This window comes from Physella acuta, unplaced genomic scaffold (assembly GCF_028476545.2).
Source record: "Physella acuta isolate Inbredline_101_S28 unplaced genomic scaffold, ASM2847654v3 ptg001061l, whole genome shotgun sequence".
NCBI lineage: Eukaryota > Metazoa > Mollusca > Gastropoda > Physidae > Physella > Physella acuta.
In genome coordinates this window covers 144,180-279,970 of record NW_026732578.1, presented here as the reverse complement: position 1 = coordinate 279,970, position 135,791 = coordinate 144,180, and the positions used below count along the sequence as shown (strand labels likewise).

The 135,791-nt window shown below is 37.3% G+C and overlaps 3 protein-coding genes and 1 long non-coding RNA gene across 5 annotated transcripts; 2 read left to right on the top strand and 2 right to left on the bottom strand.

Annotated features, from left to right (window-relative positions):
• Positions 1 to 6,625: 6,625 nt before the first annotated feature.
• LOC131955265 (synaptotagmin-5) lies at positions 6,626 to 12,318 on the top strand (the record flags this gene model as incomplete). The annotated part of the gene is given in 5 exon segments (XM_059319306.1): positions 6,626 to 6,758; positions 7,217 to 7,392; positions 9,172 to 9,323; positions 10,341 to 10,447; positions 10,870 to 12,318. Coding segments are annotated over 5 exon segments (876 nt in total), but the record flags the coding sequence as incomplete, so codon positions are not given.
• A 4,109-nt stretch (positions 12,319 to 16,427) lies between these two features.
• Positions 16,428 to 27,393, bottom strand: LOC131955273 (uncharacterized). 2 transcript variants are annotated; one of them, XM_059319315.1, is made up of 3 exons: positions 26,944 to 27,393; positions 18,727 to 18,878; positions 16,428 to 17,346 (listed from the first exon to the last, which is right to left on the bottom strand). In XM_059319315.1, the coding sequence occupies exons 2-3, from the start codon at positions 18,845 to 18,847 to the stop codon at positions 16,493 to 16,495; spliced, it is 975 nt and encodes a 324-aa protein (XP_059175298.1). In that variant the 5' UTR covers positions 18,848 to 18,878; positions 26,944 to 27,393; the 3' UTR covers positions 16,428 to 16,492. The 2 variants fall into 2 exon arrangements, with proteins under 2 accessions (XP_059175298.1, XP_059175297.1); XM_059319314.1 differs by lacking the exon at positions 26,944 to 27,393 and adding an exon at positions 23,672 to 23,825.
• Positions 27,394 to 38,548: 11,155 nt separating this feature from the next.
• LOC131955271 (tyrosine-protein phosphatase 10D) lies at positions 38,549 to 90,845 on the top strand. Its single transcript, XM_059319312.1, has 37 exons — positions 38,549 to 38,642; positions 41,990 to 42,286; positions 58,689 to 58,977; positions 59,400 to 59,500; positions 59,701 to 59,866; positions 60,402 to 60,487; positions 61,062 to 61,239; positions 61,660 to 61,941; positions 62,356 to 62,475; positions 63,702 to 63,857; positions 63,962 to 64,091; positions 64,831 to 64,952; positions 65,609 to 65,748; positions 66,905 to 67,031; positions 68,781 to 68,897; positions 72,937 to 73,037; positions 73,575 to 73,731; positions 73,912 to 74,175; positions 75,388 to 75,657; positions 75,878 to 76,162; positions 76,726 to 77,016; positions 77,764 to 77,906; positions 78,127 to 78,201; positions 78,739 to 78,802; positions 80,097 to 80,232; positions 80,426 to 80,545; positions 81,105 to 81,331; positions 82,351 to 82,531; positions 82,727 to 82,811; positions 83,037 to 83,204; positions 83,448 to 83,582; positions 83,765 to 83,887; positions 84,314 to 84,462; positions 85,093 to 85,228; positions 86,524 to 86,626; positions 88,362 to 88,397; positions 89,912 to 90,845. Exons 2-37 carry the CDS (start codon positions 42,215 to 42,217, stop codon positions 89,941 to 89,943), a joined length of 5,367 nt encoding a protein of 1,788 aa, XP_059175295.1. The 5' UTR covers positions 38,549 to 38,642; positions 41,990 to 42,214; the 3' UTR covers positions 89,944 to 90,845.
• Positions 90,846 to 95,082: 4,237 nt separating this feature from the next.
• Positions 95,083 to 97,295, bottom strand: LOC131955264 (uncharacterized). Its single transcript, XR_009388827.1, has 3 exons — positions 97,115 to 97,295; positions 96,481 to 96,662; positions 95,083 to 96,358 (listed from the first exon to the last, which is right to left on the bottom strand). It is a non-coding gene; the product is annotated as an uncharacterized LOC131955264 (long non-coding RNA).
• Between the last annotated feature and the right edge of the window lie 38,496 nt (positions 97,296 to 135,791).

The following is a 135,791-nucleotide window of genomic DNA, read 5'->3' as shown; positions in this document are numbered from 1 at the left end:
TCGATTAGAGGTAGGCTTACTGGACTCAAGTCTGGCGAATTATTCAAGAAGTGTGGTGTGTTGACAACACAATCTTTTACTAACGAAGGTTATTGAAATAGATAAATTCTACTCCATGTGTCCCAATGGGTCATGTGATTAGAAAGAGATTTTGTTTTAAAAAATCAATGCATTTTTTTTCTTTAAAGTGTGCCGTGCTTTGCTGGAATTTAAATAAAATTGTTCAATCAACATGAAACAGATCTGCACATGGTAAATTAGTTTTGTTGTACTCAGTAAAGGCAGGTCAATTTGAAGTAAACAAATGTGTATGATGTCTGCTTATACGAAGCCGAACCTAATACCTATGTCAACGTACTGTTTGCAGACTGAAAGTTTCATTGGTTCCCTCCATTTGTATGTAGGTATGTTTTATTACATATCTAACCTACTGAAGCAACTGGGATCTCTCTCTTTCCTCTTAAGCAGTGTTTCTTCAAGACTTTTTTTCTCCGGGGGGGGGGGGGGCACTTGAAATTTTCGGGGGGTTTGCGATAGACTTTCTTCGGTGGGAGGGGGGGGGCGGACACTGTTAAAAGTATATATTTTCTATATAAATTTTATTTCATTGGGGGGGGGGGCGGTAGAGATGCCTGGAAGAAACTCTGCTCTTAAGATATGCCTAACATCTGAGAAATATCTGTAAAAAAAAGTCAATTCAAAGTTTTTGACTATCAGTTTTTTTTTTTAATTTTATAATCGATTAAAATCACCATAATACTATACATATTTTACCGTGAGATCTGTATTCTGAGATATTATGTCTGCGATCATTTGTCCATATCAATATCATTTGTCCTGATATATTTTGTCGTGATATATTTTTTTCCATGAGATCTGTTGATCGTGTGATATTTTGTCTGAGATCATTTGCATTTATCCTGTGATCATTTGTCATAAAACTACTTTAAATTATTTAGCACATAACAAACTATTCTTAATGTAAGCCTAACTATAGCGTTTGGAATTATCGTTTGTTTTGTTTTAATTAATCATCACAATATGTTTTCTAAAACTTGATTACTTGGAACATTATTTAACGTGTAAATAACTTCTATTGTATGTCTGAGCAGTTGGCTGCAGCTAAATATCGTGTTCGCTGAAATAATCGATGAAATTATTCTTTAACTGAACACGTATCACTGATTAGCACCAACATCAACACATTAACACACATAAAGTGTGTGACCTCGTACAAATGATCAGACTTTGCCCCCCCCCCTTCTCTCTCTCTCTGTCTTGTTTGTGTTAAACAATGTTGATCAATTTACCTTTCTGGTGCACTAAACTAAAGTCTTTATTTACCTTTCTACTCAGTCAATTAGTCCACTGACGTAATCATCCGTGCCCATCGCTTCGTTCATGTCATATCTGAGGATCATTAGCCTTAACCCCACCTCTACGGGTGGAAAGACTACGCCTTTGGTGCTTAGAGTGGCTAGCTCCCACCATAAAATACACTAGCTGATTACTGTTCGCATCTGGTTCGTGTTATATATCACGGGGACTTAGCTTGAACGCTATATTTATATCCCATTGTGTTAGGGCTCAGACACAGGCGTACTTTTGGTTGGGGGGGGGGATGGTAACCTACTCTGACAATGGCCGTTAAAACAGTTCGAATCTCCAAGAAAACACTACGAGCGTCGTAAAATTGTTTCACACGGATAATCGTTCAATATTTCGTCACTGGTGACCCATGGAGAAACTTACAATATTTTATCACTCATTGTTGACACAATAGAGTATCATTGGTGACACACTAGAGTATCATTGGTGACACAATAGAGTATCATTGGTGACACAATAGAGTATCATTGGTGACACATTAGAGTATCATTGGTGACACAATAGAGTATCAATGGTGACACAATAGAGTATCATTGGTGACACAATAGAGTATCATTGGTGACACAATAGAGTATCAATGGTGATACAATAGAGTATCAATGGTGATACAATAGAGTATCATTGCTGACACCGGGACAAAATTTATTAATCAATGGTGAATACTGGACAAATTATGTTTATCAATGGTGACACAATAGAGTATCAATTGTGACAATACATTTATAACTGGTGACATGAAAAAATAAAATACGTTTATAACTAGTGACATGAAAAATACTTTTATGAATGGCGACATGAAAAAATACGTTTATAGCTAGTGACATGAAAAAATACGTTTATAAATGGTGACATGAAAAAATACGTTTATAACTGGTGACATGAAAAAATACGTTTATAACTAGTGACATGAAAAAATACGTTTATAAATGGTGACATGAAAAAATACGTTTATAACTGGTGACATGAAAAAATACGTTTATAGCTAGTGACATGAAAAAATACGTTTATAAATGGTGACATGAAAAAATATGTTTATAACTGGTGACACTGACAAGGTTTATAACTGGTGACATGAACAAAAATACGTTTATAACTGGTGACACTGTGACAAAATACTTGAACCAAGATTGCCCAATCGACAGTAAAAATCCCCAAAACTTGTCGACAGCAACAGTAGCAACATCCTCGCTTCTACCCCGTCACCGTGTGCTCTAATTTTTTTAGCAGACGTTGAGCAAGATCGTCTGCTTGAGATGGATGAGGATTAAACACGTTAATGTGTTTGCACGTCTGAAACATCCATAGATTAATCCAGAGGGGGAACAAATTTTGAGGTTTAGTTTTATTCTTGACGGTAATGTTTTGGATCAAACCATCCAGCAGACGGGAAGGATTGTGTACCGAAATTCTGCTGACGTCATACGCTGAAGGCTGATGCTAAAAATAGTTCGGTTCTGTGGTTAGCTATTTAAATGATAAAACTGATAATGTGGTGAACTTTGAGGGATATTTTTTTTCAATCCTAAAAAATGTTCTGATTGGTTTGTGAGCCTAGATTATAAAAGTGTTGAATATTTAAGATAAGGTTTGATTAATTTTTTTAGTTTGTTTTTCAGGATGCTTTTGTTTTGAAGGTGCTGCACTTAAAAAGTGTTATCTAAATGACGTTGTGTATAAAATTCGATGTGCCTTAATTCACGGAGTTCTATTTTTTCCCTTATGCATTTAGATTTGTTCATTTCTGGTAATTGTAGTGGGGTTTTTTTCTAATAAAGTCATCAATTCAATAAACGATGTGTGTAAATGTAAAGATACTCAACCATCGTGTAACATTAAGTCATCACACAGTGAAATTTAGCTGTTTCACTATATACTTACGCATGTTATTAGGGTAGTCATAAGTCGGCTGTACTACGGGAATTCAAATAATCTACCATTCAAACGTGTAATATGTAATGAACATGCTCTATTTTTACTTTCTCGTATATACGTAGTATAGAGAAAGTATTGTAATCGTGCAAAAAAAAAATCGAGATTTTTACAAATCTCGACGTTTTACACCTCACTGATACGGAAAAACATAATTTTGCAATCTTGTCCGTATGTCTGTGTGTGTGTGTGTGTCTGTGTGTCTGTGTGTGTGTCCGTGTGTAAACACGATAACTTGAGTACCGTTACTGCTAGGTTGATGAAATTTCATATATAAGTATTTTATCAAAATCGTAGATCCGTATCAACTTTTGAGCGATTTCCGATAACCGGAAGTGGTACTTTTTCTACTTTGAATTTTTCAAAAGCCTATAACTTGAGTACTATTTCAGATAGATAAATGAAATTTCACATGTAAGTAAAAGATCTAATTCTCTACCTTCTGTTAAATTTTGAGTAATTTCCGTTGACCGGAAGTAGTAATTTACGCTACTTCCGAGTTCTCAAAAAACTAATGTAAATTTTAAAAGTACTAATAATATTGCGCACTATTATGCGCTTTTTTATTTCGCGTTCACTTGGTGTGCAATTAATTTGTCTACGAGATTTTATTCTATTTTTAAAACTTTAAGTATTTAAAATGGATTAAAAATCATGTCTATAGCCCGAGTTCCCATCCCCTGTTATTTTATATAAAAATATTCGAGAAAGTTTAGGGGAGATCACTCCCGGTTTATTATTGTTATATTGAAAATATAGAAGACTAAGGAAACACTAAATTATTTTTGCACGACATGTTAAATTGTATTTAGGCCTAAACAGATAGATAAATAGAGAGAGAGAGAGAGAGAGAGAGAGAGATAATCAATATGATGCTAAATTAAGCTTGATATTCTTTTTCTACATGTTCATTGCTCTCAATAAGACATTTGAAGTTCAAAACTTTAAAAGTCCACATCGTTAACGAAATTAATAATTTTTTTAAAATAATTGCAGTTCAACAACATTTATTTATAAATTTGATATATTTCAAACTTATAAATTAAAATGATAATTACATAATAGTTCTTGACCAAGCTATGTTATAAGTTCTTGCCAAAGCTAATTAATATATTTACTAAGCTAAGCTATCTATGTACTTTACCAAGCTATATAAACTTTTGTGCTTGATCATACTTTACTTAAGTAATGTATGTAATTTCCCAATGCTCAGTAATATCTTTACTAGGACAAGTTAGGTAATCTATGTACACCATCTAATTACAAATCTCTTGTCCTCAAAGCACTTCACTTAATTAATTCCACCTCTAAAATCTTTGTGCTTGACCACGCATTATCTAAGTAATGCATGTAATATCCCAATCCTAAGTAATATCTGTCCTTAGACAAGTTAGGTAATCTATGTACACCATCAAATAACAAATCTCTTGTCCTCAAAGCACTTCACTTAATTAATCCCACCCCTAATGAGAGCATTCACAGGACCCCTTGTGTCAGTCTTTGCTTTAAGTAATTCTCCTTACAATTGAATCACAGCCCATATAATGTGTTACACAAACCACGAATGCAATATTGTGTTTGGTGGTACCGCAGATGTTTGTTTTTAATTAACGCCCTCCATCTCCCCCCCCCCCTCCCCCCTTGTTCTCGGCGTGGAGTATCATAACTGGGAGATAAATCTGAGTGGGATGGATAATATTGTTGCTACCGACAAGTATAACACCGGGTGATTGATTGGCTGGTTCAACAACCGAAGCAGTGAGTCGCTTTATTCTAGGTAACGAAACATTTCTTCTAGGATATTGTGGAGTTGTGGTCGCTTGATTCTAGGTAACGAAACATTTCTTGTAGGATATTGTGGAGCCGGGGTCGCTTGACTCTAGGTAACGAAACATTTCTTGTAGGATATTGTGGAGTTGTGGTCGCTTGACTCTAGGTAACGAAACATTTCTTGTAGGATATTGTGGAGTTGTGGTCGCTTGACTCTAGGTAACGAAACATTTCTTGTAGGATATTGTGGAGCCGGGGTCGCTTGACTCTAGGTAACGAAACATTTCTTGTAGGATATTGTGAAGCCGTGGTCGCTTGACTCTAGGTAACGAAACATTTCTTGTAGGATATTGTGGGGTTGTGGTCCCTTGACTCTAGGTAACTAAACATTGCTTTTAGGATATTGTGGAGCCGTAGTCTCTTTATTCTAGGTAACGAAACATTTCTTGTAGGATATTGTGGAGCTGGGGTTTGTTGTGAAGGATTCGCGTCTGAATAGTTGTGATTCTGTGAAGTTGCAATGGCATTGTAGGCCTACTATTGAGATATTTGTAGTTTGGAGGTTTTGTGGTATGGACTATTAAGATATTCATTGTGTGAAGATTCTTGTGGTATGGACTATTGAGATATTCCTTGTGTGAATATTTGTGTGTTATGGGCGATTAAGATATTCGTAGTGTAGAGGTACTTATGGTATGGGCTATTAAGATACAGGTAGTTTGGAGGTTCTTGTAGTACTGATTTTTTTTGACCAGACAATGACATGGTAGTACGGTGATAAATATAGTGCGCAATTCCTTGTACCCACGGGATTTGGTCCATCGAGTGTTCTAATGGCTAAAACAAGTAGGTATATGTGTACATCTAATGTGTCACTTTTCACAATGTCAAAAATAAGTTATATATGTTACACGTATACATATAAAAATATGTAGTTTTATATATATATATATATATATATATATATATATATATATATATATATATATATATATATATATACAGCATTGGAGTTTGATATGGGTTATTAGTTTACATACAGTATTCTGCCTGTCATATTTAAGCGGTTCATCATAATGTGCTTGATACTGTATTTGATAAATCACTAAACTAAACATAACTTAATCTTCACCTAATATAATTGTGCCTGATCTTTCTTTTTTTTCACACTTTCCCGACTTTTCCAAACAGGTAGTTAAAATAAACCTGTTCAAGAAGGTTTAATTTTTTCTCCCATTCCAGAGTGTTTCGGAATTGAGTTATATAAGTGTCATTTAATAGCTCTGATGCACATTCAGTTACAACTTTTTCGATGTGTATCTTTTGCACGAACTGTTAAACCCGCTAAACCGGTTATATAAAGTGATATTTCCATAAGGTGACATATCAATTGAATAATATCTATAAGGTGATATATCTATTAAGCGATATAATTATAAAGATATATAACTATAAGGTAATATCTATGCGGCGATATATCTATAAAGTGATATATTTATAAGTTGATTAATTGACATTGTTGTATTTTCCAGGTGCGATCCGTCCCGACCTTTACCCCAGGAAGGATATTGTACTTCAACAATCCTCTTTAGACGGGGGTCAAGGCCGACTTCACACACGACTCAAATACGACTTCAGAACCTGTGATTTAGTAGTTCATTTAATAGAAGGTAACTGGCAGTAACATCTACCTGTAACTTAATCCTTCATTGATCACATCGATATAGTGCCGTTGGCCATTTAATAGACACTTGCATAATTATATTTTCTGCTAACCTAATTTATTTTTAAATGTGTCTGCTAATTTAATTTTCATGTCATTCAGAAAATCAATTTTCATCTAATGATTTTAATACACTATCGATTTTTAAAAAAATAAATGTAATTTTGCATTGAAGCTTTTAGTTTTATATATATATATATATATATATATATATATATATATATATATATATATATATATATATATATATATATATATATATCACGTACTCTAAATTACATTACAACGAATTAAAACTATAAACTTGATAATTTTATATTTAACTTGTTATTTTAACTATGTATACAAGAAATGTATATGACATAAAAAATACACTTTCTATAAACCCCTTTCATCTACTTTTAGCACAAGACCTTCCCGCCCCCGACCCCGTGTCCGGGAATTTCAGCGACCCCTACATCCGGATCTCCCTGGTCCCGTGTGTGGATGAAAGAGTCCGACAGTCGTCCGTCAAGAGGCGAACGTTGAATCCATACTTCAATGAATATTTCAAGTTTCCCCTTGATTTTGATGACTTGAAGGTACGTGGGTTTTCATCACTGGCGTTATGAATGATGGTGAGAGGGGTGCGGCTCGCCCAGGTCTAACACCCCCCATAGCTACGCCACCGGTATTTGTGCTTTATGATGAATATTTTTAATTGCTTCACATCTGCCGCCTCAGATTTAATTATATTTTTTTGCATTTTAATTACTTTTTTAAACAATACATATAGATTTGTTAACATTATATTTTTTCGTATTGAACATAATTAAACTAAAACTCCGCACTAAGTATGTAGTTAACGCTATGAGCTATTTATAAGGTGTGGAAAATCAAGAGTTCACCCTGACCCGGCACAGTATTTGGACTTGAGTATTTATTGATTCTAACCCGTTTTTTTTAAACATACGGTACATACAAAAAGTTGACATATTTATGATGAATGGCTAGGATAAAGTTGAATTATACGCATTACCTATTGATATAGCGTTACTCTAAGAATGAGAAGGCTAACTCGCACACCTTAAGTTTTCATAGTGCGAGATGATGGCAGGTGAAGTAGAGGAGTGCTGGGAATGGAGAAAGTATAGCTTGCCATCGGGCCGTTAAGGTAACCTTAAGGTAGCGATGGCGGCTGCTGGGTTGACTTTTAAAAATGGTCTTAACATTTTTTAAACGATATGTTACCTACAGGCAGAGCTTCTTCCTGGCACCTCTTCGCACCCCTCCCCCCTCGAACGAAATAGAAAATATATACTTTTATCAGTGTCCGCCCCCCTCCCGAATATTTCAAGTGCGCTTTCTTTCCTCTTGTATTTAATGTTTTAAAAATCAGAAATCTAATAAATGTAAAAGAGAATATCGTGAGAGTCTTTTAAAAATGTCGCACCTAAAATTTATATCATTTTCATTTTGCGTTTTTATAAATCCGTCTCTCTCCATATAGAACAGAAATAACTTAAAAAACCTTTACTCATTTTTTTTTAAAAATCCGCCAGCCATGATCAAATCTAGCATCCAAACAATCATAGATCAAATTTATTTTAAAAACTAATTAACCCATTTATTTTAATATCCGAAGTCCGTTTTTAATTTTATTTCGAAAACAAGATATGATTTTAAATAAAACTTTGGTTTAATCAATGAATGACACATGACACTAAGGCAGTGTGTGCAGTGGCGTAGGCAGGGGTGGGTCATAACCCCCCCATAGACCCCTCGGTATATATATAAAAAGTATGAGGGGGGTGCAAATCGAAAGTTTGAGGGGGGGGGGTGCAAATCGAAAGTTTGAGGGGGGTGCAAATCGAAAGTTTGAGGGGGGTGCAAATCGAAAGTTTGAGGGGGGGGGGGGGGGTGCAAATCGAAAGTTTGAGGGGGGGGGGTGCAAATCGAAAGTTTGTCCCCGGGTAAAAATTGGACCCCCCCCCCCCTTGAGACGATCCTGACTGAGTGTGTGTGGGGGGGGAGAAGAGACAGCAGAGCCCAGGTATATTTAAAATAAGGGGAGTGAAGCGTCATGGAATTTTTATTTTTAGTCTATTTTTAAATAATCTAACTCTTCCAGTAGGGGTAGAAGGCCCCCTCGCATCCCCTACTCGTCCCACCTGCCCCCCCCCCCCAAACCCCCCCCCCCCTACCCCCCACACACACATACACAATAGGCTAACTGAAACCAATCCATGTTAACACCATGATTTTTTTTTCTATTATAGATTTCCTTTAGTAAACATCTGTTCCATTCTCTTAAGTATTCATTCAGACTCCGACCAAGCGAACTACCAACCTCGTCTACATTTCTCTCTCTCCTTCCTCAGGAGAAAACGCTGGTGTTTCATCTTTATGATTACGATAAATTCTCCCGCCACACTTCATTGGGTGAGGTCGAGATCAGCATGGCCAACGTGGACGTCAGCAACAGTGTGGAGATGTGGTGTGACGTCCAGAAACAACACAAGGCAAGTCGTGTGTCTGTTTGTGTGTGGACGACTGTCCTGCTTGTTTGATTTCAATTTTAAATAGGTCAGGTGACTATTTTTAGAAGCCAATCGATATGTATTTACGGTGAGCTGGTTTGATTTTATCTTCACCGGTAGCCTGCTCACTACTCATGTTATGATTGTTTTGTGTTTCTTGTTATCGTTTTGTTGTTGGGTTTGACAGGCAAATAGTTAGATCTACATTTTATTCCTACAAATGTAGTGTTTTATTTAACTGAATTAATTCGACTGTAGAATACATTGATCTGTAATGCCCTCAAGAAATTGGCATTTGTGCCATGTACTGGCAAATATTTGACATGGCTCCAATCATTGACTATTATCTGCCATGTTCCCCACATAGATCTATTACCTACCATTGTTCCCAACATATACCTACCTTGTTCCTAACCTAGTACCTACCATGTTCCCCACTTATACCTACCATTGTTCCCAACATATACCTACCTTGTTCCACACCTAGTATCTACCATGTTCCCCACTTATATCTACCATGTTCCTAACCTAGTACCTACCATGTTCCTCACCTAGTTCCTACCATGTTCCCTACTTATACCTACATTGTTCCACAACTAGTACCTACCATGTTCCCCACTTATACCTATCATGTTCCCCACTTATATCTATCATGTTCCCCACTTATACATATCATGTTCCCCACTTATACCTATTGTGTTCCTCACCTAGTACCTACCATGTTCCCCACTTATACCTACCATGTTCCCCACTTATACCTACCCTGTTCCCCACCTATACCTACCATGTTCCCTAACTAGTACCTGCCATGTTCCCCACTTATACCTACCATGTTCCCCAACTTGTGCTGGGTTGTTATAAGTAATGAATTATAATGTAAGTCGTTTTTCAATATTTTGATTTTATAATAAAAACAACATATGAATACAATAGCTAAAAATATTTGATAATGCTAGAACTCCCTTCCTCAATGATCATGAATCTATCTATCTTCAGGTAGCTGGGGAGAGTGGAGAGATACTTATCTCACTGAGTTACCTCCCTACAGCTGAAAGACTTACAGTGGTCATCATGAAGGCTAAAGAGCTCAAACTCTCCACTGCTGCCCCTTCTGCTGGTACCCTGTTTTTTTATTTATGGTTTAGTTAACTCACCCTTGCCTAAATTCAATTAGAATATATTATCAGCCTTACCAATGTGAGTTGTTTTCTAATAGTTTTTAATTAAACTGTACCAAATAAAGGGAAGTAACAATGATGTAGACAGATTGAATTATTTTCGTTGTCTTTTCTTCCTAATTTTATTACATTAAACCTCTTTATGTTTTACCTACTTAACAGATCTGCAGTTTCTAAATTTTTTGCTGCATTCCTCGGTTTAATCAACGACCAACTCCTTTCTCCTTTACACCATCTCTCATAGCATATACGTTTTTTTTTTAACCAAACTTTTCTAGTATTTCATACAATCCTGAATATTCCATAGGCTAGAATATTTTTTTAAATAAGAAAACAAATATGTATTTATTTTATTTTTCAGATCCTTTTGTCCGAGTATCTCTGATGGTGGATGGTAAAAAAGTCAAGAGAAAGAAAACATCAGTCAGACGAGGCTCCATCAATCCCGTGTGGAACGAGGCTCTCGCTTTTAACGTTCCTGCTGAAGTTTTGCCTAAAGTTAGCCTAGAAGTCAGTGTCCTTGACCATGACCTCATAGGTCACGGCGAGCTGCTGGGTCGCTGTCTGTTGGGTGGGACGGACAAGCCGGGTGAGGAGCAGGGACATTGGAAAGATATGCTGACAAACCAGAGGAAGTCCGTGGCCATGTGGCACATTCTACGGAAGTAAATTCTCAAGTCTTACCCTTCTGCTCCTTCCTTTTTTTTTTCTTGCTCATTTTCTACATAAGCAATTTCTATCTGGAATAACTTGTGAGAAGATTCTAAAACCAGCATTATGAATATCGTGAAGATTTTACTGTAAAAATTCTGTTTCTTTCAGAAATGGATAATAAATATAAAAAAATAAATGTTTTTTAATTGCATAAAGACAGCATCATAAATGGATTAAAAAGACAATTCTGTTACTTCTAAATGAAAATTGTATTAAAAGAACACAATTAGAGCATTTATGTTTGAGGCTGGCATTTGACAAAATATATAGAAACCAAATTTTTTATACAAAATTATTTTTTTTTTAAAGTTACATGTTTATAAATATAATTTAAAAATGTGTCTTTTATGTTCAGAAAGAATTTCAGAAGACAGACAAGCTATTTATGGCTGCTTAATACAATAACAAACATACTTGTTTCAAAGTTATTTATTTATTGTGATTTTGAATGTTTCTGCTGCTTATTGTGCAATCAATTCTCTGTGTATGAGTAAATTGTTGTGCATTAAAAACTGATTTAAGGGAACAATGACAGCCTTAAAGTTTAAAACTGTTGTGATGTTTGTGTTAGATTTGTTTTGTTTTTGGTATCTAGATATACTTTGTACTTTTATAGGTTTATACGTAACCAATGGAAACAATATTTCCCATTCCCTGCAGGGTAGCAATGAGTCTCAGTAGCTTCACTCTGCTTGTATTTTCAAGATTGTTAGGGAATATTTTGTGTAATTTTTTTTTTATCGTTGACGTTACGTTTTTTATTTTACCTCTTTTTGTTATGTAATGTGAGATGGAACCTGCATGTAAAATTTTACTTTTGTTATTGTTATATAACAATTACAAATGTTGTAATGATCTTGTATAATAGTTTCTTTGTATTGGAATTGTAAATAAAATGAATTATTTTTAAAAAATATAACTATTTTATATATTCTGTGCAATAACTTTCTTCATTCCTGAATTGAATAACTTTGTTTTATATATCAGTTATAATTTTTTTCAGCCAACTTAAATATTATTAAGCTGATTAAATTTTAAAGACAACTAAGAATTGCTGATTTCTGTTCTGACTTTATAAGTGCTAAATTTTTTTCATGAATAGATTGCTTACTTGTGTGTACACTATGTTTCTACAGGACTGTTTTAAAAAAAACAACTGATTCATTCAAATTAGTTAATATATCTAAAACAAATTGTGTCTGATAGTTTATAGATCCATAGTTAGAAATAATTCCAGTTCAGAAATCCATGTCATTTTGAAAGAGTCAACTTGGAAATAAATATGGTGATTACATTCCAGACAAAGTCAATACGACTATGAGAATAGCACTCACATATGAAATTGTTAGTTGAAAATTCCAACATTAAACAACATCCTTGACACTTTAAAATGAATTAGGCATTGAATTGCAACAACCTCGTATTTAAGCCATACCTATTAGATACATTTAGATAAAGCTTATTTTTTTAATTTATAAATAAATTATATTAATACATTTCCATTCATACTAAAATAAAAATAAAAGGAATCTGCATTGTGTGTTTCACATACTTCAAACTAATAAGTATTTCAAAGTTAATAAGAAAATGGGTTTAATATTTTTTAAAATCTCCTCTTTACTAATTTACACAATGACCTACTAATATACACTTTTAGTTTCAAATAGGTTTGGTGCCTATTTTTTAGTTTGTCCTGGGTAAACCTTCAGTTAGTCAGTTAGTGATCTATAAGTGTACAGTGCACAGAGATGTGTCAACAGAAATAATTACGTCCTATTATATGTGTAGTAAAGCCTAATGTAACCAAAATTTGATTGCTGTAGGTGCTTATGGTAACAAGTTTATCATCTTTATATATAGCTCCGCAGTTGATGTTGTTAAAACTAAAAGAAGTCTGAACAGATATCAGTATTCAACTGAAACTATTGGAAAAAGTCTTTGAAAATTAACAAAAAGTAAATATTTAATGATGTCTGCAATTAATTTTTAATGTTTCTTAAAACACTTACATGTTTTTGTTTTATCTATTGGATACTATACTTACAGATAGTATATTTAAGGTGGCTGGTTTACAACTTATCTTGATTGAACAAAACAACTTTTATTGTTAATTTTTTTTTCTAACTTTTAACATTTTACAAAAAAAATAATTGCTCATGAGATTGAATGTATTTTAATTTTAAAACTTACTAAATTACTTACAATCAGTTTGATAATTGAAACTATTTTTTAAACCTTCTCAATTATTTACAGTAAATACCTGAAACTTAATCTCTTGTACCAAGTAATCTCTTAAGTTTTATGTACAATCAGTTTAAAAACTGAAACTAAATTTCCTTACAATCATTTTAAAAACTGAAACAAAATTTCCTTACAATCAGTTTGAAAATTGAAAAAAAATTTCATTACAATCAGTTTAATAACTGAAACAAAATTTCCTTACAATCAGTTTGATAATTGAAATAAAATGTCCTTATTTTAAACCATGTTCTTGTTAAAGCATTGTTCTGTATTGATTTTCTGTGTCTTTCTGTGATAATCACCATATGGAATTAATATTCAACCCCTGACATAAAGCTACATATTATGTCACTCTATACATTCATCATATGACTATATTCATATACAAAGTTATTGTCTTAGTCTACCCGTGCCCTCTGTTGTGAAGTATATTTTATGGAAATGTTCACATATACATTTTATATTCAAATTTATGTGATAAGTGTCTATATTAAAATGTTAATGGTTTACTGATTAAAATATGAAAAGAGGAGCTGCTTCGAGGTATTTGAAAGTAATATGCATAAAATAAAAAGCATTTTTTAAATAAATTAAAATGGCAACCAAATAATTAGAAGTTGCCTACATATTTGAATGACATATTTTGGTCTGATATGAAATTTTGAATGAGTATGAATCTTTTGTTTTATTTTTAAGTTATTAAATACAATTATTGTTTATAAAGTATTTGTATGCATGGTTTTTTTTTTGTTTTACAATTATTAAATATGTATCCATATTTATATCTAAGTAAAAATTCAATTGAATGTGTTATGACTGACTTTTTGAATTTTAATTTTGAACTTAGATTTACAAATAGTTTTTAAAATATCTCTTTATATAAAAAAAAATAATATGTATTACTTTCATTAAAATTTATTTTTGAAATAAAAGACTTATTTTTTAATTATAAAAATCTTATTTTTTAAAGTTTTATCCCTAAACATAAAAATGCAAAAAAAATTATTGTAAAATTTCCATGTATTTAAAAATCATGTAATGAAGTAATAGGAAGTCCACTTAGAAACTTACACATTTTCAGCATACACTGTTATGTGTATTAGAAATTAAATATAAAATATTTTAATTATAGAGTCTATATAGAGTATAAAAATAAATATTTATTTGTTTTACCTATTAAAGATAAGCTGTTTTTTTTTTAAACAAGCTAAGTTTAACTAATTTAGTGACCCCATAGTATGATTTTTAAAATTGCTTTAATTAGTAATTTACACAATTTTATTTTTAAAAGAAAATATGTATTATGTATCATAATATTTTTTGAAAGCATGTTACAAATTCTATATAATATTTTAAAATTAACCCTTTCATGGCAAGACAACCAAGCCTGTGAAAGGAAGTTGTAAATAGATCTTTAATTGTTCCTTGAGAACAACTTTAATTGTGGAAAAAAAAAGGTCAGAAAGACTTGTTCCTTGTTGTTTCTGTTCTTGTGAATTGCTGTATCATTTGCTGACAATAAAGTGCTCTTTATAACTATTCATCTTATTATTGTGTCAACTTAGATTTCAAAAATTTCAGTTTGTCAGAACAAAAATCAGCATTTTAAAATGATCTCCTACAATATTCCAGCCTTCCCCTATGCCATATATGTACTAGAAAGCCACTCTGTTGTTTTGTTTCGATAATTGTGTTGTAGTTGCTGTATGCCTAGTGAGGTCATTGAACTTGGGCGCAGCACTCTGATTTATTGGGATAAGGGATTCTCAGATAATTGGGATCAGGGATTCTCACGGACATTTCCAGGGAAGGGGGGGGGGGGGGGGGGGTTGGCACATGAAACTTTGGGGGAGCTGGCGCACTTTAAATTCCAAGAGGTGGGGAATTGGACGTGCTTGAGGGGGACAGGCCCACTTGAAAGAAATTCACCTAAAACTACAGGAAATCGTATTGTAACGTATATTACAAACTCTGTAGGCTGTACTAGTTAAACTCGGCATATAGGTCTTAATCGTATATTCATCGAATGTGCGATCGTCTTCTTTGGCGACACCCGTAATGATGGTGTCATCTTATTATACCCCACCCCCGCCAACATACACCCCCCCCCTCCCTCCCCGCTACAGTACTTGGATGGGAAAGCATATCTCTTCGTATTAAGGAAGTTACATTTTCGAAAATGACAGATGATGTAGAGTAAACCAGCTTCTGTGAACTCGGCATATGAAGAGACAAGGTGGTCAAGCGCTATGCCCTTACTTTCCGTAAGGTGAGTTGGGTACTCATCAGAACTGGGTAGACTAGGTGACGTCCTAGGAATTCGGAGCTCGGGATTCGAACTCGAGACTTCCCGGTTAGCCGTCGTACGTTCTATGTTCTAACTGCCATTCTTGTATTCGTATTTTTATAACGCGCTCTGTGTAAAATATAGAAGGACTCTTAATCTGCTTTCCGTTTATTTTCCACTTCAGGGCGTCCGTTCCTTAAGTGCTACCCAGAAAAGGTCAGTGTTTCTTCCAGACTTATTTTTTCGCCGGGGGGGGGGGGTGGCGCCTAGCCCCCCCCCCCCCCCCCCCCCCCGAAGAGATGCCTGGAAGAAACTCTGGATAAGGTTAAATTGCAGCATATACTTTGTATTGTTATGAAATCATTAGGCCTTTTATAGCTTAGGCTATGTCTTGAGGTTGTTCAAATAATTTCTATGGGCTTACTTGGTTAATACGTATAACAATTAACATCGCATAAGTATCTTTCTATCGGAGCATTGAATCGTTGATTATTTCAAAACAAAAATCTTGTTTCCAAATTTAAATGAAGTACGGTATGAGTTTATTTAAATAAAAATAAAAATAATAGTTATAAAAATTTAGGTTTTTAACAAACAAAATACAATATGATTTATTTAAATACAAGGAAATAGCAACAGTTATAACAGTTCAAATTTAAAAACAGAATTCACATTAGCAGCTTTTACAAAGTCACGTGGTCACTCACTGCAACACCGGGATACTCTCAATCTTTAAAACGTTTTAACTTTTATATTCGGTCAAAGACCGTATAAAATCCTTGACCTTGCTCTCCAGTCTCTTACCGTCCTCTCGGTTGACCTCCATCAACTTCCTCAGCGTGCCGGAGTACCTGTCCTCCTCCGTCTTGAAGCTCGCCTGATGCGCCATCTCCAGAAGCTGCCGTCTTGTTTTCGTGGGCGGCCGCACGGTGGGGTGAGAGAAGAGGCCTTGCGAAGGGGCGGGTGAGGGGTTCCTTCCAGATTTTCTCGACCCCCTGGAGTCCAGGCTCCTGCTGTTGGAAGTGTGGGGTCGGCCTGGTCTTTCACTGGAAGCGGATTTCCTGGAGAAAGAACTCGAGGGCGTCCGTTTGACGATGACGTCAGTCGCAGGCACCACGGTGGTGTACCAGTGGATGGGGTACTCGACAAATTTCGCGCGCTTTTTTTTCAACACCGTTGGAGGTCTGCTCCCCGTAGCAGCGTGCGCGGCGGGCGCGACAGCAGTCGACATGACGTCATCGCGCTCGCTGTCCATCAGGCTTGAATACACACTCGTGGTTTCCGATTCGTCGTCGATATTCGGTATCGATACCGTCATTAATTTCTTTTCGTTCAATTGTTTATCGTTCATATCCGATTGAACTTTTTTAATCGTCAGCTCGCTGAAAGACTGAGCCGGGTTGAATTCCGATTCATGTTTTGTCGCCGTCATTTGGCGCCGGGTTTGCAGATGTGACGTGTACCCTGCGCTCATGCTTCGCTGGATGTCGGGTCGGACGTTCCTTTGTTGTGTCTGGAGGCCGCACAATAACTTGAGTTCTTTGATCTCTTCCTGCCGCACCAGAAACTGACGGTACTGGTTTCTCTGGAGGGAGTCTGGGTGTAAGGGGGTGGGAGAAAAACATTCAGATGGTCATGGTATCAAAGGATGATTAAGAATAAAATACATTCTTTTTAAACGAATCGATATTTTACAAGGCCAAGACTAGTAAGGTTTGGGGACGGATTTAGCTGATACAGGGAAAAAACTCTTCACTCGTACATCATACTTGTTTTACTAGCACATTAGTATGGAACGGAGTGGTCTAGCGGTAGAGAGCTTTACTGCTAACTCGTAAGTCTCGAGTTCGAACCCGGGTCCAAGTTAGTAGACCGTCCCTAACTCACGTTAGGCTGGGCATAATGCTGACCACGCTATCTCTTCATATGCCGAGGTCACAGAAACAAGTGAACTCTACTTCACTTGCCCCATAGACCGTCAGGTTTGAAAAAGAAACTTTAGCACATTAGTCGTTAGTGAAATTAGAAGGAGGTCGGCGTAGTCGGGTCTCGGTTAACTATCGTTGCTGAAACGAAAAGTCCCGAGTTCGAATCCCCGGGCAGATGAGCTTGATAGCTGGGCACATCTAGGAGAGACAACTCCAAAATTAAACAACTGCTGCCAAGTAGTTGTTCTTGGTTGCGAAATCCAAACAAAAAAAGCAGGCAAAATCGGAGTCAACGGCCAACCGCATAACATGTTGACACGAAGAAAAAGAAGGACGCGGCCTAGACCGCGCGCTTGCTAACCTGCAAATAACGTGTTCGGATCTTAACATACTGGAATACTAGTAGCAAAAAACTTTCAGGACCCCCACGTGACTAGCAGCAAATAATATGGGTGTGCGAAATGCTCTATTGTTATTCCTGTTGTAGCCTGTTAGGCTTATGAGCAATAGCTTGAGCCAATAAAGATTTAGCCTGTCTGGCTTATGGGCAATAGCTTGAGTTGGTGCTGACCCAGTGTATCTTCCAGACTTTTTTCTCCGGGGGGGGGGGGGGGCACTTGAAATTTTTGCTTAACATTTAAAACGTTTTGAATATTTGTATTTGAAGGAAGGGTGGGAGGGGTGGTTATAACTTTGTGACGCCGTGTTTGTTGTAGGCAGGAGTGTGGAGTTTTGTGATGACGTGTTTGTTGTAGGCAGGAGTGTGGAGTTTTGTGATGACGTGTTTGTTGTAGGCAGGAGTGTGGAGTTTTGTGATGACGTGTTTGTTGTAGGCAGGAGTGTGGAGTTTTGTGATGACGTGTGACGAGAGACGATAGGGCCTGGAGTTTTCACGCTGTCGTGTATGGACGACCCCCCCCCCCCCCGACCCCCGCCACACACACACACACACACACACACACACACACACACACACACACATACACACACACACACTACCAGAACAAATCTTAAAAAACATAAGGCTGGCCTCAAACAGGAAACTTACTGATGTCATAGGAAAGGTCAGCGTCCAAGCGATCGTTCTCGAAGTACACTTGGCTGTGGTCAAAACGTATCAGCTTGGGGTGACCACGCTGACGTAGCAGGCTGGTCATCGTTGTAGCCATGTTGACCGTCTAGGGTTGGTGGGGAAACAAGCTGAAAATAAAGCGATGAACACTCAGAATTGTCATTAAACAAAGCATGTCTGTGGGTTTGTTTTCCAAGAAATTTCGCTCAATGTAGCTTCGTCGGGGTGCCCCTACAGCTAAGATGGTAGTGTAATGGCTACCATGCGGGTGGTATGGGTTCGAGACACATCACGAAAAAAAAAATTTTAAAGGGACGGAGTGGTCTAGCGGTAGAGAGCTGGACTGCTAACTCGTAAGTCTCGAGTTCGAATCCGGGTTCAAGTCAGTAGACCGTCCCTGAGTTCACCCAACTCTGATGGGTACCTAACTCATATTACGGAAAGTAAAGGCGGCTGGGCATAGCGCTGACCACATTATCCTTTCATATGCCGAGTTCACAGAAACAAGTGAACTCTACTTCACTTGCCGCATAGACCTTCAGGTCTGAAAAGGAAACTTTACTTTACTGTAACTTCGTCGGATTACTAAATTTCTATATCGTTCGGGGGAATAGAACAGGTAGACATGCTCTTAAGCATCAGCGATGCCGGAAATAAACAGTTACGTGCCTGTCGGTCAGGTAATTTAGTGCATATAATAAATCAGGCTAGCACGAAATTAAGTGGTAAACCAAAATACATCATCTGTCATTGAGTCTGTCAGAATTAACGATTAAAGTCTGTGGAAAAATTTTACTGTAACAAAATGTATGCGTCTGACATTGACGACACCGTAGAAAACAAAGATAACAATTTTGCTAAAAATATCCGTGCACGGATTTAGAGGATTAAGGGTTTTGTAAAGAGATAAGTCTATCTATAAAACAAACAAAAAATTTTTAGCAACCCTGATTATTGGAATAAATTTGGATATTGATTTACATTTTTTCTTATTTCTTACATGTATTCATCTCTGGGTCGAACCCCTGGGGCAGATGATGTTTGATAGCCAGGGCCGGCGCTACCTATAAGTCGAACTAGGCGGTCGGCTTGTGCGCCATCCATAGGGGTGGGGCGCAAAAAGGTTAAATCGCTGTTATCAAAAAGTATCTAATAATTAATAACTTTTATAAAGGAGTAGCGATCTATTTCGGGGCCAAGGACGAACTATCAATTTTGCACCCCCACCGCTAAATTAGGTCTATATAGGCCTATATTTATTCGCGAAGGTGAAAATGCAACCCCACCTCACTAATTTGGAAAGGTCGGGGCGATTTTTACCAGTCACTTTGCCTTTGTATTTTTGTGTCACATAATTGATGTAGAAAACGATTAAATAAGTTCGTAACTTAAATTTCGAACATTACAAACGGTTATCTAATTTTAAGAGGGCTTGTGAGTCTCGTTTTCTCTGAAATGTGTCCAGGTGTACAGAGTTTTGTAATGACGGGGTGTTCAAAGTATTGTACTTGTTTGGTACGTTTTGATGAATCGTTTGATTTAGGGAGTAACGGCGGAAGGCTGTTGCTGATATAGTTACGTAGGTATAAAGTATCAAAGTGTTAAAGTGTCATAATTTTTATTCGGTGTTTTGTAGTTGAAGGTCTAGAAAAGTCTGATAGGTAATAGAGAAATGAGAATGCATGTGATGAAGTATCGTAGTTCTGGAGTTTGGGAGTATCGATTCTTGTGGTATTAAGGTATCGAATTATATTGGCTGTAAAATTGTAGTAGTAGGTCCAGTGAAATCGTTGTTGATTAGGAGCTTGTTTGTTTGTAGAGCTTGGTGAAGTTCAACGAGGTAGTGATGTAGTTCTAGATCTTCAACTTCCCTTCAAGTCTAGTTATGTTTAGGTATCGAAGTTTGATATGTGTTGTGAATGTAGTAGAGTATATTGAGTAGTCGAGTTTATCGTTAGTTAGATGATTTCAATTCAGTACTGAAAGATTGGCGTTCTTTAGTTGAAAAATCTTTATTTTTTAGGAATTTATATTACCACTATTAATGTATTAATATATAATATTAAACAGGATGTAATTTATAACTAACCGTAAACTTTGTTTTTTTCAAATTATAATTTTTTTAATATTTAATCCATAATTCTAGCAATGGCAATGTATAGTTTTTTTTTTTTTTTCCCGCCTCAGACACGTAATTTATAGCGACAGTTTTGTGTTCGCTTTAGTATTACAGTTTTCATCATCGGCTTGTGAGGACTGATACTGATTTACAATAGTAATATTTCTTTCTTACTTTTAGCCTGCTTTCATTTATTTAAGATGGTTTACTTATTCATAGAACTAATACAAAACGTCTAAATATAAAGACAAAAAAATGTCAATGCCTAGAACTTACAATTAGACGATGTTATCGATAACACAATACTTTGAATTGCATGTCATCAAACTTGAATAAAAATATGTTATAATAAAGCTATCGTTTTTAAACTTTCAAACAGAACCTACAGTTAAGTATTCAATAAGTAAAATATATTGTTTTCACAAGTCTACATAGCTATTATAAAATAGTTGTTATAATTATTACGTAATGCAATTTAGAGCGTTTTATTGTGTTTTCTGAGCATGTCTTAGTTACACTTGGTTAATTTAGCTATTCTTTTGTAAGTTATTTCCCTTGAATAAAATTTTAATATTTAGATATTCAAATGGGAGATAAATCGTTGCTTAACTTTACATTCATTTCAAATTCCTGCACTTTAGGTTGACACCTTACATATAAATACAACTTTAAGTTTTTACTTTCTATTGTATTATTATTGAGCAGAAGTTCTAAACAAAATAGTTTGGTAGTTTTTTTTTAGTATTATCAAGTTGAAAAACAAATACATCAGCAGCCGTTGTAGATTGCAATATTAAACTTTTTTTAAAAGTTCAAATAAACTAAAATCATCGTACACACTTTTAAAATTTTGCTGTCAGATATTTTATCTGATATAGATTCTAGTTTGTCTGAGATCATTTGTCCATGGTATCATTTGTACTGATATGTTTTGTCCTGGTATCTTTTGTCCGTGAGATAATTTGTCCTTGACATCATTTGTCCTGAGATCATTTGTCCTGAGATCATTTGTCCTGAGATCATTTGTCATGGAACCGTTTGGACATAGTTATGTCTGTTTTGTTATCTCAGGATGGTTATTAATTGAGAAAAAGTTTAATTTCAAATTTAATGATGCTATATATATATATATATATATATATATATATATATATATATATATATATATATATATATATATATATATATATATATATATATGGGGGGGGGGCTAAAAATTATTTTTGCGGGGGAGCCGTTTTTTTCTAGTTCCGCCACTGGAAGGAGGCAAGTAAAATTTGATTTTGATGTCTACTTATAACGTGTATGCAATCTATATATCTATATATATAATTCTCTTCTGGGAGCCGTTAGAAAACAAGCTGCAAGCGCCTCCTTACAGTCCCCTCTCTTTCTCTCTATCACTATCACTGCCACCCCCACCCCACCCCCACATGGTCTGGTGAGTTGTGGTCACGCTAAATTAAATGTTTACAAATCGTAGAGACGGGTTTAGTGACGGCTATTAGGGGCAGATAATTTAGTTTGAAACGATTTTAAACTTACAGGAGGTAACTAAGAGGAGGATGCTTTCACGGGGGGGGGGGGGGGGGGGGGTAGAGTCGGGGTTAGGGGAAAAGGGGGGGGGGTAGTGTTTTAAAGCAAATATTTTCAGTGGCAGCATTGGTACTGTCGAATTCACAAATTATGAATTACTGAAAAGTAGAAAATAAAACAACTAAATAGCGGCGTATGATACGCCGCAAGTCGGCTCGTATACATATAATTCTCTTCTGGGAGACGTTAGAAAACAAGCTGCAAGCGCGCCTTGCAGTCCCCTCTCTTCCTCTCTATCGCTACCACCCCCACCCCTTCACATGGTCTGGTGAGCTGTGGTTCACGCTAAATGTTTACATTTTACAATTTAGTTTGAAACGATTTTAAACTTAGAGGAGATAACTAAGAGGAGGTTGCTTTCACGGGGGGAGGGGGAGGAGGGGGGGGTTTAGTGTTTTAAAGCAAATATTTTCAGTGGCAGCATTGGTACTGTCGAATTCACAAATTATGAATTACTGAAAAGTAGAAAAAACAACATCTAAATAGCGGCGTACGATACACCGGGGGTCGGCTCGTTGATAATAAATTAATATGTCACTTTTAATTAATTGTTTTCTTATACCTACGTATATTTTATTAATCTATGGAAAAGGCGGCGTTTTAATAAGTTTTGCCTAGGGTGCTAAATAACCTGGCGACGGCACGGTTAATAGCTGGGGACAGCAACTCATCTAGAGAGAAACTCAAGAAGCAAACAACTGATGCTAACACGGCACCACTGGGCGTATGGCCTCCCAGGCAGCAAGAGTTCCAAGACAAACTTTAACAGCCAAGTTTTCGTGACCAAGGTGAGCCACCTAGATTGGTCAGGCATGGCTAGGGGTAGGGGTCGCTTAGCCCTCAACTACCCGAATAAGGGTTATGGGCGTATTTATTCTATTATTTATTATTATAATAATATCTAACCTCAGGTATTTTTGATAAATTTTACAATTGTATTTTGTTGTTTAATGACGACCTAATGAAGAATGTCATTTTGCTTTAGACCAACCCTACATATTTTGATGAATGATAAGTTTGTATAAATTACATTTACTCAAGTTTAAAGTAGTATAACTTTTTTTTACGTGGAAAGACAATCCATACAAATTAATATCAAATTAAAAACACATGTCGGATATTGATAATTAATTACTATTCAATGTTTAGTCTAATTAAGTCGTGTCCTGTAGATTACAACTCACGTTAACTATAAAATATACTTACTTCCATTTTTAAAGCAACTCCCCAAAACGTGCTTCACAAAGAAATACTTTATTAAAAGCAAAACTGTCTTAAAAAAGCAAAGTATATTTGATTGACTAGAACTGCTGCGCTGCTCTCTACTTCTATCCTGCTCTACAACATCTACCACTGCTCCAATAACGTCCTGCTCTATGTCCCCGTGTGATTGTGTGGCTGTATTTTAGGTCCACACAACTGTCCTGCTCCTACTGAGGTCCTGCTCTATGTCCCCGTGTGGTTGTGTGACTGTACTTAATGTCCACACAACTGTCCTGCTCCTTTGGAGGTCCTGCTCTATGTCCCCGTGTGGTTGTGTGGCTGTATTTTATGTCCACGCCAACAATACAAGAATGTACTCGCTGCACCCTCTGCACAATTAGTGAGCGGAATATCATTCCCATTCGTTTCGCCTTCTCAAAGAGACAGATAAAGACGGACCATTTTCTCCACACCGCTGGAGAAAGTGAAATCAAGCAGCGTTTACTTTATTGCGGTGAATCCCGGTAGCTAGCGTTTAGTTAAGTTCGCATAAACGCAATATCGCCAAAATACACTATTTTTTTAAAATCGCCGCCAGTGTTAAATTTCATTTTCTCTAAAAAAATTTCTCTGTGAAGTCGAAAAAGTAATATAAAGCGAGTAGAGCAGCTGGTCTGTACGCTATCAAGCGGTCGATTTCCATCCTTGCTAAATTGCATGAGTGGTGACAACATACTGAAGCTATTTCCGAAATTGGAGACTGGCTTATAATCACTTGATTTGATTTCTGAGAGTGCTTCCGGTTCAACCGTTAATTTTAACGGGATCTCATTGACACCTCCTACAACTCACAAGCCACACCCAAATAGGTCACATGACCCAACCTTCATTCATACGACATCTCGCATTTCCTACACCACACCCCCACCTCCCACTTCGTACACCCAACCTCAAACTTCCTACATCTAACATCTCTTCCAACCTCACCATGATACCTCACATTCCACTTACACCTTTCCTACTCCACCATACCAACTTCACTTTTCTACACCCTATTGCACCCCTTACACCCCACCTCAAATTTCTACACCCTATTGCATCCCTTACTCCCCCACCTCAAATGTATACTCCCCATTGCACCTCCCTTACTCCCTAGCCCCTAATTTCTACTCCCCATCAGTGTTTCTATCAGACAATTTTCTCCGGGGCACTCTTGAAACTTTCGGGTGGGGTTTGGGGGGGGGGGGGGGCGGACACTGGTTAAAGCATATATTGTTTATATAAAATATATCCCGTTCAAAGTGGGCTGGGGTGGTGTATGTGCTTCGGAGGGTGAGGGGGGGGGGGTCTCCAAAGAGATACCAGATGGAAACTCCGACACATTGTACCTCCCTTACTTCTCACCACATTTTTCATTCCCCATTCCACTTTCCTCAGTCCTCGAATCGAACTGCTACCTATTGCCCCTTCTCTTCCGATACCTGTAATATTGCAGTTAATATTACGTACCTCCCATCCCACTTGTCCCTATATCTTAATAAACGAACTCTCCTATAAACGAGCCAGCGTTTGCTTAGTTCCCTGTCCATACGAAACATAAACTTCTCAATTATGTTTCCAATCCCGCGAGTTAACAAACTAGTGGGACACCGGCTTTACGGTGAATCGGACTACAAGTGGGACACGTTTTTATATCCTATTCAGAACCAAACGACTTTGACGTAATGACAACATAGCGACTCCCGGCTTCTGGGCCAAACTTTGAAATTGTTACCAAAAAGATTATTGATCTGTTACAAGTCACGAATCAATCAGGTGCAAGCCCGTATGAACGCGTGTACACCCGGCTTAGGATTTCTGTTTGAATAGATAGGAACACTGGTGTGTCTATTTACCGAAAACTTTACGAATCCTTTTGTTTTGACCGGCGTGCAGTTTAAGCCACCGAGTCAAAAGATTCTATAGAACACGGTTTTGCTACGCTCCGCGAAGGTATGCGGTTATTGAATTATGGCGTATGGTTTTTAAAACAAGAAGACAAATATGTATTGAGGAGATTTTGTTGCAGACGGCTAAGCAAATAAACATTGTAAGAGTTACTATTTACTGGGATTTCTTTGGAGACCACACCGGAAACAGTAATGGACACACGTGGATATTGGGTGTCGTACGATACGTGACGTAATAGCGGTAGTTGGATCCTGAGATTACAATGAGATTTGCTAAACCATCATAAGGGCACACAGGAAAATAGATGGAGAATGAGGACAAAATAAAAATTCAGATGACTAGTATAGATCCACAAACATTAGAAATAAGAACATACTAATGGGAAAAACCAAGAGATCCCCCAAAATAACAACAAGTCAACCATTTCAATTAACAGCAAAAAATGAATGCAAAAAAAAAACTGTTTGAAATCAAGGTGCCTTCCACCCCACCCCCCTTCCACCCACAGAAGGGGGAAGGTAATTTGAACTTTCGGGGACACGATGGATATAAAGGTCTTCAGCTGAATTTTTTTTTTAAATATTCTGTTTCACCCACCGCTGTGCCTCAATGAAAAGTGTTTGAAATAATAAAAGACAATGAATTGTCAATTGTTTTAGAATAGTTTGTAGCGTTTCGTTATGTCTAAATGTAAAATGGCAGTTTTTGCTTGGAAAAAAATACTAAAGTTATCACTATTAAAATAAAATGTAATTGGCCGTAGTGGGGGAGGGGGGGGGGGAGTCATTTGGCTTATATCATTGAGTCAGTTTGTTTCCTAGTAGGTTGTAAAATACCATACGATAAATACAAAAATAAGAATAAGAGAAACGCAACAAAGAAAATTCATGATCACATTTCTTAACGTTTTGAGGCAGGTAATACATTTCAAGTCGTTGCTCTTATGAAAGTCAACATATTTTAACGCATAACTATTTCAAACAATATTTCATCCGAGCTTAATATAATTCAAATGTTTAACTTTTCTATGTTAAACATTTGAATTATATCAGAATTATATATTAACCTAATTTATTCTAGTTTCCTTAGAAATCAAAAGAACGCATATTAACTCGTGAGCGTATGAAAATTAGGGTGACGTGTTTTTTCTACACTTTAATTCAAGGTTATATAAAGGTTATATATATAGGCCTATATATATATACATACATATATATGTATATACATATATATATATATATATATATATATATATATATATATATATATATATATATATATATATATATATATGTATATACGCTCAGTTAAATGCAAAAACTCACCTATCTAGAGCCTCAAAACTGTGACAGGCTTTACATCCGTGCGTTCGAAAACTTCATACGAAATATATTATCGTGAATCTTTCCTGATTCCATCCCACGGCAGTGGCTATTAGAGGAACTCTTTCTGATTGTGCCATCGACTGCAAAATGACGTCTAGGTTTTTGTGTCGGATGAACTAGGCCTGGTCTGATTAAATCTTCGACGCTGATTAAAAAATGATTGATTTTCATAAACAATGGCGAACCCTGCGTTGTATACGATTTAGGCTAAAAATAATCTATACTTATTATAAACTGCTTGCAATGTTGCTTTTTGATAGTTCTTTATTTTGTAATTTATCATTTTCAACACAATAAAAAGACTACACACAATATTACAATGACACCTGCAAAGTGATCGGTTACTTTTTACTGCATTGGAGATTGTCCCACACTGAGATTAAAGTCTCAGGGACATTTTGTAATTACCAACAACATTGCCTGGTGCTACGGTTGAATGGTTGTAACTCCTGGTGGAGTAGTCCCCCTTGATAAAACAACAGCTGTCTATCAGATCATTTAATCTAGCCGGTTTAGCCTGGGCATTGATCGAGATTAGCGTCTTGTTGTATAGGGGCAGACGCCTGGGGTAAGCTTATCTGTTCTGCCTTTTGATAAACTAACAATACTAGAGGGGGGGGTTGGTTTGGCGTTACATATTATGTTTCCCATAAGTACCGCATGAACAGTGTTGCTAAAATAGACAGAACACATCTACACAATGGCGAGGCCTGTATTCGATGTAAAGTCAATGAATTTCGACTTTAAAGGTAGAGTCTAGTAGTTCACTGAGCCAGCTAGGCTAGTAGTAGTTACATAAGTACTGTTAATTATTTATCTAGCTACACAAATAGATATGCTTTATGGGAACTAATGTAATCTCTCTATATATGCTCTGTATGGGAGCAAGGCATCCCCCCCCTGTCACTTACCCCTTCCGGCCAACCCCCCTACAGCCCCCCCCCCCCACCTACATTACGCCCAGCTCTACTACCCCTGTCAGGTAACACCCACCCACCACTTGAAAACTAATCCCGCCTCATAAAACTACAGTAGGACATTACCCCCTATCGATGACTATAGTAATGGTTATGGATAAGGTTAGGACGCCCTCAATACTGAAGCGCTGGGTCACCTTGATGAGCTTGACTTGAGACAACGGCCCAAATTGTCCTCACCCCCACCCCCCACACCCTTTCCACGCCAGCTCTACGTGTTACCATATACAAACATATGTGTGATTGTATGCCAAGAATGACGACAGACAGAGGAAGACAAAGAACGTGTAGGTTATGTGTAAGCTTCATGTTATACTGGTTGGTGTGTTTGCGATGTAGGGAGGGATGGGGGACGGGATGGGTGTGATGGTGTTGTTGAAGTATGGGTGGTAGAGGTGACGAGGTGTGGGTGGTCAAGGTGAAGTTTTGGGTGTGGGGAAGGTGGTGTGGTAGAGTTAGCGGGGTGTGTGGTAGAGTGGAAAAGGGTGGGTGGTTTAACGTGTGTGTGTTATAGGAGACGGGATGGGTGAGTATAGTTACATGTATCTAAGTGTTAGCTCATGAAATATTCGCCTAATGCCTAGAAAAGACGAATTCAATGCTCATCAGCTTCGTTTTTTTCTCTCCTCGTAATGGCCAGATAATTCATAGCTTGAACATCGAATAATAATCATTAAAAAAGTTTTAAAAAACCCACGTTTTCTGATTGAACTAAAAAGTAGAAAATAAATGCTATAGGCCCTACATCACAATAATGCAAGCGATCACTCTACTATAAGCGATGAAAAACGTGGGGCGCCGAAGTAAAAGTTATATTACTATTGATTAGATAATACTATTGACTTTTATTAGGGAGCTTGTAGAGAGTCAACAGTATTAGAAACTGTAAGAAAATCACGGCGCCCCACGTTTTTGCTCGCTTATAGTAGAGTGATCGCTTGCATTATTGTGATGTAGGGCCTATAGCATTTATTTTCTACTTTTTAGTTCAATCAGAAAACGTGGGTTTTTTAAAACTTTTTTAATGATTATTATTTTCTACTTTTTAGTCTTTGTCTGTTTGTTTGCATTAAAATCTTGCTATCGATTTTATCTTTTCACTTTTTTTTGGGTAAACGAAGACAACTCGTAAAAAAGACAACTCGTAAAAAGACAACTCGTAAAAAGACAACTCGTAAAAAGACAACTCGTAAAAAGACAACTCGTAAAAAGACAACTCGTAAAAAACACGTTGTTTGAATACGTTACTGACTAGAACACATAGATTTGAACCCGTGTCGAGTGGGATAGCAATCGTGTGCCCAACCACTCGACCATATCGTCTCCCCCAAACTGGCCTACCTCCTGTAAGTTTAATCTCGGTTCAAGCTAAATTCTCTGCCCCTAAGCCTGTGGCGACATGTGATCGTTCGCTTCACTGCGCGCGAGGTACGCGTCGCTGGTTTTTTTTCTAATGGCTAGCAGAGGAGAATTATATATATAGATTATATAGCGGTCTAAAATGCTCAATAAAATGTTTCCATTGATCAATTTAGTAATAATAACAATTGAATATTCAATGGTCATCCAAACGAAAGCTTCCCTGAAAATTTCAGCGCGCTAGCTAACTGGGAAGTGCCAGAAATTTCGATCGCAAGATTTGATTGGAAAGACAAACAAATAAACACACAGAGAAAGCAAGTTAAAGAAAACGTGGGAAAAAAAAAAAAAAAAAAAAAATAACGGAAGCTGACATTTTTTTTTAAAATGTTAACTTCAAAGAAGCCAAACGGAAACGGTGTTGAATGGACGAGAGCAGAGAATGGCTAGCAGCTTTCATGTTGATTAGAGACAGTTGATTAGAGCTAGATGTTATCAGGACCGGCGCTACCTATAAGGCGAACTAGGCGGTCGCCTAGGGCGCTGTCCGTAGGGGCGCCAAAATGGGTTGAAAAACCAAATTGAAAGTTTGAGGGGGGGGGGGGGTGCAAATCGAAAGTTTGTCTCCGGGCGCTTCTGATAATACGGGGGTACGAAAATAAATTGCGGCGGGGGGGGGGGGGGGGGCGATTTTAATAAGTTTTGCCTAGGGCGCTAAATAACCTGGCGTCGGCACTGTATGGCATTAACACAGCGACATGCGACTGGGGGATATGCCCAAGAAATGTACAATTATCTTATTTAATGGATCAACATTCATCGAACAGATATAGAAGTTATCGCCTTTACTGGTGCAACAGTCTACTTACACTGAATGGTTTTTAATACATCGCAAGTTGGTCAGTTAATGAGGCAATGCTTAGTCAACATTTGGTTAAGTTCTGAATAACTACATATAATCTGTAAATTAAGTAGGCTAATTAAAGTAAACCCGACCGGTATGAAGGAAATATGTGTATTTCTTCTTCTTCGTTCTTAATTATTGTAATGTTTGGGAAGGATTTCCTCCAATACAATTAAGTATTACGTGTCAACTTTTTATACGCCATATAGGCCGTTGACTCCGATTGTGTTGATTTGCTTACATAGCATTTGTCCATCTAAAAATAAACTCATCTGCCCGGGAAATCGAACTCGATTCTTTCCGGTATAGCAACCATTAGCTTTACCACCGTTTTCACAGATAATACATTATAATTGGTGACACAAACAGGTTAGTGTCAAATGAATGCAGCTGTTGAGCATGAAAATTGGAACCTATGTCAAACAAAATCATACAGAAACGGCTGCCATCGACAATACCCTGTGATTGCTTCATTCATCATATTTTCCCTTTCGTGCCCAAGACATATGGGCCCACGACTCTTTCATTAGTGGCTTGAAATAAATTGTATCCTTAACCCAATCACGTGACAGCAACCTTTACCCTAACAATCACAATACAGGGGTAGTCGGAAAGCAGACATCGCTAACAACAACAAAGTAATACGTTTCACACTTGAAAGCTATAGGCCTACTAACGAATGATAGACAATCGTATTGAGCCGTCACCTTGATATCCCCCCCCTCCCCCACGTGGTTACAGCCAATGAACAAACATCAAAATACTGGCCAATTACAAGATACGATCAAAGAGAAATGATCGTTCAGATACCCCCCCCCCCCCCATACACCCACACGACGTGATCTGAGATAAACAAACACAAAACAGCACATAATCAAAGATACATAATCACACAAATACACCTCTATATGCATAAAGAAACACCCCTCTCAAAACATCACATGATCATAGAGAAACAATCACTCAAAAACGCCAATCAAAACACGAACATAACTTTAAAACAGCACCTAATCAATGATACATAATAACTCAAATACACCTCTATATGCGCAAACACACCTCTCGAAACACCACACGATCATAGAACACCAATCATTAAAATACACCACTAACTAAAACACAACCCGCTAAAAACACGACACGCCCCATTGCACAATTCTAGACAAAAATCAAATCTTGCGCTAAAAACTTCGTAACTGCAGAAAAACTAAAATAAATGTGACATAAACATATATGGTCATTTATTGGTCATACATGTATTTTTTTAAATTGTGACCTTTGAAAAAAAATGTAGCGACCTTTAGCGTGCACTGTCGTTAGTCTCACGTTGCCTTCGACTACCTGCCTACTGTAATCCACACCGCAGGTAGGTAATGAAGTGACGTATCGAGATTAAAGGATTAGCTAGAGATGTTTCGAGATAATCTCCTTCATCATCACACGGCCGACCTTACTGATGACAAGATTGGTTTCAGATTGCTCTCTAACCACAACCAAATAGAAATAATGTATTTATCTTTTCAATTAGTGGAATAAAAATTAAACCAATTTAATTGTAAATTACAATTCTTCAGCAAAAACATATATACAGTTTAATACATGACTTTTAAATCAAACTGTAAACAGAGTTTTTTACTTTCTCGTATATACGTAGTATAGAGAAAGTATTGTAATCGTGCAAAAAAAAAAAATCGAGATTTTTACAAATCTCGACGTTTTACACCTCACTGATACGGAAAAACATAATTTTGCAATCTTGTCCGTATGTCTGTGTGTGTGTGTGTCTGTGTGTCTGTCCGTGTGTAAACACGATAACTTGAGTACCGTTACAGCTAGGTTGATGAAATTTCATATATAAGTATTTTATCAAAATCGTAGATCCGTATCAACTTTTGAGCGATTTCCGATAACCGGAAGTGGTACTTTTCCTACTTTGAATTTTTTAAAAGCCTATAACTTGAGTACTATTTCAGATAGATAAATGAAATTTCACATGTAAGTAAAAGATCTAATTCTCTACCTTCTGTTAAATTTTGAGTCATTTCCGTTGACTGGAAGTAGTAATTTACGCTACTTCCGATTTCTCAAAAAACTAATGTAAATTTTTAAAGTACTAATAATATTGCGCACTATTATACGCGATTTTATTCGGCGTTTGCTTGGTGCGCAATGTTTTTTTAATGAGATTCTATTCTATTTTTAAAAGTTTAAGTATTTAAAATGGATTAAAAATCATAACTATATCCCCAGTTACCATCCCCTGTTGTTTTATATAAGAATATTCGAGAAAGTTTAGGGGAGATCACTACCGGTTTATTCTATTATGGCTCAATTTTCATTAATTCTGTATTTACAGGCAATCAGTGCTAGTATAGTTAGTACATGGCACAGGGTTAATGTGATATTGTGATTGTCGCTACAAGTAAAGGGACATAATCATTTTGTTCTTAGTAATTAAAAAAATGAGTGGGATTACCTCCCATATGTTTATGTAAAAAATACATTGGTCTAAAAACAGTAGGAAAACGCCAGAAATTTGATGTTTTTTGTTGTTTTAAATGTAAATTAGAGTTTTTATCCTGCTTTATTATTTAGTTTGTGTGTCACCAGTAATATTTTTAGATTGGTTTCTCTGGATATGTCAAGTACTACTTAAAATCAAATCGAAACATGGAAACTACTCTTGAAAATTAACAGTCCTTAACTAATTTAGCGCATTATTTATACATCTACTAACCTGCAATTACTACAGACTTTTAAACCTTAGAAAAATACAAAAACTACAAGACTATAGGGCGAGTTGAAGATACCTTCATCATTAATTTTTCACGATTCAAGTCCTTACACTTTACCCCACTCATTCATCGCTGTATTATTCTCTTTCAGTGTTTCTTCCAGACTTTTTTCTCCGGGGTGGGGGGGGGGGGGGCACTTGATATTTTCCTGGGGGGGGGGGGTGGACACTGGTAAATATATGTTTTTCTATATAAATTCCATTTCGTACGGGGGGAGGGGGGGCTTTTTCGGGGAGGGGGGGGGCGGAGCTCCCCCCCCCCCCCCCCCCCCGAAGAGATGCCTGAAAGAAACACTGTTCTCTCTTTGCGGCAATATGGACATGCGGGACGGGAGAAGGGGGGGGGGGTCTAAAATATAGTAATAAAGGGGGGGGGTGCAGAGTTTCTCTCTATTGCTCGCCATTCGAGCATGCTGAAATATCCCTCGTGCGTTGTTGTTTTATTTTATTTTTAATTTTTTGAGAAATCAAGTTATTAATAACACATATGCATTGTTTGAATAGAACTAGACTAATTGTGTTTTTCCTTTTTGGGAAATTAATAGATAGTAGTATGTAGTTTTTGTGATAGCAATTAGCGAGTTTCTTTGTACAGCTATAGAGTTTCACTTTAGAAAATGTAAAAAGGATCTTTGTATTTTTCTAAGAAAATCCAATCTGCCCACTTTCAGATGGTTGAAGGTTGTAAGAGTAAAGGGATATTTGGCTCAGTCTTGGGGTTTTACAACTCAATTCAAGACGTGACAATATAAGAGCTTAACGCACACTCCCTAAAAAAAGATATTTAAATATGCAATTATAAGTATTTTGTAAGGGAGGGAGGGAGGGTACCAAGTCTGTGAGTGCGTCCTGAGATCTGCGTCATAGATTTATGCCTCCCTGGAGTTTATTCTGTATTAGGGTATTATGACTAATGTTGCTAATGGTATTTTTAAAAATAAACTGTACGAATATTTTAAAAGCTTACATAAAATTTGTAGATAACAAGACTAGTGAGCAAAAGGATTGTTAATTTTTCTTAGTCGTAGGTCGTAGCCTACACATTTTGTTTTTCACAATCGTTCTGGGTTGACCCCTCGACATACCATAGAGGCGAGTTATTGTCAGAGCTGTCGGCGTGAGTGATCAGTTTCGTGTAATAGTCAGATACACATTTTCTTATAAGGGTCGGTCTATAACCAGACAGAAGTTTTGTTATTTTATCTATAGCAAGATTAAGTTTTGTTTTATTGTAAATCTCCATCTCTAGCCAGATTACGTTTTGTTTTATTACAAGTGTCGGACTATAGCAAGATTAAGTTTTGTTTTATTATAAGTGTCGATCTATAATTAGATTAAGTTTTGTTTTATTGTAAATCTCGATCTATAGCAAGATTAAGTTTTGTTTTATTATATATGTCGATCTATAACAGATTAAGTTTTGTTTTATTTTAAATGTTTTATAGCCAGATTAAGTTTTGATATTATGTTGTAAGACTTGATGTGTATTATAAGGGTCTGTGTAATCAGCAAATGAAGTCTTGTTATATAATTAAAGGCGAACTCTAATCTTACTTATTAGAATATACGAGCTGGGGATTGAATGAACGCGCAGTCCCGTGTGTTACCCACAGTGTGGTCGGTGAAGTGGATGAGGAAGTCAGGCAAAGAGAGTCACTAGGCCGCCAAATCCTCATACCACCCCGCTGCACTGGGTGAACATTTCTTTAGCTTACACCGCCGTGGATACATTGGTTGGTTGGTTACTTTCAACGGTAAGGTTGATACATTACTTGGTCACTCTAAACGGTAAGGTTGTAGATGTTCGTAGTGTGCATGTGTTACTGTATCCGTGGATACATTACTTGGTTGGTTACTTTCAACGGTAAGGTTGTGGCTGTTCATGGTGTGTGTGTTACTGTATCCGTGGATACATTACTTGGTTGGTTACTTTCAACGGTAAGGTTGTGGATGTTCGTGGTGTGTGTTACTGTATCCGTGGATACATTACTTGGTTGGTTACTCTCAACGGTAAGGTTATGGTGCATGTGTTACTACATCCGTGGATACACTACTTGGTTGGTCACTCTCAACGGTAAGGTTGTGGATGCTAGTGGTGTGTGTGTGTGTTACTGTATCCGTGGATACATTACTTGGTTACTCTCAACGGTAAGGTTTTGGCTGTTCGTGGTCTGTATTTGTTACTGCATTGTTTACAATGTACCTCAGTAGTTTCGTTGGTTTTAGTTTCTAAAAATAAGCCCTAACTAAACAAACAAAAAAAATTCGTAAAAATGTAGATGCATAAATAACAACTTAAGGCAATCGTTCTTAAAACATTCGGCTATTGTGTCATGTAATCTTCAACATTTTATGAATGTAGTTGTAAAAATAGTCTCACAATTTGAATCTGAATCAATAATATTATGACTAAGATTATTATGGCAAAGTAGTTCAAGTTTGGTGTGGGCGGGGGGTGAAAGGATGACGTAGATTATATACGGATGTAAATACAGGCAGAAAAAGAAGACGCATATTTGTACTCTGATCAAAACATTAAACAAGTAATCTTGAATTTGAGTATCAAAGTTGTAGAAATAATTTAATTTGCATTACGTAGCCAACACGATAGATTAAAAACTTGCAACCCCTTTCTACAATGTATATTGTTCCCGTAAGATTACTTACAAATAATTATTTCATTGGCGTAATATTACACCAATAAATGGGAGCAAGCACTGGTACGCACGTCTCATTAGTCAAGTCCACAGGATTTGATAGGAGATCAATCATCGATCACGCTCTCTAGGCCGTAGGGTGTCCTAACATTTCCAACTAGACAGGTTTGCTGTTCCGTTCAGGGATTTGTAAAGTGATTTGGCTTAAAAAAACATGTTTTAAAGTAGGTCTACTACAAGGTAAGACAGAAGATGCTACTTTACATTTTTATCAGAAGGCCTACAATAAATTATGATATTTTTTACCTCTCCTTTACGTATTATACAATACGAAAGGTGTAGATGATTTTGTTATTTTGTATTATATTTAGTAAACAGGACGAGACTAATTAGTTGTTTTAAATGAAGTAAAATGTGTTCTACAAAAAATGTGATTTTCCTTTAACTAAGATAAATTGATTTTAAATAATTGCGTCATCGGTTGAGGGGTGGTTTCTAGACAAGTTTTGACGGCCCGTTGTCTAAGGAGATGATGTAGTTCCCATTACTCAATATGGGATAAGGCTAGAGATGCTATATTATATTAAGTAATTGGACGGCGGGGGTGGGGTGGTAGAGCATATGTTTGCTAACCCCAGAAGTCCCGAGTTCGGATCCCCGTGCAGATTTGACTCGTTAGTTGGGGGCAGCAACCCACGTAGGAGAGACAACTATAAAACGGCCGTCTTGCAATTTGTTTCTTTGGTAGACAGAGGCTATGGAGGAACGAAAAGAAGGCTGAAGTCGAAATCAACGCAGTACTTACATGTTTTAGCTTTAGAGGAAAAAGAATTAGTTGCACACTCTTTTTATACAAAGCTTTTTTTGGCTGGTGTTTTTTTTTTTCGAAAAGGCCCATTTCTACGCCTATATTATATTATAATAAAAGATGTTTTATTCAATTGATAGCTTATATGTACCGTGTTGATGGTTTATATGTAGGCCTACTGTGTTGATATCTTATATGTACCGTGTTGATAACTTATATGTACCGTGTTAATAGCTTATATGTACCGTGTTGATATCTTATACGTACCGTGTTGATAACTTATATGTACCGTGTTGATGGCTTGTATGTACTGTGTTGATGGCCTGTATGTACTGTGTTGATGGCTTGTATGTACTGTGTTGATGGCTTGTATGTACTGTAAGACCACTTAAAACCTCACCGTCTTCAAAGTTGATCACTTGCCACCATTAGAGTGTGTTTCTTAAGTGGAGCGTGTAGACACTTTAATTTTCTTCACTTTTAAGAAAATAATATTAACTATAACCTGCTGTTTAAAAAAATCTAGGTTAAATAGACCTAATAATGATAATAATAATAATAATAGATAGCATATAGAAGCGCTACATAATCTATCAGCCTTCATTAACAGTTTATTTTTAGGGTACTATAGGCCTACAACCTAACGTTAAATTAAATAACATTAAATTACGTATTGGGCTATGCAGCGCTTCGTTCTACGTGAAAACAAAGGATTTTTAAAAAAATCTTAGCCCTAAGTAATTTCGATGGTGTGTTCACTCACCTCTCCCCCCCCCCCCACTCCTAACCTTATAGACTATCTAAATCATTATCTGTTCCCGTTTGCGCACAAGTCACATCTGTTTTAGGGGTCATCCATAAATGACGTCACGCTTTTTTGGACGATTTTTACCTCCCCCCTCCCCTCCGTCACACGTCGTTACAAAAAGCCAGACCCCCCCCCCTAAAATGACGTCACATCTCAACCTACAACCCCCCCCCCCCTCAAAACTGCAGTTGAATCTTTTTAAAATATCGATATTTTTCCAAAATCTTGTCTAAACTATTACAATTTATTAAAACAGTTATATAAAACGCGAAATAACGTCTAAAATTCATTTTCTAACATTGCTTTTTTATAATGCAAAAATGTGACGTCGCAACATCTGAACCCCCCCCCCCCCCCTCCCCCTCATCACACATCGTCACAAAATTACGGACCCCCCCCCCCCCTCCCCCCTACGAGTGTGACGTCATTATGGATGACCCCTTATTGTCCTTGGCATATAGGAGTCACAATGTGGATATTCGCCTTATGTTAGGTACCCACCAGAGCTACTGATTTGAACCTGGAATCGAACTCAAGACTTTCGGGTTAGCAGTCTAGCTCTCCAATGCTAAGATCTAAAAAGTGCAGATAAATGTTTTTCTGTCCGATGAAATATCCGCCACTACTGTTAACTGTTTTATACATCATAAAAACCGGTAAGGGGCAGTAACTAGTATAAAGCAAACAAAACCTTTCCAAAAAGCGGGTTGGGTGTGCTTTTTTTTTGCGTGGGCCTATAACGCGTTTATTTATTAACTAGGCCTATATAGAAATGGGATTTGGGCGCAAAATAAATAGTTCGCACCGGGCTTTGGAATGAGTTGCAACGCCTCATAACATAAACAGTTGCTAATCCTGAATCTAGAGAAAGCCCTTTATTGATTTAGTTAGGGCAATCATATAATGATGTGTAAGGTTTTCATTATTAAATTGGTGTGTGCTAGAATTATGTAGTACTTAGCAGTAAAAAAAAACAGATTCGATGTCAAACTCGTTACTACCCAATAATTACCATCTACAACTACTTGTAAAGTATGCAACTTTAATAGTATTAATTGCCAAAGTAGTGAAAATACCATTTAATCTTCCTTTTTAAAATAAACGAGAACGTTTTCCTTGAAAATTAATAGACTGATAAAATTTCAAAAAGACAGATCTAGAAATAGAATCTAAATATATATTTTTTTAAAAGCGTAATCGCCCATACTGAACTGGGAATTGCGGAAGATGTAGTCAGTTCTAGGTGGAGGCTGGAAAGTCTATTGTTTACCCTCGGTCGCTTGGAAGTAAGTTGCTGCCAATTCATTGTCATGAATGAAAAGATAAGAATAAGTGAGTAGATTTAAAGAATTTTTACGTGAAGTTTGTGTTTTAAAATGTATTTAAAAATCTAGTAACTTTTAGACCAAATAAAAGTCTTTTTAACTAGATCTAGAGATCTAGATCTAGGCCTAATCGCTTAAAGATGAAGAAAGTTTTTTTTACACTTCAGTCCGCTACAGTACACTCAGTACACAGTACTCAGTACACAGTTAAAGTAGATCTAGTACTAGATCTAGATTTCTAGTACACACACAATCATCACAAGTCACAATGAGTTCGGTCAGTGACCTGAGCGTCCGGTGTTGGTAAATTTTACTTAAAATTAGTAATTTCATTAATTTGCGACAGAGTAGAATCACAAGCGTCAGCGAAGAAGAATGAATAGTATTGAAATTGAATAGTGTTGAATAGATTTTTTAATGCCCTTAATTTAAGGCTAATTAAAAGAGCTCTACTAACTATTTTTACTAGATCTAGATTTAGAAATTTAGAGAGATAGGGCCTATAGAAATCTACATCTTCTAGACTAGAAACTAGAGATGTAGATCTAGAGACTATAGATCTAGATTCTAGATTTAGATATGAGTGTTGAAGTGTTTTAGTTTTAAAGACAGACTGCCTGACTGGTACTACACTTTTACAGCTACTTTTACTTTTAGGCCAATTCTAGCCAGAAAAAGATATGCATGCGTACTGGAGAGAAACTACGACTTTCCTTTGCAGCGATGTTTTTGATGGTACTGTGCATGCATGTGTTTACAACCTGCAGAACTCTAACCCCAACCCTACCCATAACCCTAGCTCAGCTATTAAGGTCACTGCGCATGCGTAGAACTATCTTTTGCCGACCAAGTGGAAACGCTGGGTCGAAAAATCTTTTTCTGAGTAGTCACTTCGTTACTTTTAATAGGCCTACTTAGGTTCAATAATAATTAATATGGCCTAGCCTATATATAATATATAGGCCTAGGTCTACAGGCTACATACCTAGATCTAGCTAGAATCTAGATATTCTTATTCTTCTAAATACTGACTTAACTTAACTTTCATATTAAAGGCCCTAAAGGCTAATCAAGGCTATTTGATAATTATTAAAGTTACAGTAGGTCAGTAGGGCCTAATTTTTTGGTAAGGTATTAGTACAAATGACTGAGAGCCAAAATGCTAATGTGTATCAGTGTGTGTTGTGATCTAGAATCTAGACTAGATGGGGCCTATAGATATATTATTCTAGTCCTATTATTAGGGTTAAGGGGTTGTCTAACATCACAGTCCTTGGTGGAGGGGGGGGGGGGGGCTGACCAAAAATGTGACCACCAGCCTATCATTCTGTAAAAAGCTGTATTTGTAAACTGTAATAAAAATTACTTAAGGTTGACAGAGCTAAAAAAATATTTTGTTTAAAAAGGGGGGTTGTAGGGTTAGATGTCATTTTAGAGTTGGGGTCTGATTTAGTGCGATGATTGTGAGGGTGGGGGTAAAATGCTTAAAAAAAAGCATGATTGTGTTAATTATAAATAACTCAGATAACCCTAAAATCTATTATTATTAATAGTCTAGTAAGTTAAGTTCAGTAGCATAATGTACTAGATCTAGATTCTAGATCTATGTAGGCCTACTTTACTCAAAACTGATTCTAGCATAACTGGACTGCAGACTAGATCTATAACAGATCCTAGATCTACTTCTGCTAATAGCCCTTAGGAAATCATTTGAAAAATATTAAAAGTCTGTACCCTACCAAATAGGCAACATAGACTGTCATAGATCATCTAGTTGCATAAAGTATTAAAAATTAATCTTCCTAGTTCGTACCTAGTTCAATTCACCTGAAAATATCTTTTTATTGTTTCTGTAACATAGCTAGTGGGGATTTCAGTAGAGGCCCTTGGCCTAAATTGTATTAATTAGTATTATACTAATAGGTCTAGTCCGTCTAGTGTATGCTACTCTATGTAGAGTAAACTGTTCCCAGACTGAACTGTTGTAGGTCTACGAGCAGATGTACACCTATTAGTCCTACTTATGCATGAATTTCTACAGGCTATACCAAGGGACTGCAGACTTTAGTTTAGCTAACATCCTAAACCAGCAAACATATTGTCTTTAGTTTCCCTGAACTGTGCTGCAGTTAAGTTAATGGCATCCACATATTTCATAAAAGCCATTTTCATTTCTAATTTTTATGTTATACTAGGCTACCTGATATCCTTGGATAACTGTGGGTTTTGAGGGTCATCCATAAAGAACTTCACATTTATTTGATGATTTTTATCTTTCCCCTCCCCTCCCTACTGTCACACATCATCACAAAAATCCAGACCCCCCACATTCAAACAGGCGCCACACCTCAGACATGTTTTGGTCTTTTAAAAACACCAATTTTGACTGAGCATGGGTCTGACCACACTATCCCTTTATATGCAGAGGTCACAGAAATAGTTGAGCTCTACTTCACCTGCCCAGTGTCCCGTCGAGCCACAGACTACGTGTTTTTGTCTTTTAAAACACCAATTTCAGCTGAGCATAGGTCTGACCACAATATCCCTTCATATCCTGAGGTCACAGGTGAACTCTACTTCACCTGCCAAACTCTACTTCATGTGCCCCATGTCCCACTAAATCCTGATAGTCAACTTTATTCACATCTAAAAAGAAGTCACACCTCAGCTTAAATGTTTTTGTCTTTTTAAAAAAAAATCGATTTATTTCTGTCATTGTTTTACAATGACCAATTACCAACACTGAAGCACTATGGTACCACTACCATACTGGCAAAAGTAATAGTCATACACCATAGGAAATATCAACCACATATTGTTGACTATATCATTGTGGTTACTCCCCTGCTTCATTAAAATGGAGGATTTTCTATTTCCAACAAAATTAATGCTAGTCAAGTTAACTTAGTAAATAATTTGAATTTGATAATCATCACAAGAAGGATTTTTACTCGGTTAATTTACTAATATTCATTGTAACCTATGTCATCTATTAAAAATGCTTAACACTATGAATTCATAGGCTATTAGTCATTCATTAATGCTATCAAGTTCTTTTTTTGCCAATGCACCCACCCCACTATTGCCAACAGAATGTAAGATTTATTTACTAAACACATAAAGTACTTTAAACCAGAAACAGAAATGACTATGAATTTGCAATAGCAATATCACCAACAAAACCTTAAAACTAAAGCTAGACCTCACCATAAAACTAATCCTAATTCCCATTATCATAGAAAATTTATTCTTTGCTGTTTTGGACTAAGCAGTAAGGAATATTATTTATTATAGGCATACTACTTTATTTCTTTATTTCATGTACTTAAACAGAGATCATTACTTTGTTTTCAGATCTTGTCATCAAGGATACTAACATTCAAAGGACAATATTTAGTCATCTTCCCTCTCTAAAGTATTCAGCCATGTTTCATTGAAAGCATGAGTCACTGTATTACTATCACAATCTGTGACAGAACCAGTTCAGACCTCTTGTGACATTCTCAGGCGGAGTAGGATGTACCCAAACACATTTATTTGCTGTTAAAGTGAGAACCATTCCATTCAACTTTGGACACAATGAGTTTCCACATTTCAACATTCCACAGGCAGCACTCACAAGTGATATTTTATCTTTTCTTTATTGTATTGGTAAGTTGTTTTTATTTACATATAATTAATTAATTAGAATATTAGTTATGAGGGTCTAAAAATTAGATCCTAACGTGATCATTAATTTATATTTTCAATTATAATATTCTTTATTTTTTTCTATCTGTTGTTATTTGATTTAATCTTCAAATCATTAATTCATTTATAAGTTGACCTGAGGTTTAACAATTTTGCTGTTCGAAGCTTATTATTCTAAAAATCCATACCTATACCTTTTTGGTGCCCTATGACAGAGGTTTTTAAAAAACCCATCAAGATTAGACTTAACTATAACTGCTTTATTGCATTACACAATTGCTTAAAAATATTAATATACATTTTAAAAATTATAGACATATATCCTAGCTATACATTTTTCATAAAATCCTGTTAAAAAATTACTGGTTAAAACAAATATTGAGACCATTGGTTTTGAGCAGTGGTTCTTAACTTGGGTTTAATCAAACCCCTGGGTGTTACATTCTCAGTGGTTTTGCAAGTCAAGATACACGCCCGACTCATAAGATACACAAGCATATTTTGTCTATGTGGATGATAGAGCTATTAACAAGGGTTTGGTGAATGCGCTTATGAAATTAGTGGGGTTTGGTACCTCGAAAAAGGTTAAGAACCACTGGTTTAGCGATAGGGCTATGTTAGCACAACAAGACCTGCCCTCCGCTTGTTATTCTGTAGACCACTCTTTGAACTAGATCCTGTTGATAGGTGGCTAATAGTACAATATCATTGTAACTAAAGTAAGTTCCCTTTCAAACCTGACGGTCTATGGGGCAAGTAAAGTATACGAGTTTCCTCACTTCTAGCCCAACTTTGCTGTATAGTTTCACTAAAAATATTAATTACGTGAGATCCTGTTTCTATGTAACTTACAAACAGACTTGCTCATACTTCAACGATGTACTAACTATAGCTTGTTAAAACCTCTCTTTTATTTTCATGTTGAAATGGAGTGTATTCCTTGTTAAGCTAAAAAGAGTATTGATATGTCGAATTATGGTTTGTGTAGTTTTAATTATTAGGTATCATTATTATTGGTGGTTCTGTATTTGATAATTACAAAATAGTTGTTTGTGTCTTGCTTTTAAGAGGAAAGTTCCAGAAAGTGTGTTGAAGGTTATCAAAGTTGTAGAGGAAAGTTCCAGAAAGTGTTTTGAAGTTTATCAAAGTTGTAGAGGAAAGTTCCAGAAAGTGTTTTGAAGTTTATCAAAGTTGAAGAGGAAAGTTCCAGAAAGTGTTTTGAAGTTTATCAAAGTTGTAGAGGAAAGTTCCAGAAAGTGTTTTGAAGTTTATCAAAGTTGTAGAGGAAAGTTCCAGAAAATGTTTTCATGATTATATCATTCCTGAAAACCCTTCACAATACATTACCAACTGTGCTACATTTAATTCATGTTTATATGCATCATATTTATTTAACTCCTTAAAATAGCAGGCACCAGATATTAAGCTTGTAATGAATAATTAACTCTCCCGAATATAATTGCATTTGTTTTTAATGTAGAGAATTCAAAAATCTATAAAAGTAAGAATTGTTGCTTGCACTAGTAAAACCATTGACATTGTTTTGTCAGGTACTGTATGGTACAGAAACATTTTGTTTTCCCCTTGTTTTGATCAACTAAATCAGGTCCAGTTAGACTTTTTACCTACTTTACTTACTAAGTCACATGAAAGGTGTAAACAAAAACTTTAGCCTACTTGCCGCTGTGGTCTACGGTATGTTTTTGTAACAAAAAAAAAACTGGGATGTTTTATCTTAATCCTATTAGGGCTCTTACTGAAAACTAGCCAGGCGTTTAAAAAAGAATGTCTATTGTACTTGAACGTATATCATTGCTTATAAAATCATGCATCTAGTATAACATCATCGATGGCGTATTTCTGTCTAAACTTGTAATTCTTTAATTAGAATGTTTACACGTACAGCCAATTAAGGATTTTATCACTGTTCGTGATCCTCGTATGTGCCCTGTAATTAAGGCGATACGACCGTAGCTAGAACGCCCATGTTATCGTGTTGTGGGTCCGCGAGGATCAATAGCTGGGTGTACATGTTTTGTCGTCCCATGAAACATTTCGTTTCGTTTGCCGAACCATTAGCTAAACAATCAGAGAGCACGAAACACACTGAAACATGCAATAGCATCACAGTTTTGGTGGGTGATACATTTTATGGAGGGTGACATCGCTGTTTGCGTATCCTGTGATATCTCAGATTAGTTTGGCTTGATGGAGATAGCATATAAATAATATGTGATTAGAAATGTAAATTACCACTATCAGTGATGTAACATGTGGGGGGGGGGGGGGGGCAGATGCTGGATGCTCATCATACAGGCGACACCAAAAAAGGAAAAAAAATTAGGCAAGGCAAACCTATCTCTGTGAGTAATGTAGTGGCACTCGTAAGCAGACCCATCCAACACAACCGAGTGCCGTAGGATGCATTTTTGATTCATGATCTAAAGTCTAAAGTACGACTGCTTTCAGTCAGTGGTTCATAAATTATTACCAATCATTACATAAGCTTTAGTTTTTTTATGTGAATAGTTTGGCCGTAAGACTTTAAATGGTTACTGCACTTTTCCAACACGTTAAATAAATAATTTGGCTGTAAGACTTTAAATGGTTACTGTACTTTGCTAACACGTTAAATAAATAGTTTTGTGTAAGACTTAAAATGGGTACTGCACTTTGCAAAGAGGGCACATTGAGATGAAGTTCAACTTGTCGCTTCATTAGTACGGATCTCATACTCTGCCGTACGCACTGGCAAGGGCTTCGCTCAAGCTAAACTCGCCCCTGGCATATAGTTGTGATGGTCGCATCTTTATGCCTACATGTCAGTGTACACAAGTCGACTTGATAGATTTGACAAGAACGCTACTTGTCTCCTACTTCCTAATGATTGCTAACTACTATTGACAACAAACGGCTGGAGGAAGTAGATTCCGATGCTCCTATGATTCACTTGTTGTTCCTGAGTGATTAGTCATAGAGTTTTAAAACATGTTTATTTTATCGGGGCTATGCGTAAACATCACGCCGCTGACATTGACACACCTGTCTTGTCCACGTCTCACCATAACAGTACGGCGACATTACGTTATTGACACCCCTGTCATGTCTACGTCTTACCATAACAGTACGGCGACATTACGTTATTGACACCCCTGTCTTGTCCACGTCTATTACACCATAACAGTACGGTGAAATTACGTTATTACACTGGGATCTAGAGATGGTTCACTTTATATAGTTACATTTTGTAATTAGGCCTGGGGAGGCATACACAGTTTAAACCATAAATATTTGAATGCAATCTGAATGATAAAACAGCCTCTCTAAAACTGGCTACAGGACATTACCCCCCACCCCCCGAAATTTCCCCTTGTCCTCCCCCCCTCAAGTTAGAATCCTAACTCTAATTAGAATTCTATACCTATATACTACTTTATTCCTAACCTTTAGAAAAAGACCAAAACCTAAGCATCCAACTTAGCATAAAACTTAACACAAAACCAAAACTAACGCTAGAAATTGGTTTAAGCCTAACCCTAAATCTAGCCCTAGCCCTAGACCCAACCCCAGGCCTAAACCTAACCCAAACCCTAGTCCTAGCCCTAAACCTAACCCTAACTCTAACTTTGTCCGGGGGGTGGGAGTAATGTCCTACTGTGCGGGGGGTAATTACTCCGGGGGGTAATGTCGGGGGGGGGGAGGATTACCCGGGGGGGGGGGGGAATGTCCTGTTCCCATAAAACTAGAATCTACTGATTTATAACATTCTTTTGTTTTAACTTGAAACTACTAGGCGAGCTTCAATCTGATATAGTACAATGTTTTTCACCTATTTAGACCTACATACTTTGATAGAAAATACAAGCAGTTAGTCGAAGGCGATACGGGGGTCGGCGTGGTCGAGTCGGTAAAGCTCATGGTTGCTAAACCGAAAAGTTTCGAGTTCGAACCCTCGGGCAGATGAGGCTCGTTAGCTGGGGACAGCCACTCTTCTAGGAGAGACAACTCCAAAATTAAACAACTGCTGCCTTGTAGTTTGTTCTTGGTTGGACAAAGGCTATGGAAGCAAATCCAAAAAGAAAAGCAGGCTGAAATCGGAGTCAATGGCCTCAATGGCGCATAAACAGTTGACACGTAACGCTTAATTGTGTTGAAGGCGTGGTCGAGTCGGCAAAAAGCTCATGGTTGATAAATTCGAACAAAGTCTCGAGTTCAAACCCACTGGCAGATAAATCTCGATCCCCTTCAACACTAATAATTAAGAACGAAGAAGAAGAAGAAGGCGATACTTTCTTGGTCTAACGCCCACAAACCTGAGCAGTTGTGATGTAAACTTGATAGGGACTTACAATCTACAATATACAGTAACGTCAGAAAATTATTCAATGCGTGTGTTGAATTAAGCTTAACTAACAAAATACTTAATGTAAAATCTATATATATAATTCTCTTCTTCGAGCCGTTAGAAAACAAGCTGCAAACGCTCTCCCTACCTCCCCACCCCTACATGGTTTTAGTGAGCTGTGTTCACTCTAAATGTTTACAAGCAGAGCCAACTATTTTAAACGTAGGGGGGGAGGGGGGGGGGGGAGGAAGGGGGGGTTATGGTCCTTAACGAGCTACTTATAGTGTTTTAAAGAAATATTTTCAGTGTCAGCGTTGGTACTGTCGAATTCACAAATTATGAATTATTGAAAATTAGAAACAACTAAATAGCGGCGTATGTTATGCCGCGGGCCGGCTCGTAACTTATAAAATATATTTTATGCAGTTTAATAGGCAATTAAAATATGTTCTACTGTATTTTTATACACAAGTGAACTCTACTTCACTTGCCCCATAGACCGTCAGGTTTGAAAGGGAAACTTTACCTTTTACTGTATTTTGATACCTTACATCGGTCCTACGTTAAAAGTTTTTTGTAGAGGGCATGCCATTCTTGCATTATTTAACATTTTCCCCCTTTAACTTCAAAAGGTATAAAGCTTGGCATAAATAATTATCAGTAAACGCTGACAACTGACAGTTTTGGTAGACATATTCTCTTTCAAAATATGACACATTTTTGGGTACTTTTAAAAGTATAATAGTTCGTGGAGCAAATGATGTAGATTTCGGCTTTTTGACATACGAAGGTCTGTGTGCTCACCTTTATCTAGTCAGAGACCCATTGGTGTTCGATGAATTAAGGACCGTACTTTAAACTCGAGACCTTCTAATTAGATATTGATTGCCTTTCGCTCGGCCACGTCATCAAATTGACTTATTTAAATAGGGAGCACAATTTTTAAATATTAAACATAATTTGACTGATGACGTAATCTAAATCAGTAGCCGTTTATTTTGTTTTTTAAAATCGCGACACAAGTAGCCCCCGTTACCCTCTGTAGTGACCATCACGTGACCTACTGTCAGGATGGACTGTAACAAGTCATTGATTGATCGGGCCTAGATGCGTCAGTTGGGTGTTGTGCTAACATTATTTACCTAATGTTGACACAGTTGGGTGTTGTGCTAACATTATTTACGTAATGTTGACACAGTTGGGTGTTGTGCTAACATTTTTTACGTAATGTTGACACAGTTGGGTGTTGTGCTAACATTATTTACGTAATGTTGACACGGCGTCTCACGCAGGTCAATGGCTCGACGTGTACTGCTTGCAATACAGAATACTTCGATGTCTTCAGTTTACTGTTTGTGGTCAAGTATTAAACACTGACCCCCTAACTCCCTCGCCCCCCACTTTATACCCCCCCCCACTCATGTTGTAAAGGGATCGCGCTAGCTATCACTTTGTATTTAACACTGACCTCCCTCATCCCCCCTTCACACACACTTCACAGCCCCCCCCCCCCCCCACCTCGTCACAGTCAGCGTGACGTCATGTATGGGCCAGGCGTGAAGAGATCACGCTAACATGTACACAGAGGTTAGCAGGGGCGTCACGCCGCAGGCTACTCATCCATCACGGGGTCGGTAGGTTGCTGGCGTTACACACGAAAAGCGGCGCCCACAACGGCCGCGCCCCCTACGAGCCCTTCAGCTACTTCCCCGTTTGCCGAGACGTCATCAGTTTCAGCTAATTTGCTTGATTAATTTAGGTCTACCAGATTTTTCTTCTTTTAGAAAATGTTAACTTAAGGTGTAGTATAACAAATTACATTTCTCTTTAGCAGATATGTTTTATGGAAGGGGGCACATTTTTAGACTGTTCCTCTAATGCAGTTTTATAAGGCATAAGCGAAACTTGGATTTTTATTATGTTAGGAAGTATCAAATTTAGATTAGGATGTTAGAGGTCGTCCGTATATGTTACGCAATTAGAGCGAATTTTACCTCTACCCAGGCCACCTAGATCTACACTACACATAAAAACAAGTTAATAAAAAGTCTAGTGACAATTTAAGCGCAATTTCCTTATGTTATCCATAACAATTGAGGTCAAATAATAGATAATAATAGATAGTGATCAATTTTGTTTTTTAAAAATGTGAAAAAATGATTAGGCCTAGCGAAACAAAACCTTGTAATTGTAACTCCCTATCACTCTCATATAAATTATAAATTAAACCACACGAGCAGAGCTAGTCCCCCGCCCCCTCGCGAGATCTGCGCGAGTCTGGCCAATGGCAGCGTGTGTAGACGTTATCACTCACTAGCGACTGCCTCAGCCGGTGTGCTCTATTTGTATATTCTTAGTAATCTTAACCAATACAAATTAGAAGAAATTAATATTTTGTGACCGAACGAAAGGATATTTTTGAAAACTTTCTTCGGCAATATTGCTCTAAATTATGGCAGGAATCGATTGGTAAATGTTTCAAGTCGCTAAGTGGTCTGGTTGCCGAGATATGGGCCAAAAACTGCATTTTTTTCGAGTTTTTTTTTGCTTTTCCGGGAAATCCAGGAAGGAATTCCGGGAATTTTTTTGGCCCACAATCATCATCGGAACTTGCTTAATATATTTGCTTTTGGAACTAGTCCTCGAAATTGCTTCGTTGAGGAGGAGATACGACTTAAAGCTGCGGACACACATCCATCCATCCATTCCCAGAAATGTCGAGTTAATAATCGCAATTCTCAAGAATGGAAATTGCGCTAAAAACAGCAAAACAACATGGCTTTCTAAAACGACGTCACAACATTCCTCTCCACCCACCCCCCTTCCCCAATAATTACCTCAATATCACGAAGATTTTGTTATTCCCCCAGAAGTAATTTGTGTATAACGTCATATTTTAAAATTGACACCTTCCCCTCCTCACAACACTTCACCCCACAATTCCAATCCCACTTCTAGTTGCCTGACGTCATTAATGAATGTAACTTTAGGGGTTATTCACACTGGAGTGAGGTGTGGGGGTTCAGAAGGGGTGTGTCCAACCATTTTTCAATGTTGTTGTAGAGGAACCAGTAATGATAACTATACTCTTCACTGCTTCACGCTTGTTTGACAGAATAATTTACATAATTTTTAAAAATTACAAAATGTATTGTGTGGTCGATATTTTGTACTGTAGGCCCTAGTGGCCATAGGTTGGTTTGTTCATGTGATATCGTGTGTACTTTAGACCCTACTGTGGACCCTATTGTAGACCCTACTGTAGACCCTACTTTAGATCCTACTGTAGGCCCTAGTGGCCATATGATGGTTGGTTTATGTGATATTGTGTGTACTTTAGACCCTACTGTAGGCCCTACTTTAGACTCTACTGTAGGCCCTAGTGGCTAGGGTCACTTTGTCCCCCAGTGAGCCAGCACAGTATGAAATGAAACGTCAAAGGTAAACAAAGGAAGAATGTAATGACAGCTGCATCTACCACGGTCACGTTGTTGACCCCTTAAGCTCATTAACAGTTCAACCATCACAGACAAGGAAGTAACTTCCACGCTGACTTTGTATGGTGTAGGGAGGGGGGGTACTAAGACTTATTATCTGTGTTTTGTTGTTGATTGGTGGGAAAAAATAATTGACATCGTATCATTGATTTCCTTATTCCCTTATCCCAAGTGGATTATAGTTGGGGGCCTGGTGGTTGAGTAGTCACCTACTGAGTGTACACAGACAAGGTTTTGGTTTAATATTCTGGTTTCCGTAATAAGTTTTCTGAGTTAACATCTGTCTTGTCTTTCTCCAAGTGTCTTAGTGTCTTAACAAGTGTGCGGAGTTACCATCTCTCTCGTCTTTCTCCAGGTGTCTTAACAAGTGTGCTGAGTTACCATCTGTCTCGTCTTTCTCCATGTGTCTTAACAAGTGTGCTGAGTTACCATCTCTCTCGTCTTTCTCCGTGTGTCTTAACTCTCTCGTCTTTCTCAATGTGTCTTAACCAGTGTTCTGAGTTACCATCTCTCTCGTCTTTCTCCATGTGTCTTAACAAGTGTGCTGAGTTACTACCTCTCTCGTCTTTCTCCATGTGTCTTAACAAGTGTGCTGAGTTACCATCTCTCTCGTCTTTCTCCATGTGTCTTAACTCTCTCGTCTTTCTCCATGTGTCTTAACAAGTGTGCTGATATCTCTCTCGTCTTTCTCCATGTGTCTTAACAAGTGTGCTGAGATCTCTCTCGTCTTTCTCCATGGGTCTTAACAAGTGTGCTGAGTTACCATCTCTCTCGTCTTTCTCCATGTGTCTTAACAAGTGTTCTGAGTTAATTTCTCTCTCGTCTTTCTACATGTGTCTTAACAAGAGTGCTTAGATCTCTCTCGTCTTTCTACATGTGTCTTAACAAGTGTGCTGAGATCTCTCTCGTTTTTCTCCATGTGTCTTAACTCTCTCGTCTTTCTCATGTTCCATGTGTCTTAACTCTCTCGTCTTTCTCCATGTGTCTTAACTCTCTCGTCTTTCTCCATGTGTCTTAACAAGTGTGCTGATATCTCTCTCGTCTTTCTCCATGTGTCTTAACAAGTGTGCTGAGTTACCATCTTTCTCGTCTTTCTCCATGTGTCTTAACAAGTGTGCTGAGTTACCATCTCTCTCGTCTTTCTCCGTGTGTCTTAACAAGTGTGCTGAGTTACTACCTCTCTCGTCTTTCTCCATGTGTCTTAACAAGTGTGCTGAGTTACTACCTCTCTCGTCTTTCTCCATGTGTCTTAACAAGTGTGCTGAGTTACTACCTCTCTCGTCTTTCTCCATGTGTCTTAACAAGTGTGCTGAGTTACCATCTCTCTCGTCTTTCTCCATGTGTCTTAACAAGTGTGCTGAGTTACTACCTCTCTCGTCTTTCTCCATGTGTCTTAACTCTCTCGTCTTTCTCCATGTGTCTTAACAAGTGTGCTGAGATCTCTCTCGTTTTTCTCCATGTGTCTTAACTCTCTCGTCTTTCTCATGTTCCATGTGTCTTAACTCTCTCGTCTTTCTCCATGTGTCTTAACTCTCTCGTCTTTCTCCATGTGTCTTAACAAGTGTGCTGATATCTCTCTCGTCTTTCTCCATGTGTCTTAACAAGTGTGCTGAGTTACCATCTTTCTCGTCTTTCTCCATGTGTCTTAACAAGTGTGCTGAGTTACCATCTCTCTCGTCTTTCTCCGTGTGTCTTAACAAGTGTGCTGAGTTACTACCTCTCTCGTCTTTCTCCATGTGTCTTAACAAGTGTGCTGAGTTACTACCTCTCTCGTCTTTCTCCATGTGTCTTAACAAGTGTGCTGAGTTACTACCTCTCTCGTCTTTCTCCATGTGTCTTAACAAGTGTGCTGAGTTACCATCTCTCTCGTCTTTCTCCATGTGTCTTAACAAGTGTGCTGAGTTACTACCTCTCTCGTCTTTCTCCATGTGTCTTAACTCTCTCGTCTTTCTCCATGTGTCTTAACAAGTGTGCTGAGTTACCATCTCTCTCGTCTTTCTCCGTGTGTCTTAACTCTCTCGTCTTTCTCCATGTGTCTTAACAAGTGTGCTGATATCTCTCTCGTCTTTCTCCATGTGTCTTAACAAGTGTGCTGAGTTACCATCTCTCTCGTCTTTCTCCATGTGTCTTAACAAGTGTGCTGAGTTACTACCTCTCTCGTCTTTCTCCATGTGTCTTAACTCTCGTCTTTCTCCATGTGTCTTAACAAGTGTGCTGAGTTACCATCTCTCTCGTCTTTCTCCGTGTGTCTTAACAAGTGTGCTGAGTTACCATCTCTCTCGTCTTTCTCCATGTGTCTTAACAAGTGTGCTGAGTTACCATCTTTCTCGTCTTTCTCCATGTGTCTTAACAAGTGTGCTGAGTTACCATCTCTCTCGTCTTTCTCCATGTGTCTTAACAAGTGTGCTGATATCTCTCTCGTCTTTCTCCATGTGTCTTAACAAGTGTGCTGAGTTACCATCTCTCTCGTCTTTCTCCATGTGTCTTAACAAGTGTGCTGAGTTACTACCTCTCTCGTCTTTCTCCATGTGTCTTAACTCTCTCGTCTTTCTCCGTGTGTCTTAACAAGTGTGCTGAGTTACCATCTCTCTCGTCTTTCTCCGTGTGTCTTAACTCTCTCGTCTTTCTCCATGTGTCTTAACAAGTGTGCTGATATCTCTCTCGTCTTTCTCCATGTGTCTTAACAAGTGTGCTGATATCTCTCTCGTCTTTCTCCATGTGTCTTAACAAGTGTGCTGAGTTACCATCTCTCTCGTCTTTCTCCATGTGTCTTAACAAGTGTGCTGATATCTCTCTCGTCTTTCTCCATGTGTCTTAACAAGTGTGCTGAGTTACTACCTCTCTCGTCTTTCTCCATGTGTCTTAACAAGTGTGCTGAGTTACCATCTCTCTCGTCTTTCTCCATGTGTCTTAACAAGTGTGCTGAGTTACTACCTCTCTCGTCTTTCTCCATGTGTCTTAACTCTCTCGTCTTTCTCCATGTGTCTTAACAAGTGTGCTGAGTTACCATCTCTCTCGTCTTTCTCCGTGTGTCTTAACTCTCTCGTCTTTCTCCATGTGTCTTAACAAGTGTGCTGATATCTCTCTCGTCTTTCTCCATGTGTCTTAACAAGTGTGCTGAGTTACCATCTCTCTCGTCTTTCTCCATGTGTCTTAACAAGTGTGCTGAGTTACTACCTCTCTCGTCTTTCTCCATGTGTCTTAACTCTCTCGTCTTTCTCCATGTGTCTTAACAAGTGTGCTGAGTTACCATCTCTCTCGTCTTTCTCCGTGTGTCTTAACAAGTGTGCTGAGTTACCATCTCTCTCGTCTTTCTCCATGTGTCTTAACAAGTGTGCTGAGTTACCATCTTTCTCGTCTTTCTCCATGTGTCTTAACAAGTGTGCTGAGTTACCATCTCTCTCGTCTTTCTCCATGTGTCTTAACAAGTGTGCTGATATCTCTCTCGTCTTTCTCCATGTGTCTTAACAAGTGTGCTGAGTTACCATCTCTCTCGTCTTTCTCCATGTGTCTTAACAAGTGTGCTGAGTTACTACCTCTCTCGTCTTTCTCCATGTGTCTTAACTCTCTCGTCTTTCTCCATGTGTCTTAACAAGTGTGCTGAGTTACCATCTCTCTCGTCTTTCTCCGTGTGTCTTAACTCTCTCGTCTTTCTCCATGTGTCTTAACAAGTGTGCTGATATCTCTCTCGTCTTTCTCCATGTGTCTTAACAAGTGTGCTGATATCTCTCTCGTCTTTCTCCATGTGTCTTAACAAGTGTGCTGAGTTACCATCTCTCTCGTCTTTCTCCATGTGTCTTAACAAGTGTGCTGATATCTCTCTCGTCTTTCTCCATGTGTCTTAACAAGTGTGCTGAGTTACCATCTTTCTCGTCTTTCTCCGTGTGTCTTAACAAGTGTGCTGAGTTACCATCTTTCTCGTCTTTCTCCGTGTGTCTTAACAAGTGTGCTGAGTTACCATCTTTCTCGTCTTTCTCCGTGTGTCTTAACAAGTGTGCTGAGTTACCATCTTTCTCGTCTTTCTCCGTGTGTCTTAACAAGTGTTCTGAGTTACCATCTCTCTCGTCTTTCTCCATGTGTCTTAACAAGTGTGCTGAGTTACCATCTTTCTCGTCTTTCTCCGTGTGTCTTAACAAGTGTGCTGAGTTACCATCTCTCTCGTCTTTCTCCATGTGTCTTAACTCTCTCGTCTTTCTCCATGTGTCTTAACAAGTGTGCTGAGTTACCATCTCTCTCGTCTTTCTCCATGTGTCTTAACAAGTGTGCTGATATCTCTCTCGTCTTTCTCCATGTGTCTTAACAAGTGTGCTGAGTTACCATCTCTCTGGTCTTTCTCCATGTGTCTTAACAAGTGTTCTGAATTACCAACTCTCTCGTCTTTCTCCGTGTGTCTTAACAAGTGTTCTGAGTTACCATCTCTCTCGTCTTTCTCCATGTGTCTTAACAAGTGTGCTTAGATCTCTCTCGTCTTTCTGCATGTGTCTTAACAAGTGTGCTTAGATCTCTCTCGTCTTTCTCCATGTGTCTTAACAAGTGTTCTGAGTTACCATCTCTCTCGTCTTTCTCCATGTGTCTTAACAAGTGTGCTTAGATCTCTCTCGTCTTTCTCCATGTGTCTTAACAAGTGTGCTTAGATCTCTCTCGTCTTTCTCCATGTGTCTTAACAAGTGTGCTGAGTTACCATCTCTCGTCTTTCTCCATGTGTCTTAACAAGTGTGCTTAGATCTCTCTCGTCTTTCTCCATGTGTCTTAACAAGTGTGCTTAGATCTCTCTCGTCTTTCTCCATGTGTCTTAACAAGTGTGCTTAGATCTCTCTCGTCTTTCTCCATGTGTCTTAACAAGTGTGCTTAGATCTCTCTCGTCTTTTTCCGTGTGTCTTAACAAGCCACTTCAAATACACTGAAGCAGTTATTATTGGTCTAGTGGACTTCACCAAAAACTGAAACAGTTGAACTTTTTGTAGTCTACTAAGATGATAAGATCTAAAGGGGTGTTAGGGTCATTTGGGAGTTAGGGTCATTTGGGAGTTAGGGTAGATTAGTTAGGTGAATTAACTCCGGGGTTAGCAAGAAGTAACGTGTAGATATCCACACATCTATTATAAAGTGCTCCGTGGTGTGAGGGGTGGCTAATACATTTCAGTGAAATATTTTATCGCACCCCCCCCCCCCCCCCCACACACATTTTTTTTACAACAAACACTCAATATGTGCTCTCACATGTCCCAAAATGATGATGGAGAAAAGACTAACTAGTACTGCAGCTGTATTAGATGGGTAGCTAGGTATATTCTTGTTAGCGTGATTTACGTGGGTAGCTAGGTTAATTCTTGCTGGCGTTATTTACGTGGGTAGCTAGGTCTATTCTTGCTGGCGTTATTTACGTGGGTAGCTAGGTCTATTCTTGTTAGCGTGATTTACGTGGGTAGCTAGGTCTATTCTTGCTGGCGTTATTTACGTGGGTAGCTAGGTCTATTCTTGCTGGCGTTATTTACGTGGGTAGCTAGGTCTATTCTTGCTGGCGTTATTTACGTGGGTAGCTAGGTCTATTCTTGTTAGCGTGATTTACGTGGGTAGCTAGGTTAATTCTTGCTGGCGTTATTTACGTGGGTAGCTAGGTCTATTGTTACTGGCGTTATTTACGAGGGTAGCTAGGTCTATTGTTACTGGCGTTATTTACGTGGGTAGCTAGGTCTATTCTTGCTGGCGTTATTTACGTGGGTAGCTAGGTCTATTCTTGCTGGCGTTATTTACGTGGGTAGCTAGGTCTATTCTTGTTAGCGTGATTTACGTGGGTAGCTAGGTTAATTCTTGCTGGCGTTATTTACGTGGGTAGCTAGGTCTATTGTTACTGGCGTTATTTACGAGGGTAGCTAGGTCTATTCTTGCTGGCGTTATTTACGAGGGTAGCTAGGTCTATTCTTGCTGGCGTTATTTACGTGGGTAGCTAGGTCTATTTTTGCTGGCGTTATTTACGTGGGTAGCTAGGTCTATTCTTGCTAGCGTTATTTACGTGGGTAGCTAGGTTAATTCTTGCTAGTGTTATTTACGTGGGTAGCTAGGTTAATTCTTGCTGGCGTTATTTACGTGGGTAGCTAGGTCTATTCTTACTGGCGTTATTTAGGTGAGTAGCTAGATCTATTCTTTCTAACGTTATTTACGTGGGTAGCTAGGTCTATTCTTACTGGCGTTATTTACGTGGGTAGCTAGGTTAATTCTTGCTGGCGTTATTTACGTGGGTAGCTAGGTCTATTCTTGCTAGCGTTATTTACGTGGGTAGCTAGGTCTATTGTTACTGGCGTTATTTACGAGGGTAGCTAGGTCTATTCTTGTTAGCGTGATTTACGTGGGTAGCTAGGTTAATTCTTGCTGGCGTTATTTACGTGGGTAGCTAGGTCTATTGTTACTGGCGTTATTTACGTGGGTAGCTAGGTCTATTCTTGCTGGCGTTATTTACGTGGGTAGCTAGGTCTATTCTTGCTAGCGTTATTTACGTGGGTAGCTAGGTCTATTGTTACTGGCGTTATTTACGTGGGTAGCTAGGTCTATTCTTACTGGCGTTATTTACGTGGGTAGCTAGGTCTATTGTTACTGGCGTTATTTACGTGGGTAGCTAGGTCTATTCTTACTGGCGTTATTTACGTGGGTAGCTAGGTCTATTTTTGCTGGCGTTATTTACGTGGGTAGCTAGGTCTATTCTTGCTAGCGTTATTTACGTGGGTAGCTAGGTCTATTCTTGCTAGCGTTATTTACGTGGGTAGCTAGGTCTATTCTTGCTAGCGTTATTTACGTGGGTAGCTAGGTCTATTCTTACTGGCGTTATTTACGTGGGTAGCTAGGTCTATTCTTACTGGCGTTATTTACGTGGGTAGCTAGGTCTATTCTTGCTCGCGTTATTTAGGTGAATAGCTAGATCTATTCTTGCAAACGTTATTTAGGTGAGTAGCTAGATCTATTCTTATTGATAGCATCTGATCTGTATTCGATGGGTAGCTAAGTCCTTCCTTTCTAAAGGTATTGCTAGCGCTGGATCTGAAGTTAGTGGTTAGCCATGTTGATACGTCCACCGGCCCTGTACACACTGTCGTAGCAAACGTTGTAGTATTATTGAACCTGACCTGCAGGTTTCCGTCCTGTCACCCCCCCCCCCCCCTTGTCCTGTGGTACTGGCCCCAGTTTTGTTGCCATTGATGAGCGCTGGTTGTACCGGAGGCAGGGGGAACATCTCGATTGTCTGTCACCTGCCTTCACTGATCCCCCCCGTCACCTGCCTTCACTGATCCCCCCCGTCACCTGCCTTCACTGATCCCCCCCGTCACCTGCCTTCATTGGCTCCCCCCCCCCCGTCACCTGTTGACTGAGGTCAACAAACCCCCGCCCACGGTAAATGGACTGCTCACGTTCACAACCAACTGTTGACGTTTGGAAATAGTCTTGCATAACGACAAGCCTCCCCGCCCCCACAGTGTTTGCCACTTCCCCCACGGTAGGGATGTCTCAGGTTGTTGTAGTTGAGTCAACTACTTTTCTTGAATGGAATGTCAGCCGACCCGTTTGTTGACACTGGGCCTCCTGAATAGTTCTTGTAGCTTGTGTTGTTGTTTTCATTGTTATTGTTATTTCAAACAGGTTATTTTAAATCGTTATCTGTTCTGTATCACGTGTTTCATTACAGGATTTAATTGTAGCCATTCCATTTGATAATAAAAAGTATTGAATTAATGCTGTGTCCTGTGCTGTAATACCATGTATTATACTACATTCTGTACCTTAGTCTACCCTTGGCGTTGAAATAATACTTCCTGTTTATATTGCTATTGTATTAAATAGACAGAATTGTTAAACCCTTGCATCAAAACAAGTTGGCCTTTGTGCTACTAATGCTCAGTCATATGGTATTGAGTTCACACATGAACAGTGGTATTCTTTTATCCCCTATGTTTATTTGAGAACAATGGAAAACTCCCTGTTTATATTTTTAAACATGTACATAGACTGCTGATGTTATATGCTTTTGAGACATTTTTTAACCCTCATATCAGCATTTTTAACTCTATAACATCTATACAGATAGTAACTCTGTTAAGTGCATGTACCTCTAGTTATCACTTGTGTTGGTTTGAGTGTGAATGTTTCATTCTTTAGCTCTATCAGGTACAGAAAAGAGCGCTCAATAAAGAAACAAAAATAAGTTGAATGTGAATTCCTTTCTTTTTTTTGTTATTTTGTAATATCCGAGGGGATTTCCTCCCACAAGTTTTACCTGTCAATGTGTTGTGTGTTATATGACCTGTTGATTCTAACTTCAGCCTGCTTTTCTTTCTGTACTTGCTTTCATAGCCTTTATCCATTTAAGAACAATCTGCATTGCAGTTTTCTCTTCTAGGTAAGTTGCTGTATCCAGCTAACGAGCCTCATGTGGCAGAGGTTCTGATCCTGGGACTTTTAGGTTAGCAATGATAAACTTTCCCACCCTACCACACCGACCCCTGAAGGTCTGACTCTACTACTCTATCAACAGGTACCACCATTACCTGCATCAGGAGCAGACAACTTCCGGCTGTCCACAACAGAGTACACCATCACTCTGTCCTTCAGACCTGACACAAGCGCCACCAACTACACAGCATCATTTCGGCTGAGTAACGGCTTCACCTATAACTACAGATGGGCACTCCCTCCATTCTCCAACATCCCAGTCAGTATTATGTTTGATGGCGGTCTGCCTGGTCAGCGGTATACAGTGGAGCTGGCTGAAGAACTCAGTTCCAGCCCTAGCAAGACAGTGTTTGCTCAAGAAACAGCTACAAGTAAGTGCATTATAAACACAATAGATTCTATGGTTAACAACAGGTGTTTTATGGGATATGTCAAGAAATACAATAAACTGCTATGAAAATATTCTCTGTGACACAATTTTATTTTTTAATGATGCTTTGAAGTTTGTACAATTTAATATATTTTGAAAAAATTAAAATACACTATTAGAAAGCCGTTTTCAATTTTATCGGAGGGGGAGTCACTGGACTTAACACGAATAAGATTGGAACCATTATTCCACAAAATGTTAAAAATATACCACACTTTTTCTATATATCGTAATAAAATATTTAAATTTTTATTTTTATATAGTTTGTGATATCAGAAACTTATAGTGACACTCTTATTTTTCTTGTGTTGTATAAAACTGTGTTATTTCTGTTGTCTATAAAAAAAGTATTTCATTTTGCAGTACCACTGAGTCCTGTGAATGTTACAGTGCAAGACAGGGGAAGTAACTATTTAATCTTGACATGGGCAACTGTGAATGATTTGTTGAACCAAGGCTTTGTGGTAAATTTTTGTTTCAATATAAAATATTTTTAAACAAAATCTTATGTTTATAACTATGACTATCTGTATGGGAAATTGTCAAATTATCTAACACAAAAAATATAATTCATTAATTCACATGTTCTAGAAGTCAATATTATTTCATTAATTTCTAAACATTTTACCTGATTAAAAAAAAAGTTTATTCCATGATGTTGCAGATAAGCTACAGAAAAGAAAATGATGCCCGACAAAGTATTAATACCTCAAGTGTCCTCACCTTCAACCTCACTGGTTTGAATGCTGGGTACAGTTACGAAGTTTCTATAGAAGCTGTCACATTAGACAAGAGAAGCAACCCATCAGACACTATCTTAGCCACCACTTGTAAGCTATTGCACATTGTTTTCACTTATGAATCTTTTCCATTAACATGAATACATTTTAATGAAATAGTTTCCCATGAATTGCTTTCCTGGTTTGATAAAAAAGGCTGGCAAGTGTTTTAAAAGTTAATGAACCACTACTATAATACAAATGTTTGAAGATGACACTAATTATGCAATTTGATTTTTCCAAAGTGAAACTAATTAGACAATTTGATTTCTCTAAACTGAAATTAATTAGACAATTTGATTTCTATAGTGAAATTAACTAGACAATTTGATTTCTCAATTTGATTTTTCTGAAATGAAATTAATTAAAGAATTAGATTTTTCTAAAGTGAAACAAATTAGAAAATTTGATTTCTTTAAACTGATATTAATTACCCTGTTTGAATTCTCTAAAGTGACACTAATCAGACAATTTGATTTCTCTAAAGTGACACGAATCTGACAATTTGATTTCTCTAAAGTGACACTAATCAGAAAATTTGATTTCTCTAAAGTGCCACTAATCAGAAAATTTGATTTCTCTAAAGTGCCATTACCACCTACCAACCTTGTGGCATCTGAAGACAGTTCAAATATGACAATATCCTGGTCACCACAGACAGGGTCCTATCAGGTCAGACATATTTTTCTTTGTTGATAAGTTTCATTGGGTTGGTTGGGGAGGTGGAGGTCCAGGATTCAAACCCAGGACTTATGGGTTAACAATTACTTGCTCTCCCACCTGACCTTGCCATCCCACTTGAACACCTTCACTAGAAGGGGAGCTTGTCCATCTTTTAGGCAATACCTCCATTTTTTAAATTTATTTTTTCTTTCCAAATTAGCACTTACAAATTTTTTATATGTTAGAACTTTATATTTTGTAGTTCTTAATTTTTAAATACCACATTACCCAATCCAAAATGCTAGTAATGAACCAAAACATGTTTTGTAGTACTTAAACTAAAAGAAAAAGGGTTGAATGATAAATGAATATGTGAATATAAAAAGGTTTAATGATAAATGATAACCTGAAAGTAAAATAAAATGTAAACTACTCCATGTGCAATAGGTATTGGCTAGCTCAAGCACTGAAACTCAGTTATAAATCTAATGGCTGACTATGGTTCAATCCATTCATCTATTTTAGTTTACTAGCATACTATGTTTAAAATGTTACACAAGGTATATGTTACTTGCTCTTCCAGGATTTCTACCAAGTGAAGTATTCTGTCAACGGGTCGTCCCCCTTGGTCACCACCCACTGTACTGACCCTCCCTGCTCATTTGCCCCTGGTCCCCCATCTGGTGTAACTGTCAGTATTTTTGTCTACTCTGTCAGCCATAACTTTACTAGTGTACCAGTCAGAATGGAACATTCAACAGGTTGGTACTTAAATATTCACACAATTAAATTTATAACAAACAGTAAAAGGAGACTTGGCAAATGAAAAAATTGAAAAAAAAAACAACACTACAGTACATCAGCATATAGAAGGGGTTCATTTATTATTGTAATAACTGGTTATTAGATAGAATACTTCATGGGTTTGATGTTAAAAGATGATTGCTCATAAATTTTTTAAATTTTATTTTTAAATAATATGATGTATATGTAATGGTGTTAGTATACAGCACGCATACATATATTTAATTCATTTTAAGAAGTATAATGTTTTTTTTTTTTTATTCTAACATAAGGTGCATAATATATGTTGAATCTAATTGATTGAATTATTTCATTTTAGACGCTTATTCAATAACTAATGTTTTCATAAATAAAAAAACACTTCTTCCTTGCTTCAGCCCCTGGTATAGTGTCCAACCTAAGAGCTGTAGAGGGTGTTAGAAGTCTGAACCTCTCCTGGACTGCCCCCAGTAACTCTGTACAAGTGAACTACAGCCTAATCCTGACCAGCCTCAGTAACTCACCAGAGAGCAAAGTCTCCACGTTTGTAGTACCTGCTGTGGGTAACCTTGTGGTCAAACAGCTGGACTCCTTGTATGGAGGCAACCTGTATGAGGTCAAGGTCAGGGCAGTGGCCAGGTATTCTATTGGAGCTGCCACTACAGAAAATTTTAGAACAGGTAAGTCACTGTTTTTTTTTTTTGTTTTTTTTGCAATATTAATATGGTAAAATGATTTCTTCAATTTTAAAACAACTCATCAAAATGAAAACAAAATGCTGTTTATAACATTGTAAAATTGTGAGGCAACATTATAAACTACTCGAAAGTTGTAGGTGACAATTATTTTTATGGGCATGTTTCTGTAATTCTGTAACTTTTTTTTTTTTTAACAAATGAGCTCATTAAATTTAAATCACAAACTAAACATAATTTTGCTCTTGAATTTGATATATTCATAGAATGTAACACTATATTTGCATATGCTCTTAAGTTTGACTTTAAGGTTTATAAATAGCTATTTATCAAATAACTGTCAATGAGGAACTGACTATTGAAAAAACAAACCTGATCACCTTCTGTTTGTCTGTACAGTTCCAGAGCCAGTAACAAACCTGACAGGCATGGCACTTAACACTACAGCTATCTTGTTGTCCTGGATTCCTCCAACTAGATCCTACATTGGATTTACCAACATCACAGTCTACTCTCCAGGTAGGGGATTCTATTCTCTCAAACTTGGATTCTATCATCTTTGTTGTGTTGATACTTTCTTTCTTATGATTCTATCCTACATTGGATTTACCAACATCACAGTCTACTCTCCAGGTAGGGGATTCTATTCTCTCAAACTTGGATTCTATCATCATTGTTATGTTGATTCTTTCTTTCTTATGATTCTATCATCATCGTTATTGTGATACTTTCTTTCTTATGATTCTTTGTGATACTTTCTTATGATTCTATCATCATTGTTGTGTTGATACTTTCTTTCTTATGATTCTATCATCATCGTTATTGTGATACTTTCTTTCTTATGATTCTTTGTGATACTTTCTTATGATTCTATCATCATTGTTGTGTTGATACTTTCTTTCTTATGATTCTATCATCCTTGTTATTGTGATACTTTCTTTCTTATGATTCTTTGTGATACTTTCTTATGATTCTATCATCATTGTTGTGTTGATACTTTCTTTCTTATGATTCTATCATCATCGTTATTGTGATACTTTCTTTCTTATGATTCTGTAATTTTTATATTGATACTTTCTTTCTTATGATTCTATATTCATTGTTATATTGATACTTTCTTTCTTATGATTCTATATTCATTGTTATGTTGATACTTTCTTTCTTATGATTCTATCATCATTGTTATATTGATACTTTCTTTCTTATAATTCTATCATTATTGTTATTGTGGTACTTTCTTTCTTATGATTCTATCATCATCATTATTTTGATACTTTCTTTCTTATGATTCTATCATCATCATTATTTTGATACTTTGTTTCTTATGATTCTATCATCATTGTAAGCTCGACACTATCTTTATTAGAAATTTGATTCTCTAAATAAATTCATACTGTCATCATTACTTTTAGAGTTTTCATTTGAAGTCCTATTTGCTTACGAATTTATCAGCAAAATGACTGAAAAAGCCATGTAAAATTTAACTTCAGGAGCCCAACAATCTGTGATAATCATATTGTACCCAAATTAGTCAACAAAACTTGACGTAATGAGCCATGTAAAATTTACCTTCTGGATCCCAACCGAATGTGATAATCATATTGTACCCAAATTAGTCAACAAAACTTGACGTAATGAGCCATGTAAAATTTACCTTCTGGATCCCAACCGTATGTGATAGTCATATTGTACCCAAATTAGTCAACAAAACTTGACGTAATGAGCCATGTAAAATTTACCCTCAGGAGCCCAACCCTATGTGGTAGAAGAAAATAGAGAATTTGTTAAGTCTCGTGAGCTGACAGACCTAATCCCTGGCCAGCAGTACAATGTATCTCTGAGTGTCTACAGTCCCTACAGTTTCAAACCCAGCTCTGAAGTTTTTGGTTTCTTTAGAACAAGTAAGTCACACTGCTTGTCTATTTAAATTAATACTAAATTTAAACAATAATGACTTGATTGTGTATTCTAGAGGGCTTATGGTTTGCGTGTTGGTGATTTACAGAGCCGGTTAAGCCAAGAATTGTGTCTGTTGGAGTTGAAGAAAGATCAATCAACCTTACATTGGCAAGACTCAATGATCAAGGAGTATTTACCTCAATACAGGCCTCACTATCAGTAGGAGAATCTCAGATGTATGTGGGTTTTTTGGTTTTTGGAGAATCTCAGATGTATGTGTTTTTTTGTGTAGGAGACTCTTATATGTATGTGTTTTTTTGGTTTAGAGACTCTTAGATGTATGTGTTTTTTTGTGTAGGAGAATCTCAGATGTATGTGTTTTTTTGTTTAGGAGATTCTCAGATGTATGTGTTTTTTTTGGTTTAGGAGAATCTTAGATGTATGTGTTTTTAGGATAATCTCAGATGTATGTGTTTTTTGGTTTAGGAGAATATTAGATGTATGTGTTTTTTTGGTTTAGAGAATCTTAGATGTATGTGTTCTTTTGTGTAGGATAATCTTAGATGTATGTGTTTTTTGGTTTAGGAGAATATTAGATGTACGTGTTGTCTAGTAAAGGAGAACTCAGTTTGTGTTGTTTATTAGATGAGATTTTTTAGATATATGGGTAGTTTAGTACTTTTGTCTTAGATGATGTTTGTATTGTAACTACTTTTAAATATAGCAAAAGCTGTTTAGAAAATTAGAATAAAGTATAGATCTACTCATAAAGAGCTAAACAATTGACACAAAAAATAATTAAAATACATTATAAAACTACTTACAAATTTTACCCACTACATAGAAAACCATGTTTGACTAAGTGGTAACATTTGTCACCCACTTAAGAAAAATAAATATGTGTTTAGACTAAAGTGTTTGTCTATTTTAACCTGATACCCAATCATCAGATGACTTGAAATGTTCTTGTTTCAGTGTCAATGCTGCCAGAAATATGATCTTCAGCAGCCTCATCCCTGGTACTCACTACAAGCTGGATGCTTATGTGCTCAGTGGACAGGAGTCTAGTGAACATATCTATGCTGATTTGTACACAAGTAGGTTGTCATGGTAACTGTTTTGTTGTGTACATGGGCTCAGTGGCCAGGAGTCTAGTGAACATATCTATGCTGATTTGTACACAAGTAGGTTGTCATGGTAACCATTTTGTTGTGTACATGTGCTCAGTGGACAGGAGTCTAGTGAACATATCTATACTGATTTGTACACAAGTAGGTTGTCATGGTAACCATTTTGTTGTGTACATGTGCTCAGTGGCCAGGAGTCTAGTGAACATATTTATGCTGATTTGTACACAAGTAGGTTGTCATGGTAACAGTTTTGTCATTATGTCCATGTGTCCTGATTGGGCAGGAATCTATTGAACATGTTGATGCTGATTTATACACTAGTATGTTGTCTTGGTAACCATTTTGTTTAATGGTAAACATGTCTTTGTTTTGATGCCCTATGTTCTAACAACATGCATGCAGATAGTGAAGTCTATTTACAATAGTTTCCATAGTAACCATTATCTGATTACTGCATGATACACTTTGTGTCTTATGACTAAACAAATTGGGTATCAACAGAACCAAGACTACCACCAAGGTGTATGTGTCCACTGATGGTGATGTTTGTTTAGGCTAGAAGCCCTGTAAACATTATATTTTTGTTTGATACACAAAGTTTACCAATGTGTGGGTATTTACAGAGCCAAGACCACCACAAAATGTGTATGTGTCCACTGATGGAGAGGACAAGGTATTTGTGGAGTGGGACGGCCCTGATGAAGGAGGATTTGACAACTTTACTGTAACAATCTTTGATGTAGACAATGCTGACAATGCATGGGTATGTAAAAACTTTACTGTATGTAAAAACTTTACTGTATGTAAAAACTTTACTGTATGTAAAAACTTTACCGTAACAATCTTTGAGATAGACAATGCTGACAATGCATGGGTATGTAAAAACTTTACTGAAACAAAGTTACTCAGTTTAAATTTTTATTGTAACAATCTTTGAGATAGATAATACTGACAACTAAATTAAAACTTTACTGAAAGAAAGTTACATAGATAATGCTGACAGCTCATGGATATGTTAAAACCATCAAATGCATTTCATGGTAGATACCATTTTTAAATCTAATCTAAGTTGGAAATGATGTAAAACAAGTAAAGTTCCATTTTTAAATCTGACTGTCCATGTGAAGTAGAGTTTACTTGTTTCTATGACCTGAGTATATGAAGGGATAATGTGGTCAGCACTATGCCCAGCGGCCTTTACTTACCCTAATGTGAATTAGGTACCCATCAGAGCTGGGTGGACTCAGGGAAGTTGTACTGACTTGAACCCGGATTTGAACTCGAGACTCAGCCAGGCAGTCCTGGAAATGATAACAATGAAAATATCTAATATTTTTCAATAGTTTTTTTACATTTTTTTTGTAAATTATATTAATATTTCTACAGTTATTTATAAACTTTATTTTCATTCTATAGCAAAGAATATATTTGATTTTTTTAAATATGTGCATCAGATTAATGAAACATTAAACTTGTATGTTGTGTCTAGAGATTGTTTAAAATATGTGCACAAGATTAATGAAACATTAAACTTGTATGTTGTGTCTAGAGATTGTTTAAAATATGTGCACAAGATTAATGAAACATTAAACTTGTATGTTGTGTCTAGAGATTGTTTAAAATATGTGCACAAGATTAATGAAACATTAAACTTGTATGTTGTGTCTAGAGATTGTTTAAAATATGTGCACAAGATTAATGAAACATTAAACTTGTATGTTGTGTCTAGAGATTGTTTAAAATATGTGCACAAGATTAATGAAACATTAAACTTGTATGTTGTGTCTAGAGATTGTTTAAAATATGTGCACAAGATTAATGAAACATTAAACTTGTATGTTCTGTCCAAAGTTTGGTATTGATTGTTTAAAATACAAGCACTGGATTAATGAAACATTAAACTTGTATGTTGTGTCCAGAGCTTGGTGACAACAGATCTGTTTGCTGAGTTTGATAGACTTCTACCAGGCAGCACGTATAATGTCTCTGTCAGCACAATCAAAGGGGATCAGATCAGTAGAGAAGTCTGGGACTCTAATACCACCAGTAAGTTGATATCTATATCACACTTGTTCTCTGTGGTTTTGTTTCAACTGATTTTGTTTCAGCTCATCTAGCTTTATGATGAAGAGTGCTAGTGTGTTATTTGTAACACTTATTTTTTTTATTCATAATTTTAAAGAAAGTAATTTTTTTTTAAACTATTGAATATAACAAGATATCTGACTAGTAGGAAAAAAATATTTTGAATTTAACAAGATATCTGACTAGTAGGGACAAAAATATTTTGAATATAACAAGATATTAGACTAGTAGGAAAAAAATATTTTGAATATAACAAGGTATCTGACTAGTAGGGACAAAAATATTTTGAATATAACAAGATATTAGACTAGTAGGAAAAAAATATTTTGAATATAACAAGGTATCTGACTAGTAAGTTGAATCATTGGTAGAGCAAACAATTTCTAACATGAAAGGGTCAAGGTTCCCAGCAGTTTGAATCTTTAGGACATGTCTGGAGTCCACCATTCACTAAAGGGTACTCGTGTAAAGTCAAGGAAGCTGCTTATGGTGCTAACAAGATTGTCACCTTAATATGCTGCTGTGATGAAAAGTGATGAATGCCATTCTAAAACTGTTTTTTACCTCTTCTTAAATTCTAATGTTTTTGATTTAATGTAATTTATTTATTTCTATACAAAAGGCTTTTTTTGTTGAATATTTTAGCAGTATATTGCCACTTTTTTTTAATAATTTTTTAACCATTTTGTAAAATTATTCAAGATAGCTTTAAGATTTCTTTTTTATAAAACAGCAGATGTTGCAATAAATTAATTAAAGTATTTTACATTACATATTTTGACATTTTAGTATACTATTGAACTTTATTATTGCACATTGCTCAATTAACTTTTAAAATAGCACTTTCATGATAATTTTTGCTATGATATGCTTCTGTCATTCTTTTAATAAGAACATTTTAGTTTTGTTACATTGTTGAAGTTGTTTATTGCATGATGTAATTTTGATTTCTCCACCCCCCCTCCCCCCCTCGGCAGGCCCCCTACCTGTGTCCCAGTTAAGAGTGTCCCTACGTGGCACTGAAACTGTGACTGTGACGTGGAGCCCCCCAGCCAACTCAGCTCTTTTAGGATATGCTTTGAGCTTTGCTTCCTCTAATCTAACCCTGAAGCTCCTGCCCAAGACGACCCTGCAGTATAAGCTAGACGGTCTGTCACCAGATACTAACTACACCCTGGAACTGTACACTGTTACAAGACGCTACGCCGATAATATTTTGCTCTACAGCTCAGCTGTGTTCTTGAATTTTTCCACTTGTATGTCACACTTCAACACTTCTTTTTCTATTTCTTTTTGTTTTTATTTCCAGTTTCTATTTTTTATAACAACAGACTATGGTACACATTCTAAGCGGGTCAAAAGTCACTCTTCAACAATTCTTTTTTTATTTATTTCCAGTTTCTATAACATCAGATTATGGTACACATTCTAAGCGGGTCAAAAGTCACTCTTCAAGAATTCTTTTTTTATTTATTTCCAGTTTCTATTTTTTATAACAACAGACTATGGTACATATTCTAAGCTGGTCTAAAGTCAACTTTCAAATTTCTTTCCTTTTTTTTTAAATTGAACTTTTTTTAACACCTTTTTATCTTTGTCTGGTGATAGATTCTGGCATAATTCTGGGTCTTTTTATTTCAGATTTTACAGATAATTTTTAACCTTTTTCTATGAAAACATTTCCAGCATAATTTTTTCACCATTCCACAGAATTGCTCAAGTTAATAAAAAGAAACAGATTCTTTAACCACCTTTCTAAGCTGCTAAAACAAAATATGAATTTTAATGCTATTAGTCATTACCGTACAAAAAGAGCAGATTCAGGAGGTGAATCTTTTGGAAAGAATAAAAAATCTTCTATGCATGCAGGCTTAACTTCTGCTCAAGTTCACATTTATTTATTTATTTCTCTGCTGCAAGATAGAAATGCTTTACGATACATATTTATATACTTTTCATGCTTTTTATAAAGTTGCAGTATTGCATGCGAAGGTGTATCTTTATAATCTTATTTTATAACTGGTGGTAAAATTTGACATTTTATTTTTATTTCATTTTATTTTCCTAACATTTAAAACAATAAATGATTTCAAAAGTTATCTAATGGAGATTTGTTAAAATAGAAGAAATTTTTTTTTGTTCTTTTGAAACATAATAAATTTAACAGTACTAAAGATATATAAAGATTGAAATTTTTTTAAAATTTTAATCTCACAGTGATCTCTTGAAAAAGAGCTAGATCTATATAAAAAAAAAATTTTCATAAATAATTTTTAAAACAAAAATGCATATATAGGTCTACATGTCACTATATTTTAATTTAGTCATCCATTTTTGTGCTGAAAAAATAAAACAATCTACTAACATTGAGACATGCTGTGCGTAATGTACCAGTTAACCTGAAATGATGGTGTGTGTGTGGCCTACAGATCCTGAGTCAGTCGCAGCATTACAAAACTTTCTGACAACCAGTGACAGCATCACTGTCAAGTGGACACCCCCTGTCAGTGTCAGCTTTGACTTTTATCAAATAGGAATCAAGGCTGATGACCCAACCACTCGGCCAGATGAGCCGGCGCAAAATTTAGCCAAGTAAGTTCTCATCAACAGACCTTCACTATCATGTTCTAAAAGTAGGACCTAAGACTGGGTTAGAAATGTTTTTAACAGCTGATTGTTGACCCTAACTGCTATAAGGTCTAATAGTGGGACTTGAAGAGCAAAAACACCACATTATTTTTTTTTATCTTTTTACAAGCTTTTATCTTTATCCACAATCTGGGACAAAACTGTTTTTAGGATGCCTCATAATTCCACTTTTAAATCTTAAATTGCTGTTAAAAAAGTTTAATTCCACTTTTAAAACTCAAATTGCAGTTAAAAAAGGTTAATTCCACTTTTAAAAATTAAATTGCAGTTAAAAAAGGTTAATTCCACTTTTAAAACTAAAATTGCAGTTAAAAAAGGTTAATACCACTTTTAAAACTAAAATTGCAGTTAAAAAAGGTTAATTCCACTTTTAAAACTACAATTGCAGTTAAAAAAGGTTAATTCCACTTTTAAAACTAAAATTGCAGTTAAAAAAGGTTAATTCCACTTTTAAAACTAAAATTGCAGTTAAAAAAGGTTAATTCCACTTTTAAAACTAAAATTGCAGTTATAAAAAGTTTGATCCCACTTTTAAATCTAAAATTGCAGTTAAAAAAGGTTAATTCCACTTTTAAAACTAAAATTGCAGTTAAAAAAGGTTAATTCCACTTTTAAAACTAAAATTGCAGTTAAAAAAAGTTTGATCCCACTTTTAAATCTAAAAGTACAGTTAAAAAAAAAAACAGTTTAATTTAAACCTTGCACCATTTTCTGTTTCAGGACAGTCAATAATGCAACAATTAAAAACTTGGAACCTGGCATCGCTTACACTTTGGCCATTCGCACAGGGAAGATGATATCACCCGGCAGGGTTCAGTATGGCACGGTGGTTAAACTAAGGGTGGTAACAGGTAAGAAGGGTTTTACTCTTGGTTAAGTTTAAACTTACGGTGGTTAAACTAAGGGTCATAACAGGTAAGAAGGGTCTTTTATAAGTTTCACTCTAGGTTAAGTTTAAACTTACGGTGGTTAAACTAAGGGTGGTAACAGGTTAGAACACTCTTTTAGAAGTTTCACTTTAGTTTAAGTTTAAACTTACGGTTTTAAAACTAAGGGTGGTAACAGGTAAGAAGGGTCTTTTAGAAGTTTCACTCTAGGTTAAGTATAAACTTACTTATTGTTACACCAGAGTGGGCAATCTGCCAGTGCTTTCCAGTCGACTAATTTCTTATCAGTTTTCTACTGGTGTGATATTTCATCTTTCTTCCATCATCCTCTTTGTTATGTCTCCTTTCATTCTAAGAAAGAACAAGTTTGTCAGAGAAATGCAGGAATTAATTAGAGAGTAACTGCAGTCTTGTAGGGTTTTATACAACTTCTTGAAAAAAAATAAAAAATGTTTTGAATATCCATCTTCATTACTGTACAATTTATAAAAACAATATTTGTATGATAAATATGAATATTCATGCTTCAAAGTCTAATAAATGCCTAGATTTGTTTTCATACACCCTAACAGATTTTTTACCCCTACATCCCTGCCATCACAGATCATCACAAAAAGCCATACACACCCTCCCTATATGACATTACAAAGCTCCATCCATATCTCCAAAATTAAAAATCTCACATATCTGAGTGTCCTAATCTTAATTATTTGACCACATTTATAGATGACCAAGCTAATATATGAAGAAAAACATTTATCAGGTTACGTTTAATTAATAAACAAGTTATTTACAATTTTTTATTAATCTAATCAGATTATTGCAAAATTGACATTTGTTTTCTGCTTTTTTTTTAATGTACATAGGCTATTTAGTAAAAAAAAACATCTACTGATTATCATCATTTTGTATTATTTTTTTTTACTTGTAAGATTTGATATACAAGTTTCATGTTGTTCTTGAATTATTATTAAAATCACTAAAAGTAGACACAATGTTCAGGATCATCAATATGAAAGATCTCTTATGCCATGATCAATTTTATCTAAGAAAACTGTTTTTATTTTAAATTTGTTTTTGATCAATGGCACTAAAATAATGTTGTATAACTTTAAACAAAAAATGTTTGTTAACTTATACAACAGTCTCTTTATAACAGAGAGTGCACTTCTTCACCTTTGTACTTATTTATAATATTGAAGTTGATTTTGTGTGTCAACATGTTATGCGCCATATTCCCTGTTGATTTTGACTCCAGCCAATATTTCTTTCTGGATTTTCTTCCATAACCTTTATCCATCCAAGAACAATATGCAGGGCAGTGGTTGTTTTGAATTTGGAGTTTTCTCACCAAAATGGGTTGAAGTACCCAGCTAATGAGCCTCATCTTCCTAGGGTCTGAACTTGAGACTTTTGGAGCTAGGAATCATATGCTCTCTGTTTGAACATGCAGTCCCCTAAGAGAGTGCACAATCAAGGCTTACAGTTATGTTTAGTAGCTACCAATAGTTTATCAGCTTTCACACATATCCATATGTTGTTTTTTATTTGTTCTCCTCATCACCCCATAAAACAATGATAAATAACTATCTTAAATTTGTTTCAACAGAATTTAAACTACTACTCAACAGCCATTAAGAGTTTGGTAAAAAGAGCAAGCTCATTTGATTCATTTTAGCTTGTAGAATATCAAATTTGTATCAGGATCATAGGTTTTTTTTATTTTAAAAAAGCAACAAATAATTACTATGACTGCTTTCTATCATTGCTAGTTACTCAGTATATGCCTGGATAATTTTTCTAATGAAAATATTGGCTTCTCTGTAAGATCTCACACAATTTTGATTTGATTTACACTTTTGCTTTTAAAAATGTATTGCAGCTACTTCAATCAACTATTTACAAAAGACCACCCTTTAAATCTTTCACATTTGCTAGAAATGCTTTTCTGACTCTACTCACACCATATATTCTATTCAAAGATGTAATTTTAAAAATGTATGTTCAGTTACTGTCTAATTAGAATTTTTAGTACACAATTTAGGTGCAAAGTCTTATAGCAGTTTGCTTAGTCTTACTAAAATATAGATTTTCATCATTCTGTTTTTATTTAGACCCTATATTTATCAATTTTTAAAATGTATTTACCATGTTAGAAATGTCCCAAAATAATACTTTATACTTCTTAAGTTTTTGTTACATTTTAAAAATTAATTTATTTTTTAATAGTGCATTTTGGGATTGAGTATCAAATACTAATTGTGTCAGTGTTATTATAAATATGTAATGCTCTTTGATTATTCTAAACTTTAATATTTATCTATTTATAGCTCCACTAGCAGTAGAAAATCTAAATGTGGCAAGTTTGAACACAACAGCTTTATTCCTATCCTGGTCAGTTAGCAGTAGCAGTAATCAAACAAGCTTTGATGTAAGTTTTACATGTTTATTCCCATCTTGGTCACTAACAATAGTTATCTACACCAGAAATGTGGGATAGCGCAACATAGCGGTAGAGTGCTAGTCACTAGCAATAGCCATCTGCAACAGAAATGTGGGATAGCGCAACATAGCGGTAGAGTGCTAGTCTGCCAACACAAAAGTCTTGAATTTGAATTTTGGTTCAGTTCATTAGAATGTACCTGAGTCCACCCAACTCTGATGGTTACCTGACTTACGTTAGGGAAAGTAAAGGCAGCACGGCATAGTGCTGATCATATTATTCCTTCATATGCAGAGGTCACTTAAACAGGTGAACTCTAATTCACTTGCCCCATGGACGGGCAGGTTCAATAAAGGGACTTAACTCTAACAGAAATTTGATAAAAGTTTTACTAACAAAGAAATGTAGCCTTAAGTTTTGTTCTGATCAATACTTTTTGATAATATCTAACAATAAATGTACCATTTAACATATTTTGGCAGCGGCTTATCATTTAAAGTAGTTTACAATCATGTTGTGTTTCAGATATATGCTAACAAAAACTACTTAGTAAATGCGACTAAACAGTTGAACTATAACCTGACAATGAGTGACCTCACACCTGGAACCAGCTATAGTGTCTCCGTTGTTGCTGTTAAGGAGGAAGCTAGAAGCAGCCCTAAAAGTGTACAAGGACTTACAGGTGATCTAGTGCTTGCTGTTTTCTCTACATGGCTGTAGTTGATATTGTGTTTTAAAAAGATGGGATCCAAACATAATGTATGGAATATTTTAAACATAAAGCTGTAAATCTAGCCTAAATGTTTACATGGTCTATTGTTACACAGTTTGTTTACTGACCTAAACTGTTCATTTGTTCCAGCACCCAACCCAGTGACCAATCTAAATATAGAACTCAGTTCCCCCACTAGTCTACAAGTCACATGGATAAGACCCAGTGCAGGAAGATCTGACAGCTTTAATATCAGCTACAAATCACTCAACTCCAGCTCGATGAACAACACTAGCACTACATCTACAAGTAAAACCATCTCTGGTCTATTTCCTGGTTACACATATGAGTTCAATGTCACAGCTGTTAGCAATGGTGTACAAAGTCAAGAGGTTACAAAAGTTTATGCCTTGAGTAAGTAAATGATGCTATTTCATATTGTTTATATTTTGTTTGTTTGTTTTTCATTTGTCAAATATTTGAGTTTCATTCTAGAAAGTTGAAATTATTTATATGAACAATAATTTGAAAAAAAAATCTTATTATATAGATACCAATTTAAAAAATCCATGTTTTTAATATGCCCATTTACATTAGTTTTTAATTTCTCTTATGGTTTTTTGTTTTATTATTAGTTTTTACATCTATTGTGTATTTAGCCACATTTAGTTAAGTTATTTTCAAGATCTATTGTTTATTTAGTCACAATTATTATTATTATTTTTAACATCTATTGTTTCTTTGTATTATATTTAGTCAAATTAGTTTCATCATCTTTTGTTTATTTTGGTTACATTTAGTCAAATTTTGATTAACGCATATTACTTATTTAGTCTCATTTAGTCAAATTAGTTTCAATACTGCTTGTTTATTTAGTCACTTTTAGTTAAATTATGTGTTAAACACCTGTTGCTTATTTTGTAACATATAGTCAAATGATGTTCATCAATTGTTTATTTAGTCACATTTAGTCAAATTCTGTTCATCTATTATTTATTTAGTCACATTTAGTCAAATTATGTTCACCTATTATTTATTTAGTCACATTTTGTCAAATTATTTCCACCTATTTTTAATAATTTAGTCCCATTTAGTCAAATTATGTCCGCCTATTATTTATTTAGTCCCATTTAGTCAAATTATGTCCGCCTATTATTTATTTAATCACATTTTGTCAAATTATGTCCGCCTATTATTTATTTAGTCAAATTATGTTCACCTATTATTTATTTAGTCACAATTAGTCAAATTATATTCACCTATTATTTATTTAGTCACATTTAGTCAAATTATGTTCACCTATTATTTATTTAGTCACATTTTGTCAAATTATTTCCACCTATTTTTAATAATTTAGTCCCATTTAGTCAAATTATGTCCGCCTATTATTTATTTAGTCCCATTTAGTCAAATTATGTCTGCCTATTATTTATTTAATCACATTTTGTCAAATTATGTCCGCCTATTATTTATTTAGTCACATTTAGTCAAATTATGTTCACCTATTATTTATTTAGTCACAATTAGTCAAATTATATTCACCTATTATTTATTTAATCACATTTAGTCAAATTATGCCCGCCTATTATTTATTTAGTCACGTTTAGTCAAATTTTGTTCCCTTAGGTCCACTACCACCAGAAAATGTCAGCAAGGTCAAAGGTGAAACCAATGAAACTAATGTTAAAATAACTTGGCAACATGATGCAACAAAAACTTACTGTGAAAAATGGGAGATCACTTGGTTGACTTATAGCCAGACAGTCAACACTACCCAAGATAAAACATATACGTCTACTGTAGGCCAACTGGTCGCTGGTAAAACATACACAGTCACAGTTGTCAGTGTGGTAGGAAACAAAAGATCAAACAATGTCCAGCTCAAAGTAACTACAAGTAAGTTGGTCTTATGATACAGAAATAGCTTGCTATTTGTTGCTATATTTTATATACATGAAAATGTAATAGTACTGAAAGTTAATGTCTAAATTAAAATAGAGAATATTTATTCAACAGTTTATTAGTCTATTAATTTTATTAATATAATATTCATTATATTACACAGAAAATTAGTGTAAAATTAGATTTAATGAAACTATTATCTTGTCCTTCTCAGAACCTCTAATGACATCTAAACTAACAGAAGTATCAAGCACTAATAGTTCTATTAGATTCAACTACACTGTTGTAAGTGGTGATACATTTGACAACTTGACCTTTAGTTTAAAGGATGGAAACAATGTAGACAATGTAGACAATGTAAGCCCAGTGACAAGAACTAAAAGTGATCCAAAAGATGTTGAGTTCTCTGGTCTGACAGCTGGGACTAAGTACACTGTGTCCGCAGTAACCAACAGCAATGATGAAACAAGCTCTCCCAAAATACTACAGATCCTAACTAGTAAGTTCACACATTGCTAAATGTAAATTTAAAAAAAACTGTTACAGCCATCTTGTAAGAAATCACAACAATTGTCAAACACAATTTAACATTTAGAGCTTACTGTACCCTTATATTTGTATCTCTAGTAAAGCTGATAATGACGCATCAACCTCATGCCTCATTGTTTTTACCACATAAAAATCTGTATTCACCACATTTTCCTGTTTGTGCCCAAGACACATAGGGCAGATGACAGGGCACCTGTTTCTGTGACCTTGACATATGAAGGAATAGTGTGGTCAGCACAATGCCCAGCTGCCTTTATTTTCCCTAACATGAGCTGGGTGGACTCGGGGACATTCCACTGACTTGAATACAGATTCTAACTTGAGACTTTCATGTTACAGTCTAGTGCTCTACCTCTAGGCCACACCAACCCTCTGTATTACACACAGTTTTTAAAAATTTGACAATATCTTTTGTAATATTTTATATTATAGATACATTTTAATGCAAGCATGAACCTGTATCATTTCTTTGATTTATTTACCAGTCTTTAAATAATGTTTCAATGTCACCAGATCCTAATGCCGTCCCTGTCAATCTATATCCATACTCTCAAAGTGTAACTTTAGAGCTGGGCCCACAACTAGGTGATGCTGCTAATTACATCATTACATGTATGGACTCTAACAACCAAAGCTGTAAAGAAAAGAAAGTCCAGAGATCCCAGAATCTCAAATTTAATGAGACAATCAGTGACTTGAAACCATACCAGGATTACATGTTTACTGTGGAAACACAGACTGAGACTTTGGATGGACATTACAAAAATGTAACAAAAATGTACTCCATTAGGACATTACAAGCTGGTGAGTTTAATTTGTAGGCTACTCTCTGAAATTTATCATTTTGTAGCTATTAATCTTTTAGATACATTAGCTAGAAATAAAATTTGTTGACATTTTTTTAAGAATACCTACAAAAGTTGTGTGAATAACTTTTTGTTTGTCAGTGTGTCTTATATTAAATACTATCAGATTCTATAGAGTGATACAGTTATATTAAATGCTATCAAAGATTCTATAGAGTGATACAGTTATGTAAATGCTATCAAAGATTCTATAGAGTGATACAGTTATGTAAATGCTATCAAAGATTCTATAGAGTGATACAATTATATTAAATGCTATTAAAGATTCTATAGACTGATATTGTTATATTAAATATTATCAAAGATTCTATAGACTGATACAGTTACATTAAATACTATCAACGGTTCTATAGAGCAGGGGTCGGCAACCTGCGGCTCGCGAGCCGCATGCGGCTCTTTTGATATCAAGATGCGGCTCTCCAGCTCTTTGAACAAATACTAATAATCTTAATAAAAAAATAAAATATTTAAAATAAAAAAATGTTAGTGGCTCTTTAAAACCAGGGAAATTTTGAAAATTGTAACTTTTGGCTCTTCCGCTTCAAAAGGTTGCCGACCCCTGCTATAGAGTGATACATTTATATTAAATACTATCAAAGATTCTATAGATAGATACAGTTATATTAAATACTATCAACGCTCCTATAGATTGTTACAGTTCTCTCTCTGTAAAAACTGTCCACAGCCCCTGGTCCAGTTGTATCTTTAAATGCAAGTGAACCAGTGTTCCGTACAGTCAAGTTAACATGGAAGCCACCTGTTGAAGCCAATGGAAACATTACTAAATACATGATCAGTTATACTAAGGATAATGATAAGCAAGAGGAGGTGAATATATTGAATATATTTGTTAAGTGCTGGTAAAAAATGCATACACATGTAACTACACAATGTTTTAATTACAAGGATGAATGCACATTCCATGGTAATTGCGCAATGGCAAAAATTATTGTCATATTTTTATACTGATATGAGGAATGTGTGTTCTAAGCTTACAATGCTCTGTTTGTTTCCTGTGTTAACATATGACCTTTCTTGTTTGTATTAGATTTTTTCCACTGAATCTTTGATGACTGAATTCACCATAGCAAATCTCACACCTGGAGTATCCTACACCTTTAAGGTCAGTGTGGTTCATGTATTGTACTTTAAGGTCAGTGTGGTTCATGTATTGTACTTTAAGGTCAGTGTGGTTCATGTATTGTACTTTAAGGTCAGTGTGGTTCATGTATTGTACTTTAAGGTCAGTGTGGTTCATGTATTGTACTTTAAGGTCAGTGTGGTTCATGTATTGTACACCTTTAAGGTCAGTGTGGTCATGTATTGTACAACTTTAAGGTCAGTGTGGTCATGTATTGTACAACTTTAAGGTCAGTGTGTTCATGTATTGTACTTTAAGGTCAGTGTGGTTCATGTATTGTACTTTAAGGTCAGTGTGTTCATGTATTGTACAAATTTAAGGTCAGTGTGGTTCATGTATTGTGCTTTAAGGTCAGTGTGTTCATGTATTGTGCTTTAAGGTCAGTGTGGTTCATGTATTGTACACCTTTAAAGTCTGTTTTTATTATTTTTTTTAATTTTTATTATTTGCTTGACACTTTCATGTATACTGAAATATATCTTTTTACCACCTCTAATATGTTCATGTTTTTATTTACAGGTATCAGCATTCACTGTGGAGAAGGGCAATGAAACTGAGATAAAATATGAAACAAAAACACAAGGTGATTAGTCTTATAGTTGTGTTTTATCATGTTAAAATTACTTAAACTAACATCAGCTAGCTACACAAATATTAAATATTGGTAATTTAAAATAATAAGTTCCTAACAAGCAACTTCTAATTACACTTACCTTCTTAATAGTTCTTAATTGTAATGTTGGAAATCCTTACCTCTAACACAATTATGTCTCAACTTGTTATGCGCCATATAGGCAGTTGACTCCAATTTCAGCCTGCTTTTCTATTTGGATTTGCTTCCATAGCCTTTTTTCTATCCAAGATCAAACAACAAGGCAGCAGTTGTTTGTTTATGGTGTTTTCTCTTGTAGATGGGTTGCTGTTCCTAGTTATCAAGCCTCATCTACCTGGGGTTTGAACTAGGGACCAGAGGTGTAGCGAGGGCGGGGTGTTCGGACCGCACAGAGTGACCCGATTTAGGGGGGATGACACCATGGCAAAAAAATTGCAAAATGTACAGAAGAAAAATGCTTTATGCCAGTTCCATTAATGATAATTTAAAGTTAAATAGTCTTTTAAGTACTAATTGACAATTATTACAAGAGGGTGGGGGTGACACCATGACGTAAACACGCTAACTATAGAGAAAACAATGCTACATCCAACTGTATTATTAACAGACTATAGATAAACATTGTTACTATTAAGTCTGCAGTGATTAAAGCTTATACACATATACAGTCATACACTCACACTCATACACACTCATAGCAATGTAAACAGAAAGTGATATTTCAACACCAAGGGTAGACAAAGGTACAGAATATAGTCCAAGTAAAGTCAGAACAGTCAGAACCCAACGGGATCCGAACCTACCATTCCACACGGTACCAAATCGCCTCGCCTTCCATGCATCAAGTATAGACATGTAATCACTTCTGCCAATCAGGTTCGGATCCCGTTGGGTTCTGACTGTTATGACTTTACTTGGACTATATTCTGTACCTTTGTCTACCCTTGGCGTTGAAATATCACTTTCTGTTTACATTGCTATTTCAGTTACACCGCTTGCTTCTACCCCTCACCATGTTTACACACTCATACACACACACATACTTTGATTTATTTTTATTTTTTTGGGGGAGGGGGTGACACCACAAAGTGCCGCACCGGGTGACACCTGACCTAGCGACGCCACTGCTAGAAACTTATAAGTTTAGCAATCATAAGCTTTTACTCACACAACCAAGCCAACCCCTAAACCACTCTTATAGCTCAGGTTGTAAAAAAGGCAGTAACTTAAAAATGTCTTCTCTTGTTGTATATAAATCTTTTAGCCCCAGTATTTAAAGAAAGCCTTACACTGGAGAGCAGCAAACCCGAGTTAGCACCAGAAGATCAGAGACCGGTGACAGAAAACCAGCTCAAGCTACTTTTTATCAACCCATTCAGTGACGCCAATGGAAAAGTTATGTACGTTATTGATAGCACCTATTGAAAGATGATTTGTAACAGTTTTAAAAATCTTGTTATTTTCTATAGGTATCATATGAGAGAGTTGAAATTACAATTGGTCTAATAATCCAAACATTGAACTGTCCTATCGTATGAGAGTGTTTGAAATTTAAATAGGTATAATAATCCAAAGATTGAACTGTCCTTACAGAGAGTATTCAGTGATTGTATCAACAGAGCCCTCACCTGAACATGACACTAATGATGACTTGCCAAGTTGGGGCCAGGCTAGAGAGGACAGTACAATAAAAGTTTACAAGGCCATCAATAGGTGGGTACAGGTTGAACTTTCATTGGGTTTGCATATTTGACTGGGTTGGCATGGTGGAGTGGGTTGGCATGGTGGAGTGGGTTGACATATACAAATGGGTTGACAGGGGAAAAAATGAAAGATTTGTTGATTTTAGCCAACAGATTTATCTTCTGCTAACAAGGACAGAAATATTCCACAATCAACTAAATTTTAACCACAGCTCTAACTGTCTCAATCATGGCAGTCAACTAATTAAGATATTTTTTTTAAGTCTGTGTAATAAAATTTACTATATGTTTAACAACTGTAGCTGTTTTTGTGTAGATTTCTTCTTAAACATTATTTTCTACACTGATGCAGTCAAATTCTCTATACCAAAAATTGACTGACCGATGTTATTTCATAGATATTTTGACCCGACTGTTTAGGCTATAAGCCCTACATTGCAACTTATATTAATTATTCCTTTAAAAAATAACCATATTTTTTTTACTATTTCTTCTGGACCTTCTTTACTTCTTCAGTAAAGACTTCTTCAGTATTTCCTCATATCTATCCCAATATTTTCATCTGACAGATGTAAAGACTTCTTCAGTTCAACCTCATCGTGTGGAACTGCTAGAAGAAAAAAACGTGAAACAGATAACACTGGACACCTGTTTGTTGTTGGAGCTGAGTTGAATTGTGAGGGGAAAAAATTCTGTAATGGCCAGCTGTCTGAGAACACGGGGTATTACATCAAGCTGCGGGGCTACACCAAGCATGGACATAATGACACAGCTTATTCAGACATGATCAAAACAGGTGTGCTATCCTCTGTTCTTTTATTTGCTAATATTAATAAATCTTCAAATTTTTTAAAGCTGAGACATTGCTAATATAATGCTAAGGTTGTATTAACAAAAAACGTTGAGCCATGATTTAAGGAGAGGTGGTTCTCTTTTGTGTTTTAGCTGCTAATGTTATTGAATTTAAACTATCATAGGCTGTGTGGTTATAGCTGTACACTTAATCTGACACTGTGATTTGATGTTGTTTTATTAGAAATACAGATCTATTTTTTGTTTTTCAGGTTTTTACTTTATTTTTCTGGTAAATTTGATCCAGCTTGCTTTGTTATGTTATAATTGTCTCAATATTTAGGGGTCTAGGCACTAAAGGTTAAGTACTAAGTTACCAGAAAAGATTTCAATAATAATGATGTTTAAAGACCCTCGTCTCATGATTATCATATAAAAACATCTCTCATGTCTGAACTACTTTAACAATTAGTGTGGAGAAAAAGAAATTAGACTTAACACATTAAATAAGTACATGGATCAATTTAAATAAAACTGAGGAGAAATGACAAGCTATTCTAATGACAAAATGCATCCTTAAAAACACTAGTTTAATCTGCCAAGGTATTGTTATAAACTGCATGTTAATCGTATTATAGTGGTTTGGGGATTTATTTACTCTTTTACCTATACTTAAGGTCAGCAGCCTGCATCAAATACATCTTTCACCTATACATATTAAATTACATAACTTTAAGCTTTTATGTGTATTATGGCATTGTATCTTAATTGTTGCTTTTCTAAATGAATCTTTGTCTTTTAGACATTGCTATCTCTGATTTATTTTTTTTCATTTTTTTAGCCATGGAATAATTAAATTTTTATTTTCAGTTTTCAGTTGGCAAGTACATGATGAATTTCTAGAGATCTATCAAATGTCTGGTGCTTAAAATTGTATTGAATGTCTCTAATCTAGACATGTATTTAAGCTGCTTTTATTTTGTGTGTCTCATGATTCAAGAATGTATTTCTTAATCTCACCAGCTGAAAGTCAGTCCAACAGTGTAGCTTCCACTATAGGAGGCGTTATTGGTGCCTTCATTATTCTCATTCTCATTGCTGTGGCTGTCATTTTGTTCCTTAAGTGGAGAAACCGTCCAAAGAAAGCCTCTAAACATTCAGCACCTAAATCATCCTGGGAGCACAACGCACTTGCCAAATTAAGGTATAAATATATTTATAATTTTAAACTTTTCATTTGTATTAACAAACAGGCTTAATGAATAAAACTTTGACTAGTTAAAGGTTTTATTTGTAGCAACAAACACTTAATAAAAAAGAAGTGTCTAAAAAAAATTTTTATAGTAACACACCTAACTTACTGTACCGTTTAAGTTTAATTATTTCTTTCAATGACTAGCCGTCCTGTGAAACTATCTGACTTTCCATTCCATGTGAAGAAAATGGAATCGGACTCAGATTTTAAATACGCTGAAGAATATGAGGTATTTATCTTGTTTCTTCTCAAGTGTGAATTGAAATGTCACTGTCATGTAATTTCTTGACTAGCAAATTTACTGTTTATATGTTTACAATTTTATGTTTCCAATTTCGTTAACTTTCCAACAGTTTCTCTTCTATATTTTATATATCTTTTTAAAAATAAAATAACATGACAATATAATAACCAGTTGAATGTAACAGAATTCAATGTTTTATCTCTTGACCAGGACTTAAAAGAAGTGGGACGTGATCAGCCCTGTACGGCTGCAGAATTTCCACCCAACCGACCAAAAAATCGCTTCACTAACATTTTGCCTTATGACCATTCCCGTGTTAAACTCCTGCCAACAGACGATGAAGAAGGCTCAGATTATATCAATGCTAACTACATGCCAGTGAGTCATCTTAATCAGAATTATAATCCATCTTATTCACTACCAAACTTCCCAGTTCTCTTTAGTTAACTGTTGGTAATCAAACAATAAAACAACAAAAATATTATTTAAATTCTTGTCAAAAAGTGAAACAGTTTTTGTTTGAGTAGCTTGTACCTAAAAAGAGGCTAGAAAAGCTAAAATAGCCTACAGTATTTGTTATAAACAAGACTTGTTATATTGACAAATTAAATATATTTTCAGGGTTACAATTCAAAGAGAGAATATATAGCCACACAGGGGCCATTACCCTCAACACGAGATGATTTCTGGAGAATGATTTGGGAACAGAACTGTCGAAATATAGTCATGTTGACACGCTGCCAGGAGAAAGGAAGAGTAAGTCTCTTTTAAAAATTGTTCTTAAAATAGTTCTTTGCTTTGAATGTATGTAGCCTAGATTTACAACTTTAAGCTTTAAAAAATATCCTGAATTTTTGTCAGCAAGAAGCAATGTCTTAGAGTCAATTATTATTCATTCATAATTTGCTCTTTGTTAACACAAAAGAAAACGTTTTCAGGAGAAAAGTGACCATTACTGGCCGAATGATTCAGAAGCCAAGTTTTATGGTGATCTTCAAGTGGTCATTTTAAATGAAACCCACATGCCAGATTGGACAGTGACTGAGTTAAAAGTGTCTTTGGTAGGTGTTCTAGTTTGGTTTCAAATGCTTAATACCAACTTTTTTAGAACATTGAAACCGCTGTCATCTAGAAGTAATAACACTTGATGCTAACATAGGTCTGTAACATTAAACTTTAAGTCAGGATGTTTTGACACATACTTTATACTAATCTTAACATCTGTAAGACACATCTGAATTTAAAAATGATTGTATTACTTACAATAATTTGGAGATTTTCCTGATTTTATTTTATAATTAAGTAAAATTATTTACTAAAAATTTGTTACTTTTGTGTAATTAGCTATAAAGTAAACAGATTCTTTTAATTTTATTTATTACGTTAAACTATTAAATTAATGCAAGCTTAAGCACTGATAGTACGGCATCTTTTAAACCTTTACAAGTGTTTTTTTTTTTTTATATTATTTATTTAATTCTTTGAAGGGAGAGCAATCAAGAAATATTCGTCACTTTTATTATCGAGTGTGGCCAGATTTTGGTGTACCAAAAAATCCTACGTCCTTGATACGTTTTGTACGGACTGTCAGGGACAAGCTTATACGGGAAGGTGGACCTATAGTAACTCACTGCAGGTATGTTTCGTATAATGGTCATAAACTTTACATTTAAATATTGCTGAGTGGGGCTACTTTGTTACATTTCAGTTGAAGTTTGAGGGGTCGGCGTGGTCGAGTCGGTAAAGCTCATGGTTGCTAAACAGAAAAGTCTCGAGTTCGAACCCTCTGGCAGATGAGGCTCGTTAGCTGGGGACAGCCACTCTTCTAGGAAAGACAACTCCAAAATCAAACAACTGCTGCCTTGTAGTTTGTTCTTGGTTTGACAAAGGCTATGGAAGCAAATCCAAAAAGAAAAGCAGGATGAAATCGGAGTTAATGGCCTCAATGGCACATAACTAGTTGACAAGTATCTTTAATTGTGATGGAGGCGTGGTCGAGTCGGCAAAAGCTCATGGTTGATAAATTCGAAAAAAGTCTCGAGTTAAACCTCTGGTAGATAAGGCTCGATCCCTTCCAACGCTAAAAATTAAGAATGAAGAACAAGAAAGAAGAAGAAGTTGAAGTTTTAAATTTTTAAACAATCAAATTTTTATGTAAAAATGTTTTATAAAAAAAAAATTTTTTTTTTTTTTACGTTAATGAAATGTTTGAATTTAAAAAATTCGAAATATTATTTAAAATATCCTACAACTATCTTGTCGCCAGCGCTGGTGTGGGCAGGTCTGGAACTTTCATTGTACTGGATCACGTCTTACAGCTGATTAGGGAAAAAGATGAAGTGGACATCTTTAGTCTTGTTTATAAACTCCGCAAGGAAAGAGTTCTCATGGTGCAGACTGAGGTAAAACTATTTTCTTTGAATATTTGAAGCAAAGACAAAACTGCTCAAGATTAAATTATTAGATAGCCATGTTGATGCAAAAAAAAAATTGAACTAAGGTAATGGACTTGATCTCAATTTTACTTTTATTAGTCTAAGATTGTTGGTTAATTTACTAGCATTTAACTCAGACTGGCCTTTTGTTAATTTTTTTATCAATAATAGTTTGAAAATTTAAAGTTTCTGAATTAAATAACATAGTTTTTTTAGTCTGAATTTTATTTGTTTGTGTTACTGTTTTTTTACGCTAATTGTTAGTTGTTGAAAAATACTTAGATTATTAAATATACTTTTAATCTTGAGTCTTTAATATTTCAAGAATTTGACCCTTAATGTTGTTTTATTACTGAAAATTACAGCGCTTTAGACCCAGATATGAATTACAAGAATATTTTTCTCTCGTATGTTTTTTTAATTGTTTACATTTCACGCTTAACTACCATTTCAAAGTAATTTAGCAAACTCTTTTAGATAGTTGTCAAAAATGATCCTAACTCTTTCAATCATTGTTATTTCCTAAGTTGTTTTTTATTTTTTTTTTTTTTTTGCTATTTTCTTTAAGAGTGGTTTTTACATATTTCTTTTTACTAAATCAATAACATGTTATTTTCTGCAGCTAAAACATTTTTTTTCTAATTAGGCCTAATCTTTTGTGGTTAAAATATTCCTTGATTACTAATATTTTTCTAATTACACAATGGCTCTTTACTATAATAAGACTCAAGATTAAAACATGCATTAAAAAAATTACGCCAATTGTTTTACTATTATACTGGGATCATTTGTTTTTTTTATTGTAACTTTTGTCTTACTTACTTACAGTGGGGTGTGGGTGAAAGCTAGTCGTATGCTAATTTTATCCAAATATATTTTTTTTTCAATCTTATTTTTTTTTTAATTTTTGAGTTTGTTTCTTTACTTATTTTATTACATTGTGTTTCTGTTTGAGTACCAGCTGTACCAGTATTAAAATGTTGATATATTTGTGTAAAGTAAAATAATTTATATGCTACTTGGCTACGACTCTGCAGGATTTAAAGACTTGTTTAGAAATACAAGACTTTAATAGGACACATACCGCCAGATGTTTTAGTTGACTTGATTTAAAATCCCGTTGCTGAAAAAAAAATCACCAACAGAGATTTCCTCTATAAAAAAAAATAATAAATTTTTTAAAAATGTAGTTAAAAAAAAACCCACTTAATTAACGAACCATACATGTAGAGATATTGCAATAAAGTTACCTTCTGTTTCAGCAACAATACAAGTTTATCCATGAGTGTTTGCTGTGTGTGTTGGAGGGTAGGGAGGAGGACACAACGTACGCTAATGTTGGAGAGGTCAACCCTGGCTTCGAAGGTCAGTTCATTGAAATTATAATTAGTAACATGTGTCACAGTTCCTTCTGTAATGGGGATTTTGTAGCTTATGTTTAAGTGATTCAATCTACAAGGTTATTGAGCACTGTATTTCAATTTGACAAAACTTGTTAGAAAATTTCCTTTTCTAATGAATGCTTTTGTCAAAATATTTTGCTATTTGCCTTGATTGACTATGGGATGGTGTTGTTGGATGGTAGAGCACATTGGGATGGTGTTGTTGGATGGTAGAGCACATTGGGATGGTGTTGTTGGATGGTAGAGCACATTGGGATGGTGTTGTTGGATGGTAGAGCACATTGGGATGGTGTTGTTGGATGGTAGAGCACATTGGGATGGTGTTGTTGGATGGTAGAGCACATTGGGATGGTGTTGTTGGATGGTAGAGCACATTGGGATGGTGTTGTTGGATGGTAGGGCACATAAAAGTCTCAAATTTGGATCCCAGGCTCAAGTCTATAGCATGTTCTTGAGTCCACTCAGATCTGATGGGTGCATAACTCCCATTAGAGAAAGTAAAGGCGGCTGGGCATAGCGCTGACCAAACTATCCCTTCATATGCCGAGGTCACAGACACAGCTCTACATCATCTGCCTCATACACTGACATGTTTGAAAGGGCAATTTTCTTTGTTTTTTTTAGACTTTATACTTTTGTTTTGGTTTCCATTTTAGTTTCGTAAACTACAGCTTCACTTTCTATTCTGTTGTGACTTTTAAGACCTGATGCATTTTATTATCTAGTGTTACTTATTTCACTTGTATACCAAAGTTTATGTAAAGTATATTAAATTAGAGTAATTATACCGATGGTCATGTAAAAAAGCTGTAAACAGACTACTTAGAAAGTATATCAAAACAAATAAACAAGTTATATTGATGTATGCAAAGCATATCAAAAAGGGAAGAGGGTAATCAGACTGTTATTTGTGTAAAGTTCAGCCGTCTTTACATTGCTTCATCATGGATGTTCTCTTGCATCATTTAAAAATTCTCAGTATTAAATTATTTGTTTCACTTTGTATTCAGGTGTCTAGATGGTAACCATTGTGTTTTACTTCCTACTTTTTATGGGTTTTTTTAAAATATACCTTTTTTCATTGTATTCTTGCTTTTATTATTGAAGATACTCACTTAGAGTTTGGGGCATAGAAAATTTAGAATGACATTCTAAAAGTTGAAGTGTGGTTTTCTACTCTGTGAATATTGGCCTGCATGATGGATACATTGTGGTGGAGTTGTATAGTCATTTTATTTTTTCTCTATTTGTTCCTATTTCCTCAGAGGTTTATTTTTTATTCAAACCTAGTGTGGCTTTGTTATCTATCACCACTATAGGGTCATCCAAAGTGACATCACTGCTATGGGAATGACAGGAAGGAAAGGGGGGGGGAAGATTTAGTTTGAAATATTATGCTGCATATATTTTGGTATTTCTTAAGAATTAATTTATGTATATATATATATATATATATATATATATATATATATATATATATATATATATATATATATATATATATATATATATTTACTTTAAAATTTTCATAACAGTTTTTTTTTTTTTAAGGTGGGGGGGGAGGATATTGTGAGTTAGGTAGGTTAGGGGAGAAGTTAATTTGTCAACACTTTGTTATGTCAGCTTTGGTTGTCCCTGTATGAATTTTTAAAAAATGTAAACAATGAAATAAAATAAAATCATAACTTAACATTTAGATGAAGATACAGATTTCGGAATAAACATGGATGGTGGTAATGACATTTGAACAATTAAATTTAACCCTCTAACATTCACTACTCACTTATAATCTTATAAGACTGTTCACAATTTTTTGTATGTGAAAAATTAATTATTGCATGTATTTGTTCAAAGTAAAATATTTTAACTCACAATTATTCTTATATGTTATGCAGAGAATGTGTTTTGTGGCATAATTATTAAACACTTGATTTTATTTACATTAAAGTTTCAGAATTTTTTTGGGTAAACCTCAGCAAACAAACCTTGACTACAAAACATTGATAGGAACTTTATAATGTTAAAAGTGTTCTGTTAACAAACTCTAACATAGTATTCATATAACACTGACAATCTTTACTTTGATTCTATAAAACATTGACATAACTACATGATATTAAAAGTGTTCTGTTAACAAACTCTAACATGTTCTTCATATAACACTGACGACCTTTACTTGATTCTATAAAACATTGAAGAGAACTATGTTATATTATATGTGTTCTGTTAACAAACTCTAACCAGATATTCACATAACACTGAGGCTCTCTCATAGCTTACCAACTAACTCTGATGTGGGCTCTTATATCACTAATAAAACACCTGTATTGTTTTCATTATTTTTAAAGGTTTTAGTTTTCTCTTTACACAAGGTGCGCATGATTCTAACCTAAACATTAAGTAGGATAGTAAAACATGCCTAAAACAAACAAAAAACATTTAGTCTATTTCTAAATTATCTTGACATGTTTATTTACACACAGTCATCTGTTTAATATGTACATATACACGTCATATTTACACATATAAAAACTATACACAAATACTTGCACATATGCATGTATATACTTGTACATATTTATATGAAATATAAAACCAGTTTTTTGTGTAACAGTATCAACTTACTTTTGTTCATTATTTATTGATGTCACTTTGTAGGCTTTTAAGACTTGAGTTTTTTTTAGGGATGGGGGAGGGGGGGGGGGGGATGAGCTGGAATATACCTTTGGTTGTTCATAATTAAACCTATTTACAATCCAAGTGGACATCCAAGGAAATATATTACAGATTTTATTCTATTCTGTACTTTTCCTTGGGGAAAATCTTATGAATTGCAAAATTTGCATTAAACAATGTATTCTAATCTTTACTTGGCGTGGTATGGCAGTATTTTTTTTTTGGGGGGGGGGGGGGGATGTCCTGCTCCTGCACATAAATATTTACATAATAAATATACCCCCTGTTTTCACACATAATATGAATGGCATGTACATATTAACTTTCTGTATCTCCTATTAAACCTACATCAGTAGTAGCATTGGTGAATAAATTAGTTTTTAATGCAGCAAATTAAGAAAAAATTTCTCATAAAAAAATGAAAAATGTTTTTTTTTATATATTAAAACATTTACGTTCCCAAGTTTTAGCTGAGGGTGAACCATATGAAAACAATACATATTTAGCTTGTAGGTACAATGGTTTTACACAGTCGATGTACTGATGTATTAATTTTTTCCCCCTATTTCAGATGACGAAGGTATCAATGTTGAGCTCAACTAAAGGTGAGCTACTTGTTTTCACCTGGTGGTCTACCTGTTATTCCCTGCGCTACAGCTGTTGTGTGGCGGAAACCACACCATGATAGCCCTTACCTTATGTGATAAAAACAGCCCACTGGCTGATGGGAACACTATGCATTTAAATTTGGTTACTAAGTATCTGTTGTATGTACATAAAGATTTTTTACTCTTATTATTGTTATGATGTTAAGTTTTGTTTTTGTTGATATGTCCTTGAATTCATGTGCCTTTAATGTCTAGTAAAAATGTGATCCTTAATTGTGACTCTAGCATGAGATATGTTTATATCTATGATCAACTTTTGCAGTTTGTACTTAAACAGCTTTTACATTATTTTACATACTAAATGTATCACATTTTTGTTATACTTACAATTTTGTTGTATATTTTACAGTTTAAAACATTCAGACCCTTTACAGCTAAAAGATTTTTAGCTTGTATTATTTTATTAACTCATATTTTTTAAAATTTGGGAAACTTTATCCAAGTCTAGTCCAATAATATTTTTTTTAGCCAAACCAATTTAAAATGGATATTATTTTGAACATTCCATAGATAAGTTGTTATCTAGTCAGTCTGGTTGAAATTAAAACTTATATTTTAAATAAACCATGTAATCTCAAGACATATTACCTATTGATCATAGCTTCTCTACCAGCTTGTGTCTGTGACTTGATCTGCAATTATTAAATCAAAATGTTTTTGTACATAAGCTATTTATTCAATGTTCATTATGTTAATTAACTTTGAATAATTTTAAATTTCGCAATGTTTTTTTTTTAAGTAATACCTAATGACTGTTGATTATCTCCCATATCAACATTTATAGAATCTCTATTTGCGTTAGTGGGGGTCTAAAAATGATATCAGGCTCCGTGCAAGGGAGTGTGTCCAAAAATAGATATTGTCGTGTGTGTGGGGGGGGGGGGGGGGGAAGCGCAGTTAAGGTAATCATCTCAATTGTTGGGACTCTCATTAAATAAAGTAAAGAAGGCTGGTCACACTATCTTTTCATATGCTGACGTCACTGAAACAGGTGAACCCTACTTCACCTACCCCAATACACCATTAGGTTTTGAAAAAGATACTTCCTGTATATTGAATTAAGTTAACAAAAATAATTGTATGTAACAATTTGTTTTCTGCTGTAACATTTACCATGTACTTCTTCTGTACAACACATTTATCAAGTAGGCCTACATACAGCAGTCTGTTTATTAATATAACATCTATCATGTAGGCCTTTACACATCTATCATGTAGGTCTATGCACATCTATCATGTAGGCTTACATACAGCAGTCTGTTTATTAATATAACATCTATCATGTAGGTCTATACACATCCATCATGTAGGTCTACATACAGTAGTGTGTTTATTAATACAACATCTATCATGTAGGTCTATACACATCTATCATGTAGGCTTACATACAGTAGTGTGTTTATTAATACAACATCTATCATGTAGGTCTATACACATCTATCATGTAGGCTTACATACAGTAGTGTGTTTATTAATACAACATCTATCATGTAGGTCTATACACATCTATCATGTAGGCCTTTACACATCTATCATGTAGGCTTACATACAGCAGTCTGTTTATTAATATAACCTCTATCATGTAAGCTTACATACAGTAGTCTGTTTATTAATATAACATCTTACATGTAGGCCTATATACATCTATCATGTAGGTCTATGCACATCTATCATGTAGGCTTACATACAGCAGTCTGTTTATTAATATAACATCTATCATGTAGGTCTATACACATCTATCATGTAGGCCTTTACACATCTATCATGTAGGCTTACATACAGCAGTCTGTTTATTAATATAACCTCTATCATGTAAGCTTACATACAGTAGTCTGTTTATTAATATAACATCTTACATGTAGGCCTATATACATCCATCATGTAGGCCTACATACAGCAGTCTGTTTATTAATATAACAACTATCATGTAGGCCTACATACAGTAGTCTGTTTATTAATATAACAGCTATCATGTAGGTCTTTACAAATCTATCATGTAGGCTTACACACACCAGTCTGTTTATTAATATAACATCCGTCATGTAGGCCTACATACAGCAGATCAATATGTGATGTGTTATTAGCTTTGCCTACATGAGTTGCTCTCATTTAAATAGAGTGACTATTCAGATGTTCAGTTCAACCATATAGACAGATATATTAGTGTAGAATACATCAACTATTTTTTTTTACCTATTTTGTAACATGCAAGTTAAAATTCAGAAATGAAATAAATGATACACTATATTGTGTATATATGTAATAAATATATCATTGTAAGCAGAATATGTTGAAAATTAATAGCCAAAACATGTTTAAAATTAATGTACTGTTTTCACTTAGAAAAGGAAATGATATATAACTAAAACTGTTACTTATCTAACAAAAAATGCATTACATATTTTAGCTGTGATCATAGAACAAATCACCCAGCATTGGTGCTGTGTTACATCTACTCTCTATATTAACTCAGTCTGATCAATTCCTACTCTCTGTGTTGGTGCTCTGTAGATCTATTTAAATCATCTATCTATTTAAATCATCTACTCTCAATATTACCTCAGTCTGATCAATTCCTACTCTCTGTGTTGGTACTCTGTTGATCTATTTAAATCATCTACTCTCTATTTTAACTCAGTCTGATCAATTTCTACTCTCTGTGTTGGTGCTCTGTAGATCTATTTAAATCATCTACTCTCTATATTAACTCAGTCTGATCAATTCCTACTCTCTGTGTTGGTACTCTGTTGATCTATTTAAATCATCTACTCTCTATATTAACACAGTCTGATCAATTCCTACTCTCTGTCTTGGTGCTCTGTAGATCTATTTAAATCATCTACTCTCTATATTAACACAGTCTGATCAATTCCTACTCTCTGTGTTGGTACTCTGTTGATCTATTTAAATCATCTACTCTCTATATTAACACAGTCTGATCAATTCCTACTCTCTGTGTTGGTACTCTGTTGATCTACTCTCTCTATTAACTCAGTCTGATCGATTCCTACTCTCTGTGTTGGTGCTCTGTTGATCTATTTAAATCATCTATCTATTTAAATCATCTACTCTCTCTATTAACTCAGCCTGATAAATCCCTGCTCATAGTCAATTATTTATTTCTCCTGTTGAATGCTCTTGTTGTACAATTTTTTACTCACATCAAGATAAACTGAAGATTATCTGTACATTTAAAACAAAACATATTTCTTCCTCGTTGTTTAAAAAAACTTCTTTCACATCATATAAATTTTGTCCTGAGCTTTCTAATTTTATTTGAATTTGTTGTCTAAGTATTAAACACTCAAATATTTTTCTATTCTTATATTAGTACATTTACTTTACTAAAATCAAAAGTGTTATTAATGTTTATTGTTAGTATATGATGCAGCCCACAAAATAATGCAAAGAACAAAAAATTGTCATGGAGTGCATTGTAAATGTGGAAAATGTTAGTTGAATATCTTAATCACAATTTTATTGCATTTAATTTTTTAATGGAATTTAAAAATCTTTTCCTGTTCATTTAATATCTCTCATCTTGAATTAAGTCCAGAATCAAAACTTGACCATAAAAAAATGATGCTCATCTGGTGCTTCTTTGGATGTGCCAGATAAATTTCTAGTCAGAGCCTGTTGTCTTGACGTCCATTCCGCTTATGTCACTCCACAGAATGTTTTTTTTTAAACTAACATCTCTACTTAAAATGTGTATCTTAATCACTCACTCACATTATATTATTACTTAAATCTTTGTTTTGCATTCAATAATAATTTATGATTAAGGCAATTTTAAAGCCCTGTAAAATTAAAAGACATATTACAACCCCCAGAAAAAATACAGCAAGATGAGATTTTTTCTTTTATTGACGTCTTTTTACCTCAGTCTGATGAAGACCTGGCATCTGAACATCATTAATTATAATTATGTTTGGCATTCATATTACAAAAGCCTTCACACTCCCCATTGACCTCTAGTCCGTTGTGATGTAGAGAAATTCTTCATTGTGTCTTATTTTAAGGGATAATTTATTTTTTTGTTTATATTCTAACAACATCTAATAGATGATCTATGCATATTTTAACTATGCATCTTTAACCTCATCTGGTACTAAAAGAATGGTATGATCAATTTATCAAAATTAATTAATTGCAACATGTCTGTATATTAAAGTATAACTTATCTAGGTCACATTATGACAGTTAAGACCTAAATTTTGATGAGTGTATTGTTTAGTCAGCTCTCTCTACTTAACTCAGTTATGACGCTTATGTATCCAATACATTTTGCTGTGTGTAGATTTGGTAGGCAATACAAAAAAAAACTGCTTTTTTTTCTCTTTTAACTTATAAAACAATTGAGTTGGAACATATTTCTTTTAAAGATGTATATTTTGTTTGATTGAAAATTTAGATTGTTCCTTACAGCCGCACAAAATAAAAACTGATTATTTATAACATTTTTGTCTCCATAAATTATTTCTTTACCTACTTCCGACTATGATGTTTTATAAAAAAAAACTAAGATCAGCCTGCTTTTCTTTTTGGATTTGCTTCAATAGCCTTTGTCCAACCAAGAACGAACTATAAGGCAGCAATTGTTTGATTTTGGAGTTGTCTCTCCTAGAGGAGTTGTCCCCAGCTAACGAGCCTCATCTGCCCGAGGGTTTAGCAACCATGAGCTTTACCGACTCGACCACGCCGACACACTCATGCAATGAATCAACAAGTTAACCCTTTATTGCATGAATTATTGGTTTACTTGGTAAAAATTTTTTGACTTCATATTTCTACAGCAAATGGACTAACTTGAGATGTAGGGAATTTTTTTTTTGAATAGATGATAAATATCACAACAATTTTGGTCGTTGCAATTCTGCAACTATGCGCAACGGTCAAACTTTTTATCCATAATAAGCAAAAAAAATATTTATATAGAATTGTTGATAGAAATGTAAATAACTTCTACAAATCATTTGAGAGTAACAATAGTAACATGTAAGCTTATTTATGATGAAAACAAAAGTAAAAATATGTACACTGAAAGAGAAAAAAACAACTGAAAAATTACATGAAGGTTTATTTAGTAAAAAATTTATTAGCATTTTTTTTTGTTTGCTATACAACAAATAAAAACTTCTGTGCATTCTTGGTGCAGGACAACCTGCAACTAAATGATGAACTAAATGATATTGTCTATTGTAAATCTTGAGCCCAACATATTGGGGAACACTCTGTAATAATGTCTGCTCAATATTAGCAACAGCACTTTGTCATCTTGTCCCTTTGTAGCTTTACCTGTATGCACTTCAAAATCTTGGATTATACAAGTTGTTGGACACAACAAAGACTTTGTAGCCCATCTATATGGCTTTCTATGGTTGTAGGTTGGACTGCTTTTGCCTTCGATATGTGAATGGGTCGATTTGCTCATGAATACTTAGAATCTCAGATGGCATGGGGTTTGATAAGCACAGAATTCCGACATTGGTCAACTTCTGCCCTTTGAACATTGTTTGACAGGTGTAGCTTATTCTTAATCCACTCGAATCTATTGATGGTTATGTCTGTGACAGTAACACATTAGGTGACAAGGCACCAAGATCTTTGGTATTTAGAATTTTTTTTACAATGTTTATGTAAAACACAATTTCCAGGAGATGTTTTTGTTCATCTTTATCCAGTACTAGTGGATTGTTTATGTCCTGCTGAGGACATAGTTTCACAGGTGTATATTATTCTTTATCCGCTTGAATCTGTTGATGGTCATGATGTATTGACCGTAACACATTTGGTCGCAAGTCTCCAATACACTCGGCATATATGAGTTTTTACAATGTTTATGTAATACACACAATTCCTAGGAAATGTTTTAGCTCATTCTTATCCAGTGCTAATGGATTGTTTGTCCTGCTGAGGACATTGTTTGACAGGTGCAGATTATTCTTATTCTGCTTGAATCTGTTGATGGTCATGACGTATGTGACCGTAACAAACTTGGTGGCAAGGCTCCAATACACTAAGCATTTAGGAATTTTTTACAATGTTTATGTAAAATCTAATTTCCAGGAATAATCTTTATCCAGTGCTAAAGGACTGTTGATGTCATGTTAGAGGACAGTACAGGTTGGATTGATACACAACTGTCCGAACACAGATTATCTGTAAAGATGTCGTTGAAATAATCCAATGGCCGCCTCTGATGTTTGGCTTCTCTCCTAGGATCAGGAAATGGTGGAACATTTGCTGTTTACTGGGACTAATCATTCTGTTGTTGCTAATGAAGACCTTGGTGTAGACAATTGAGAAGGTCCTGAGGAGTTTCATCATTTTTCGCAAATGGGCATACTCTGTAGAAATAAATTTTGAGAACATTATTTGGTTATAAATTATGCAATAATTGTAAACAAAACAATAAATGCTTTACTAATCTACAATCAAACCTTTAAAGTATGCAATAATAATATGTTACCTTCAACTACGTCAGACAAATCTTCATCACCAACATCCGATACGACCCGGGTACTGTTTACGTTCTCTATTTCATCATTGGACAACTCAGTATCTTTTGAGCCAAAAGGAGTAGCTCAGAATAAACTGGTAGAAGACTTTCAAATTAGACTCTTGGATCCATGGTTATAAATATGTGAAAGCCTAAAATAAAAACAAAAGGTTATTCATTAGTCTAGCTCTAGTCTTAACGATAAATAATAAATATAGGCCTATAAAATATAAATAAAGCTAATAAAACTATTGTTACTGTTAGGCTATAATTATAATTATAGGCAAAAACTAGATCTAGAAGCTTTAAATAATATGCCACAACACTAAATGTATTTCACATCATAAAATAAACTATTTTGTGGATAGAAATAATTACCAAGTAAACTAAAGTCTAGCTCAGGGCAGAGCCATTTTTATTTATTCCGTTGCATGTAGTTGCATTACTGCAACAATACAAAACTAGGCTCTTACTAATGAAATATTAAAAAATTTTATTGTGAATCAACTAAATTAGTACTAATGCATAGTTATTATTGTAAATATATTTTTTTCAGCTAGTTTATTATAGTTTTAACCAGGTTTTAACGTAATTTTATACTTACCATTTAGCAAAAAGCAGAAAAGTGTAGATCGCTTCTAAAAATGTCCGATTTGAAAAAGAAAAATCTTCTTTTCAAAAGAGTTCCGGTATAAAATGTAATAAAAAGTGCTATCCGGAGTAAAATAAGTTGAAAACGAAACAAAATATTAAATAATACAGTACTTGATTACTCCTAAAGTATTGTTGCAAAACTGCAACGCCATGCCATATAGGGTTAAATGTTCTTTCAAGAAGATTTAGACTGTGGTTTTAAGTATAACGGACACATGATCTACTCAAAGATAAGGCTTTCAGTCAAGTTTGATGGGGTGTAACATTAGACATGACTGGCCACTATTCCTTAATACAGTAAATTCGGCAAGATTTAATGCAATCAAGTAAACGTATCTGATCTCTCAGGTTGAAGTTGTGAGAATCGTAAGAATCGTAAAAAAACTAGTCGCGTCCTTTTTTTTTAAATAAACCGGGAGTGATCTCGCTTAATATTTCTCGAATATTCTTATATAACACTACGGGGGATATTAACTCGGAATATAGACAATATCTTCAATCAACTTGTACACTCTCGTATACAAAGTATAGAGAAAGTATTGTAATCGTGCAAAAAAAAATAGAGAATTTCACTCGCGGTCATCTTTTAGCCCTGCTCGAGGGCTTTGAGTCTGACCAACAGTTTTTCCATACGGCGTAGTCATCTATAGAGGTGTATACAAAAAATTAGCCAGATGTAAAGAAGGTAAGTGCCCTAAAATCCGTTTTGAAAGTACCCTCTGTTTTTCCCATAAAATACAAAGATTATATAGGGAAATAAGACTGGTCAGTTTTGACACATTTAACGAATTTTGCCGGACATGGCGAGTTTTTTTGTGACACCCCTAGGTGTTCTTCTACCACCTCACAAAATATCAAGGGGGGTCGTCGGAGGAAATTTTTTTTCGTAATAGAGCTCATATAAAGAGAATTTCACTCGCGGTCACTTTTTAGCCCTCGTCGAGGGCTTTGAGTGTAACCGACAGTTTTCCCTAAAGGTCAAGCCATTGACCTAGGAGCATGCAAAAAATTAGTCAGATATACTGAGCTTAAGTACCCTAAAGTCTGCGTTGAAATGACCCTCTGTTTTTCCCATAAAATACAAAGATTATATAGGGAAATACAACTGGTCAGTTTTGACCGCTTTACGAAGTTTTCCCAGATATGCCGAGTTTTTTGTGACACCCCTAGGTGTTCTTCTACCACCTCACAAAATATCAAGGGGGGTCGTCGGAGGAAATTTTTTTCGTAATAGAGCTCATATAAAGAGAATTTCACTCGCGGTCACTTTTTAGCCCTCGTCGAGGGCTTTGAGTGTAACCGACAGTTTTCCCTAAAGGTCAATCCATTGACCTAGGAGCATGCAAAAAATTAGTCAGATATACTGAGCTTAAGTACCCTAAAGTCTGCGTTGAAAAGACCCTCTGTTTTTCCCATAAAATACAAAGATTATATAGGGAAATACAACTGGTCAGTTTTGACCCCTTTACGAAGTTTTCCCAGATATGCCGAGTTTTTTGTGACACCCCAAGGTGTTCTCCTACCACCTCACAAAATTTCAAGGGGGGTCGTCGGAGGAATTTTTTTTTCGTAATAGAGCTCATATAAAGAGAATTTCACTCGCGGTCACTTTTTAGCCCTCGTCGAGGGCTTTGTGTCAAACCGACAGTTTTCCCTAAAGGTCAAGCCATTCACCTAAGAGTATGCAAAAAATTAGTCAGATATACTGGGTTTAAGTACCCTAAAGTCTGCGTTAAAATGACCCTCTGTTTTTCCCATAAAATACAAAGATTATATAGGGAAATACAACTGGTCAGTTTTAACCCCTTTACGAAGTTTTCCCAGATATGCCGAGTTTTTTGTGACACCCCTAGGTGTTCTTCTACCACCTCACAAAATTTCAAGGGGGGTCGTCGGAGGAATTTTTTTTTCGTAATAAAGCTCATATAAAGAAAATTTCACTCGCGGTCACGTTTTAGCCCTCGTCGAGGGCTTTAAGTGTAACCGACAGTTTTCCCTAAAGGTCAAGCCATTTACCTATAAGCATGCCAAAACTGAGCCAGATTTAAAGAGGGTAAGTGCCATAAAATCCGTTTTGAAATGACCCTCTGTTTTCCCCATAAAATACAAAGATTATATAGGGAAATACGACTGGTCAGTTTTGACCCATTTCCCGATTTTTCCCGGACATGACGAGTTTTTTGTGACACCCCAAGGCGTTCTCCTACCACCTCACAAAATATCAAGGGGGGTCGTCGGAGGAAATTTTTTTTCGTAATAGAGCTCATATAAAGAGAATTTCACTCGCGGTCACTTTTTAGCCCTCGTCGAGGGCTTTGAGTGCAACCGACATTTTTCCCTAAAGGTCAAGCCATTGACCTAGGAGCATGCAAAAAATTAGCCAGATATACTGAGCTTAAGTATCCTAAAGTCTGCGTTGAAATGACCCTCTGTTTTTCCCATAAAATACAAAGATTATATAGGGAAATACAACTGGTCAGTTTTGACCGCTTTACGAAGTTTTCCCAGATATGCCGAGTTTTTTGTGATACCCCTAGGTGTTCTTCTACCACCTCACAAAATTTCAAGGGGGGTCGTCGGAGGAATTTTTTTTTCGTAATAAAGCTCATATAAAGAAAATTTCATTCGCGGTCACGTTTTAGCCCTCGTCGAGGGCTTTAAGTGTAACCGACAGTTTTCCCTAAAGGTCGAGCCATTGACCTAGGAGCATGCAAAAAATTAGCCAGATATACTGAGCTTAAGTATCCTAAAGTCTGCGTTGAAATGACCCTCTGTTTTTCCCATAAAATACAAAGATTATATAGGGAAATACAACTGGTCAGTTTTGACCCCTTTACGAAGTTTTCCCAGATATGCCGAGTTTTTTGTGACACCCCAAGGTGTTCTCCTACCACCTCACAAAATTTCAAGGGGGGTCGTCGGAGGAATTTTTTTTTCGTAATAGAGCTCATATAAAGAGAATTTCACTCGCGGTCACGTTTTAGCCCTCGTCGAGGGCTTTGAGTGTAACCGACAGTTTTCCCTAAAGGTCAAGCCATTGACCTAGGAGCATGCAAAAAATTAGCCAGATATACTGAGCTTAAGTACCCTAAAGTCTGCGTTGAAATGACCCTCTGTTTTTCCCATAAAATACAAAGATTATATAGGGAAATACAACTGGTCAGTTTTGACCCCTTTACGAAGTTTTCCCAGATATGCCGAGTTTTTTGTGACACCCCAAGGTGTTCTCCTACTACCTCACAAAATTTCAAGGGGGGTCGTCGGAGGAATTTTTTTTTTGTAATATAGCCCATATAAGGCGCCGGTCAGTCGAGGTCAGTTTTGACCCCCTCTCCGTAGACTTTTTGCCGAACCGTCACCGGCCCTCGTGTTCTATCGCCATAAGGCACCTTCGTGCCAAATTTGACGCGCCTGCGGCGCCGGGAAGTGCCCTATCGGGCACCCGACAACTTTGCTTTATATATATACTAGGCATACTGCCTAGCTTCGCTTAGGTTTTCAAAAACATTTGATAATTTGAATACTAATTATTTGGTGATGGATGAGGTGTGGAGTGCTTTAATTTAAACAGTAATGCTAATTTTAGAGAAGATGTTGTATGTTGTTTAAAAATCGCTTTCAGAGCAAAAATTAGAAAGTACGCTATTTATAACTAAAATGGAATTAGAAATACAGAGGTTCCATTAACAGTATATCTCATAATTTATATTACATTGACTTTAAAAATTAATTTTTTATTTAATTATGATACGTAGCTTAATTAACAACTTATTAGATTTAAAACAAATGTTATACTTTGTCGTTTTCTGTTTCTGTTTAAAATAGTATACAATTATTTGAAAAATAATTATTAAAAAGGTTACCTCCCTTGAAAATGGACCGAATGACGTATTTTTACAAGCTTTTATTTAACTCACTTCCTCTGTCGTCAGTCTGTCGTCAGTCTAGACGGAAACGCAGGAGTGAAAATTCGGACAGTTCTACTTGACCGACACGATTCACATTTGGCACGTGGGTCAAGACATGAAGACAATGCAATCTGAAACTAAATTTGACTTAATTGGATGCCTAATTGATTTTTTATGAATTAATTAAAATTTGGACCGAATTAGTAGGCATGTCTAGCCAACCACACCACACGCGTCATCAATAGCTGCGCCATCACGACCACGTAATGGCTGCGTTCAAAAACCATTGCGCGCCTACTGAACGTGATATTCAGTAGGCGCGCAATGGTTTTTAGTCATGTAACTCTATTGTAGATAAAACATGTAAAGTACTGAAAAAAAATTCATAAAAAACGTTTTAATAACAAGCTTTTATGTAATGATGCACTAAAAAGTAGAAAATAAATTATAGACTACTATTTAAATAACTATAAAGAAAAGCGTGGGTCTCTTCTCAAATATTAGTAAAGATATAAAATAGGTACTAAAGTACTAAAGTGCCCCACGCTTTTCTTTATAGTTATTTAAATAGTAGTCTATAATTTATTTTCTACTTTTTAGTGCATCATTACATAAAAGCTTGTTATTAAAACGTTTTTTATGAATTTTTTTTTTTTGTTTACTTTTTTTAAAAACAGTTACTATGCTTATATTAAAAAATTGATATATGAACATATTTAACGACTACAATGGATTTTTCCGACGTGAATAACGTTTTTTTGTTACCCTCCAGGGTCGGTCTACGACCTCAAATAATATTAAGGGGATCGTTCGTCAATTTATTTATATATATATCTCATATAAGGAGAATTTCACTCGCGGTCATCTTTTAGCCCTGCTCGAGGGCTTTGAGTCTGACCAACAGTTTTTCCATACGGCCTAGTCAGCTATAGATGTGTATGCAAAACATTAGCTTGATGTACAGAGGTTAAGTAACCTAAAACTTGTGTTGGAAATTCCCTGTTTTTCCCATAAAATACAAAGATTATATAGGGAAATACGACTGGTCAGTTTTGACACATTTAACGAATTTTCCCGGACATGGCGAGTTTTTTGTGACACCCCCAGGCATTCTCCTACCACCTCACAAAATTTCAAGGGGGGTCGTCGGAGGAAAGTTTTTTCGTAATAGAGCTCATATAAAGAGAATTTCACTCGCGGTCACTTTTTAGCCCTCGTCGAGGGCTTTGAGTGTAACCGACATCTTTTCCCTAAAGGTCAAGCCATTGTCCTAGGAGCATGCAAAAAATTAGCCAGATATAATGAGCTTAAGTACCCTAAAGTCTGCGTTGAAATGACCCTCTGTTTTTCCCATAAAATACAAAGATTATATAGGGAAATACAACTGGTCAGTTTTGACCGCTTTACGAAGTTTTCCCAGATATGCCGAGTTTTTTGTGACACCCCTAGGTGTTCTTCTACCACCTCACAAAATATCAAGGGGGGTCGTCGGAGGAAATTTTTTTTCTTAATAGAGCTCATATAAAGAGAATTTCACTCGCGGTCACTTTTTAGCCCTCGTCGAGGGCTTTGAGTGTAACCGACAGTTTTCCCTAAAGGTCAAGCCATTGTCCTAGGAGCATGCAAAAAATTAGCCAGATATAATGAGCTTAAGTACCCTAAAGTCTGCGTTGAAATGACCCTCTGTTTTTCCCATAAAATACAAAGATTATATAGGGAAATACAACTGGTCAGTTTTGACCGCTTTACGAAGTTTTCCCAGATATGCCGAGTTTTTTGTGACACCCCTAGGTGTTCTTCTACCACCTCACAAAATATAAAGGGGGTTCGTCGGAGGAAATTTTATTTCGTAATAGAGCTCATATAAAGAGAATTTCACTCGCGGTCACTTTTTAGCCCTCGTCGAGGGCTTTGAGTGTAACCGACAGTTTTCCCTAAAGGTCAAGCCATTGTCCTAGGAGCATGCAAAAAATTAGCCAGATATAATAAGCTTAAGTACCCTAAAGTCTGCGTTGAAATGACCCTCTGTTTTTCCCATAAAATACAAAGATTATATAGGGAAATACAACTGGTCAGTTTTGACCGCTTTACGAAGTTTTCCCAGATATGCCGAGTTTTTTGTGACACCCCTAGGTGTTCTTCTACCACCTCACAAAATATCAAGGGGGGTCGTCGGAGGAAATTTTTTTTCGTAATAGAGCTCATATAAAGAGAATTTCACTCGCGGTCACTTTTTAGCCCTCGTCGAGGGCTTTGAGTGTAACCGACAGTTTTCCCTAAAGGTCAAGCCATTGTCCTAGGAGCATGCAAAAAATTAGCCAGATATAATGAGCTTAAGTACCCTAAAGTCTGCGTTGAAATGACCCTCTGTTTTTCCCATAAAATACAAAGATTATATAGGGAAATACAACTGGTCAGTTTTGACCGCTTTACGAAGTTTTCCCAGATATGCCGAGTTTTTTGTGACACCCCTAGGTGTTCTTCTACCACCTCACAAAATATCAAGGGGGGTCGTCGGAGGAAATTTTTTTTCTTAATAGAGCTCATATAAAGAGAATTTCACTCGCGGTCACTTTTTAGCCCTCGTCGAGGGCTTTGAGTGTAACCGACAGTTTTCCCTAAAGGTCAAGCCATTGTCCTAGGAGCATGCAAAAAATTAGCCAGATATAATGAGCTTAAGTACCCTAAAGTCTGCGTTGAAATGACCCTCTGTTTTTCCCATAAAATACAAAGATTATATAGGGAAATACAACTGGTCAGTTTTGACCGCTTTACGAAGTTTTCCCAGATATGCCGAGTTTTTTGTGACACCCCTAGGTGTTCTTCTACCACCTCACAAAATATCAAGGGGGGTCGTCGGAGGAAATTTTTTTTCGTAATAGAGCTCATATAAAGAGAATTTCACTCGCGGTCACTTTTTAGCCCTCGTCGAGGGCTTTGAGTCAAACCGACAGTTTTCCCTAAAGGTCAAGCCATTTGACCTAAGAGTACGCAAAAAATTAGCCAGATATACTGAGTTTAAGTACCCTAACGTCTGCGTTGAAATGACCCTCTGTTTTTCCCATAAAATACAAAGATTATATAGGGAAATACAACTGGTCAGTTTTGACCCCTTTACGAAGTTTTCCCAGATATGCCGAGTTTTTTGTGACACCCCAAGGTGTTCTCCTACCACCTCACAAAATTTCAAGGGGGGTCGTCGGAGGAAATTTTTTTTCGTAATATAGCCCATATAGGGCGCCGGTCAGTCGAGGTCAGTTTTCACCCCCTCTCCGTTGACTTTTTGCCGAACCGTCACCGGCCCTCGTGTTCTATCGCCCCAAGGCACCTTCGTGCCAAATTTGACGCGCCTGCGGCGCCGGGAAGTGCCCTATCGGGCACCCGACCACTTTGCTTTATATATATATATATATATATATATATATATATATATATATATATATATATATATATATATATATATATATATATATATATATATTTATATATACCCATAATCATACCCTACCCACAATCACACCCACACCAACACCCATATACCATTAATACCTTGAACTACTTTTGATAGGTAGTGTCCTTTGACCTCTAATTGCAATCGGAAGTACTGGTTAACTTTATTGAATAAAAGACCAACTATTGTTTAATTAACAATGAAGTATATTGAAATATGTGAAATTTTATAAGGACTTCATCAGGATTTTTTTTAAAATGTAGTCACTAAAAGCGAACTACAGTTTTACGTTGTAGTAAAACTTCGGTATTAATAGTTATAGTAAGAGTCTCGTATATTATTATCCTAGGACTTAATATAGCTAACAGTTTTCATATTAGACTATCATTAACTAACTGTTGTAGTTTCTAAAAAGATATAAAAATAAATTAACTATTATTGTACAATTATAGTAGCCAATGTAATACTAAAACAAATAATTCACATCTATCTTTAATTTTGTGACCATTAAATAATTTTATATTTTTGACGACTTTTATGAAAAATAATGAGTTGTCTTCCCTGACCAGTTTATGGTATAATATAAAGGTAAGAAACACTTTAATTAAATGTATGTTAAAAAATAATTTAAACTTTGCAGTACATTGACTATCACCTTAGTCGCAATCTGATGTGTGTGTATATATATATATATATATATATATATATATATATATATATATATATATATATATATATATATATATATATATATATATATATATATATACGAGAAAAATGGCCCGTTGAGGAAGGATACACCGGGCGCTAGGTTGATAGTGCTGTCTCTTTTCTCTAAACTAAAACCAACCCACCCCCCCCCACACACACACACCACCCCCCCCACCCCCCACCCCACACCCACCCCACACACCAGCCCCCCCCCCCCCACCCCACCCACCGCCACCCACCCCCACCCCACCCCCACCCCCCAAAAAACATGTCTACCGTCCCATTCAACGAAATATAATTATATACTTTTTCCAGTGTCCGCCCCCTCCCCGAAAATTTTACCCCCGCCCCCGAAAATTTCAAGTACCCCCACCGCTCTCCGGAGAGGAAAAAGTCTGAAAGAAACACTGGTGTCGCGCTTAGCCACTACGCGAAGAATTGCATTAAAGAAATTGCGAGAAAACCACTTTTTAGATTAGACACATTAATTAGGCGGTAATTTTATTATAGAGTATCGATGAGGAAACCACCGCCCCACCCACCCCCCCACTCACACCTCCCCCCCCCCCACCCCCCTCCCCACCCCCCACCCCCCCACCCCCCCCCCCCCCCACTCCCAAAAAAAACATGTCTACCGTCCCATTCAACGAAATATAATTATATACTTTTTCCAGTGTCCGCCCCCCTCCCCGAAAATTCTAACCCCGCCCTCGAAAATTTCAATTACCCCCACCACTCTCCGGGGAGGAAAAAGTCTGAAAGAAACACTGGTGTCGCGCTTAGCCACTACCCGAAGAATTGCATTAAAGAAATTGCAAGAAAACCACTTTTTAGATTAGACACATTAATTAGGCGGTAATTTTATTATAGAGTATCGATGAAGAAATTTCTTTTGAGTTGGGGAGGGGGGGGGGGGGGCTCAGACGTTCTTACGCGGGGGGTGGGGCTTCGCCCCTACCCGAAGAATTGTATGCAAGAAACTCTTCACGCAAACCATTAAGATTAGACAACATTTCCTTTTTATTCAATGTTAACGCGAAAATCAATGACGTCATATAACTGTGAGCACTCTCTGGGTTTGAGATTATTTTCTACTCTGTGCTAAATGTGTCGACGTCATACTTCGTTTTTCGAATTACTGTGCATGTTTTTAAATTGCTTGTCTTTTCTCTAGAGCGTTCTTGTCAGACAGATAGATAGATAGATAGATAGAGAGACAGCGAAACTATTATTATAGACGAGAAAAATGGCCCGTTGAGGAAGGATACACCGGGCGCTAGGTTGATAGTGCTGTCTCTTTTCTCTAAACTAAAACCAACCCATCCCCCCCACACACACACCACCCCCCCCACCCCCCACCCCACACCCACCCCACACACCAGCCCCCCCCCCCACCCCACCCACCGCCACCCACCCCCACCCCACCCCCACCCCCCAAAAAACATGTCTACCGTCCCATTCAACGAAATATAATTATATACTTTTTCCAGTGTCCGCCCCCTCCCCGAAAATTTTACCCCCGCCCCCGAAAATTTCAAGTACCCCCCACCGCTCTCCGGGGAGGAAAAAGTCTGAAAGAAACACTGGTGTCGCGCTTAGCCACTACGCGAAGAATTGCATTAAAGAAATTGCGAGAAAACCACTTTTTAGATTAGACACATTAATTAGGCGGTAATTTTATTATAGAGTATCGATGAGGAAACCACCGCCCCACCCACCCACCCACTCACACCTCCCCCCCCACCCCACTCCCCACCCCCCACCCCACCCCCCCCCCCCCCCACTCCCAAAAAAAACATGTCTACCGTCCCATTCAACGAAATATAATTATATACTTTTTCCAGTGTCCGCCCCCCCTCCCCGAAAATTCTAACCCCGCCCTCGAAAATTTCAATTACCCCCACCCCTCTCCGGGGAGGAAAAAGTCTGAAAGAAACACTGGTGTCGCGCTTAGCCACTACCCGAAGAATTGCATTAAAGAAATTGCAAGAAAACCACTTTTTAGATTAGACACATTAATTAGGCGGTAATTTTATTATAGAGTATCGATGAGGAAACCACCGCCCCACCCACCCCCCCACTCACACCTCCCCCCCCCACCCCCCTCCCCACCCCCACCCCCCCCCCCCCCCCCCCCCCACTCCCAAAAAAAACATGTCTACCGTCCCATTCAACGAAATATAATTATATACTTTTTCCAGTGTCCGCCCCCCTCCCCGAAAATTCTAACCCCGCCCTCGAAAATTTCAATTACCCCCACCACTCTCCGGGGAGGAAAAAGTCTGAAAGAAACACTGGTGTCGCGCTTAGCCACTACCCGAAGAATTGCATTAAAGAAATTGCAAGAAAACCACTTTTTAGATTAGACACATTAATTAGGCGGTAATTTTATTATAGAGTATCGATGAAGAAATTTCTTTTGAGTTGGGGAGGGGGGGGGGGGGCTCAGACGTTCTTACGCGGGGGGTGGGGCTTCGCCCCTACCCGAAGAATTGTATGCAAGAAACTCTTCACGCAAACCATTAAGATTAGACAACATTTCCTTTTTATTCAATGTTAACGCGAAAATCAATGACGTCATATAACTGTGAGCACTCTCTGGGTTTGAGATTATTTTCTACTCTGTGCTAAATGTGTCGACGTCATACTTCGTTTTTCGAATTACTGTGCATGTTTTTAAATTGCTTGTCTTTTCTCTAGAGCGTTCTTGTCAGACAGATAGATAGATAGATAGATAGATAGAGAGACAGCGAAACTATTATTATAGACGAGAAAAATGGCCCGTTGAGGAAGGATACACCGGGCGCTAGGTTGATAGTGCTGTCTCTTTTCTCTAAACTAAAACCAACCCATCCCCCCCACACACACACCACCCCCCCCCACCCCCCACCCCACACCCACCCCACACCCACCCCACACACCAGCCCCCCCCCCACCCCACCCACCGCCACCCACCCCCACCCCACCCCCACACCCCAAAAAACATGTCTACCGTCCCATTCAACGAAATATAATTATATACTTTTTCCAGTGTCCGCCCCCTCCCCGAAAATTTTACCCCCGCCCCCGAAAATTTCAAGTACCCCCACCGCTCTCCGGGGAGGAAAAAGTCTGAAAGAAACACTGGTGTCGCGCTTAGCCACTACGCGAAGAATTGCATTAAAGAAATTGCGAGAAAACCACTTTTTAGATTAGACACATTAATTAGGCGGTAATTTTATTATAGAGTATCGATGAGGAAACCACCGCCCCACCCACCCACCCACTCACACCTCCCCCCCCCACCCCACTCCCCACCCCCCACCCCCCCCCCCCCCACTCCCAAAAAAAACATGTCTACCGTCCCATTCAACGAAATATAATTATATACTTTTTCCAGTGTCCGCCCCCCCTCCCCGAAAATTCTAACCCCGCCCTCGAAAATTTCAATTACCCCCACCCCTCTCCGGGGAGGAAAAAGTCTGAAAGAAACACTGGTGTCGCGCTTAGCCACTACCCGAAGAATTGCATTAAAGAAATTGCAAGAAAACCACTTTTTAGATTAGACACATTAATTAGGCGGTAATTTTATTATAGAGTATCGATGAAGAAATTTCTTTTGAGTTGGGGAGGGGGGGGGGGGCTCAGACGTTCTTACGCGGGGGGTGGGGCTTCGCCCCTACCCGAAGAATTATATGCAAGAAACTCTTCACGCAAACCATTAAGATTAGACAACATTTCCTTTTTATTCAATGTTAACGCGAAAATCAATGACGTCATATAACTGTGAGCACTCTCTGGGTTTGAGATTATTTTCTACTCTGTGCTAAATGTGTCGACGTCATACTTCGTTTTTCGAATTACTGTGCATGTTTTTAAATTGCTTGTCTTTTCTCTAGAGCGTTCTTGTCAGACAGATAGATAGATAGATAGATAGAGAGACAGCGAAACTATTATTATAGACGAGAAAAATGGCCCGTTGAGGAAGGATACACCGGGCGCTAGGTTGATAGTGCTGTCTCTTTTCTCTAAACTAAAACCAACCCATCCCCCCCACACACACACCACCCCCCCACCCCCCACCCCACACCCACCCCACACACCAGCCCCCCCCCCCACCCCACCCACCGCCACCCACCCCCACCCCACCCCCACCCCCCAAAAAACATGTCTACCGTCCCATTCAACGAAATATAATTATATACTTTTTCCAGTGTCCGCCCCCTCCCCGAAAATTTTACCCCCGCCCCCGAAAATTTCAAGTACCCCCACCGCTCTCCGGGGAGGAAAAAGTCTGAAAGAAACACTGGTGTCGCGCTTAGCCACTACGCGAAGAATTGCATTAAAGAAATTGCGAGAAAACCACTTTTTAGATTAGACACATTAATTAGGCGGTAATTTTATTATAGAGTATCGATGAGGAAACCACCGCCTACTCACACCTCCCCCCCCCACCCCACTCCACACCCCCCACCCCCCCCCCCCCCACTCCCCAAAAAAACATGTCTACCGTCCCATTCAACGAAATATAATTATATACTTTTTCCAGTGTCCGCCCCCCCTCCCCGAAAATTCTAACCCCGCCCTCGAAAATTTCAATTACCCCCACCCCTCTCCGGGGAGGAAAAAGTCTGAAAGAAACACTGGTGTCGCGCTTAGCCACTACCCGAAGAATTGCATTAAAGAAATTGCAAGAAAACCACTTTTTAGATTAGACACATTAATTAGGCGGTAATTTTATTATAGAGTATCGATGAAGAAATTTCTTTTGAGTTGGGGAGGGGGGGGGCTCAGACGTTCTTACGCGGGGGGTGGGGCTTCGCCCCTACCCGAAGAATTATATGCAAGAAACTCTTCACGCAAACCATTAAGATTAGACAACATTTCCTTTTTATTCAATGTTAACGCGAAAATCAATGACGTCATATAACTGTGAGCACTCTCTGGGTTTGAGATTATTTTCTACTCTGTGCTAAATGTGTCGACGTCATACTTCGTTTTTCGAATTACTGTGCATGTTTTTAAATTGCTTGTCTTTTCTCTAGAGCGTTCTTGTCAGACAGATAGATAGATAGATAGATAGATAGATAGATAGACAGACAGACAGCGAAACTATTATTATAGATATGCGCTGTATGACATTGCTTTGCTGAGGTTAAAAATACATCCAAACATTACTTAGTAGAAAACAAAAGAACTAAACACAAAACAAAATACAACACAAAATATACACGCAACACAACCAAATACAAAAATCGCAACACAAACTAATTTGTGGTTCTTGCAGAGCTGTTATTTGGGGGGGGGGGGGGGGAGGGAGATTGCAACTAATGACCGAATGGATAATGGATTGCGACAAAAAAAAAACGGCATTCGGGCAAGTGTCTTTCAAGAATTTGTCGTAGAGCCGTTCGCTAGTATATTTACAAACTTTTTCCGCTGACCAATATCTTACCGATTATTTTCCGGCATCAAGGCTAACAGTTGTAAATAAGACTTGTTTCTAACATCATAACATCTTTATCCGCTATCTAATATTTTAACACATTTGTCTGTTTATATCTTGACAGCCCTGTCCACTTTATGACTTCTTCACAACTGATGGCTATCTAAAATCTTTACATATATGTAAGTTATCTCATATGTTAACATTTTTGTACGCATATATCTTTACAGCTATGTCCGCTGTATGATCTCTATACAACTTTAGGCTATCCAATATCTTTAGTCTGCTGTTTAACATCTTTACAAATTTCACCGCAATCTAGTATTTGAAAGTCTTCCCGCGCCTATCTATACACTGCTGTTTGAAATAATAAGCCTGTTACCTACACGTACATTTAGAAGGAAATGATTTGCTAGTAGCCTATATAGATTTGTAAGGATCATTGTGACGTTCCCGTTGAATGTTAAACGTGTGATCACGTCGTTCTCAACGTGATCACCGTGATCTACGCCGTGATGAACCTGCCCACCTCCCGGAGCAGGCCTACTCCGCCGTTTACGTAACGAGGACATTTTACCCCTCACTGACCAACACCATCTTGGGACTTGCTTTTACCAGCAAACGACCAGACTTGAATGCCGTGAGTCTGCCTTTATTACGCCGCTTTCACGGAAATCACTGCCATGGCGTCATTCAACTCCTGTGGTAACGATCATTTGGCGGTCGGGCTATCCCTTCCGGGTTTTGATAACGTTGGAGAGTATTCAAACATTATTTTCGTCACTTTCTCCTTCGTGTTTACTCTGATGCTGTTAGCTCCAGCTTTAGATTCACCATGTACTGCAATGTTAGCTCGGCTTTCAAACAGACGATTAAAGAACTCTTTTATTTGAAAACAATAACTTCAGGAAAAAATACCATAGGATAGTTTATTGTTTAAATACGTTTTTCTTAATCAATTCAAGTTCAGTTTAGTTCCTCAAGATGGCTGTTTGTGATGTATATGTATTGCTAATTTCTTCTTTCTTCTTCGTTCTTAAATTTAGTGTTGGAAGGGATACCCTCCAACACAAGTAAGTATACGTATCAACTGGTTATACGTCTTGTGAGGCCGATTTCAGTCTGCTTTTCTTTTTGTATTTGCTTCCATAGCAAGAACAAACTACAAGACAGCGGTTGTTTGATTTTGGAGTTGTCTCTCCTAGAAGCGTGGCTGTCCCCAGCTAATGAGCCTCATCTGCCCGAGAGTTTGAACTCGAGACTTTTCGGTTTAGCATATTTCTAATTTGAAATAGAAGATGATGGTTCTCTTATTTAATGTCACAAATCAAAGATACTTTTTTATTGCCAATGCTGACGTCCCACAAAGAAATAATAAAAAGTAGATACCTGAGTATCAAACGTACAACAAACTCCTGCTTCATTGGTTACTTTTATCAGGGGCTAGTATGTAGGTGACTGCGCCCCATATAAAAAAACTATCTCTGCACCCAAATCGCCAATAAAATGCAGCGACTTACATGTATTTTGCTTTTAGGAAATCGCCCATCTAAAAGCTGGGACATTCTTTCCAAAGCTGCAGCAGGCTGACAAAAATGTAAGTTAGTAGCCAACACTTACATAGAATAAAAGAGGTTAATACCGAAATTACAGTATATTACGTACAGTTTACATTTCAAATAAAGATATTTTGTCGTATCAAATTACTCCAATTAATACATGCAATATTATATAGCTTAGTTTATGTGTAATCCCTTCCAAAACGGTAATTTCCTAACAACTCTACAGTTGACACCATTCAGATAATTGAGATAACACTAGACCGACAAATAATGGGCAAGCTATTTTAGACGATGAGGAATCGTCAGCTGTAGGCAGATGTACAGATTCAGTTCCAAGTAGCCCTCATGATGGTACCAAGTTGGCAGTAGTAATATGGCAATAATAATATATGATGACTTTGTTCTAGGGGTCACTTATATATATATATATATATATATATATATATATATATATATATATATATATATATATATATATATATATATATAATGTTTATAGAAGGGTCTTTAAACATTGACCGCTAGGGGCCCCACTTAAGCACCTGGCATAGCAGCCTGACGCAATTAAAATAAAAGCTTTTATTCAGCTATCTGTTTCACACGGGCGCTTCAGTGCAGCAACATATCCCTTTCTCACTGACATGACCGATGAGTCCTAATGAAAATTATGCTTGTAAGATACACAGAAGATAACAAGCAATAGAAGACCGGTCAGCATGGGCACCATAGCCGCAGAGTATAGTATAAGTATAGAGTATAGAGCATTATGGATTTCAATAGTAGGGAACTGTTGGAGTTTCATTTCACTGGACAGTGTGGGCTTGCGGGAGAGTAAAAAGGGCTGGACAAAGAACTGACTCCACTATCGTCTTTGACGCCGAGTTGACAGAGTCAAAGCTCTTACATCTCTGCCCTTAGTGCTGTAAAGACATAGGTGACTTTACTTTTTATATGAGGGCTATCATTTAAATTGGGCTTTCACTTGGGTTGATGGGCTATCTTATAGGCAAAATCATCACAACGGAGAAATACTATGAAAATGTGTGATGGTTGAGAAACTGGTGGATAAGACATTGACGTTGTTAAACAATTGAGGGGGGAAGGGGCAGTAGTACTTTTCGGGGTTAAGGAAGGGGGGCTAAATCGTTTTGTTTTTCCAAAAGCAAAATTTTGTTATTGGTGAGCGTGATTGTTTGAATGAAATTGATTGCTTCGCACCTCGAAAATCTGGGTGGCTAACGGTTAGGTTGATTCGACCACAATGCCCACAGCAATAATTTGGAAATTCGGTTACCTCATTAGCTCATACGCCCTCCCCCCCTTCCCCTTCCCCACATACACGATATACACGGTAGTGTGAAGCAACTGGGAGTATGAAGGATAGTGGTGAAAGACTGGCGGAAACAAAACAGACAGGGCAATTTGGGTGCTTTCTTTAATTACTCGGCTTGCCGGGCTTAAGAAATGGGTATGTCCAATTAAAGCGAAACAGACACTATACCAAAAAATACTTAAGCCTACGCGTTGAGAAATAAATAAGAAAGTTAACTGAGTGATATGTTCAGAAAATTGAATAGAGATTTACTGCCTTTGCTAATTTTGTTTTAATTGGCGTTTCTTTATTAATAAATTGGAAATATATAAATATTCCGCTGCATAAAATGAGATTTAAAAAAAAAACCGCAGTAAACCTGGTAACCCGAAAGTCATATATTCTAAACCGTGAACCGTTCCACCTCTTCCTCCTCTCCCCGCCCCCATGACAAAACCAGAGAGTGCAATAGAAATGAGGGGGAAGCGTGGCAGAAAACCCAGGTGTCGAGCGGCTGGTAACATGGGTGAAAGAAATGTTCGATTCTCAATTTTAGGTCTACCTGTCTACCTGGCCAATTAACATTGTTTGAACCGGTAATTTGAGAGACGGAGAGCCAGAGACGGTGCTAGGTGCTTTGACCATAAGGGGTTTGACCATAGGGGGTTTAGTGCTTTATAAATGCATATGCATTTTTTGAGAAACCGGAAAATAGCGTAATTTACTACTTCCGGTCAACGGAAATTACAAAACAAATTGATCGAAAACAGATAATCAGATCTTTTACGTATATAGGGCTTGTAAGTCTACGGTCTCGAAATCTACTAGGTTGCAAATACGAGAACGAGAAGTTGTGACCTACTTACACGCCCTATATGAAATGTCGTGTATAAACCAAAGGTAAAATAAGTTCCACTTCCGGTTATTGGAAATCGCTGAAAAGTTGATACAATACTACAAATTTTATATAATAATTATATGTGACATTCTGTAACAGTACTAAAGTGATCGTGTTCACTGACTTGCACACATACACACGGACATACGGACATAATTGCAAAACTATGTTTTTCCGACTCAGGGAGGTGTAAAAAATCTCAGGGATCGGCGTGGTCGAGTCGGTATAGCTCATGGTTGCTAAACCGAAAAGTCTCGAGTTCGAACCCTCGGGCAGATGAGGCTCGTTAGCTGGGGACAGCCACTCTTCTAGGAGAGACAACTCCAAAATTAAAGAACTGCTGCCTTGTAGTTTGTTCTTGGTTGGAAAAAGGCTATGGAAGCAAATCCAAAAAGAAAAGCAGGCTGAAATCGGAGTCAATGGCCTCAATGGCGCATAACCATTTGGCACGTAACGCTTAATTGTGTTGGAGGCGTGGTCGAGTCGGCAAAAAGCTCATGGTTGATAAATTCGAGCAAAAGTCTCGAGTTCAAACCCACTGGCAGATAAATCTCGATCCCCTTCAACACTAATAATTAAGAACGAAGAAGAAGAAGAGAGAAGCAAAAATCTCGATTTTTTTTTTTTTTTGCACGATTACAAAACTTTTTCAATACTTCGTATACGAAAAAGTAAAATAGCAAGTTTCCGTAGGTACGATTTATTGCAAAGAAAAGAATAGTAACCAAATTAAACGGAAACATACAAAACGTTTTTTAACACGAATATTTTGGTTAGAGACCAGTTATGGTCTGGTGATATTTTTTGCACGTATTTGTAATTTAAAAAAAAAAATGTTGCCTTGATGTCATCTCTAAATGGTAAAACTCGGAAACTGTCCGCAACCATCCCCTCCCTTCCCCCTCTACATGGCTCTAAATTTACATAGTAGTCCTTCAAAATGTTAATTAAACCGATTTTCAGTTTTGTCCCTCTTATGTTTTTCTATCACTACTCTATTCTTTCGTTTCTTTCGATTGTTCTATCAATCTATAGAGTCGGCACAAACCTACCTGCCCCTCCCCTCGTCACTTAGACTCGCCCGTGATTTACGCGTTTCTTTCTTGAAGGCGCACATGATGACTGACCACATGATCTGGCACAGGTCCAGTCCATGCGATGTGGGGGGGGGGGGGTTTCATGCATGGACGTAGGGTTCATATGATGTGTTGGGATTCAAACTATGTGGTAGGGTTCTTGAAAGGAGGTAGGGTTCGTGCAAGGTGGTGGGGGTTCATGCGAGGTGGTGGGGTTCATACGGTGTGGTAGGGTTCTTGAAAAAAGGTAGGATTCATGCAAGGTGGTATGGTTCATACGACGTAAAGGGGTTCATACAATACTACTGGATGGATGGTTGTTTTTATGTAATAGGGTTCGTACGATGTGGTGTGGTTTATACGATGTGGTAGGTGCTTGCTAGGTGGTAGGGTTCATACAAGGTGGTAGGACTCATGCGATCTGGTGGGGTTAACGTGGAGTGACGAGGGGTGTGACCGAGGGTTTGTTTAAGGGGAGGGGTGGCAGAGGGTTTGTTTAAGGGGAGGGGATGGCCAAGGAATTATATGATGGGGGTAGGGTGGCCTAGGTGTTGCTTTAGAGTGAGAAAAGATGACATTTGTGGTGGGTAAGGGTGAAATGGGAACGGGGGGGGGGGGGCGGAAGGATGGGTAAGTGTGGTGAAGGGGATGAGTAAGGGTGACGAGATGAGTGGGCCATGGCTATTAAGATTTGTGCTTGCATATCTGTAAAAATCAAACCAGAAATCTTACTACAAAAATTATTTCACCCCCCCCCCTCCACACACATTAAGACAATTATGTATGCATTTATTTTTCATAAATTTACAAATACATGTTATATATGCACACATAACATATCTTTATTGTCTGAAATTAGATTATTTCGTTTAAATCCTTTTAAAAAGAAATTATGGTTAGGAAAATGCGTAGATTCGCTGAATGAATGAATGAATGAATGAATGAATGAATTAATAAAATAATGAATGAACGAATGAACCAATGAACAAATAAACGAATGAACAAATGAACGAATTAACAAATGAACGAATGAACAAATGAACACATGAACGAATAAACGAATAAACGAATGAACTAATTAATGAATAGATGGATGGATGGATGGACGAACGGACCGACCGACCGACATACGGATGGACGGACGGACGGACGGACGGACCGACCTACCGACCAACCGATGGACGAATGGGCGGACGGTTGGACGGATGGACGGACAGACGGACGGACGGATGGACGGACAGACGGATGGATGGTTGGACGGATGGACGGACGGACGGTTGTACGGACGGACGGACGGACGGACGGACGGACGGACGGACGGATGGACGGATGGACGGATGGACGGACGGACGGACGGATGGACGGACGGATGGACGGATGGACGGATGGACGGATGGACGGATGGACGGACGGATGGACGGATGGACGGACGGATGGACGGATGGATGGATGGATGGATGGATGGATGGATGGATGGATGGATGGATGGATGGATGGATGGATGGATGGATGGATGGATGGATGGATGGATGGATGGATGGATGGATGGATGGATGGATGGATGGATGGATGGATGGATGGATGGATGGATGGATGGATGGATGGATGGATGGATGGATGGATGGATGGATGGATGGATGGATGGATGGATGGATGGATGGATGGATGGATGGATGGATGGATGGATGGATGGATGGATGGATGGATGGATGGATGGATGGATGGATGGATGGATGGATGGATGGATGGATGGATGGATGGATGGATGGATGGATGGATGGATGGATGGATGGATGGATGGATGGATGGATGGATGGATGGATGGATGGATGGATGGATGGATGGATGGATGGATGGATGGATGGATGGATGGATGGATGGATGGATGGATGGATGGATGGATGGATGGATGGATGGATGGATGGATGGATGGATGGATGGATGGATGGATGGATGGATGGATGGATGGATGGATGGATGGATGGATGGATGGATGGATGGATGGATGGATGGATGGATGGATGGATGGATGGATGGATGGATGGATGGATGGATGGATGGATGGATGGATGGATGGATGGATGGATGGATGGATGGATGGATGGATGGATGGATGGATGGATGGATGGATGGATGGATGGATGGATGGATGGATGGATGGATGGAGGATTATTTCAGATAGATAAATGAATTTTCATATGTAAGTAAAAGATCTAATTCTCTGCCTTCTGTCAAATTTTTAGTAATTACCGGTGACCAGAAGTAGTAATTTACGCTATTTCCGATTTCTCAAAAAACGCATGTGAATTTATAAAGTACTAATAAAATTCCTCACTATTATGCACATTTTGTTTGGAGTTCACTTCGTGTGCATTTCTTTTTTCTACGTAATTTTATTCAATTTTAAAAAGTTTAAGTATTTAAAATGGATTTAAAAACAGATCTGTTGTTTTATATAAGAATATTCGAGAAAGTTTAGGGGAGACTATTCTCGTTTTTTTTTAATTGACAAAGCGTGTGCTCGTAAACTCTTAAGGGGTCGTCCATAAATGACGTCTCACTCATAGTGGGGGAGGGGGGGTCTGTAACTTCTTGACGTTGTGTGATGAGGGGGGGGGGGCGTGATTTTTGCATTATAAAAAAGTAATGTTAGAAAACGAATTTCGCGTTTTAAAAAATTGTTTTAATAAATTGTAATTGGAATTAATTACAAAACTCTATATTGACAGAGTTCAGACAAGATTTTGGAAAAAATATCGTATTTTGAGAAAAATTCAACTGCAATTTTGAAAGGGGTTGTAGGCTGAAGTGTGACGTCATTTTAGGGGGGGGGGGGGTCGAGCTTTTGTGACGATGTGTAACGGAGGGAAAAGGGGGGGGGGGGTAAAAATCGTCAAAAAAAGCGTGATGTCATTTATGGATGACCACTAAACACAGTAACAAACAACAATGACACGAATAAACATCGACTAAGCACTGCAAGCACGCATTGATGACTGTGTCCAATAGGCCCAGGAAATTTTAAAAGGAGCCCAAAACTCTAGAATAAAATTTTCATTGTGTTTTTTTCTCTCTATCAAAGCTCGAATTTTACGATATTTTTTTATGATTGATATGTAAGAATGTAAATGATAAATGGAGAAAAACCAACACATTTTTAAAAAAAATCAAATCACTAAAAGGTCTGTTACGACCGTTACAGGGAGGCCACGGAATTTTTTTTTCCTGGGGGCCGTCTGGGATATTTCTCAGTAGAGCGGTGGGCTTGTCCAACCCTAACTACAAGAGAGTAACACGAGAAAAACAAATGACACGACCCTTGTTCCTCCTGCACATTGGGAACATGATATTCTACCAACTTTTTGGATCGAGATAACATGCTAGTTGGAATCGGTCTTGATATACAAGAAGACAATAACAATCGCCATTTATTTTCTAGACGCAAGACAATATATTTGTTTCGGTTTGGCAGCCTTTCCGCCTTAAAGTGTTTCTATTCTAGCCGCCACAGACATTGACGAATTAGAAAACTTAAACCTGTACCGCATCAAAGAAAATTGGAAAAACATTAACTGCCTCCACTAAATATTGGCCTTCATTGTTGTGCCATCAAAAAATTCGGCCAAATTGTTTATAGTTTTGCACCAAAAACTGGTTTTGAAAAATCTTTGTGGAGTCGACTAATGAAAAATGTGAATAATTAACTCTAGGAAATTATTCATTTTCCAATTATTTTTTTCAGTTATTAAATTTGTGTGATTGAAAAAAAAATCTTGAAGAAAATAATAACATACGGCTGTGTGTGTGAGGAGAGGGCAGTGTAGGGTGGTGTGGGGGTTTGGTGTGATTTTAAAATACGGCTGTGTGTGTGAGAAGGGGCAGTGAAGGGTGGTGTGGGGGTTTGGTGTGATTTTAAAATACGGCTGTGTGTGTGTGAGGAGAGGGCAGTGTAGGGTGGTGTGGGGGTTTGGTGTGATTTTAAAATACGGCTGTGTGTGTGAGGAGGGGGCAGTGTAGGGTGGTGTGGGGGTTTGGTGTGATTTTAAAATACGGCTGTGTGTGTGAGAAGGGGCAGTGTAGGGTGGTGTGTGGGTTTGGTGTGATTTTAAAATACGGCTGTGTGTGTGCGTGGGAGTAGAGGTTGGGTGTGATGTTACAACCAATTGCTTGAACATTTCGCAACCCCAAAAATAAGTTTGGAAAAATAAACATTTTTTTGTATTCATAACGTTAACAAAGCACTATTGATCACCGATCATTTTCCCCACCCTTTAAATGAATTATTTTAGACATGGAGGCTTAGCCCAAGTCACTAAAATATTTTGAAATCATCAAAACAACTGGAGCCCACGAAGTTAAGTAGTGATGACATTTACTGATAATTACACACATAGCTCAGGGGTTTGATTTACATCTTGCGACCGTGCGTCTTTTTGAAAATCCTATAGCTATAGATGGATTGGAATTGCCTCCGGAACTGACCCCCCCCCCCACCCCCCGCCCTCCACACACACACGGCTCAACAGAGATAAATAAGAGTATATTTAGGATTGAGAAATATTAGTATATTACTAAATACTAATATTAGTATATTACTAATATATGATAATTTCTGAAATCACAACAGCGATAAATAAGATTATTATTATTGATAAATAATAGTATTATTACTATCTAATATATAAAGCTCAGTTCTGTATGTAAAAATACGTATGTCGTTGGTCTTGGATGGATTTAAGTGTTAGACAATCATCGTGCGCATTTGTCTAAATTTATGAGTTAAAAAATTACCATTGAAAGTGTTGGGAAATAATTTTCATTTTTTTCAAATTATAGTAATAATTGTCGGCATGTTCATTAAACACAAGTTTTAAAAAAATATCATCTTTTACAAAAATTCTAATTATGTCTATATTTAGTCCTATAGCACTTACTTCCCTTTGATAAATTAGGGAAAACACAATTACTTCCCTTTATTAAACCATTGCATTTAGTGGAAAATAATTTACTTTTTATTACTTTGTTTTGGTGTTGGGAAAAAAAAATAATTACATAATTAGCGGGGATTGATCAAGTGCAAATGTTGTAGGTATTTTACGGATAAGCTTGGAGTATTAAAATTGTTCATTAAATTGAATCAGGCGCGTTAGTTTAAGTGAGTGCAAAAGACTATGAATAAGTTGGTGTACTATAGTCGTTCATTAAGCTAAAACAGGTGATTCCGCCCCGGGCGTTTATGTTCGCGATAGTGTTTTCTTTGTGTTTAGGTGGGTTTGCGTTAGTGGTTGCGTTTTGATTTGGTTCGTTTTTGTTCTTTCTTTTTTCGTTTTTGTTTGTGTTTTTTTGTTTGGGTTTGTATTTGTGTTTTTGGTTGGTTTTGCGTTTGGAGTTAGTTTGTTTTCGTTTGCTTTTTCGTTGTTTTTTTTTGTTGGTATTGGTGTTTGTAGTTGGGTTTGTTGTTAGGTTTTTGTTTTCGTTTGCTTTTTTGTTTGTTTTTTCTTTGTGTTTGTATTGGTGTTTGTGGTTGTGGTTGGGTTTGTTGTTAGGTTTTTGTTTTCGTTTGTATTTGTAATTGTGTTAGCTTTATGTTTGCGTTTTGTTGTTTTGGTTTTGGTTGGTTGTGGTTTGGGTGGGCAATGCCGGGTTTATGATGATTATTAAACACACAGGTAATGGTCTTTAACAGAAAGGTTTTTCACAGAAGCCAGAGCAGGGCCTGGCCGGGACGGCTAGTTATATGATAATTTCTGAAATCACAACATCGTAATCTGATGTTCTTCTTTAAGCAACAAACTAAGCGAGGATTTTATGTTGCCCATTCATTTTAAAATGTCGAAGATTTAAGTTTCTTCAACGTTTTATAAAATGGGCTCCTTCGGCTGCTATCCCAATGGTCTCGTGTTCGGATCTCAGTCGCGACTGAGCGCTGAACGACGCCATTGAGTCCACCCAGCCTTGATAGGTACCCGACTGACGTTGGACCAAGAAAGATGAATTTTGCTTCATCTGCCTAATGGGCATCTGTATAATGTCTTTTCAATCCCGCAGACAAATTTAAATGTTCAAAAGTTTTCATTCGGTGACTAACTATTTAAAATCTTCTTCTACAGGTATAGATTCTATTCCAAACACATCTTAGGTACTTTAAATATCAATGGGGGGGGGGGGTGAGGGTGGAGGTATATCGGTCAGCAAACTGCGCATTGTGCAACGCTGAGCGTTTTAGATTTGATATGGGTAGGTAGGAGTGGCCATTTGTTTAATCCCCTCCCCCAACACAGTATATAAGGCGCTGCTGCAGACCCATTGTTTAACCCCATATCAACTTCTGAAATAAGACAATTCTGTATAACGCTCTGCCTCACCCCATCAAGGAGAGGAGTCTTCATAGTTGGGATTGTGTAACAGCATCTGAACAGGTAAATTAAAAAAAATTCATTGTAGTTCTCGTTAAAGTTTTTAATTTTCTATGTGTGTAACATATAAAATATCAAGACATTAGCCATATAATTTATGGAATGCTTACAAATAAACATACAAACACAGGCAAAGGGATACGTAGACAACTGTTAGTAGACATTTTGTGGTCTCATTGCGTATTTTCACAATCCTAAATTATATAAAGATTGCATAACCATCCCTTTTATTTCAATTTATAAAGCAACAACTTGGACCTAAAACCGCGCGATGTACTACTGTAAACATACTGTTTGTCAAACTGCGCGGTAATCTAGGTAGTACTGTAAGCTTGCTGTTTCCCAAAAATTTTGTATTTCCGAAACAAACAGATATTTAAGTAGTTGTATATACTAATATTTTGTGTTTGTTTAAAGCTGAAGTAAGAAATAATTAGTGTATAGTGATGAAGGAGAGTTTTAAACATATGATGACTTTCTGCGATCACAAAATTCGATTGCTATAGAATTGGCCGTTCTTTATATTAGATAATCCAGATAAAATCAATGTTCGACTCCATAGCCTTTCTCGGAAAAAAAAATTACCAAATAGAAAAAATGAGCAGTTTTACTAATGCGGGTACTAAAATGTAAACTGATTTCAATATGAGTTGAACATCTCGATGACCTATGGTGCAAAATCCATAGGCGTAGCTGAAACACTGATTATTTTTATTTTATTTCTAATAAATCTAAATTGAAACGTTTTTATATACGTGAGGTATTTCTTTGTGACTTTTTAAAAGTAAAAAGTTTTGAAAACTTAGCAACAGTAAAGCAAATTTGAACAGTTGTTTATTTTGCTGGAACCAGCAGTCTTGCAGTCTAAAACCCGCTAGCCGTGCGCGCTAAGAGCCCGCTAGCAGCGAGAACATTGCGTATCCCAGCCCCCCGCTTCTCGCGGTCAGTTGTTTTGTTTTTTTATGTTGTAATTTCAATTTATTAAAACTATTATCTGTGTTAGTTTCATGTTGTAAGTTCAAATTTTAGCTTATTATTTTTGACTTGTCTGCAAAGCCTGTGGATCACAGACATTTTTTTGTTTCGTTTTTAAATCTTATGTTTTTGTGCCCAGTTGCCCAAAGGATAAATATTTTAAAATTTATTTTAAAATCTTCTTAAAACCTTCTCCTTAATATTGTCATTCCCTGTTGTTTCCATAAAAGGTGATCCTTGTTGGTTTTTTAGGATAAATATTTTTTTAAAGTATCCTAATTATATAAGGATCTAAAACTGAAAATAAATAAGACAAGAACACCTCGATAACTCGTCTTGGGAGTTATTTCCCTTTAACCAGGATATTTACAATAATTAATATTATGCTATTTTAAAAACATTTATTAAATTCTTGAAATGTAAAAACAAATGTTACAATTAAAATTGTATAAAATTATACGATCTATTTGTGTCTTGGAAACTTTATAGTTTTAAACGAAAAGCTATCTGAAATATATTCGAGGTACGCACAGTAGAAATAGCCAATTATTTTATCGACCATTTCTTGTACTTTATTTGCTTTCTCTTTTTTAAAAAATACGCTTGTATTTTAATAGCCCCACTCAGTGTTTTTTCCAGACTTTTTTCTCCGGGGGGCACTTGAAATTTTTTTGGGGGGGGGGGGCGGTAAACTTTCTTCGGGGGGGGGGGGCGGACACTGTTAAAAGTATATATTTTTTATATAAATTATATAAATTTCATTCCGTTCGGGGGGAGGTAAAAAATGTTCGGGGGGGGGGGAGGGGGGGGCTTCGCCCCCCCCCCCCCCCGAAGCGATGCCTGGAAGAAACTCTGGCCCCACTCCATCCACAGCTACTTTAATTATTTGTAGTCTGTATTCACTCTTATCCCATAACAGACGTGTGCGCTGTTAAAGGATATATTGTTCATCTTTTTAATTAGAAATAAGACTAAGGTGAAATTTTCATTTTAATTGATAATCCGCTTTTAGCAGTAGGTGGTTTGTAAATAGGCCCGATACCTTCCAGAGTGGTGGGCAGCCTTTAGATAATAACTTGGCACTGGTGCTCGTGTCACGTATGTAATAGGTTTCTCTGTAGCATTTCTACCGCTTTCCCTAAGTCCCTTTAGTCGACTCAGCAGTAAGGAGTACCTGACTTAAGTCAGCATTAACTAAAGACTTCTACGCATAGTATGCCGAGGTCACAGAAACAGGTGAACTCTACTCCATCTGTCCGAGGACCTCCAGGTTTCGAATGGGAACTTAATAACTACCAACTTAGTTAAGATGATCTGATTGCGAAATATCCTTTGCAAAGACCAATTTCAGTTAGTACCTTAAACATCTGATAAGTAATAAGTCATATTAGCACTAGTTACCAGATAGTGAACAGACAGGATTATCATGCCGGCGAGGGGGTGACGGGTGTGTGTGCGGGTGGGGGGACGGTAGTAAAATTTAAAAATTAAAAAAGCATTTAAAAAATTGTAATGCTCGTGCATCTTTAACATGATAGTGGTTTTGTTAAACATTGGAAAATCACGAGTTATATTCCTTGGGCGGTGTATGGTGGGAAGTGAGAGGGGGGAGGCTTAGATTTCTCATGGGGGGGGGGGGGAGCAATTAATCTTAAGCAGACCTGGTGGCTTATAAAATTTATTATAGAGTTATATGTGTATGTGAGTGTGACATTGTGCCTGAGTGTGTGTGTGTGTGTGAGTGCGTGTTTTAGAGGAAGCTGTCTAGCTTAGGGACTCTTCCGTTAGAACGGCCATGTTCCCAACAGAGATTTAAACTATAAATGATGGCCCATCCGTTCACGAAGATGTGATTGCATTGACCATATTTAAGGAATGGAAGCTAAGAGACTTGGTACGCGCTAGTACACCAACATACGAAACATTTTTTAGACCGTCCTAAATAGGAAAAATATCAACAACACAATGGGCCTACAATTACACACAGCGGAACATATTGCTTAGATTATCAAGTTCTCCTCTCCTCCCCCACCCCTTCCTAGCTACCTGTAGCCTTGACGGATGGCATTAGCGGGCAGTTAACTAATTGCTGCGTTTTTATACTTTCTAAAAATAAATCACGAACTGGGTGATCCATGAGTGTACAAAGATGTTCTTCATGTTAGAACGAGAGCTCTAGAATCTATGCTTTCGATAGGGCTCGCTTAATTAACTGAACAGTTGTTTTCTTACACGGAAGGCGGTGACAAGTAGTGGTCATTATTTAGTGCTTGCAAATCTTTTAGCGTGTGTATGTGTGTGGGGAGGGGGTATTTAAATTATGATTAATAATTTTATATATATATATATATATATATATATATATATATATATATATATATATATATATATATATATATATATATATATATATACATACATAATCACATAATCACTTAATAACTTAATTACATAATCACTTACGCATATACACACAAACATGCATACAAAAATACACTCACTTACATACACAGGGCTACCTTCAAACTGCTGCTGTTATTTTAAGAAACCAATATTATCAGCAGTTAGTTTTTATTTTAGATATTATTGTTTTTTTTTGTTTTTTTTTATGATTCAACTTAAAATAAGCACCAGTGCTAATTTATGCCATAAATAAGTAGGCCTCTGTGAATTGGAAAACATTTTTTGTTCTATGAAAAAAAATCAAGGGATACAAATCAGTTTTCTTCTTCCTACTTAAAGCTTGTATTATAACGTCCCTTTGGCATGCTAGTCGGATTCATAGTGGAGGGATGAATACAGAGTTTATGAAGTGGGATGATATGGCATTATTTTTTGTATGTATGTTTGATTTTTTTTATGGCTAGGTGGGTAAGTGGCATTAAATTAAATAATATTATTGATACCAATTTATTCAATTTCACGAAAAATATCATTTTTCAGAAAGTACACAAATTACTTCCCTTGCAATTGACTGAGCTTTAATTTGCCAGCGCTAGATTTATATTTATTGTTAGTTTAAAATTAGAGATGATTAATTAATGCAGAATCAGAATGTTTGTATAGATACAATGTTGTGTTGTAGGTATACACAGAGCCATCGCAGGCACTACTAAAGGTTTTAAACCCAAACTGTGGGCGACAAGGGGGAATATGGCTGGTAAGTAGGCCACCAACCAGTTCTTTGGTTCAAGCAGGTTTTATTGAGCCGTAGAACTGGTTGGTGACCTACTTACCAGCCCTATTGTCATAGGGGTCGTTAACTTCAACAGAAAACTACAATGGAATCAGCTTAACTAACTTGACTATAAGTGGAATAGGGAAATCAAACGCTTATTGCGCAAAGTTGATCCTATGCATGATTCTGTGTGTATAAATAGAGTAGTTTGGTAAACTTCCAGATACATTCTTGTTACTTGTTGCATAAATAAATGTTGATGTAGCGATGGAGGGTCTAGTTTCAAACACAATCAAACTCAATTAAATACATTGAATAAAAATGAAATACAGAAATCGGAAGTTTAAATGAATATGGGCTGTTGTAGCCTACTCACATAGATTCCTTGCTTTTATCCTATCCATACATATTCCTTGTTAAAGCCTAACCACGCGGATTCCTTGTTTTTAGCCTACCCAAACAGATTCCTTGTTTTAATCTACGCAACCGCTCTTTGCCCCGTCCCCCAGGTTTATTTGGTTGTTTCTTTGATTTCCCATTATTGATGATCTTTAGACCACGTCATTAACCAGATTTCTCGTTGCAACATTTTCTTTCAGGCATCTTTCCGAATGCAACCCCCCTTCCCCCCACCACACACAAATCCAGTTGTACCACGCCACCCCCCCAACCCACACACACACACACATTATACTCCGCGATGAAAAATTTAAGCCCCCCCCCCCCCCTCCCTCACCGGAAGTTAAATGCCTCCCCCAGCCCAGGAGAAACAATTGGGGAATAAAACTAAAACCCCAACAGCATGAGTCAGACATTTTGCAAGCTGTGGGCCCTGCTTTGTCTGACGTCATTTCTATTTTTGTCCGCGCAGCAGTTCGCTGGCGTCGACTCGCTGGCTGGAAGCGGCGGAGCGGGCGCAACCGTCTGCTGGCGATCTGTCCTGTCTCGCAAAGTCGGCTGGTTCTAACCGCCAAATACAACACCGACCACGTGAAGAGATGCCACGGGTGTCTGGACTATAGACAGTGGCATGCAGACCTATGTAGGTGCCACGCAGTGGCGTAGCCAGGATCGTCTCAAGGGGGGGGGTTCCAATTTTTACCCGGGGACAAACTTTCGATTTGCACCCCCCCCCCCTCAAACTTTCGATTTGCACCCCCCCTCAAACTTTCGATTTGCACCCCCCCCTCATACTTTTTATATATACCGAGGGGTCTATGGGGGGGGTTATGACCCCCCCTAACCCCCCCCTGCCTACGCCACTGGTGCCACGGGTGTCTGGACTATAGACAGTGGCATGCAGACCTATGTAGATGCCACGGGTGTTGAGTCCTGATAATAGACAGTGGCATGCAGACCTATGTAGATGCCACGGGTGTTGAGTCCTGACTATAGACAGTGGCATGTAGACCTATGTAGATGCCACGGGTGTTGAGTCCTGACTATAGACAGTGGCATGCAGACCTATGTAGATGCCACGGGTGTTGAGTCCTGATAATAGACAGTGGCATGCAGACCTATGTAGATGCCACGGGTGTTGAGTCCTGATAATAGACAGTGGCATGCAGACCTATGTAGATGCCACGGGTGTTGAGTCCTGACTATAGACAGTGGCATGCAGACCTATGTAGATGCCACGGGTGTTGAGTCCTGACTATAGACAGTGGCATGCAGACCTATGTAGATGCCACGGGTGTTGAGTCCTGATAATAGACAGTGGCATGTAGACCTATGTAGATGCCACGGGTGTTGAGTCCTGACTATAGACAGTGGCATGCAGACCTATGTAGATGCCACGGGTGTTGAGTCCTGATAATAGACAGTGGCATGCAGACCTATGTAGATGCCACGGGTGTTGAGTCCTGATAATAGACAGTGGCATGCAGACCTATGTAGATGCCACGGGTGTTGAGTCCTGATAATAGACAGTGGCATGCAGACCTATGTAGATGCCACGGGTGTTGAGTCCTGATAATAGACAGTGGCATGCAGACCTATGTAGATGCCACGGGTGTTGAGTCCTGACTATAGACAGTGGCATGCAGACCTATGTAGATGCCACGGGTGTTGAGTCCTGATAATAGACAGTGGCATGCAGACCTATGTAGATGCCACGGGTGTTGAGTCCTGACTATAGACAGTGGCATGCAGACCTATGTAGATGCCACGGGTGTTGAGTCCTGACTATAGACAGTAGCATGCAGACCTATGTAGATGCCCGGGTTTAACCAGTGTTTCTTCCAGACTTTTTTTCTCCTGAGGGGGAGGGACACTTTAAATTTTCGGGGGGGGGGGGGGGCGGACAAAAAGTTTCGGGGGTGTGGGACACTTGAAAGTATATATTTTTTATATAAATTTCATTTCGCTCGGGTGGCGGGGGAGGGGGGGGGGGGCTATAGACTTCCTTGCATTTTAGACTTGATGGTTGTTTTGCAAAAAAAATATTTAGATCGACTGTGATTTTCTGACATTTAATGTAGGCCTATTAATCAATTATTTTATAACATTGTATTAAACAACTTTTAATTAGTTTATCTTAACTCAGCATTTTCCCCTTACCTCATTTGCTATAGCTGCCTATCTTTTATGGAAAATACCTTTTCCTCAAAATATCTGGAATGCATCTCATCAGCAACAGTCTGTTTCTTTTGTAATATAATATAAAAAAATTACATATTGTTCAAAAACCCAAACAGCCAGGAAACAGTTCTTATAGTTTGCTGTATTTGTGGTTGATGGTTGGTTATCAGACATACTACTGTCAGCTCGGTTCATATGTATCAGTTTGTATTGCTAAAAAAATTGAAGAAAAGCAGTTTTCTTGATTCTTCTCTTATCAGTGGCGTAGGCGAGGGAAAGGGGGGGGGGGGGGGGGGGGGGGTTGAACCCCCCTACCCCCCCCCCCCTCTAAGTAACCCTCTGTCAAAAAATCTACTGTCATAATAACACTGTTACTTATTTAAATCTATTTCTGAATCAGTATATATGTATAATTGTATATGTATGTTTAGATCGGTCATAACAAAACAGGCTATTTTCAATTTGAGTTGGATATTACCCCCCTCACCCCAACTCACCACCTAAAACGGGACAGGCTGTAATGTCACACCTACGTATACGCTGGGTATGATAATTGAACCAAAGTGACCGGACAGTGGTGAATGAAGTTACCGGTCCTTTATTGGATGACATCTACCGGTCCTCCATTGGATGACATCTACCGGTCCTCCAGTGGATGACATCTACCGGTCCTCCTGTCGATGACATCTATCGGTCATCCAGTGGATGACATCTATCGGTCATCCTGTCGATGACATCTACCGGTCCTTCTGTGGATGACATCTATCGGTCCTCCTGTCGATGACATCTACCGGTCATCCTGTCGATGACATCTACCGGTCCTCCAGTGGATGACATCTATCGGTCATCCAGTGGATGACATCTATCGGTCATCCTGTCGATGACATCTACCGGTCCTCCATTGGATGACATCTACCGGTCCTCTAGTGGATGACATCTACCTGTCCTTCATTGGATGACATCTACCAGTCCTCCATTGGATGACATCTACCGGTCCTGCAGCGGATGACATCTACCTGTCCTTCATTGGATGACATCTACCGGTCATCCTGTCGATGACATCTACCGGTCCTCCAGTGGATGACATCTACCGGTCCTCCATTGGATGACATCTACCGGTCCTCCAGCGGATGACATCTACCGGTCCTCCAGTGGATGACATCTACCGGTCCTCCATTGGATGACATCTACCGGTCCTCCAGTGGATGACATCTACCGGTCCTCCTGTGGATGACATCTACCGGTCCTCCAGTGGATGACATCTACCGGTCCTCCTGTGGATGACATCTACCGGTCCTCCATTGGATGACATCTACCGGTCCTCCATTGGATGACATCTACCGGTCCTCCATTGGATGACATCCACCGGTCCTCCTGTGGATGACATCTACCGGTCCTCCATTGGATGACATCTACCGGTCCTCCATTGGATGACATCTACCGGTCCTCCTGTGGATGACATCTACCGGTCCTCCATTGGATGACATCTACCGGTCCTCCTGTGGATGACATCTACCGGTCCTCCTGTGGATGACATATACCGGTCCTCCATTGGATGACATCTACCGGTCCTTCTGTGGATGACATCTATCGGTCCTCCTGTCGATGACATCTACCGGTCATCCTGTCGATGACATCTACCGGTCCTCCAGTGGATGACATCTATCGGTCATCCAGTGGATGACATCTATCGGTCATCCTGTCGATGACATCTACCGGTCCTCCATTGGATGACATCTACCGGTCCTCCAGCGGATGACATCTACCTGTCCTTCATTGGATGACAGCTACCGGTCCTCCATTGGATGACATCTACCGGTCCTCCATTGGATGACATCTACCGGTCCTCCAGTGGATGACATCTACCAGTCCTCCATTGGATGACATCTACCGGTCCTCCAGCGGATGACATCTATCGGTCATCCTGTCGATGACATATACCGGTCCTCCATTGGATGACATCTACCGGTCCTCCATTGGATGACATCTATCGGTCCTCCAGTGGATGACATCTACCAGTCCTCCAGCGGATGACATCTACTGGTCCTCTAGTGGATGACATCTACCGGTTCTCCTGTCAATGACATCTACCGGATCTCTAGTGGATGACATCTACCGGTCCTCCATTGGATGACATCTACCGGTCCTCCAGTGGATGACATCTATCGGTCATCCTGTCGATGACATATACCGGTCCTCCATTGGATGACATCTACCGGTGCTCCATTGGATGACATCTATCTGTCCTCCAGTGGATGACATCTACCGGTCCTCTAGTTGATGACATCTACTGGTCCTCTAGTGGATGACATCTACCGGTTCTCCTGTCAATGACATCTACCGGATCTCTAGTGGATGACATCTACCGGTCCTCCATTGGATGACATCTACCGGTCCTCCAGTGGATGACATCTACCGGTCCTCTAGTGGATGACATCTACCAGTCCTCTAGTGGATGACATCTACCGGTCCTCCAGTGGATGACATCTATCGGTCATCCTGTCAATGACATCTACCGGTCCTCCATTGGATGACATCTACCGGTCCTCTAGTTGATGACATCTACCGGTCCTCTAGTGGATGACATATACCGGTCCTCCTGTGGATGACATCTACCGGTCCTCTAGTTGATGACATCTACCGGTCCTCCATTGGATGACATCTATCGGTCATCCTGTCGATGACATATACCGGTCCTCCAGTGGATGACATCTACCGGTCCTCCTGTAAATGACATCTACCGGTCCTCTAGTGGATGACATCTATCGGTCCTCTAGTTGATGACATCTACCGGTCCTCCAGTGGATGACATCTACCGGTCCTCCATTGGATGACATCTACCGGTCCTCTAGTTGATGACATCTACCGGTCCTCCAGTGGATGACATCTACCGGTCCTCCATTGGATGAAATCTACCGGTCCTCCAGTGGATGACATCTACCGGTCCTCCTGTGGATGACATCTACCGGTCCTCCAGTGGATGACATCTACCGGTCCTCCTGTGGATGACATCTACCGGTCCTCCATTGGATGACATCTACCGGTCCTCCATTGGATGACATCTACCGGTCCTCCATTGGATGACATCCACCGGTCCTCCTGTGGATGACATCTACCGGTCCTCCATTGGATGACATCTACCGGTCCTCCATTGGATGACATCTACCGGTCCTCCTGTGGATGACATCTACCGGTCCTCCATTGGATGACATCTACCGGTCCTCCATTGGATGACATCTACCGGTCCTCCTGTGGATGACATATACCGGTCCTCCATTGGATGACATCTACCGGTCCTTCTGTGGATGACATCTATCGGTCCTCCTGTCGATGACATCTACCGGTCATCCTGTCGATGACATCTACCGGTCCTCCAGTGGATGACATCTATCGGTCATCCAGTGGATGACATCTATCGGTCATCCTGTCGATGACATCTACCGGTCCTCCATTGGATGACATCTACCGGTCCTCCAGCGGATGACATCTACCTGTCCTTCATTGGATGACAGCTACCGGTCCTCCATTGGATGACATCTACCGGTCCTCCATTGGATGACATCTACCGGTCCTCCAGTGGATGACATCTACCAGTCCTCCATTGGATGACATCTACCGGTCCTCCTGTAAATGACATCTACCGGTCCTCTAGTGGATGACATCTACCGGTCCTCCATTGGATGACATCTACCGGTCCTCCAGTGGATGACATCTATCGGTCATCCTGTCGATGACATATACCGGTCCTCCATTGGATGACATCTACCGGTCCTCCATTGGATGACATCTATCGGTCCTCCAGTGGATGACATCTACCAGTCCTCCAGCGGATGACATCTACTGGTCCTCTAGTGGATGACATCTACCGGTTCTCCTGTCAATGACATCTACCGGATCTCTAGTGGATGACATCTACCGGTCCTCCATTGGATGACATCTACCGGTCCTCCAGTGGATGACATCTATCGGTCATCCTGTCGATGACATATACCGGTCCTCCATTGGATGACATCTACCGGTGCTCCATTGGATGACATCTATCTGTCCTCCAGTGGATGACATCTACCGGTCCTCTAGTTGATGACATCTACTGGTCCTCTAGTGGATGACATCTACCGGTTCTCCTGTCAATGACATCTACCGGATCTCTAGTGGATGACATCTACCGGTCCTCCATTGGATGACATCTACCGGTCCTCCAGTGGATGACATCTACCGGTCCTCTAGTGGATGACATCTACCAGTCCTCTAGTGGATGACATCTACCGGTCCTCCAGTGGATGACATCTATCGGTCATCCTGTCAATGACATCTACCGGTCCTCCATTGGATGACATCTACCGGTCCTCTAGTTGATGACATCTACCGGTCCTCTAGTGGATGACATATACCGGTCCTCCTGTGGATGACATCTACCGGTCCTCTAGTTGATGACATCTACCGGTCCTCCATTGGATGACATCTATCGGTCATCCTGTCGATGACATATACCGGTCCTCCAGTGGATGACATCTACCGGTCCTCCTGTAAATGACATCTACCGGTCCTCTAGTGGATGACATCTACTGGTCCTCTAGTGGATGACACCTACCGGTCCTCCAGTGGATGACATCTACCGGTCCTCCAGTGGATGACATCTACCGGTCCTCCTGTAAATGACATCTACCGGTCCTCTAGTGGATGACATCTACCGGTCCTCCAGTGGATGACATCTACCGGTCCTCCTGTAAATGACATCTACCGGTCCTCTAGTGGATGACATCTACTGGTCCTCTAGTGGATGACATCTACCGGTCCTCCAGTGGATGACATCTACCGGTCCTCCTGTAAATGACATCTACCGGTCCTCTAGTGGATGACATCTACCGGTCCTCCAGTGGATGACATCTACCGGTCCTCCTGTAAATGACATCTACCGGTCCTCTAGTGGATGACATCTACCGGTCCTCTAGTGGATGACATCTACTGGTCCTCTAGTGGATGACACCTACCGGTCCTCCAGTGGATGACATCTACCGGTCCTCTAGTGGATGACATCTACCTGTCCTCTAGTGAATGACATCTACCGGTCCTCCTGTAAATGACATCTACCGGTCCTCTAGTGGATGACATATACCGGTCCTCCTGTAAATGACATCTACCGGTCCTCCGGTGGATGACATCTACCGGTCCTCCATTGGATGACATCTACCGGTCCTCCTGTGAATGACATCTACCGGTCCTCCTGTGAATGACATCTACCGGTCCTCCATTGGATGACATCTACCGGTCCTCCATTGGATGACATCTACCGGTCCTCCATTGGATGACATCTACCGGTCCTCCTGTGAATGACATCTACCGGTCCTCCAGTGGATGACATCTACCGGTCCTCTAGTGGATGACATCTACCGGTCCTCTAAAGATGACATCTACCGGTCCTCTAAAGATGACATCTACCGGTCCTCCATTGGATGACATCTACCGGTCCTCCATTGGATGACATCTACCGGTCCTTCTGTGGATGACATCTACCGGTCCTCCAGTTGATGACATCTACCTGTCCTCTAGTGGATGGCATCTACTGGTCCTGCAATGGATGACATCTACCGGTCCTCTTGTGGATGACATCTACCGGTCCTCCGGTTAATGACATCTACCGGTCCTTTTGTGGATGACAAGCCTTGAGTCTAGGGAATGACATCTTTTATTACTCTACTTATGATCTGAAGAATGAGTATTACTAATCCACTTTTCTGGTTTCTTCCATCTACTACTTAATTAATTTGGATGCCGTAATTTACTACTAGATAAATTTTGAGAGAGCAATCTAATCCACCGCCTCGATAAATTTCAAATGATGAAGCCGATTAAATTTAAAAGTGTTGTCGTATTTAAAGAGGCGGGCACTTGCCATAGACGCCGGCTAGTGTTTTAGACTAATGGCTGAATTTCTGGGATTTGTGGGATAATCAATTATGAAGTGACTACTCTGAAGAAGTCTCTTACCCTTAGGGCTAGTCTGGCCGTCAGAAGCTGAAAAATGCAATGACTTTAATAGCTAGCACAATGGGCTCAAATTAAATTGTTTTTAACCTTATTTTTAACCTTAAAAACGTATATCATGTTTTGTATATATATATATATATATATATATATATATATATATATATATATATATATATATATATATATATATATATATATATACAAAACGTTTTTTCGTTTATTCTCATACAGATAATGGCAAATGTAACAGTTTTCCAGTTAGGGTAAGTATATGATCCCATATTTACCGAGGTCTATCTCTCTGTAGTCTATGTTCTCATTTCTATTTCATTGTTTCGTTATGTATGTTTGAGTGTATGTATATTTCTTACCTTCTGTCTGCATGTGGGCGGTTATGACTGTCAGTCCTTCTTTCTATCTGTCCTCCAGTCTGCCTGTGTGCTGTTCTATCAGTCCTTCTGTCTGCACGTGTGCTGTTCTATCAGTCATTCTTTCTATCTGTCCTTCTGTCTGCACGTGTGCTGTTCTATCAGTCATTCTTTCTATCTGTCCTTCTGTCTGCACGTGTGCTGTTCTATCAGTCATTCTTTCTATCTGTCCTTCTGTACTTCTGTCTGCACGTGTGTCGTTCTATCAGTCCTTCTTTCTATCTCGCCTCCAGTCTGCCTGTGTGTTGATCTATGAGTTCTTCTTTCTATCCTGCCATTGTCACGTGTTTTAATTTGGATATGAACAGTCCTCCCCAACCGACCGCTTAGTGAGATGTCAATTATTCCAATACATTACACCCTGTCTGATTTATGGTGTTTTGTTTGATTTGTTCTCGAGTGTATATATTTAATTGATGGTCTCATGTAGGAATAGTTCTAGAGTTTAAATGTTCAATTGATGGTGTCATGTCTAACTAGTTCTAGTGTGTAAATGTTTTATTGTTGGTGTCGTGCAGAGTTTCTTCCAGGCATCCCTAACAAAATGGGATTTATATAGAAAAATATCTGACTAGTTCTAGAGTTTAAATGGTCAACAGAGGCGTAGCGACCCCTAGCGGCGCCCGGGGCGAACTTTTAGTTTGGCGCCCCTCCCCATTTTATATATATATATATATATATATATATATATATATATATATATATATATATATATATAT

Excerpts from the sequence above, each read along its gene's own strand:
- LOC131955273 (XM_059319315.1), bottom strand. The coding sequence starts at position 18,847 with ATGGCTACAACGATGACCAGCCTGCTACGTCAGCGTGGTCACCCCAAG. Across the intron at positions 17,347-18,726 it reads TGACCTTTCCTATGACATCA|ACTCCCTCCAGAGAAACCAG; the intron begins GTAAGTTTCCTG and ends CCTTACACCCAG.
- LOC131955271 (XM_059319312.1), top strand. The coding sequence starts at position 42,215 with ATGAGTTTCCACATTTCAACATTCCACAGGCAGCACTCACAAGTGATA. Across the intron at positions 75,658-75,877 it reads CCAGCTCAAAGTAACTACAA|AACCTCTAATGACATCTAAA; the intron begins GTAAGTTGGTCT and ends TGTCCTTCTCAG. Across the intron at positions 82,532-82,726 it reads AACGCACTTGCCAAATTAAG|CCGTCCTGTGAAACTATCTG; the intron begins GTATAAATATAT and ends TTCAATGACTAG.